This window comes from Carica papaya, chromosome 2, assembly GCF_054855325.1.
Source record: "Carica papaya isolate Zhongbai chromosome 2, ASM5485532v1, whole genome shotgun sequence".
Classification (NCBI taxonomy): Eukaryota; Viridiplantae; Streptophyta; class Magnoliopsida; order Brassicales; family Caricaceae; genus Carica; species Carica papaya.
The window spans coordinates 35,598,454-35,720,349 of record NC_142310.1 but is presented as its reverse complement, the minus strand read 5'-3'; the positions used below and the strand labels follow the sequence as shown (position 1 = coordinate 35,720,349).

Genomic DNA, 121,896 nt, shown 5'->3' with positions numbered 1-121,896 from the left:
GGATTATTTGATCCATGTCAAGTTATGTATAATATATATGCAATAATTTTTTGAATATACGTATTATAGTATTTATGCATGTGTACGTGTACTAAAGTATATATTATCTATATTTATATTACATAAGTAACCTCAAATTTGGGTGATTATGATGATATGATTAACCCAATTGACTCTCTCTCTCTCTATCTCTCTCTCTATATATATATGTATATGTATGTATATATATATATATTATAGATGTTGGGAAGTATAGATGAAATTGTGTTATATGTAAGGCAAATAGGGTTTAAAGAGGATGTTTCGAGGAAGTTATACACGTCGTGGAGTGACTAATTTGAGAAAGTGCAAGGGAAGGTGCCTTAATTTGTTTTTCCACAAAAGGTCCTTATAGGCTTTTGGGGCCATGAATATTCATTTATATATTACTCGACAACTTTATTATATATATATACATATCTACATACATACATATATATATATATATACACACACATAGGTAAAGAGTGTAGACAACTCCAAACATATATATGAAACTAGTAGGCATGTAGCTTTCGAGAATAAAAAAGGGTCGGTTTGAATTTTGGTTGGATGTATATGATTCCGAGGCATGCACTGTTTTACTACTATGTTCTTTCTCCTATATTATATATATATATATACACACACACACGGTTGTTACACTAATCAAGACACGGCTTCTAGCTTACGTTTTCATTTTGATTCTTTTAGAATACTATATGTATATACACCTATATATATAATACTACATTTTTTTTTTATAACTCAATAACAATATTACATTATATATTAAAATCTTATTGGTCAAAGTTAATTTCTGCTAAATTATTAACTTAAAGTGATACCCCATATATATATATATATATTATGTAAAGTGAGTTTTTAAGCTAGCATTAATTTGATTCAATAAATTGTAATTTTTACGACATGAAATTGTAATAGGTGCATATCATATACATATATTGCCTCTATTTGGAAAAATAATTAAATATTTAGAAAAAGAATATATAACAAATCCCTAACGAAAAATAACATGAATTATAATGTAATATATGGACCCGAAATTTGGTTTGGAATTTTAAAAATTAAGTTAATATATAAAAATATAAATATAAATTTGTAAATTTCTATTTAATGCAAAATTAAAAAAAAATAAGTAGAAAATGAAATTGAAAATAATTTTATGAAAAAGAGTAAAAATTTGGGTTCGTAGATGTTTTTGAAAGAAAAATTAGAAACTGGGATCAAAATATAATTTAAAAAAAAAGTGTCACGTAGGATTGCTCAGTTAGCAGTCCCGACGAATCGGAGTGCGCTGTGTGGTAAGGCACACTGACTCGGTGCCATGTGGGACGTCATGCTGGCAATCCGCGTGCCCGCGATCGAATGGTTTGGATTTGTTCCCGCGTGCGTGAACGGTCCGGATCCGTTCTCTCCTCAGGTGGGATCAGACAGTCCAAATTCGTTTTTTATTTAAATGCGATCGTACGATTCAGATCAAATCGCGATGAACGGTTTATATTTATTTCTTTTTTGAACGCGATCAGACGGTCGAGATCAAACGCTATAAACATCACAAATTTAAGAGAGACAGGTATAAATATCTCACCTCTAGCCGCGAGTCCCCCACTAGAGAAGAAGAACGAATCCCCGGAGAATGGAGTCAACTGCCGCCCATCGCCGCGTCAGAGCCACCTTCGACTACCAGAAAAAGGTAAAAAATTCTCTCATTCGCTTAAAATTTGATTTTGAACACTCTCATGGACAAATCGGGTATTACATAAATTATAATCTAATACCCGGGACCAAAATTTAGCCCGAGATTAATTTTAAAAATTGAATTAATATATAAAAATATAAATTTTAAACTTAAAAATTTATATTTAATACGAATTTAGGAAAAAAATAGGAGGATGATGAAATTGAAAATAATTTTAGGAAAAAATGGTAAAAATTTGGGTTCGGGAGTGTTTTTAAAAGAAAAATTAGAAATTGGGGGTCAAAATATAATTTAAAAAAATATGCCACGTAGGGCCGTCCATTCAGTAGCCCTGACGAATAGGAGGGCGTCGCGTGGTAAGGCACGTTGACAATCCGTGTGTCCATGATCGGATGATCTGCATTTGTTCTCGCGCGCGTGGATGATTCGGATCCGTTCCCTCCTCAGACGCGATCGGACAGTCGCGATTAAACGTAATGAACGGTACAGATTTGTTCTCTCTTTAAACGCAATCGTACGGTTTAGATCAAATCCCAATAAACGATTTAGATTCATTTCTTCTTTAAATACAATCGGACAGTCGATATCAAATAAGATGAACGGCGTAGATTTAAGGGAAATATGTATAAATATCTTACTTCACAATGAACTCTAACTCTAGCAACCAGCTCCCCATCGGAGAAGAAGAATTAGTCGCCAGAGAAAAGAGTCGACCGTCGTCTACCGTCGCGCCGGAGCCACCTTTGACTGTCAAAAAAGTAAAAAATTCTCTCATTCGCTCGAAATTTAATTTTGAATACCCCCATGGACAAATCAGAGCGAAAAGACTGGCAGTTGAGTCGAAAACAGCGGGTAAAACTCGACGGTACCATCGCGGAAAAAATAAAAAATCACCTCCGATGAGCCCATTCTCGATTCTCATTTCGTACAATTTTTTCACCATTATGTTTTCTACAAGTTGACCGAAGAAAAATACTCAATTGCGAAGGTGAGCCAGCGAAGCCATCGCACTGAAAAATTCCGCTACCGGTAAGTTTTTTTTTAATTTTTTTCGGCCAACTAATGCCTCTTAACGTGTTTTCTCGCATAAATGAGTATAAAATCGGACAAAATCAGCCAAAATTGGCCGAAAACGGCCAGTCCGAGGCAAACCACCATCGCGTGCGCGGTGCCGTGGCCGGAGCACGGCGGTGCCACCGTGCCGAAATTCTAAAATTGATCAAAAGAAAATTTTAACACAGATTTTGAGTTTTTGGGAGTATTTTTTAGGTATTTAAAACGCGTTTTAATCTCCAAAGAAAAATTTAGAGAACCCGATGACCGCCAGTAGGCACAGCTAAAAGTTTAGTGTTTCGGACACCGATTTGGGTAAGAATCCCTCACCTTATTCCCTGTTATAAATTTGAAGTTTAATTATAAATAATACGATATTTTGTGAAATTTAAAAATTTTCAATAATTAATTATAGATTATTAATGGAGCCGAAACCGGTTATTTATTAACGTTTGTCATGTTTTAATTGATTGTTTAATTTTACAGTTTCAAATGTATGGTAATACACTGGAATTGATAAGATAATTCGGTTATGTTTACTTGATGCATGTATTGTTTGTCTCGCGTGATTTACAGTTATATTGTGAAATTAAAAATTAAATGTAAATGAAAATTTTGCTTTATCATGTGAATGAATGAAACAGTTGTCTTATTGAATATCTTGAGAGATGATAGACGGATCGGATACATAGGGGACCATACCATAAATGTTACCTCATACCGGACAGAGTATCGAGAAATGTTATTTTTGGCGCTCATACCGGACGGGGTATTGAGAGATAATATTTTTTGCGCTTATACCGGACGGGGTATGGGGACAGCCGGTTAGTTGACAAATTTTGTTATGGGTTCACACGTAGTGGGACTGGGACATTCCTAAGGACCCCTAGTGATACCGGTAAGCAAATAAAAAGAAAAAGTTATTGTTCTAATTAATTGAATACGAGATTATGATATTGTTTGTGTTATTACTTCTATAGGTCGGTTTTGAAAATCTCACTACGGTAAGTATGCAATAAATAATTTTATTTATGATAAGTGAATTCACTTAAATTAAAAGCTCCATTAATTAGTTTAATGATTTTTACCAACCTTCATTTCTGTATCAGTGTGTAGCGTGATATTTTTACTAAAGTAATGTAGCTAATCTTTTCATTAACTATTTCAGATTAAGAGAAGTAAAATCTAAATCCCGATCAATAAGGGAGTTGTGAATAGTTCACCACCCGAACTCCCTTCAAGCCTAGTAAAAATCATCTTAAGATATATAATTGTTTACTTTTCATTTATTTTTTAATTTTTCGCTTTTACATTCAATTTATAATTTATTTCTTTTTAAGTTTCGGATCGCTACGTATAAAACATATAATTTGACTCAAATATATATTTTCGTAGAGATAAATAAAAATATTATCTCTTCAATAAAGAGATAATTCGTAATTAAATTAAAAATTCATATAAAAAATATTTTCTCAAAAAAAATCTTTAAAAGTTAAATCATTGTTGGAAGGAAATATTAATTAAGTACTTAATGTAATTACGGATGAATACATTAAATTAATGTCTTCAATTTCTCCAGACTAAATATAGATTTTGTCGAGTAGCTAGTGAAGAAGAGTAACTTTAAGATATATATATATATATATATATATATGCATATATGTACACATGCACGGGCATAGGAATAGGATATATAGATATATATATATATATATATGAAGAACTTTATAAATTTATAATAATTAATCATGGGTGTGTCACATGCAATGCCTATTTATCAGTACGTACCTACTCGAATTATTTGCATGACGTGTAAAGGAATTGCAGTTTTTGTTTTCTTCTTCTTCTTCTTTTTTCACCTTTTAAAATTATTTATTTTACATTTTCAGGTTACTTAAGAAATTAAAAATTGTATATACATATATATCATATTTGGTTTATTTTATCGTTATTTATATGTATATATATATATATATATATTTTTACTGGACTAGATTAATTTTTTTTAGACGGCATATCACAGTAATTTTATTATAATATGTTTTTACATATGATTTTTTTTTGTAAAATATTATAATTATATGTAATTATTTAATTATATTAACTGTAAATGAGTAATTATTAAAGGACCTACGCCTGTACTACTACCGTATGAATTGAACAGAATTAAATTTATAAATTTTGGAAAAATAATGTGAAATAAAAAGAAACACAGAAAATTAGGAAAACACAAAAGTACACATGACCTCATCATACATACAAAAAACATACATACATATATACATATACATATATATATGCACATATACACGTTATACCATAATGGTTTAGGGGGATTATGATGAAACGTGTTCGTACAATTTGTATTATTTAACGTGGTAGGGTTCATATGATCACGTACGTAAATTAGAGAGGAAAAAATAAAAAATTAAATTCAACCCAAGAGGAAAAGCAGGAAAAATATAAATCAAATTACAAGAATATTTTACATACATACATATATATATATACATACATACATAGAATATGGTCTTCACGTGTTACCCATGTCAGTGCATGTGATTCCAAACATACCACAGAATTACACGTGCCAACTTAGTGTATAAAAATTTTAAGATAATGGTTTTACGTATATAAATATAATAATTTAATTTTTTAAGAACACTGAGAACAAATATTATACGGAACGAAATTTTATGGCTGTCATATATTCAAAAACAAAAAAAAAAAAAAAAAAACCCTAACGAATTACCAGCTACCCAGTCAACTTTCAATTCCTAGGCAACGAATTAGTTTGATTAAAAATTTTAAAAATAAAAAATTATATATTTTGGAATTAATTAATTAATTAACTTATTAGAACTGCAACAATTCCAAGTTCTTCTATCAACCATTAGTATAGGCACGAAACAGACGATCATCAGCTAAATGTATATATATATATATATACATATACATATACACATACAGAGAGAGAGAGACGTATAAAGAACATTTAGCAAGGGTTATTTATAAACTAAATTCTTAATTAAAAAATTAAAGTGGAATGTATGAGCAACCGGTCATAATAATAATTAGTTTCGTTTGAAAATTCAGTTCATATTAATTTAATTTATATCTAGTTATTTATTATAATATATATATATTTTTATATATGTGCAGTTGAACTTTATTTACATATATAAATCAATTATATTTTAAAGTTGAAATTCTTAAATGAATTTTTAAATTTTAAATAATTTTTAGCATAAAAATTTGAACACGTATCTTTAAACTTTTACAGTGAAAAAACAAATTGGTTTAAATATTAAATAAATGTAACTTTTAATTTTTATTGAAAATAAGATTAGGTAAATTTTTTAAACTAATATAATTATTTCAACTAATAAAACTTAATTACTACATAATATATATATTTTTGTACATAAATATAATTAACTCGGTAAAAAATTATACATTTCAGTTTTCAGTGAAGTTCGAATTTATGATTTTTCAAATAAAATGAGAATTTTAACTATTATACCGTGAGATGTCCCACAATGTGCTTTGATTATTTAAAATTTCAAAAGCTTAAGATGGGTTTCTGTAGTCAGTACTTGTGGTGGAAACTGTTTTTCTAATTAAATTACAGAAGATTTATATATATATATATAAACAAGAAAATAAAGATATTTTGGTGGATAAGAAATTGCATCCGCACAATTTAAAGTAATTTGATGGAAGGAATTTGGCCGTCCATCTAAAGGGTCCCACTCTCACATTGGGCCATCGAGCTCATTCGAATCTGCATCTCGGCCCAATTAGGCTCACCATCTCAGAGTTAATTATCATATCTCTAAATGCAATATAATTCGTGCGTAACATTTTTATTATATAATTGACAGCTCAAGTTATAAATTTCATTTACCATATCTTATCTAAAAATTATAATTTACAATCTGATTCAAACTTACAAATTTTATTTTTTTATAAAATAAAAAATATATCAATCATTCGAATTAAATAGCACCGAATACCTAGGCAACACATACCCGAGATGCTTTTTAAGTTATTTGAAGCACTTCGAAGATTTCTATAAGTACCTTCCAACAAATACAAACATTCTCCAATTCTGGCATTGGAATTCTTTCTTTAAAAAACTTCAAATTTATACTTCCTAGAGTTACAACAGTTTTAATCATAATAAAACTATACATATACCCTACACAGTTCCAATAACAAACAGAAAAGGACAAGACAGTGGACAGAAAAAAGACAAAACGCAAACCTAGGATTCGTATCCTTCAATATAGATGATGATGACATGAATTATAAATCGATGGGAACTAAAGCTTTTTCTCCCGTGACCTTGTATGTATGCATATGGGTATATATATATATATATATATGTATATAAAAATGAAATTCAAAGTTATTGCTGTAATCTCCATTTCCAGGCAAAATACCAGAGGTCTGGGTATTATCAGTTTTGTTTTTATCGAAGCAGCCTAATACTGTTGGATACCTTTGAAGAAAGAACAACTGGTAAATGATTGTTCTCCAGGATGGTGTTTCTGGCATTGGACAACTGAATTGTGTATAAATGAGTTTTGCTTTTCTGTATAATGCCGCCATGTTGGGTCCATACTATGTTTCTTTGAAAGTGCATACGACCCCTCCAAGACGTTTGTCTCCGAGCAATCAGAACAATTTAATAATTCATTCTCATATCTCAAATCAACGACTAAGAACTTGTCTGTTTAATCCAAGGGTTCTAAGTTCAAAAAGCATGATAACCCTAAAGAATTGTAAAATCTTCCATCTGATAAAAAGTTTTTCCCACACCTTACCTAAGTGTGATTCTTTTTTTGAAAGTCTAACTCGGTATAACCTATGTACGAGACAGGAGCACATCTTATATGCTTACGAAACACGGTCCCTCGAAAGCACCATAAAATCTCCCAGCTGAAGAGACAATCACGTGAGTTTCTTTGCCCACTATCTGGCTTGATGAAGTCAAATCATAAGAGAAGAGCACCGTCATATATGTTCATGAGATTTCTCATATATATATATATATATACATGTGAGAAAAATACATATATATGCTCTGCATGCTTATGATGAAGTTTGGCTTTTCTATTTAACTCAGAAATGATTCAAAAATTAGACAAATTGAAGATTTCATCAAACTCCTAAAAGGGACTTACTGAATGAGCAAACTTTTAGTACAGGCTATTAGGAGTAAATTTCCCCAAAGTGTTCGGGCATCATAGTTCTAACTCATATGAAGCTCCAGATCTATTATTCAATGAACGTTATGATAGACGCAGTACAAATTATGTTTTTCCAGTAGAAGACACTGAACCAAATCACCTTTGATTTACTTGCCAACTTTTCAGTTGTACTATCATCAAGATCGTGATCGTGATCATCATCACTGATAACAAATCTTCACAAATTCATGAAATGTAAAGAACATGTTTACAGACAAACAACAGAAAATCAAGGATCAACCACTGGAGACGTGGAAATTACCGATCTCTCCTCAGGCTTAGTTTCTGGCTTTCTGCTGCTATTCCTAAAGCACTTTTGGCACTTAAAGATATCAGAAGCATTGATAATAACGTGACACCAAACAGATGTTATGTATAAAATGCAAACAACTGTAATTTATTGATAATATTTTATGTGTAAAATATTATCAAAAGTATCTCCTCAAAGAACCACGTAGAAAGGCATCCAATCAAATGTAAAAGACAAGGGGGTTGCTTTCTCTTTTCAGTCCGTTAAAGCTCTATCTAATTTAATTGGTTGCTTCCTGTCTACTATATCATAAATAATGTCAACATCTGCATGAAATTGCATAGCAAAGCTCTTTGACGTCGTGGCTCTTGTAACAACTATATATACACATCGATATTATCGGGGCTTCACTATTCCCTAAATTTCTCCATAGTCACTATCAGAACAAGGAGAAGAAGACTTACACTATGGAGGTCGGAGAACACAATCCAATTTTCCATCTACCTCCAGGTTTCAGGTTCCATCCTTCTGATGAAGAGCTCATCATCCATTACTTGCAAAAGAAAGTGACTTCAAAACCACTCCCAGCATCAGTAATCGCTGAAATAGACCTCTATAAGCATAATCCATGGGAGTTACCCAGTATGCTCATAATTACACATTTTACCTCCTCGTTTTCTTCCTAATATAATAATCAACTAACAACACCCTGATCTATACAGAGCAGGCTTTGTTTGGAGATGATGAATGGTTCTTTTTCAGTCCAAGGGACAGGAAGTACCCAAATGGAGCACGGCCTAATAGAGCTGCAGCTTCTGGTTATTGGAAGGCTACTGGCACTGACAAGCCCATTCTCACTTCTGGATCAAAGAGTATTGGAGTCAAGAAATCACTGGTCTTCTATATTGGCCGACCTCCAAAAGGAGCAAAGACAAACTGGATTATGAACGAGTATAGACTTCTTGACACGATGATTAAACCACCAAGGTTGAAAGAGTCCATGAGAGTAAGTAGGTATCACTGTGCTAAAAGTACAGTGGTTATTCTTTCCTGATACTTAAAAGTATTAGAAAAGCCTAATCTCTCACCAAAAAAAAAAAAAATATGTAAGTTTTTCCATTAGACTACACAGCCTGCTGCAGATCGAAACAAGGCAACCATGCAGCAACGTTCTTTTATTAGTTTGATTTTCTTAACAGATAGTCTCTAAACACCAACACTGTAGTTATTTCATTTTCTATTTATTCATATCTTAGTTATAAGATCATGTTTGAATCAATTCCAATTATGTCTTGAACTTCCTGGGAGAGAAATTTATAATTCACACTTTGGTTAGATAGGAGTAAGAAATCCATGTCCGGGCAATTCCTACTAGGAGTGAAATTGATTGAAACAAAAAAACTCTGATCCAATTCTTCATACTACGAATAGTTTAATAATAAAATAAGGAATAGGATAAAATTGAATAAATGTACCAAACACGATGCATGTGGTAACACAAACTTCTCATTTTAGCCATTTAGTCTAGATTTAGTAAAAGTTTTGTTTTTGCATTTTTAACAATGGCTTACAAGGCAATCCTAATCAGCCCAAAAATTAAAGGACATGTAAGGTTTCACATTCTAGTATATTTTGATATTAAAGTGCAGGATATGTCTTTAGACTTCTCAACAAAAACAGGATATAGGTCATAGAGCTAGTGAACTGCTATATTGCATTAGGGTTGCACCCTGATGGTTGGCACTGGAGTTCTTAAGAAGGTAAATTAGGCAAGTTAGTGCATATAAAATGCCTTGAATTTTTTCCAATAACTTTAGCCTTCAAATTTTTTGTGTTATGTGAGTCATGTTTAGCATCTCATGTACATCTTTACTGAATCTGTTAAGAACAATGAAACAATTTGTCTTTTGTTATCACAGTTGGATGATTGGGTCCTCTGTCGAGTCCGAAAAAAAGACATGATAAAAAACATGTGCGAAGCTCGGGACAACAATAGCACAGAATCAGTGAGAGATTCACCAAGAAACAAGGAGTCTGACCCAAAATTTACAGACAACAGAAAAGAGATGATCACAGATTTCTTAAATCAAGAATGCCAAGTATTAGCGTTCATACTTGCCAATCAAGCCTTAACTCCTGTGGAAACCATTCCTAGTGGTAGCTTCCAGGGTAGCAAAAAGGACAGTAGTTTTACTTCACCTCAGGGAGACAGCCCTGATAAAGGAAACTCTCCAATAGCAGTTTCTTCATTAGAGTATTGTGACAACTCACAAAAAAGGAAACCTAGTATGGAGAATGGATATGAAGATCTCCTACCATCAAGCAAGAAAATAAATGACAACAACAGAAATGAAGATCTTCTACATAGCAACTCATTGGCCAGGGATGATATGACTTACTATGGCCAAAACCAATCACCACACAGTATCTACAACCCTAGCCCATTGGACCCCTTTATTAATTTCCTCGAGCTTAATGAACTGACCTTCACAGATAAGTATCTACAGTAGTGTAGAAACCTTTAAGTACTTATCCAACTACCTGTAAAGATCAGTTCAATAAGCTCTAGGAAATCAATAATAGGATCCAACGGGTTATGGCTGTAGGGTTTGGGGGTGAACCTCTGCAAGAAGGCCGGATGTTCTCACTAATGTGTAAGAAAAAGGTGGGCTGGAAGTCAGAAGAATACAGCATAAGATCCCGAGAAAGCATATAAACTGAAACAACCTATAGGTTGGTTGTGAATCAAATCAACCAAATCAATCCTCTAGGTTATTATATTCTAATATGGTTTTGTGAAATATCTGCATATTTGTAAGTTTTTTTCTTAACTTACGAAAGTGATTATATGGACATTATAGTTTGCATGAAAAGTTCCTAATAAATCAGAAAAATTTTCAAACATAAAGAAAAGGCAAACCAGAATAGCAACCAATTTTACAAAGTAATCAGTTAAATTATGGGCTTAGAGAACTTTTAGCACGTTGCAGTAACAAATAATGCTATATATCCATATATTTAATTTCTGATATGAATGGAAGCAATCAGAGAACAAGACTTATCAGCAATTAAGAGAGCCAAATCTAGAACAGACTTTCTGAAGGAAGCAACGTAAATGAAATCAATCTATAGATATTATAAAGGTTACATGAGGGGGCCAAAAATAATTAAAAATATTGTACCCGACAACACTGCAACCAAGAAGCTGTTTCAGATGCCTTGAAAATCCAGTTAGCGCAGAGCACTGCAGTATCAGGGAAACAACTTCTTAGGTAACTTTTTGTTCAGAATAATTAATGGATCAAATTTACATTGATAGGTGTTAATTATTTTCCCTGAAGCAATAAGAGCAGCACATACCAAGGGACTAAGTCGAGAATTAATAGTGCTAATAACTACCCCACATAGAAGAAGAATAATACATTAGTGAAATTTCTAAAGTTCATATCTTGGTTTCCAGCAACAAGTCCATCAAATGCAATGCCATTGATCATACTGACAGAACATCAACTAATCTCATCAACAAAAAAGAAAAAGCATTTCTGCTCTACTTCAGTCAGCAAAATGGGACATGATCGCTTGAATCATAATGAACAAGATCTGATGGTGATATCATATACATGCATCCATAAAATGGTTATAATCTATAAAAGACATAAGTATAATGGGCTTACTTGTATATATAAGAAACAATTCCCAGAATTACACACAGCAGAAGTATGTCAATGCAGAAGTTTCGGCTGGACCTTAACTGAAAACACCATTTTATTTGTATATACAACTGTTCTTGTCAAAAAATATAAGACAGGAATTCAAAATCCAAAACCATTAATCCTCCAGTTGTAGATCAATTACCTTTGTGATAGTTTGCTTGAGCCTAACATTAGTATTTTTAAGATCTGATGTTGCTTTGTCCACCTACAAAAGCGCCATAAAAGAACCTAGTGATGAATTTACAATACATGAAACCTTTTGTCAACTATTTGATTGACAAAATAGGTCTGGCAGAAGTAACAGAAGTTTCACCTTAGTCTCTATTTCATCCATTAGTGGAACTTGTCTATCCAACTCCTGGAAAAGAAAATTCCTTAATATGCACTTCCATTTGTAATTAAAAATATCAATAATAAAAAAACTGTATTTCTGTTTTATGAGATCATAAAGCTGAGACTATGATAGTAACTAACCTCATTCATATCATGGGCCAAATTTTTCAGTGTATCCAGACCTTCTGATATAATGTCAAGGCCTTGATCCTGTGAAAAGTCAATTTGGAAGGAGAACATAGTGAATTAAGGCACAAGATCTGGTGAAATCATTTTCCTTATTTCGGCATGTTGAAGAAACTGAAGTAGTTTAGAATTCTAACGTGCCTGTTTCATTTTTCTCATTTCATATTCTTGCCGAAATTGACTAGATTCTTCACCTTGTTGGAAAAATCCACCTTCAAAATCTCCATCTGATGGTCTCGAAACAGGCGAGTTATTAAGGATTAATATGCGAAAATAAAAGGCTTAAAAAAAAAATGGTAACAAAAGAAAGTGAACCAGCAAGATTTAATCACCTGATGAGTCAAACTTTATATTTTTATTAGACCCTGAAACTCCCCATCCTCCAGTTTGTTTGGCTGAACTTGTGGTTGCATCAGGTATTGCTTTAATCCTCTCTGGTAGTACAAAAACCAGATCATATCGTGTGTCTTGCTCCTCTTTTGAAAGCCCTTTGACCTGTGATTTAATAGTATCGAACATATCATGCAGTTAGAACTTCTGCTAAATGATTAAAGAATACCCGGCTTAGACTGAAACAAGAAAGAAAATGAGGCCAAATGTACTCCTGGCATGTGCTAGAACAAGATTAGAGATATAACAAGTTCAGGCTATCCAAGCTCAAGAACAATGGGCATGAGACTGCAATGCCAGTGACAGCGGTGTCATTGGAAGATCTCAGGTTTTATTGTACCAACGACAGTAATAAAATAAGAAATATGCTTATGCGCATAGGTGCCAATCTGAAGAGAAGGAGAACCTTGTTGGTTTCATTGGAAGTTACACCAAGAACTGTTCTCGCACATATTGAACCCAAAGGGTTATAACGAAGGGCCTTTGAACATGCTGATTTGATTTGTAAGATTTAGTAACAAACCCATGCCTACAGAACCTTTTCATGCCCGGTATATGATCAAAAGGGCCTTGGGGTAACAAGGCCGTAATGCTGCAGATTTTCTTTTATTAACTTTAATTGACTGTAGAAGTTAAGAAATCAAATTCAAAGTCCAACAGACTACGAAATGCAGAAGTTAATGATTAAACGTTGTCGAAGTACAATCCAGCAAATCTACTGTCACTAAAAAAAACTGTTTAAATTGCACCTAATATGACACATAAGTGGAATCAGAATGTAAATTTCACCTTCTTCATCGCCAACTTCTGCAGCTTAGGAACTTCGTCCATCAATCTACCCTTCATCCGACGAACCTCCGCGTTCATTGCCACCGCGGCTGCCCTATTCTTTTCTATCGAAGCCAACTCAGATTTCTGCAGATATAATACGCTTTAGAAACACGAAAGAAACTAAAACCGCATTTTCATAAGAAGAAAAGATGAAACAAACCATAAAGGGGAAACATAAATCCTCAAATCACTCTCTCTGCAACCAAACAATCAGATAGAGAATCCAGAACTCAAAAAATAATGACAAGGAAAATAAATAAAAAGGCGGAGATCAAAATGAAAGGAAGAGAAAAGCTAACATGAAGAGCAGCATCAATGTCGGCTTCGACGGAAGCGTAGAGCCGAGCAAAGTCATCGTCTCCATAGGCACTGAGGTGTCGCTGCTTCTCGAAATCGTATTTCTCGTACTTCTTGCATACGGAGTCGACTCTGAACAGAATGTCGATAACACTCATCTCGTCGTCGTCTCTGGTTCTTCTTCTAGCAGGAAGAGGAAGAGAGCAACGGAGGAAATATTCGGAGGGAAATGACAGAAATGTGGATTTCCTTTCCTACTCCCTCTCTCTCCTCCATGTTTGGCGCTGCTTTCTCTCTCTCTCTCTCTCTCTCTCTCTCTCTCTCTCTCTCTCTCTCTCTTCCCTCTTGTTGAGGGTGGAGAGCGGATCGCGGGAGCCCGAGAGCAAACCACAGACCGGACACCGTGTCCGGTCTTTATGTTTAGCGGGTTGAGGAGGACAACAGAGCAATACAAGGAATAAATCGTACACACATTACTACGTCATTATTATTTTTTTTAAAAAAAAGAAAATTAATTTTTAAAAAATAAATTATTAAATTAGGCTTTAAAAACGAATCCTTATTATAATTTAAACTGTAATATTCTTTTTTGACACTTAATCAAATAACGTTTTTTTATTTATTTCAAATGTTTAATTTTTTTTTTCATTTCTTAACAACATAAATTAAAATAGTTACATCAAATTTAAATGCATTAAAAATATTTAAGTAAAATAATTTGAATAATTAATTAATTTAATAAATTACTAATAAATTTTATTATTAATTAATTTTTTAAAACACTCGATCTAATTATTTTAATATAAAATAAAAAAGAAAAACTGAATATTTGAAATTAAAAGCACTAAATTTTAAAACTACTTTAATCATTTATTCAAAAATTAATAACAAATATTGAATAAGTTACATGTGGATTTTTATGCGGGGATTATCTTGTAAGACTCAATTTTTTTACAATAAAATGGCCTATCTAAGTGTCACGTAAGACATATAATATATAAAATGTGATTCGAATGTTATAAGATATGCACCAAACTGAAACAGGAATGAACCAACATTTCAATTTCCAAAACAAGAATAACCTGCTTAACTTTGAGCATTGAAAAGCAACAGGCACACAGTTTAATATAAAAAAAAAAACATAAAACAACAAATTCGACTTCTTCAGAAAACATATCCAGATTCGTCAGATTTTTTTCTGAAATAAAAGTACGAATTGTATTAATGGGTACCGATAGAGTGTTAACCGGCATACAAATTATTTACATGTCTATCAAGATTCGATAAGGTCCTCCAAATCCTCTATTGAGTAAAGAAATATCAGAGTACAGATAAATGCAGGTTCAATCGTCGAAAAATCATATACCTAACAGTAGAAAGCAGATCAAAGCACCGTTACAAAGCAGGATCTCGCACAGTTATGCTGATTCCACAGGCAATCAGTAAACTAGATAAGTCTAACGCAGCTGCTTAAGCTACATTCCGATTCAAAGTAGTCACATTTTTCACTCAGATTACCATATCTCCGTGATGAATGTAATATGAGTGAAGTTAACTGAATCGAAGCTAATAAAGAAGTATGTACTTTACAAATTTCAAGGCCCAAAAGATGAAAAGCTATACATACCAGCTTTAACTGAAGAGAAACCCGATTTATTGATGCATAAAAGTTCTAACTTAAAACACTCATAAATAAAGAAATCCAACTATTCATCTATCCACTCCCCACATTTCCCTGAACAAGAAATCAAAAACCACCACTTACCACTGCTGCAATCAGAACTTATTATCATGTCTCCAGCCAAAAAACAAAGAGAAAGAAGCTCGTAATTTTCAGTTCATAGCTTCATCACTACCTGCTTTCTTCGGCATGCAAAGAAAAATGAGAAGTGAAAATATCACAGACGAAGATAGACAAGATCAAAGAGGCCACTGAATCAAACTATTGCAGAGTGCCCCTTTTTCAGCAAGCTTTTTTAGTCATTTAGACTGATGATAGTTACCTGTTATTGTGTAGTTATTTAATTACCATACACTGCTAAGGTATTAGTACACCAAGTTACAAAATTATTACGGAAATGTTACAAAATTACACACAGCAGGATCCTAAGCAGACACCATGGGTTAGCACTCTTGACAATAAGACATTCTATCTGCTTGTGAAGGTCTTGGATGTAGTTCGAAATGGAAAACTAAAGCATAAGGTTACACATTTAATAGAACCCACTTTGCTAATAAGACAGACTTTCTATCTGCTTGTGAAGGTCTTGGATATAGTACGAAATTGGAAACTAAAGCATAAGGTACACATTTAATAGAATCCATTTAAAACTAACCTCTATGAGTTTCCTCTCACACAGCACAACAGAGTCACAAGACGATAAACAGGATGAAATAATGCAAGTATAAATAAATCAACACCAAACAGTTTGTAAAGGGAGTAAAATGCCTTTAAAAGTGAGAAAATCAAAAAACCTAACTTGTGAGTGATTTTTTTCCCTTTTAACTCGTAAAAAACTTTTGGTTAGATTTTCATACTAACCTGTGAATGGGTTATTAATTGTGAACCTACCAAGTTTAAGTGTCAGAAAATTAATTATAGAAGGACCACTGTTTATCGGATCAAGAAGAGACCACCAGAAAGCTCAAGTAATATTTTAACTTCTATGCTATGTTATAAACACATTCATAAGTAACCTCAACAACTTTATTGACATTATAATTTCTTTCCAGCATCTTATAACAAGTATGCATCAAATCATTGATTCTCACGTGACAACATTCAGGGTTCCCATTTCACCTCCCAGCAAAATAATCAAGCATATACACTGCTAAAAGGGCTAAAACATTAGCAAACTTGGAAAAGAAAATCATGAACATCCCAATCCAAAATCCTCATCCTTTCCCTCGCAGTTCTCGCTATTAATACTCAAAGAATGACGAACTACTCTTCACTAACCAACCAACTAAAGAATATGCATATATCAACAAAATCCATGGGTATTAAAAGACAAACAAAGTGGAAACGCAGAGACGGAACTTGACTACCTACAGCATGAGAAGGCACAAATTCCTCACTGCCTAGCTATAGATATCCAAGAGATTCAAATGAAATAAATCATAGTGAAAGAAAAAAAAAAGAAAACCACTAACCAAACAAGAAGTATTATCCAAAGCTCTATCAAGAAAAAGAATTATTAACCAGAGCAGGGAATCAACTGAACTGAAATTTTTGTCACCAAAACCATCAGGTTTTCTTGCTTATCTAGTATAGCTAAGCATTTCCAATATGAGATTCAGTAGTCCGAATTCTCCAGAGCCGACTCAAAAGAAAAGCCAAATCACTACTAAATACCACCATGCTCATGAAATATAATATCCTGATCAGCACAAACTTAAGCTATGGTTATGATTTTCTTTCTAAATGACTGCAGCAATTCCTGAATGCAGTCACTTCCTGCAAAGTAAATCCTTCACTTAGATATTCACGAAACGGATCATAAGCCTAGCACCGTGCTCGGCTAAAAACCGCATAGCTAGCAAATCAAGCTCACAAGAGGTGAGAAGTCAACGTTAAAAATTTGCAAGAAACAAAAAAAATCAGAATCGAATATTAGGATCATGAAGAAAAGGATTAATTGAACATCACTCTTTAGCTTCAAAGCAATATCCAACCAATCTACTTTTAACAGATCAAACCCTAGGCAGTACAACCCTGCCACCATTTACAGAGCAAATACGACAAAAAGAAAAAAACGAAAAGAAAGAAATCGCAACATTAGATTACCGACTCAAGTTGAACTCGATCACCAAGGCGTTCCAACTAAGCCAACAGAGATCTGAAACTAGTTATACGGGATCGATTCACCCGATTCAGGCTCCAGCTCCGGATTTGTAGCGGTAGAGCTTGCCGAAGACGTGGAGAGCCGTAACGAAGCCGATGAAGCAGAGGCTCATGACAAGGACGACGGTGGGGGAGATCTTCAAGCCAGGGGCATCGTCGGTGTAGAATCGAAGCATGTTGCTGCTGGTGCCGGAACCGACAGAGGCAGAGCCACCTCCAGCTGACGCGGTACTCGAAACCCTGCGCCTGCGCATTCCCGCCGTGGCTGCAGCGGTGCCACGTTGGGCTAACAAGCCTGGTCGCGAGGTGGTGGAGGAGGATTGCGACTGAGAAGAGCCTCTCGCCATTGCTGAACGCGTACAGAGACAGGCAGAGAAAGAAGTGACGACATGAGAGGGGGAGGAAGAGTACAACGGAAATATCGAGGTGAGGGGGTAAAAGTGTAAATAAAAGGAAGTTTAGGGAGGTTTAGTTTACCGTGGATTGATTATTTTAGTAAATTAATTAATTTAATTATTATATATCCGATAATGATTTTGACTTTTCTGTCAGAGGCGCTTAAGTAGCGTTTAAGCTAGTTAATTACTAAAAATTATCAGTTAATTAAGTGGTAAGATTATTTAATTGCTTCATAAATTTGTCTTTTGAGTCAATAATTCGCCTTTTAAGATCCCAATTAACATAAACGAATTAAGATTTATGAATATGGTTAATGTAAATTGTAATACGAAATATTTATTTAATTAAATTTGATGAATTTCACTCAACGATATATTAGTACTGTAAATTTTTAATTTTATTAAATTAAATATTATAAATTAATTATTAATTTTAATTATTCGATGGTTGAGATACATTTTAGTCAAAATTCACCGGATATTATATATTAATTTATACAGTATAGTTTGTATATATTCTGCGTGTATTATATACATATATACAAACATTAAAATTATCTTTAAACATAAAAAATTACAGATTCTATTCCTTAAGGCCGAAACATCAGAGCAACAGCAAAAATCACTAATCACCTCACTTGAAACTAGCTCGCACAAACTGAAGACTCCATTGCTGTCTGGTTCAAAAGCTTAAACTCACTTGAACTAAACGAAAAGAGAAAGAAAAGAAAAGAAAAAAGCTCAGTGGACTCAACGAAGGCCGTGCGTGGCTCGAAGACGGCGTAAACTGCGGCGACGACGACGAAGGCCGGCGATCGGGTCATCGCCGGAAAAGAACTGACCGAGAGTTATTGACGCGAGCAGGACACCCAAACATACCACGGCGTAGCATTGGCGACCGAGTTTCCCTAACAGACCTTGCAGGATCTCCATGATCGTGAAATCTCCCCTTCTTTTTTTTTTTTTTTTGGTGTTGCAGAAAACCTTTTATTAGTTTTCCAGAACTTGGAGAAGAAACAGAGAACCAGAGGTGAAGAAGAAGAAAGTTAATGCGTGCAAGGAAAATGATCCTTTTCTCCAGTTTATATGCGTCGTATGTGCGTGTGTGTGTGTGTGTATATATGGTGCGAATGTATATACATGTGTATATATAGATCCAAAGTACATGTTTACCCCTGGGTTCTCCCTAAATTACTTCAATTCTATGGTTTTTCGTATATACATCGAAATTAAAGGTTAAAACTCAATATATATATATATATATACACATGAAATTAAAATTTTTAAACCATAAATAATGAAAAATTATAGGATCTGAATTGTAATAAGATGAAATTAAGAGGGTAAGAGTGTAAAATTGGGTACATTATTTTGATGTAAAAATTACTTTAAATAAAATACAAAATAACTTTTTTTGGGTCTTTTCAGAAAAATAAATTTTAAGAGGAAAAACATGGAGCTAAAAGGAAGTTGAACGGCATGGAGTGTCGTTTTGCAGCAGAGGAACTGAGATGGGCGTCGTGCAGAGAGAAAGTTGTGGAGTTTGTAACGGACGGCAGATAATGTAATGTAATGTTATGGATCAGTACGTATAGGTGCTGACACTTACTCATGATATTAGGAAATGGGTGTACCTCTGTTTTCTTTGTAGGCCATAATTACCTCACATATATATATATATATGTATATATTAGACTGTTGAATCAGACCGGTCTGGTTTTCCAGAACGAACCGATCGGTTCCAATACGACCGGAGTTAGGTTATAATCGATTTATACTACTTCATATATATATATTTTTTTTTATTACAGTATGGAACGAGACAAGTCTGGTTCTTCAAAGCCGGCTGGTTGGTTTCAACCGGGCCGAGTTAGGGCCGAGCTAGTTTGATCCAGTTCGGTCTAAACCGAACTCCCAAGCACTCTAATTTTTCGGTCTAGATTGAGATTTGTACGTATCTATTGGCAACTGGTACTTTTTACATACAAATTAGTATAAATTTTAGATTCAACTTTGTGTGGTTTGGTTTATTTTTCATAATCTTATGTAAAAGCATTAATTTTCTAAGCTATTATCTAACTTTTTTCAAAAAAAAAAAAATTAATTTGATTTTCTTAAACATATTCAATATTTAAAATATTAAACAGGGTAGAAATATTTCATTAAAAAAAAATGAAATTTTTATGTAAATTTAAAAATATTCTACACAAAAAAAAAAAAAAAAAATTATCACTTGGACAAGATAAGCTTATTTGATTGGCCCATCAAACCAAAAATTGATGGTATATGTTTTTATTCCTCAAATAAAGAAATAATAGTATATATTATAATAGAGCATACATACATACATATATATATACTCATCTTTGCAAATAGTCTTCAAAATTCCAATAATTGAGCTACAACTATACATTGATAAAATTCTAACAAAATGCATCATAAAAGTATAAAATAATGAATAAGCATCCTCTCTCTCTGTGTGTATATATATATATATATATATGCATACATATCTTCTTTACCCAAGCTGCCCAAGAAAGAATGAATTTATAGATTTACAATCCGAATATATCTCATTGCCTTCCTAAGAAATTATTATGTTACCATAGAATTTTTGTAACTTTTGTACATACCAATTTTTCTCATCGACTCGCTTTTCGATCAAACGAAAAGTCTTTAAGACTAATCTCAATTTCGTGTTGCTCGTGATTAAAATCTTGAACTGAATTTCTCTCGTGGTCCCTGTAATCTTGATCGGGGAAATTGTTGTGGGGATGATGAGAGGAGGACGATCCTTCGCCTTGGTGATAGCGGCCATGGGACGGAGATGGAGATTGAGACTCGGTCTCTGAGAGATCGTTATTATCGAAATTTGACATTCTCGGAGTCGTTTGGAGGCTGTCCGGATTGTGTCTCAAGAGATGGATAGGAGAGGCGTAGTGCGAGGGCGTGTTTGGTCTGCTGGAAAAAGGGGTTACAGATCCTTTATTCTGCTTGACATGTTTCTTTGCGGTATGGTGCCAATTTCTCAAGGCTGCAGCTACTCTTTCATTGAATATTGTTGGCTTCATGTTTGATCCCATCTGATCATATCATTTAAATTCAATTAAGTTTAACCAAATGAAACAAAATTTTTATTTTAATTGTTACAATATTTTCTCATAAACTAATACACACACACACACACACATATATATATATATATGTTTAGAATTACCTGTGTGACAAGAGCATAGAGAGGGAGAGTAACATAGCTGCATAGAATTTGTATGAGAACCCTGAAAAAACCCACCAATTAATTTTTTAATTAGTGATAATATGACAAAATTATGACTAATTTAATAATTAGAAGTTTAATTACAATGCTAAAAGTTTCATTTTTTTTTTTTTTACTTACCCCATAGAAATTCTGATGACAATATCTTCCACATTTTCATGGAAACAAGACTTAATTCCGAATTCATACTGAAAATTAAGGACAAAAAAACCAACAGTATTAATTAATTCCCATTAAAAAATTCATATAACATATGGTGCAAGATATATATTTCTAGCTATTGTATCGTACCCAAGTCCATGCAAAGAAAGCAAGTTGAAATGCATTCTGCAACAAAAACCAAAGAACACAAAATAATTAAATACATTACCCAAATTTTGAGTTAAGAAATGAAAATTATACACACACACACACATATATATATATATATATATACACACACACATAAGTTGAAAGAAAATTAATTAAGTTAATTACCTGAAAGAGAACGAAATTAATGAGGAAAAGAATAAGTCTTGGTCGGTTAAACCAGAAAAGGTCATCGCCGGGCTGAACTACAGGGACACCCTTCACCACTTCTCCTCTTTCTTGAATTCTAAGTCCCATCTTTGTTATTATCACTTGCAGCTTGGTTCCCACTAGCAGGATTATCTGCAATTTAATTCACTAATTATTAGTTAATCATGTTTTAATTAATTTAATTATCAATTAATCTCAAAATGGGTATCTGAGAGATTTTGCTTACGATCAAAGGGATAAAGGGCAGCCATAGATACGAATACCAGCCTGTCCAAAGCAAAGAATTATAAGAAGAATCAGTCAAATAATTTAGGTTAATAAATGTTTAGAAATATTAAAGCACGTGTTTTAATCAATTATATACACACATTGATTAATGAAAGAAATTTACTCACCATGAGTGTTAAATAGCAAGAATAGCACGGCAAAGAACCATATGGGTGGACTGAAATTTGAGAAAATATAATATCAATTTTACTTTAATTCAATTATGTAAATTAATTTGTGAAATAATAATGTATTAATTACATAATTTATATAATTAATTAACAATTTAATACGTAAGCGCTTACCTAATCCCGACCACAACCTTGAAATCCTCTTCAAGGGATCTATTGATGTATTTTTGGAAATCAAATTTTGTGTGGCTCTGTGGTGCTAAATGTGCCTAAAAAAGTAAATAAATATTAATAATTGAAAATATTTAACCGGAAAATCATTTATGAACGTATATTTTTTTAATAAAAAAATAAAAAATTACCGTAATAAATCCATGTCTGAGGGTCAAATAGTCAACTTTCGGCACAGACCTAACAAATTGCCTGAAGAAACAAACCTGCAAAGATAAAAAGTGTGACAAAAATTGAAAATAATTTATTATTTAAAAATCATTTTCATTATATTTTTAATTATTAAGAGGAACCAGAAGGAAATGACAAAATGGTCAATGCGGACGAAAAGTCAAAACCGCCTGCTACTATTTAAAAAAGAAATAACGAACGGCCAGGATTCTCTATTGAGATCAAGAAAAGTCAAACTAAAGCAAAAGACGTTGTTAGTCAGTTTATTTATTCTTTTCAACCAACAATTTAATAAATTATTACCCAACTTTTGACTAATGATGGTGCAGGTTTTATCTACGGGGTACGTAATTTAGCCTATTTCTTAAAAGAAGTTGACATTTTCACCTCCAGATACTTTATATGTCGTCATATATTTATATATATATATATAGATGTTCAATTTCACATAACATACAATATACGTACACATGCATATCATATACACGCATATACATGTATACGGGAGGAGTTATAGGAGTTGGTCTTACAATCCATATGAACACAGGTGTTTTTGTCCAGAAGCTCAAGTGTCTTCTTCCAAATGATGTCTCTCTAGCAAACCTAAACCTTTCTGGATCTGTAAAACACATATATAGATATATCAATATATAGACACGCATATATGTGTGTGTGTGCGTGCGTACGTTATGACACGTTATAACTTTTATATACCGTGTGAGAACTGATACTCGACGGTTCTAGTTTCCTTCTCCCATGATTTCCAGCTTCTCATCTGAAATAATAAATATATATATATATATATATTACGTTAATAACAAAGAGTAGATGTACTTACACAAATGTGTATCTATATGTCGAATAATCGAATCCATTATGAGTTCATGACATGTCAAAAATAAAATACGTCCCGATGATATTTGGTTCAGACCAACAGGGTCCAGATCCGACCCAATTGACAACCTTACGACTGGAGAGAAAGCGCAGAGGAAAAATCATATTATATATATGTATGTATGTATGTATGTATGTATGTATGTATGTATGTATGTATGTATGTTAGACATACCTTAGCTCTGCCCAAAGCCATGGTGATAATACAGTAAAGGACATGGGAAACGGCCAAGACAAAAATGAAGATGTGGAGTTGGTGAATGCCTTCTTCGGATACAAATGGGACTTTGCCCTGCAAGTTAGTTAAACACCCCCATGATTAATCTTAACGAGGAAATGTATATACATATATGTGTAGCTATATACTGATAGGAGAAGTAGAGAGATCACATGCATGGATTAAAATGAATAATTAATCGAAAATGAATGAAAAAGAAAAATATTGTACTGTGACACATGACCCATCAAACAAAAGAAGCATATACGCATATACAAACACACACACATATATTTTATATATTTGCATGATCTTCATGTTTTCACACACAACCCGCGTTTATAAGACACATCCAGTCCCATGTGCACACCACTACACCAGCTTCCATGTGTATGGAAACATCCATACGCTACGTACTTCTTCTACATTATATGTGTATATCTTTTGTAACATATATATGTATATATATATATATATATAATACACAGAGAGAGAAGCACATATGCATTCCCTGATACCTTATATTAACTTGTCACATTATACTTGGTAGTCAACTTAAATTAACGATATATTTTTACACGGGAAACATGACTTATAAGTTGTAACATATCGGAATATATTATACATAGATATATTCGGACACATGCACCCATGTGTATATATATAAGGGAGTAATGAATCGACGATGAACACTCGTACCTTTTCGGCACATTTATCAGTAGAGGCAGCGGCCAAAACTCGCCGGAAACCTTCACCGGAATGAGTTACCGCAGAGAGGAGTCTCCGGCGATGCTCGAGGTCGGAGTCGTCGTCGACTTTCTCCGATTCCTCCTCTTGCTTCTTGTTGCAGGGATGCCACGTGGCTCCAATTGACTTCGGTATGCATATGTTCGATATGAGACCTTGCCCGACTGTGAGCAGCAGCGACACGAACCCCATTAACATAAGCTCTGCCAAACAGTACCCAAACAGAACCCAAAATTAATTAATATCCTCAACTAAATGAATTTATGAATCTTAATTATTGTAATTAATTATCTAATTGATTACTTACCTGATTTGATCTTTTCAAGTGATTCGTACAGAGCTCTCTTGCGTTTCTTCTTCAACCACTGCAGGAATTAAGAAAAAAAAATTTAAGTAAAATCCAGAAGAGATTTTCGATTTCAAGCAATTATAATTAAAAAAAATCTAATTTCAGGAACTGAAAGCTAATGAAATTAATTAATTTATTACCTTGCCGATGAGATGGAATATGTACTCGATACAAATAGAAATGAAAACCAGAACGAAACAAACAACAGCAACAGCCCAAGTAGGTGTCTCCTCCAAGGATCTTCCTCCGCTAGCTCCTGCCATTTTTATCTTCTTCAAGAACTTCTCTCCTTGATATTGATCCCTAGCTCAATTCGCCTTAATTCTGAGATCGACCAATCGGAAAAAATTTCTGTTTGGGTGGAGAGAACAGGTAGTAAGTGAAGAAATTACTGAGAAATCAAGCGGTGTTTAATTGTTTGCAGATTGTCTCTGTCGAGGTCTCTGTGAACTTTCTCAGTAAAGAAAAGTGTATAAATGAAGAGAGAGAGAGAGAGAGAGAGGAAGAGGAAGAAGGCAATGAGAGGATATCAGTGATACGGACATATGAAGGAATCAGGATTGGATATAAGCGGAAGGCTTTCGAATTTTTAAATTTTAAAATCATTATTATTATGAGTAATTATTAATTTATTATTTTTACAGATATTGGGTGAGGGAGGAGGCAGGTGAGGTTGGGGAAGAGAATATGAACTGGGCCAAGTTTATGACTTTGACTTTTTGAACGCGTATAAGAAGACTCATTGTTTATTGTCTGTCATTCTTCTAGCTAGAGCAATAATTTACCTCATAAAAATGTACCTATAAATATATATATATATATATACACACACCTATATATTATACAATATGATTATTGTAATATAATTATAAAAAAAAAGACTAATACCCCAAATAACACATCCACGTACTCAGGGATATGCATTGTGTCAATGATTTTTCTTTCGTATTTACTACACATATATATATATATGTATATTATACATATAAAAAAAAAACCATATTTACGTAGTTTCATTAGTTCCTGACTCGGTCTGCCCATAAACATTTTTTACCCACATACATATATATATATATATATATTAAATAACACAGATTTAAAAACCGCATGAGCGAATGAGCTAATTGACCGCCTCTTCTTGTTTTTGAAGTTTTCTCAATTAATTTCTAGTGGAAAGAAAATTAAAATTAGTTTAGTGGTTTTGTTAACAGACTGAGTTTCAATGAGTTGTAGAGGCGGCCATCTGATTATTACTAGTAAATTCATGGAACTTAGTTTTTAGCTACATACATGCATGCATACATACATACACACACACACACACACATATATATATATATATATGCTTTGAAAATCAAACGAAGAGTAAGTGAATTTGCGGGTATGTCAATGATTGATCTAGACGAGTTCTATATATATATATATACATGACGTGGGCATTTGCCATTAAATTCTAATTAATTATAAAATATTATTTCTAAGATTTTGAAAATTCTAGATACTAAAAAATATATGGGATTGATGCCAACTCTCTTTTTAATTGTAAGTCTTTAAATCTAATATTTTTTAATATTTTTTTACCAAATATAATCGTTAAAAAATTATAACTAATTTTAATACGGAATCAATATGATAAAATGCTTATTTTTCTGTCAACGATTCTTAATTTTTGATATATTTTATTATCTCGTAGATATTATTAAAGTTTCGGATAATCTTTACACTTTAAAATCTAAATCTATTTATAATTTAATTTTTTTATTGAACCCAAATATATATTTTTTCTTATATAGTTATGATTTTTTTTTACGATTCTAATTTTATATTATTTAAATAATCAAATGTCATGTATGTTTATATAGACGGTAGATACTAAAATTATATTTTATTTTATTTTTTACAAAAACCTAAATTTCATTTTTTTTTTCTACAATTAATTAAAAACAAGGCAAGGCAGCCCCTAATTTTGATTATTAATTAAGAAAATAGTAACGACTGTTTCACACGTGTGAATCAGGCGTCGTGCAACAAATGTGTGACGTCTGTTCAATTTTGGCACATTAACCAAATTATTCTTTAATTAATTCAAATTCGTTGAAACATTTAGAAAAATAATATAATCTTAATCAAATTATTTTTTTAATTAATTCAAGTTCGTTGAAATACTTGGGAAAAAAAACCAAATGATTACGACATTAAATTAACTTTTTAATTAAAATAATATTGGATTACCTGAAATTAATCTCGATTTCCATATAATTAAATGGAAACACACATTAATTAGACCTTTGACTTGGACACTAATTCTCCATATTTCTTTCTTGGGTATTTTTTTTTCTTAGCTAATTAGCTGTTGATTACATCCCTAATTGTTTTATTTGGTGAAGAATTGTGTAAATTACAATTTTATTAATGTGGGTTGCTTAATTCAATTTTCAATTGATTTATAAATTATTATATTTTGTTCCCTTCTAATGTGTTATTTTAATTTTTTAATAATATATTAATACCAAATATAAATTTATCTATTACTTAAAATACACAAAAATAAGAAATAATAAATTATCAATAGAAGAAAACATATATATATATATATATGGTCCCATTTGATTGGTAATTAATTGTCTTTTTCCAATAAAATAAAATTTGAAAAATTAGAAAACTAACATGTAATTCCAAATTGAAAAATGACAAATTAAAGGCTCTTATTATAATAATAATTACCACAATTATTATAATATAAACCCATTAAAAGTTAATACAAATTAATTATTATAATCCTATTAATAAGGTAAACATAATCTTACTTTTGGATTTGTCATTGTTGGAAACTTTTTTTCCAATTTCAATGCAAGAAATGTTAAGGCATTAATATTAACCAATGAAAAAGAGACACGTAATTACATATATGTTGTGAATTGAACAAAGTAAAACTGTGTTCGTTGAAATGGGTGAATTTCTCTTAACTGGTCATCGAGCCTTCATTGTCACTCGTATAGAATTTATTATAAAATTTTACAATACAAAATATAAATTAATTCATAGTTAAGTACAAATTATATACTATATAATTCAAAATATAAAAATAATTCTAATAATATACGTAATAATTATTTATTTAAAATATAAGAACGTGGAACATAAATATAGTATAAGTTTATAAATAAATGATTTGTTGGGTTTGAAAGAAAAAACAAAAAGAAAGAAAGTAACATAATTCAATTTGTTAGCTAGATAGGTTGAAGGATAATAAAATTCTAGAAACCATCAAATTCTAAATCGTACATATATAGTCATACGTAATGTTAAAATTTCGTACTCGATATTCACATGGATACAAATAAATTATTTTTATATGTATATATGTGTAACACCTGGGTTCAAAAATTCAGTCTGAAATGATTTTTTTAATTTATAAAAAATATATATATAAATAATTAAATTTTTTAGAAAAAATAAATTACGAACGAAATTGAAAATAATTTTAAGAAAAATATGTAAAAGTATGAATAAATAGGGTGTTTTTTTAAAAAAAAAAAATTGAAAATATGGGGTAAAATTGCAAAAAAAAAAAAGACTATGTGGGACGATCCGGTCAACAGTCACGACGAGTTAGAACACGCCGCGTGGCGAACACACTGATATCAACTCCACACGGGCGATCCGACGGTCCAGATCGCGTCCTGCACGCACGAACGACCTAAATGCATTCCTTCTTTAGATGCGATCGGACGAATGAGATTGATCGCGATGAACGACCCAGATTCGCCCACATAATTGACTTAAATAGGCAACGATCGGATGACTCTTCTCGCTCCACGTCGACACGGACGAACGACCAGGATCAGAGAGAAGATGGATATTTAAACATCTCTTTAGTCGGCTCTGAAACGATAGTTGACACCCAGTTGGAGAAGAAAAAGAAGGAGGCGGCCGAATGGATGCTACCACCGCTGCATCGGAGCCACTGTCAATCGTCGAGAGAGGTAAAAAATGTTTATTCCCACTCGGAATTCAATTCCGAGTCTCTCTATGCCTATATCGGAGCCAAATGGTCAACGGGTGAGTCAAAAACTGTGGGTAAAGCTTGGTAGAGCTGCTGCGACCAAAACTCAAAATCCTCTATGATTACCTCCCTCTCGTTTTTCGTTTTATGTGATTTTTTGACTATCGTATTCTTTGTCTGACTACCGTATTCTTTGTCATTTTCTGGTACAAGTTAGTCAAAGGGGAACTTCAACCACGAAGGAGACCGCCGCACCCGTAGACCTTCCACCGGTAGGATTTCAATATTTTGTCTTTTCCGGCCAATCGAGGCCTCTTAACTAGGTTTTTTACAGGTTTGTGAGCAAAACCAGCTAAAACTGGACCAAACTGACTAGTCCAAGACAAATTGCCCCACCGGCAGCGGAGCCAACGCTACTATGCTGGAACCCTAAAATTGGCCGAAAATATTTTAAAATATCTATTTTGGCCTTTTATGATATTTTTATATGCGTGACATATATTTTAATTTTCGCAAAAAAGAATCCAATAAACCTGAGGACCGCCAGGAGCCTTAATGAAAAGTATTTTATTTCAAACACTGATCCAGGGTAATAATCTCTCATCATTTTTTCTGTTACGATAAATTAAAACTTAATAATTAATAAAGTTGTGTTTTGTGAAAATTATAAAACTTTAAAATTAATTATTGGTTACTAATAGAGACAGAACCGATTAATACATATTTGTCATAGTTTACTGCTTATTTTTTTATATACTGTCTGAACTGCTTACTATTATATTGTGTGCGTTAAATTGTTAGTTTTAATTGATTTCTCTATTATTTGGTTTACCTAACTACATAGCTTCATTTGTGGTTCGTTTTGCAATAAGTGTCTCGATTATGTTAGCTTAATTTATATACTATCTCTTTGCATATCTTATTATTGATTGTAAATATGAGATATTGATACGTAATTATGAATTGATTTATAATGTGAATCTATGTATGAGAAGTTTATGGGGTATTCTGAAAAATTGTGGACGAACCCAGTACATAAAAAAAAAAACCCTATTGTGAACATTACCTCAGTAGAATGAGCCTGAAAAGTCCTATACCATAAGGGTTTGGGAGATATGGTTCATACTCATACCGGACAAAATATTGAAGTGATGGTATGTTTGACGTCAATTACTGGACGGAGTATAGGGATGACTGGTTAATTAACAAATTTAGATATTAGGGTCATGCATAAGGAGACATCCCTATAGATCCCTAGAGGTACCGGTAAGCAGGTGAAAAAGTAAATTGTTAATCTTGTTGACTTGGAGATTAAATTATAATGTTATATGAGTTATTATTTTTATATGTCGATTTTTGGGAACTTATAACTGTAAGTACAAAATAACCAGTTTTATTTTAAATGAATTTACTTAAATCAATAGCTTCATTAGTTACTTTATAATTTTTATCAAATTTTGATTTTTTATATCAGCGATTAATGTGATATTCTTACTGATATAGTATAGTTCATTTATTTTTTTAATCATTTCATTTCAAGAAAACTGAGATCCAAATTTTAAACAGCAGTAGGGTTGCGAGTAAATGTTACCTCTCATACCTCATCAAAGTTGTCAGTGGAGGTTAACCCATATGATTTTAATTTCATTTTTGTTTATGTTATTTTAACTTTTTTAAAATGAGCATTATAGTAATCTTATCGGACACTTTAATTTACTGTGTAAGGAACGTAAAACTCTAGATAATAAAATTTTAGAAACCATCAAATAATTTCTCCATTATAAATACACATACACACGCACACACATATATTAGGTACAAACAAACACATATTAATATAAGGTTAATGAATGTATCTTTTCGAAAATTTCATACGCTAAACTTCACTATGCGCATGCTATATTTTGAAGTATTTTTTTATAATAATAAAATTTTAATTATAGTGTAACGTAAAAAAAATAATTTAATTTTAAATATCACGTAACATCTTATATCAGTAGACTTACAACTTGAAAATAAGCTGAGCACATAAGTATGTTTTAATTATATAAAATTTTACGTCAAATGTCACAAAACATTTTATATAAAATTTTGCATATTAAATATTACGGAAAAATTCAACTAACTCGAAGGTTTAATTCGTTAAATTAATTAATTCGATGTTCTAAAATAAATTTAATTTTCCAAAAAAGGAACACCTTTTCCTTATCATTTCAATTTTCAGTAACCAGCTGGCAATTTATTCCCAATAAATTTTAATTGTGTACATACACTTTTTGGCCATCACATGACTTTGTACTGTACAGGGCATGAATGAATGAAAACAAAATTAATTTGCAGCATTTAATTCGAAAATGATTTTCAGTGACGCCGGTCTTCAAATAAAGAAAAATGTGTACAAAAATTTCTTACGTACACTAATAATAATACAATATTTTAAAAATATATTATAATGTAATTTATTTGATAGTATGTAAATATGTATTAATTATTTTCAAATTTTATGGTATATTAATATTGTTACTTTGATTTTATTTATGTACTCAAAAAACTTCTTGGTACACCATTAAAACCCAAAAAATTGCCCTTGGAAGATAGGGGCATTCCGAGAATTGAACTCGGGACCTCTCGCACCCTAAGCGAGAATCATACCACTAGACCAAATGCCCTGCTGTGCTGTGACACAAACGAGCCCAAATTATGTCGGGCTCGCGGACTGATGGATAGACTAGGTCAGCAATAGCTAGAACAGTTTTGACTTTGTCCGGCCCCGACCCGAGCTCAGCCCGAGTCTAAATTCATGCCGAAGACTAAGCCCATAAAAATTTTAAAAATAAATTTATGAATAAAATAATTAATTATTTCAAAAAATAAAAAATATTAAACATGATTATAATAAGTAATTAAATTGACCCACGGGCTACCCCGACCCAGTTCTATTAGGCCCGGAAAGCCCAGTTCTAACCCAATCTTATGGGTTAATGGGCTAGGCCGGACGATTATAACTATCATAATACACATATATATATATTATTATAACATAATATAATTAATATAATAATTATTCTTATCTCAGTTTAAGGAATCCATAAATATACGTACTTTATAAAAAAAATAATTAATTTTATTTAACGAAGTAATCTATATATAATCTTTATGTTTCATTCGATACAAAAAAATTTAAAAATTCAAAATTCGCTTTGCAAATACATAATATAAAAAGAAGGATATACCTTCCCTAGATTCATAATCGGATATCCCCGCATGAATCAGCCACGAACGTTGACTTTTGAAATTTTATAATTTAAAAAATTAAAAATTAAAATTTGTTTTAAAAAATAATTTATAAATTTTTTGATAAAAACTAAAATTTAAATGTTATAAATTTTGAGTTCAAGCAATTAAAAACTACCGCATTTTATTTTTTTTTAAATTTTAAATTTATCAAAATTTTAATTATTGCTAAAAGTATTTTATATTTATCAATTTAATTAAAAAAAAAAAATACATTCGCAAAGTTGCTACGAAATTAGGTCTTACTCTTAGATCGTAGATTAAGTCAACCGTATGATCTGACATTGGAAGTCAACCATCATCGAGTCAAAACTTTCTTTCCGTATATGACACTTGCAAGAATATTACCCATTTACTATATATATATATTAGGGTTTTATTTGAGGAGTAAAATTAACTTAGTGTTGTGTAAAAAATATATATTTTTTTCAACGTTTGGTGACTCCTAATTTTTATGACGTCATCGTAAATAACACTGGATAAGAACTTAACCAATTAATTTTGCACCAGCCAAAATACAATTCATTAATTTCTACGTGACAGAAACCTAACAGTTAGTACAGAATTAATTATATACAGGCCCTTTATTTTAACTTTTCCGACATATATACATATTATCTTCAACTTATAATTAATATAGCCTACAAAAAATAATTTTATTTTTAAAAAAAATAAGTAAAAAGTCCAATTAGCATTCAATTCCCGGCTTATTATTTTCTCGAGAAACAAACAACGTTGAACATTTCTTTGTTATTCTTCTTCTTCTTCTATTTTTCTGAATTTAAATAGTAAACCCTCAATTATTTAGAAACAAATAATGACCCACGACAGATTTCTTCTCTCTCTCTTTTTTTTTTTCTGGTCTTATTTCTTTCAAACGGCTGTGATCAAATTATCTTGGAGGTCCAACGACCATGGCAGATGGAGAAGAAGGAGAAACGGTGTCGTTTAGTACTCGCAGTCTTCAAGAGACCCCTACTTGGGCTTTGGCTACAGTTTGCTTTCTCTTCATTACTATTTCTCTTTTTATAGAGCACTTGATCCATCTCCTCTCCAGTGTAAGTTATCATATTAATTCTATACTTTTAATTCTATTCCTCACTTTCTAACTTCCGGGTCAAAAGATGACATGGCTTGATTCAGCTCGAACAAGACTCTTAGAATATGAAACATGAAACTAAGAGATCAAAATCCTTACAGTGTCTAATTGTGATAATCACGATATTAATATAGGTGTTCTAATCTAATTATTTTATTAATTAAGTATTGTTTATGAGGATGGTTTTGATGCCTAATTAAGCTCTTAATGCAGTGGCTTAGGAAACGTAGGAAAGCAGCCTTGTTTGAAGCTGTGGAGAAGCTTAAATCAGGTAGGGATTTGTTTACCGTTTAAAACTTAATTAAGTAAACACTAAATGTTATTAAGAAACTAATTGTGATCTGTGGCTGGATTTGCAGTGTTAATGGTACTGGGTTTTATGTCTCTGACTCTAACACTAACTCAAAGACGCATTTCGAAAATCTGCGTACCCACCAAATTTGCAAACTCAATGCTTCCTTGTCGCGAAGGTGGTATAAACACCAAAGAAAGAACTTTGGAATCTGACGAGTCCATTCAATCCCCTGATTATTGTCAAACCAAGGTTAATTAATTATGATCATTCTTGATTACGTCTCTATATACGTATATGCATATACATATATACTTCTATATATGATTAGCAATTAAATGCTTGTAATTCTTTTCTCGTGTTACAGGGAATGGCATCTTTTATGTCACAACAAGGGCTCAATCAATTAAGCATCTTCATTTTTGTGCTAGCAGTTATGCAGGTTGTTTACAGTGTGGCTACAATGGCCTTGGGAAGAGCCAAGGTATTTATAAACAATAATCATCCATATACATACATATCTATATATATATATACATATGTACACACACACAGAATATATATAAACATAACCCACATGCCATGATGAATTATCTCACCTTTTTTTTCTAGATTTCATGTTTTGTATGCGACCTTTATGAAGTTAATATTGTGTATAAAATACATACATTTTTATTAAAAATGATTAAAAAATTATACGATAGAATTTAAATATAGGGTCTTGTAAGGTATAGATAGTGTCTTTTTATGTTCTTATATAAATATTATGCATGCTATTGTTGACTTTCTTAATGTGGAGAGATATAAAGATATAAAATGCTATACTATAAGGTCTTCTACTTACTTATATTTTATATATATATATATATATATATATATAATTATTACTTCATATATATATATATTCTGCTTTTTGTATTATTTTTGTTTTTTCTTATTCTAATTTTTTTCTCACCGTATTTTGATAGATGAAGAAATGGAAAGCCTGGGAAAAAGAAACTCAAACAGTGGAATATCAAGCTGCAAATGGTTAGAATATACTAATGTTTTCATTTTATATATATGGAAATTAAATTATATATATATATATATAATATACTCATTAATATGTTTTATATATATATATATATATATTTAATTCCAAAATTTTGATTTTTTTTTTTTCAAATTTTCAATTATACTTATAATTATTAATATTATTATTATTGTTTTTTTTTTTTGCCAACTTTAATTAGATCCCGACAGATTTAGATTCACCAGACAAACAACATTTGGCCGCCGGCACATGAATTCTTGTATGCAAACATCTCTTCTTTTATGGGTTGTAAGTTTCTCTCTTAATTCCTTTTCCTCTTAACAATTTTTCTTTACATTTTCTCAAAAAATTTCGATTGAAGACATATTATAATATACACACATATATATATACACACACACACATATACATATACATAAGATGTTCGTGTTCGTGTTTGTGCATGTGCACGTGCATGGGAACACGTATTTGTTTACAAATCTAAACACTCGCAGAAATGTTTCTTCCGTCAATTCCTGCATTCAGTGGCGAAAGTTGATTACTTCACTTTGCGCCATGGATTCATATCGGTTGGTATTTTTTTCTTATTATAAAGTAAATATTTATTTTTTATATATAATTTATGCGTGGTTTAAACAAATAAAAAAAATAATAATTAAAAATATAAAGAACGAAAACTATTAAATAATAATTTATTATTTCGAAATTAATTATATATATGTATATATTTATTAATTATGCAGGCTCATTTATCAACCAACAATACATTCAACTTCCAAAAATACATACAACGATCATTGGAAGATGATTTCAAAGCTGTAGTTGGCATAGGGTAATTTTTATTTTTATTTTTATTTTGATAATAATCAAAATAATAATTTGATTTTCTAATTATATTTAATTTATTACAAAAATCAATAATTATATATATATATATATATTGTAAGTTTAACCATTTATACTAACTTGATTAATTAATTTTCATTAAAATTATAATTTGATTAGTGTTGCATTTTTTGGGCAGCCCTGTGATGTGGTTAATCGTAGTCATCTTCTTGCTCGTCGATGTTCATGGTGAGTTGAGTAGTGCATATATTATATTTGCGGGATAGATATACATATATATATATATGTAATATTTTCAACCCAATTAATTATATTAAAATAAATAAGAAATCTGATATATGTTATGTATTATAAAGGTTGGCACGTGTATCTATGGGTGTCATTCCTCCCATTAATTGTAAGTATCAACTTAAATTCTTCTAATTAGAGCTCTGCTTTTTTAAAAAAAATAATTATTGTTTGATTAATTTAATTAATTAATTACCATAAACTAATTATTTTGTGATTAAAGATCGCCCTAGTTGTGGGAACCAAACTAGAAGTCATCGTAGCTAAGATGGCTCTGCGAATCAAAAACCAGAGCGACGTTATCAAAGGAACTCCTTTAGTTCAACCAAACGATAATCTCTTCTGGTTTAATCACCCCGATTACGTATTAATCCTCCTGCATTACACCTTGTTTATGGTAATCACTTAATTAATTAACCAGTTAATCTCTTATTACTAGTTACTTCCTCATTAATTATTATTTAATTAATCTAAATATATAAAATTTTTAATTAATTTCTTTTCAGAATTCATTTGAGCTTGCTTTCTTCATCTGGGTCACGGTGAGTAAAATATATACACATATATATATAGATGTATGTACGTATGTATTTATCATTCTGAAAAATAAAATATTCATCATTTTTTTATGATGTTGTGATTCTTCTTCAGCTACAATTTGGGATAAACTCTTGCTATCACGAACACGTAGGAATCATCATCGTCAGGGTGGTGTTAGCGTAAGCATTAATTTAATCATTAAATAAATATAAAACGTATTTAAATTAATATAATTACCAGTAATACGATATTAGTAATTATTAATTTAATAATTAAAATTTTCAATGCAAATAATCTCTCTAGGGTGACAGTGCAAGTCATTTGCAGCTACATAACTCTTCCCCTCTATGCTCTTGTGACCCAGGTAATTAAATTACCATACAATTACATATACATATATATATATATACATACATGCATATATTATTTGATTTTGTGCTTAATTAATTAATTAGTAATAAATTGGGCACGTGATTTAATTTATTTACAGATGGGATCGAGCTTTAAAAAGGCAGTTTTAGAAGAAGAAACAGCGAATGCAATAAAACAATGGCATGCTGGTGTGAGAGAGAAGATGCGGAAGAAAAAAGGAATTGTTAATTATAATAATAATAATAATAATAATAATAATAATATTAGTAATAATAATAATTTTACTGTTGGTGGAGGTAATGATCCTGTGGATTTATCTTCTCATCATCACTGTACACCTGCAGTGATCAACGATCCTCCTGACTCCTCCTCCCGGGAGCAAATACAATTGTCCGTAGGATAATAAAATTTCCACGATCATACTCGTAAATATATTATTTATGTCTGCCTTTTTATATATGTATATATATATATATATGTATAGTTAAAGGTTTTCTTATGGATGAAACTTAACATAATCAAGGTTATAGATCCTAATGGGGTCGGGTCGGGCCACTTAATGCCATCTGGGTCGAATCTGACTAAGCTGCTTGATCTTAGCTTGTGTTGAGTTGGGTTGGACGATTCTAATCGGGTTGGGTTTTTCCGGGTCACGAAAAATTTGATTAAGCAATTTTATAGGCCTAATAACGCACGTTGAATTGGGTCAGGCTTTTTTAGCTTGGGCTTAAACTACACAAACAGGCTAGGCCCATTTTGGCATGCCGCATGGGCTGGGCCTAACCCATAACCCATGTTAAATTGGGTCAGACCTAATTATTTTTATTTAAAAAAAAAAGCAATTTTTATATTTTAACATAATTTTAATATATTTTTGGAAATATTTTTAATAATTTTAATGTAATAAAGATGTGGGCCGGGCCTAGACCCATGTAATTTTAATAATTGTTAATAAATATTACTAGCAAAAAGACAATTAAAATAATTGAAAAATGAATTAAATTCAAGGTACAATAATTTACGAGAAGTTACTAACAAAAGACGATAAGACAAAATGTGAAGCTAATTTTTCTAAAAGTTACCAAATATTTAAAAAAAAAAAAAAAGAAAAAACATTATAAAATGAACTTGTACTTTGAAATAACAAATCTATTGTTGGGATTTATTCCACCAAACATCATAGGAACCTCCCACCCCACAATATATATGTGCCTCCTACCTCCCGAATATATGATTTATACATATATATATATATATGTAAGTGTGTGTGTGTGTGTGTGTGTAATGGTTAAAAATACGAATGATTTTTAAAGTTAATTTAGATGTTATAAGCAAGTTTAACTTAATTAGCTAAAGATTGACATTAAATTATATGAAGAGTAAAGCTACATACATATACATATATATATATAAGATTGTTTATAAATTAATACAATAAATTAAATTATTTTGTTATTTTATGTATAATATATGATGGTTAAATTTATTTAAATTGGGATAATCGCAATATATTTAGAACCCATTTAATTTTTTTTTATTAAAAAAATCATACATAATAAATTATACTAAATACTAATTTCATTTTTATAATTATACAAAATAAATAGTTAGATTATTTTTTATATACAATTTGGGATTCTAAAATTTTCATATGAAAAAAAAGTAATTAAGCTTATTTATGTTAAAATATATTTTTTTTAACATGCATTTTTCTTCATATTATCGTAAATTCTAAATTATTCTATTAAATGAATTACGAATAGGATGTAACTATTTATTCAATAAGAAAATTATAATTAAATTCAAATAATTTATAATACGATAAATAATATCGTGAATCATATGTAATGTGATAATTTCTTTCGTAATTTTTGTAGTAAAATTTAATTTTGAAAGACAAAAGTTGGTTTGGATACGTATAATGGGAAGTTGTATGTATAGGATGTGAAGTTGCATGGCACATCAAAGACACCAACAAGTTAGTTGAGGAATCGAAGTGAGTGAGACAAAACACAGCTTAAATTTCATAGATGTTATCAAAAACATGCCGGTCCATTTTACACATGGCCGGGTCACAACTTGAACCCACTCTTCTTTGACAAAAACAGTACAAATTTCTTTTCATTAATCTTAATTTGCTTCATTAATTATGCGGGTTATATAATTGTTATCGGTCTTCATATCTTGGTATAGTTTGAAAAATCGCATTCAATCAGATTGAATGTTATCTTGTTTATACGCGATTCAATTATTCGACACTAATATAATTTTATTCCGAATAAATTTTTTAAAAAATATTTAGAGATTAAGTTTGATATATTTTATTCCTATCTGAGTTTTTTTATGAACAAATGAATATCGTGATTTCCAATAGTATACAATATTACTATTCTTATCCGTCCTCGATTTTTTTCAAAATACCTTTTAAGCCTTTTAGGTCATGTAATGAAGTGTTCATAATCCGTTAACTAACTTAGTACCAAAGAAATATGGGATATAAATGTGGTAGCTCTAATTTTTTTTTTAAGTTGACTTTGATATTTTAACTACGAAAACTTTTTAGCATATAAAAAAAGATGATTATGAATGTTAAAATTAAAAATTAAGAGTAAAATTAACCGTTCATCAAAATCAAATTCTTTAACCCATATTTTAAAAATATCCGAATTAGTAGAGTTTTTGATCATTTACTTTATTTAACTCAACTGTACAAGTTAAAGATTAAGATTAATACTTCGTTAACTGGTTTATACCATTGAATATTATTGAATTACATAAAAAATAATTTTTAAAAATTTAAATACGACTTAAAACGAGAGATTAATATTATTAAATTATAAAGGGTCGTATTTGATTATATGTTTCAAATTAAGGACAAGTTGGTTTTTAAAAGGGCAAAGGACAAAACACAAGTTACATATAATGTAGGGTTTTTGGTAGGATGAGAAGGGAGCAAAACAAGAACAAATTATTTGGTAAAATTGAAATTAGGGTTTTTGGCTATTCTCTTCCCAACATCATCACAAACAATCTTCAAATTTTCAGTGTCCTTATTGTCCCCTTTCATTGACTCATAAATTGACCCTCTACCTCCCATCCATCATTCTTAATTAATCAATTAATTAATTAATCAATCAATCAATTAATAATATATATTAATTTTATCAAATACTAAAGTAAATACATGAATGCTAATAGCTTCAATGGGTAATTATTATACGGGAAGTGTCGTGGGTCCTAAATGACTTAAAATCATATGGGAAAGAGCCAGTGGGTATTTTAAGGAATGATCTATCTTTTCTGCCGATCTTTTATTTAACGATTAATCTTAACCTGCATAAATTTAAAATTATTATAATTTTTAATTTGTAAAATCTAATTAGATCAGAAGTAATAACTTTTAACTATTTACGTATATCAATCATAACATAATAAAAATAATTTTCAAATAATAATATATACAGAAGTAGAAGTACAATCTGACTCAAACTTATAACTTTTTATAAATAAAAAAATATATCTAACTTACATCTGTAATTAGTCTTTTTATCAACTTGGTGTAAAATTTTATCATCTTTTTAATTAAATATTAAAGAATAAATTTTGTAAAAATTTTAACTTTAGTGTGAATACAACCTTAACCTAATTAACGGGGTTTGTCTAATAATTAAATTATTATTATATAAACAAATCTTAATCTCAAACCACTACATCTTTTATCTATAATAATTATTATTATTATTATTATTTTTTTAAAAGAATATTATCCGTAGGATGACTATTTGTGACCCTTTATTACTTTTTCCAATCTTTTTAATTAATTCCTTGTTTGTCCACGAGTGGCAATTTTGTCATTATGGAATACCATTTGTCTCTTTACTTTTGGACCCACTCAGATTTATTTGGAAATTTAACAATATTATTTTATAATTTAAAAAATATATACATAATAATATAAAACTGTATAATATATATATATATATATGTATATATATGTTTTTTTTTTTTTTTTTTTTTGCCTTGGACAATAGTCAAAATTGATATAATTAATATGGTTGAGAATACGTATAAGCATTGGGTTTAAAATATGTTGGTTCTTATTTTTCTTATTAGATAGAAGAGCACTGAAATTACACCATAATAAGTAAAGGGTTAAAATAGTTTAAACGACAAAAAATTGACCACGGTAAAATATGAAGTGGAGTAAAAGCATATAAAAAGGGTGTATATATATATATATATATGTGTGTGTGTGTGTGTGTGTGGGTGTGTGCTTACATGCATGTAAAGTATTTGGGATAGGGAAACATGAGACATGGACACATGATAAAAGGTACTCCGAATGCGGGCGTTATAACATTGCCCACAACACAGCCCCCACGCTCACCACACAAACCAAACACATCAATATATACATACACACACACACACACACATATATATACATATATGTATATCGTACGCATAAAACATTACCCACGACACAGCCCCCACGACGACCAAACAAACAAAACACATCGTTATATCTATATACATATATATTATGAAGACACAAAACAAATATTGTACAAACAAAACATATCAAATCACATTTTGGTTACTCACTGTGGTTTAGTTTTATTTCACTTGTATTAATGCAGTACTTTTCTAATGGCAATTCCTTATATCAATATTCACATGTATTACTATCTCCTACTAAAGAATGTATTGTGGTAAAAAAATTTACACGTTCGAGCATATATATATATATTTACCGTGGTGAAAATTTACAGTTGATATCGACTTAACAGGGATGTAAATTTAACTCGAGAGTGGATAGCTGCGTTTCCTCATTAATAAAAGTTTATAATAAAACAAATTACATGTTCATGCGTATACATATATACGTACGTCTATACACAAACAGACAATATGTATGGAGAGAGAGAGAGAGAGATTGAAGATGTGTAGTAAATGTCAAGCAGAGAGTGCATGCAACAGAAAGTAACCGGCATGAATTTCGAGGGTTTCTTTTGATCCTTTCCCCTGTTTCGTTTTGTCACTGTTAGCTGTTTCTTTTTTATATATACATATAGACACACACACACACACACACGCAGAGAGCCATGTACATATATGTGTATATATGTATAGAAGAAGACAGTTGAGGAGGCTTTTATAAAGTCATAAACTATAGAAAGACTCGTCAGTATTAATTATATATGTGTGTATAAATATATTTGGGGACAAATATTGGTGTGACATCTCAGTTGCTGTATCGTATCGTAACGTTGCTTTTCTCGTTTTGCCCTTCTAGAAGATTTTCCATTTCACGAACTCCCCCCCCCCCCCACGTGTACTCCATCCTCCTTTCCTATTTCAAAATTTACTTTCTTCTTTTATTTATTTATTTATTTTTTTCAATTTTTTTTTTTATAAAATTATATAATTATCAGTATAAATTAGGCACGTAAAATATTTAAAAAATACGGTAGAAAATAATATAATATAAAAAATAAAAAAAGGAAACTAAACTGGGCCCAAAAAGTGTTGATAGTGGGATGTATGGGCCTGATGTGCATGAGAGGTGTGTATAAATCCCAAACACAAACACACGCAGACAGAGAGGTACGTGCTGTCCATTTCTTTGTTGTCTTCTTTTATCCATTTTGTGGACACCCCCAAACGTATATATACATATATATATATATATAATAATAATAAATAAAAAGATAAAAGAGGAAATTACATAAATGTCTACATATTTATATATAAAATAAAATAATTTATTACAATTTTAAAATAATTATAATATTTTAATAATTATATAGATATTTACATAAAATATGTTTATGCACATCTTTATTATTTTTCTTATAATTGATATTTGGATACGGCTATAAATTAAATTATTCTAATTTTAAATAATAATTTTATAAACAAAAATTGTTTATTTATTAGTTTAATATGCCAATTTTTTTTTTTTTTTTACACATTATTTCGTTTTTAATAATAAACCGAAATCCCTTTTTTTATATATATGTATATATACATATATATAACAATGTGACTACACAAGTAATGCTTGTTTGGTTTTTGATAATTAATATTTTTAATATACACGGTGCGACGTTTATGTGTATGCATGAAAAATATATCATATATTTATATACACCCATATATATATATATGCATAAATGTACATATATATTGTGTGTGTATATCTATGCATATTTGTATTTATGATAAATTAAATTGTTTTTTGGCGTTAGAAATCGCTTCATGACATCAAGAAAGACAACATGCATACATATATCAAAATCACATTACATACAGCAATATTATAAATGTATTATGAATTAAAATTAAAAATAAAAAAATTGAAAAAGAACAAAAACAAAAGAAAAATTAAATGATGGTTCCTTATCCTATCCAGAAGAAGAGCGGAGCATTTTGGAATCAAATAAATTGAACGTCGAGACAATATAAATACATACAACGAAAAGTAAAATAAATTATTTAATAGTAAAATAATTAATTAAATTGATTTTCATCATTATATACACAAAATTATGCCATATTACATATATATATATATATATTTCTGTAACCTCTTACGTGCAAAAGGTGATTTGATATAAATTGTTGTCTTGTAATTGCATGCAATGTTAATGGGCCATGCATGTTTATATTAATTAATTAATTAATTCATTATTTGTCTACGGTATAACTATTATTAATTCAGTTTGTATGCTCGAATATTCTCATGGTATCTAATTATATCTGCATATGAAATACATATGTGTACGTATGTATGTATGTATATATAACTTCGATATATTTTCATTAATTCTCAATATATTTTTGTAAGGAAACGTGGATTAATTATTTAAATGATAAAAGATTATAATACGTAGTACTTTATGTAAAATAATGAATTATTAAACTATATATTTTTATATATTCTAACATTCTCATATTTTTATAAGCACAATATGTACAAATATATGTTTAAATTAACAATATTATGTAAAATAACAAATTATTAAAAAACACACACACACACACATATATATATATATATATTAGACGTAAAAAAAAAAATCATAATTTAGTTTTTATTATAATTTATTAAGATAATTTAGTTTTGTACAAAACCACCATAATTGAATCTCATATATATATATATATAGATATAGATATATATACTTTTTTTTTTTAAATAATAAATTTCGTATTAATTTTTTTTTTTGTTTAAAAGGAATTTTTATTTCGTATTTATCCACTAAACTCGATCAGGTTCATTTATATGATTATAATAAATAACAAAAAATAAAATGAAATTAAATTAAAGGAAGTGCAATGATAAGCCGACAGAGGGTGGTGATGTAGAAGAACCCATGAAAGTCGATAGACCAGACCGGCAGCATAAAGTAGCAGAAAGAAAGGAAGAGAGAAATTGTACTGTACTTCGCGGGTCTATGATAAGATCCAGAGGAAAAGAAGAACAGCCTTGTAAATATTTGCTCGTGAGTTGCACGTGTCAGACAGATGATGGCATTTTGGTAAATAAACCAAAGGTTGAGGGTAAAATCGGTCGAGAAAACCGAGGCGCTACATTACATATATATGTGTGTGTGTGTATGGAGAGAGAGAGAGAGAGAGAGGAAGGGGGGGTGGAATTTGCGTGGTGGGCCTACGGAGCAGCGCCAAAGGCGCAGGCCACCCGATAGAATCAACTTTTATGCGTTGTATCACCCTCTCGGGCTGTTCGACCCCACTCGCTACTCCCTCGTTTGGAGTCCACTTCCCTTTTTTTTTTTTTTCCCTCTTCTCGTCTAAACAACTACAATTTATCATGTATTATAAAAAGTTTTAATTTAATTTTTAAATATTAAAATTATCACGTGCGCGTGTGCGAGGGTGGGAAAGTGGTGGAGACGCGCGGGAGAGGAGAGTGAAGAAAAGGACAAAAAAAGGAGTGATGAGACTTGAGATACAAGAGTGAAGTGCTGGGTCTCTCTGATTCACTGAGTCCTAACAACTAACAGCACGCCCAAGATAGTTGCTGCCAAACCCCCTCTTCCTCCGGGTCCCACCTCTCCTTTTTTTAATTTATTTACCAAATTTCATTTATAATGAATTTACTTTTACTCCCCTCCCTCCCTCCCTCCCTCCGTCCGCGGAGGACGATGCCAGATAAATTAAATCCAAATCAAAGTACGTTAAAGTTTTGTGTTAAGTTAAATAATTGGAGTACCAGAACGACCCTGAAAATTTTAGTGGGTCTGTTTTGGTCTTCGTAGTCATTGAGGCGACCTGTTTGTTTGGTTGAGGAGGAGGAGGAGGAGGAGGAGGGGGGGAGGGGGGAAAAAGAAAAAAAGGAGGAGAAAAATTTGTGCGTAGAAAGAGAGAGAGAGAGAGAGAGAGAGTTTTGTTTTTGTTGAATTGAATGTAAACCCCTCTTTGTCTTCGTGGTAGGTCCCAAGAAAAGAGACACCAGGCAAACAAATCCTGAATTGGAAATAGGAATTACCAACAAAAGAAAAGGAGAAAGAAAGCTCAGGAGTATCACCAAGTAATTATGGTGTTTTCTCTTGTAATTATTTAAATTCGAATCTGTGTGTGCAAATGATGCGTCTGTAATTTAAGATTAATTAATTAACTAACTAACTAGCTAGATAATGAAAATATATATATAATATTTTAAATATACGAGGGTGTGGTATGAATGGAACATAACAATTCAAAGATAACACGTTGTATTTGGAAAAATAATGGTGATTTAAAGTAAGAATAATATATTTAAATTTGCAAATACGTATTTTTATTATAATAACATGTTGTATTTTTTGAAAAGTTAAAATAAAAGAGAGGGGATAAAGGCAAGGCAAAAGAAAGGAAATGAAGAGGGAGAGGAGGGGTGGGGGATGTGGGTTCTGTACTGTCGTACCTTGTCCCCTCCACCCAACACTCTCTCTCTCTCTCTCTCTCTCCCTCTCCCCTTCTTTCTTTCTCTCTCTTCCATATTCAGCACAGTCGTGAGTCCAAAAAGCCACCACCGCCATTGGCTTTTATTGCCTTTTGTTTCTGTGCCTTCCTATCTGCAATTGTCCATGTCTGCTGCTTCTTCTGCTCCCTTTCCTCAGTACCTGCAAATGGAGGAGGAATCATACTTTGAAACTCTTGTTATTATTTGATTCTCTATCTCTAACCCTCCCTCTCTTTCTCTCTCCCTATCTCTATCTTTTAGCATTTTGGCTTGGTATCCTCATCATCATCATCATCATCTCCAACCATGACTTTTCTTCTTGTTTCTACTCATCTTATTCCACCCTTCTCCTGTTTTGCTTTCTGGGTTGTGGGTACTCGCTAAAAATTTGAACTTTGTTAGCCATGATTTGACCCCATTTCGCTATTCTTCTCAGTTTTTAGTTTTCTGGGTGTTTCTAGTTTGAATTCCTTTCCTTTTTCCCCAAAGAGAAAATTTCCTGTTTTATGGGAGTTTTTGTTTCGTGGGTTTTGGTTATCATGTTGGGTTGAATAAAAAATTTTATTGTCTGCAAGAACCCACATAGGGGGTGGGGGGGGAAGGTGTGTTCATGGAAATTGATCTGAACTATGCAGCGACAGAGGTGGTGGAGAAGAGTAATACAAATGTTCCTTGTAATGGGGACTGTCACAAGGCCAGTGGGTGTGTTAGCTGCTGTTTGACTTCTTCATCATCTTCTTCTTCCTCTTCCAATTCATCTTCAGCTCCTGGTTCTTCTTCACCTTCTTCAATTTACTTGGAGCTTTGGCATGCCTGCGCTGGTCCTCTTACTTCGCTGCCCAAGAAAGGGAATGTGGTTGTTTACGTCCCTCAAGGCCATTTAGAACAGGCTGCTGCTGCTGCCTCTGCATCTCCTTTCTCCACCATGGAAATGCCCACCTTTGATCTCAATCCCCAAATCTTTTGCAGGGTTGTTAATGTCCAACTCCTTGTAAGTACTCGTATTCCTTTCTTTTCTCCTTACATTGATCTTTCTCTTTTCTAGGCTTGTTTTTGAATTTTGGGTACAATCATAATCTCTGCGAAAACAGGCCAATAAGGAGAACGATGAGGTATACACGCAGGTTACTTTGCTTCCTCAACCAGAGGTACCATTTTCTCATTGGGTTTTCTTTTTCTCAATTTTCAACTTAAATTCAAAAGGCTCATGCTTTAGAAGTTTCTATTGATGATGATATGAAAATTGTAAATGTCGGGGGAGTGGGGTTGTATAGTTTGTAGGGCTGAATTCAGAGGGCAAAGAGGCTGCAGAATTGGGACTGGAAGAAGAAGGAAGAGGAGGGTCACTTACAAAATCAACCCCTCACATGTTCTGCAAAACACTAACAGCTTCTGATACTAGCACTCATGGTGGATTCTCTGTCCCTCGTAGAGCTGCTGAAGACTGTTTCCCTCCTCTGGTATGATTTTATTTTCTTTTTCCTTTGATTAAGGATTGAAAAAAAGCTAATTTCACTGTTTCTTTTGAGAAGAAAAGCTACCTGCAGCTTGTTGGCAACATGGTTGTTTTCCTGGATTGCAGGACTATAAGCAGCAGAGACCCTCTCAAGAGCTTGTGGCCAAGGACCTTCATGGAGTAGAGTGGAGATTTAGGCATATATATAGAGGTAAATGGTGTGGAAAGAAATTCTTCTTGTACTTCAAATTGAAGGATAATTATGTAATTGGATACTTTATAACATTGCAGGTCAACCAAGGAGGCACCTGCTCACTACTGGATGGAGTATTTTTGTAAGTCAAAAGAATCTTGCTTCCGGCGATGCTGTGCTCTTTTTGAGGTATGTATTCATAGATGTCAAATGAGAATGGTTCTATTTTGTCCTCCACTATAGCCAAAGGGTATAATTCCTGGTTAAAATTAGTAATTTTCCAAAAAGAGTATGTAAACAATCAGTACAAGGAAACTCATTATTTAGAAGTGTTCGAGTACTAAAACTGAAAACGCTTTGTTCAGAATTCAGAAAGCTATTCTGGTCCATCAAAAGAAATTGACCTATTTTTCGTGCATTCAACATTAAACTTGATTTTTTTAAAACAAAAAAAATGGAAGCTCTCTGGCTCTACTCCATGCCTATTCAAATTTCTGAATTCCCAATGCATGAAAAGAACTAACGAAGAACAATATCAGAGTGTTATCTGATTGACAAGAGGACGACCAAAATTGTTATTGCTATTTAGTTAAGTCTTAAAGTGCATTTTGCGGATGTTTATAGGGGCGAAGATGGAGAGCTAAGGTTGGGAATTAGAAGAGCTGCTCGACCAAGAAATGGACTTCCTGATGCAATTATTGCAAAGCAGAATTCTTATCCCAGTATTCTTTCTCTCGTGGCTAATGCAGTATCCACCAAGAGCATGTTTCATGTTTTCTACAGTCCTCGGTAAATGATTCCAACCTGCACGTTTAAAGGAAATATATATGTATATATACATATTTACACAAATAAATTTGGAGATATTTTTTACTCTTCAATTCCATTGCATGGCATCATATCGTTTCATTTTGTGACTATAAAAATGCTCGGTACCTGGATGGTACCAACAAGTACGTGATTCACCCTTGGCTAAATCATATTGTACTACAACTGAATATAGTAGCCCCTAAATAGTGTTAGGTTGTCTCTTGATTTCCTCAGGTTGCCAATCATAGTAAATCTTTGCTATATTTTTCTCTTTTACTGCGTATAAATAGCGCGTTCTCTGTATTCAGGCAAATATGTGAGATTGGATGTATTGAAGACTATAATTGATTCTGAGAGAGGATTTTTCTTTTGAATCCCAGTTCACTAAATAGGGCATTTGGTGCCCCATTTCTTCTAGACATAGATCACATTGTTCAGACACGCAATCGGTCAAACTATATGACTAATTTTTCTATTTTCTCTCTTCTTACTCGTTTGTTTCTATCATCTTTGCACAACAAATAGTTTACATGGGACGTAAATTAGCTTCTTTCTTTGAACATGGGACGTCATCTGGTTGATCGATTTACATTTTTGCTAGCCCTCATTTAATTATAACATAAATACAAGAACCAGCTTTTTTGGCTGCTGTCCTGTTGCATAGAGTTCCAAGTATTTCATCCTGAATTTCTATCAAGGGCAGAAAAAATCAGTGATTTTACTCAAAGCCTTGTAGATAAACCACCGGAATTTAACCTTTTCAGCTTGACTTGGTATTTACAAGTTTTCTTTCTTATTATAGCTCTATGAAGATTATAATTTCAAATTGATTGATCATCTATTCACTTTTCATCTCAGGGTTGGCACTCCCCTTTTCGGGTTTCTAGCATATCCTTAATACTATTATAGAGGAATGCTGCGTGCAATAGCAAACATAATGAATGAGTCTTTACGGAATTCTTCTATTCATCTATTCAGGAAAACATATAACCTTAACATAGATATCTCCCCCTCCCTTTTCTTTTCTCTATTGAGAATTTTACATTATTGAGGTGCTAGTTAAGTCCTGGTTAAAGGTTCCACACTGATTTTCTATTATGGTGAAAAGAAGGAATGTGATTATCATGTATGATACTCTTATTCCACTTAAGATAGAAATATGATTGATAAATTCAAGTTGATCACAAGTAACAACTTGAGGTTTTCGACCTCGCATAGTCTTTGACACATTACAAATTAATATTGAGTCACTTGAACTCTTATATGAGTTTCTCAATTATATTTTTATCTGGTGTAGTATAATGGTATCGCAAAATATATCTTGGAGCCTTGGTCATAATGGCAAATTGTAAAAGTTGCATTACATAAACATTTCAGGGGATTGAGATAAAGATGTATTTTTGATAATTTGGAAGGGATGATGTATAAGCATCAAATAAGAGTATGAACAGGCTACAACCTAGGCTTTAGAAACCATAACTTATACTATCATGAAGAGATGAAGTAATTTTCTTATTCTATTTTTTTAATAAATAGATTACAAAGAGTTGGTTTAGAAAACCATTCCGATGACCCTAGACTCCATGAAGAATAAGTTTAGTTCATTTTTTTTTTCATATATAATTTTTTTTCTTTTAAAAAAGGATTTCATAAGTATTACATTGTTGGTATATCTGAAATATATGTGTAATACCTTAATAGCACATAGGGAAGATACGTCATTATTGAACTTTATATTAAGAGTTCAAATTACACACTTTTAATAGTTTGAGCTTAAACTTTTAAGAACTATTAGTTTTTGTCGAAAAGTTGTTGGTCTAGTGGTGTTTGGACCTGAGGTATTACAAATGGTATTATAGCACATGGCAGCTTGGTCACTCCAACAGATACAATTTTGGACCTTATAGGATTTTGAATTGTGATTTGTGATTGTGTGATGTGTGATTTTAATGAAAATATTAAGAATTTGAGTGGTGGAGATTGTGATATCCTGGTCTCACATTAGAAACATACATGATTGTTGAGCTCCATATAAGAGCTCAAGTCACATGCTATCAAGAAGTTAGGTTTTTGAAAATTAATGATTTGAGTTTGAAAAGTTGTTGGACTAGTGGTGCTTGGATCCGGGACCATACAATATGTATTCATGATTTTTCATAACGACAAAACAATTGATAATCAAATTTTCAATAAATTTCAGTCTCTTTTTTTCCTTTACTCTACATGTATTCTGTGTCATTGCTTGTCATGTGGCTTCTGGCTGGCTAGATATAATCTAAGCAGGTTCAAGTGCTTGGAGAGCATATCGACTGAAACCAATAAGATTAGCTTTATATAGTGTACCTTTAGTCTTCCTCAATGTCGTTTACAGTATCTGGTTCTAAAGATCAATATATATACACACACACACATATATATATATATATATGATTTGGTCCGTGAGGCCTTCATGGGAGAAATGGAATGTCAATTCACTATGAAAACAAACTGGAGGTTATAAATGTTTAATACACATTCTCAAGTTCTAGTTCTAATATGTACAACTTATGGAAAAACTGAATTAAACTTGTTCTTGAACAGAAAGCAATGTACATCACAGAAAAGTGCCTAGGTTTGAATTTCTTAGCTTAGGAAAGACTTCTCGAGTGATAATTAGTCGTTAGGAAAACAGTACGTATAATTTGACGAAAACTGAAGAAAAAAACTTTTCTTGTATTTGATCCAATAGCTTTCCGCATATCCACCAATGTACATTTACTTTTCACTTGCAGCATTGCTGTACACAGGAATCTTTCACTGTGCTTATTGGTATTTATTTCATGTCAGAAACTAAAAACTGTTTGGCATGTTTATATGCAGGGCTAGTCATGCGGAATTTGTTATACCCTACCAAAAGTATATCAAAAGCATCACCAGTCCAATATGTATTGGGACAAGATTCAGAATGAAATTTGAGATGGAAGATTCGCCTGAAAGAAGGTCTTTGCTTCATAGATATGCTGCATGCTTGAAATCGTTATAGCTTTCTTCTGGGAAATATAATCAGTTTCCTTTTTTTCTTGCAGATGCAGTGGCGTAGTGATTGGAATTGGTGACTTGGATCCACATAGATGGCCTAACTCGAAATGGAGGTGTTTGATGGTGAGCTTTGTTAGTTACTATTTTGATATACCAACTAAAGATATAACTCTTTTAAATCGTAAATTAGTAGCGGATTATTTGTTTTTGAATTTCATTGCTCCTCGTGCCAAATACATTAACCAAATCCTTTTTCGTGTCAATGTGGGATACATCATGCAAAACAACATAAATAAATGGACGTGGGTTTACATTCTAATTCATCCATTAAGGCATCCGAGTTACACATTCACTACGCATCATGAAAATATATATTGAATTCAAATGCATTCTTGTACACGACTAACAGGTTAGATGGGATGAAGACATGGTGAGTGATCACCATGAACGAGTTTCACCATGGGAAATTGATCCTTCTGTTTCTCTTCAACCCTTGAGTATTCAATCTTCTCCAAGGCTGAAGAAACTGCGTACAGGAATGCAGGCAACTCCACCTGACAATCCTGTAACCGGTACATATCTCTTTGCTTAACTAACAGATACTGTTTCCATATCTTTCTCCACACTTAATAATTTTTCCTTGCAGCAGGAGGAGGTGGTTTTTTGGACTTTGAGGAGTCTGTGAGACCCTCTAAGGTCTTGCAAGGTCAAGAAAATGTAGGTTTCGTATCACCCTTGTACGGATGTGATACTGTGAACCGCTCGCTGGATTTTGATCTGCAATCCAATGCACATCAAAGTCTTGCGTCAACCAGAACAGAAAATTCTAAAATCAGTGAATTTATGAGGGCTCAGCCCCAAACTTACGCAAGCTTTGCAGAATCCAATAGGTTTCCTGGGGTCTTGCAAGGTCAAGAAATTTGTCCATTTAGGTCTCTGAGACAAAATGCCGACTACAATATTGGTTCATGGGGAAAGTCAAATCTCAATTTCAACTCTTTCAATATCTATCAAGCAACCAAACCCAGTCTCTATCCACTAGCTTCAGAAGGCCCTCGAAATATATACTTTCCTTATGGTGGCATATATAGAGCCGGCCAAGATCCTATGATCCGACCTTATGCAACTAACTTCCCAAGAGAGAGTGTTACATTTGCAACATCTTCAATTCAGAATCGGATAATTGGGGATGGAATTAGAAACCCAAGTCTTCTGAAAGAGCATAAGCCACCGGAAAATATCCCTACTGCATCTTCTTTCAAGACAAATATCGGATGTCAAAAGGAAGAAGGCTTTAATGGGACTGGATGTAAACTTTTCGGATTCTCCCTAACTGGAGAAACAGCAACTTCGAACCCTCAAAGCTCTGGCAAAAGGAGTTGTACAAAGGTACTCTTACTCTATCCTAGTGTCAAGGTTGGATAACATTCCTCTTTCTGATTTCTGCTGCTAATATTATGCAAGTCATATGAAGGTTAGCAAGCAAGGTAGCTTGGTTCGAAGGGCTATCGATCTCTCAAGATTAAACGGGTATGATGAACTGTTGAATGAACTTGAGCGCCTGTTTAGCATGGAAGGGCTTTTACGAGATCCTGATAAAGGATGGAGGGTTTTGTACACTGACAGTGAAAACGATGTGATGGTCGTTGGCGATGATCCATGGCAGTAAGCATCTTTTTACTAGAATTAGTATACTGTTTGTTCATCATTAATGTTATAAAATACACCTTAACATCTCTGTGCCAGTATATGTGTTAAAAAAAGAAAGGAACCTTCTTGTCCGTCCTTAATTTTAATCACTTTTCGTCGCGAGCCGACTTATCATCATGAAAATGGAAAATTATTAGTTGCTTTAGAAGACAACCGATTTGGAACACTTCATAAATGTAATTCATTTTATTTTAATTTTCTCTGAAATAACAAATTTTAAATGACCTGATAAAAATCTTATGTGGATCAATAGCATTTACAGGTTTTAAGGAGCACCTAATAGTTTCACATAGGTATATTTTGTTTTTGAACAGAAATTTTCTTGTTTCGAAACCAGTCAAAACCAGGAAGTGAAATTGCATTGTTGAAAATAATCTTTTAGAAATAGTAAGCCCAAATTGCAAAGAGGAGAGATTCTTGGGTGTAAGGCAGTAAAGCTGAGCTTCTGATAAACCCTAACTTTCTCTGCTAACAAATCCTACCAAGAAATTCAAGAATATGCTGTTTGCTATTCTAGGAAATTTAACTTCCCTCTACAAATTTTCTTTCTTTTTACCCCCCCCAAAAAAAAAAACCCATCCGTGATTTCTCGATTACGATCTTCTTAACAATCATTGGGTGCCAAGTTTTTTTCATTTCTTTTATCTTTTGGTGGCAGTGAATTCTGTGATGTGGTGTCCAAGATCCACATATACACCAAAGAAGAAGTGGAGAAGATGACTCTGGGCGTGATCAATGATGACACGCAGAGTTGTCTGGAGCAAGCACCGGTCATAATGGAAGCATCAAAATCTTCCTCAGTGGGTCAGCCAGACTCTTCCCCAACCGTAATTAGGGTTTGAAACTACTAAAAATAATGGTTTCTTTCCTGGGCAGTATGTTTGCAGATCTGCGTGTACAACCTATTACTTGTGTGAATCTAGATGCCCCGTCTTTGGTCTGTTTAGTTTGTCAGTTGACGTTAGAGCATGATGGAAGGTAGTTTGTTTAAGACTATGTTTGTTTCTTTGTTTTCTCTTTGCTCCTCCAAAAAAACTAATCTAGTGTTTGTATTAATTGTTGTGTAGAACAACAACATTTGTGTGAGACTAATCTTATTTTACCTCTGTGTAGTGCTTTTATCTTTGTGGTTTCTTTCAAAAAATAGTTTCTTTTATATTTACTGTGCTATTGAGAAATTTAATCAAAGCAAACTAGGATTTTAGTAATTAGTGTCAAGGAAGCTGACATAATTACCTGCCGCACCCTGCGGGAAGATATAAATCTCATAAATTCTTCTTTTGTCATGGAGTATATATCGTAGACTTCCCCGTCCACGGCCAGGTAAAAGGGGCGTGGCATTGATCCAACTCAACCAGACCGTAGCTGATAGATAAGATGATACGTTTCCTCTGCAATTAGTAAACTTTTAACAGTATATAAATTTATTAGGAGAATGGGGCTTATTACATTTTTTTTCAATTTTCAGAATTGTCGTAAGAATAATTATGCAGATGAAGATGCTGCTTCACCCCCAGCCAACTTTAAATTCAAATCTCTCTCACTGCTCCTTGAAGAGTTCCCTGCCAATGATCATTCGCCTGATTTCACTCGTTCCGGCCCCAATTTCGTAGAGTTTGGCATCTCGAAGAAGACGTCCTGTTGTGTATTCATTTACATAACCGTTGCCGCCTAAACATTGTATAGCCTGCAAAATTCCACCAACCAAATGATTGGAGTATATGTTAAAAAAGCTATATCACATTAAGATGCAGCTCCCCGATTCTTTTGTTGTGAGAATTAGTGCTTCTCCAATATGATTAGTGTTTTTGAAATTAATCGCTTGTATGAGAACCTTTTGTCCCCCCACTAATTCAACAAGAATAATGACATCTCAGACTATGTTATTTCCTAGAGTTTAGTACGTAGTTTAATTAGGAGTATTCAAAAGTCTAATCTAAGATGATGAAAATTGAGCTTATTATGAATTCCAAATAAAACTGCAGTGCATCCAAAATTCCATCAATACATAATCTAAGTTTTTAATCATCTTCTAATATAATTTTCACGGCTCATAGTTAACCTAAATGTTAATTTCCAAATGAATTGCATAAAAATTCTTGATTTGCTCCAAACATGGCCTTAAAAATTCTTTGATTATGGCTTTCAAGAAAAATAACGTCAATAACCTATTTTTAGTCCTTGTTGAGTTGATATAGGCCTTCTTCATATGCTTGACTCACTCTATCCTAAAAGAAGGATTGCATAGTTGTTTTACCTGCAGAGCAACTTGGGTGGCCCTTTCAGCTGCACAGAGAATAACTCCAGCACAATCCTGAAACATACGCAGAAGGTCATGAGCCTGAGTTAGTAATCAAATATGATCTGTATTTTTTTTTACTCTCTTCCATAAACAATTCAACCATTAATAATTAAGAAGGATGGTGATATGGCAATAAAGATATTTGTTTGTTCCAGAAATATACGCCCAACAAGAGTCGCAGAAAACTGCAATTTGATGGGATAAAGAGTATTTGTCGTCAAAGGCTGTCTCTCAGCTTAATCAGATTTTCCTTTTCAGATAATTAATTAAGTTAAAGCATGCGGCAAGGTAGCTTCAAAGTATAAATTCATGGGAGAAGAGAAACTTTTTTTCCTATTTCTTCTGAAGGCTGTTGCCAGAGTGCAAGCCTAGTTTCTTGTGACCGTAGTACTTGACCAAGAGAAGAACTGGCCACGCGGACAAAATGGACCTGCTCTTTTAGCGTATACTCACTTTTAATCAAGGTTGTTGAACTCATAAAGACGCAAAATAAATTAATAATGCACATTGAATTCCATGATACAGTGTTCAGCAAAATGAAATCTCCAAAGGAGTTTCTTAGATGCCATTGGTATTACATGAGGTTGTGCAAGATAACTGGAAGGGAAGGTTTTGCACAAGCATACCAGTGACAAGACAAATAAATATGGGACCCAAAGATGAATCTCTAATAGCCAGAAATAGGATATATGAAACTTTCCAACACAAATTGAGCATTAGTAAGATATTTAACTGTATAATACATTCAGAATGGTGAACTCATAACTAAGCTAAGTGGTAAGTTCAGAATATAAGAGGAAAAAGGTCTACTAGTACCTTAGGATCAACTTTTCCGCTGTCACAGTCCCTTGCAACAGAGTAGACGTATGACCTGAAACAATAATAATCTTCAAGCACTGCCATCTGGAAATTAAGTTTTGAAAGAAAAAAATGCATTATGCAATTGGCCCCTATACCTTGAAGATTGTAACGAAGTATACATATCAGCAACTTTACCCTGTAATTACAGATAATAAAGTTAACTGCATGAGGGCCACACTTGCGACATAAGCATCAGCCACAAAACATCAGGAACATAGATTATGCCACTAAAATAATAAACATAAACCTGTATAAATTGGAATTCTCCAATTGGACGACCAAATTGCTCTCGTTGCCGAATGTAAGGAAGTACAACATCAAGACAGGCTTGCATGATACCAAGTGGACCAGCTGATAAAACAAGCCTCTCCAAATCTAGCCCTGACATCATGACATAAACCCCTGAAAGAAAGGGCACTTATTAATTAACATAACAAAAGAAAGGGCACTTATTAATTAACATGTTATGTTAATATAATATTATTAGAGTCGTCTTTTCCTTGACAGTTCAATTGAAGCAAACTTAAGAAAACACTGGGAGTAACAGAGACATGACAATAGCAGAAAAAACTTTGGTTCATTGCTGGTACGTAAAATCATCAGCAGCACTTACACCTTCCCTTTGGAAGAGGCACCAACAAAGTTATTCTGTTTACATGTTTCCATGCAGTTAAATGCCAAAGTAATTCTCTCTCTCTCTCTCTTTTTTTTTTTTAATAACAAAAAGGAGTTTGGTATAGGCTGCAATTTCAAGTATTACTGACATTTTAGACGCGCAGTAAATAGGCTGTAATTTCAAGTATTACCAACATTTAAAATGTGCAGTAAGATCACTAACTTCAGATGTAAAAATATAATGTTTCAAGTGCAGAACAATCCTTAACAGCATAAGTGGTAAACTGGAAGGTTTCCAGTGCTTCAAAACGCCATATCATCTATCACCAAAATATATTTATGAAACACTGTGCAAGTTCCTATGCTTCAGATATTATTCAAATAAAGGATGGGTTTTCTGTATGGGATTTCCAATCAGGATCTCAAATTTTTGTTGCTTTGCATTTTGAAAATCTTTCAGCACCTACTTTAGGATTTTAAAAATCAGTTCCTTAGATATAACTGCAGTTTGTACAGCAGACTAGTGGAACTAACTGGCACAAAATCTGGACTATATTGACAAAAAATAAGCTTACAGCACTGCAGAACCTTTTCCTTCCTTGCCAAGAACATTTTCTTCCGGAACAAAACAATTCTCAAAGACAAGCTCGCATCTGCTCAGAGCATCATCAGTATTAGTAGCGCATAAGCAAGGAAGAGAGGGGATTGATTCTAAATAAATAATTTCAGTCTAAAGCACTGTAGACATACGTGTCACTTCCTCGCATACCAAGTTTGTCCAATTTCTGAGCAGTGCTAAATCTGCAGAGTCATGATTAGCTTTTTAATCAAGTGATACCAAGTCAGTTAAAACACATATTTGCATTTTCTTTTTGAATCTCACTTTTAGCTTTGTCCATCCTTCCTAGTTCTTAAAATTACAAGCATTTGTAAAAACTCATTTTTCCCTTGTAATGCTTTTAGTTCTAGACATGGAAGATTTTTCTTATGAAAAATCTTCCATTCATTTTTATCAGAATGAGATGTCTTCATTTCAAAGAATGATTTCTGCTTCAAACAACATCAAACAAGTCCTTGCCATGAACTGTAATCAACCTCTTTACTAAATGAGAATTGAATTCAAGTAGCCCTGCGACCAGCCTTTCCAACTCATAGCAGTTGATCTGTCTATGTGAAGGATATAATCCAACGTTTCAAGTAACTTTACAATCAATTCACAGTTTCTGTTGGATAGCAATGGCTGGTGAATGCTCATGAAAATGAACCTGCATACTAAAGTACAAGCGCAAAATGACCAACTCCTAAGTGCAGTAGCCATAACATAAATGAAGAAGTTGCCAGACTAAATTTTTTATACTCGTTCAGCAAAAAGTTACACTTGCTATTCTGAACAGTACATGAAGTAAGCTCAATTACCCAGGCATTCCCTTCTCGATGATAAATGATGTAATTCCTTTAGAGCCAGCCGTGGTGTCAGTCTTTGCATAAACAACCTGATCCAATTCCGTAAATCAGTAAAGGGATGAAGGAAATTTCTATAGAAGAAATATAATTAATAAATCAGATAAATATCACTAACATTGTAGCTATAACGATTTTCAAATAAAGTGAATCTAAATGCATCTTGGTAGCACAATTTTCCATAAAAAAACATAACGAGAATTACTTTCAAACATAGCATTGAAATTTCTTAAGCTAATTGATCTTGCATGGTGAAATACCAATGTCTGAGCAACTGGACCATTGGTGCACCACATCTTGTTCCCATTTAGAACATAACCCCCATCAACACGCTCAGCTTTGCATTTCATGCTACAAACATCAGAACCAGCTGAAGAGAATATTTAGATATAAATCAGACTACATTGAAAAAAAAAAAAGACAGAAATAGCCATTAGCTTTCTATCTCTCTCTCTCTCTATATATATATATATACATATATATATATATACATATATATATATATATAAAACATAAGATAAGAAGAATTTCTTGGAACTTACCATTGGGTTCACTCATTGCAAGGGCTCCAACATGCTCTCCACTAATAAGCTTCTCAACAAGAGATAATTGGTTAGCCAAAAAGAAATCATATTGGAAAAAAAAAACATGAAAGGGAGGAAAGGGGGAAGGGGGGGGGAGTGGAGAGGGAATCAAAGTGTCCAAATCAACCTCAAAGGTAGAGGCTTCAGAATACTTATTGAGTTTCTATTTTCAAAAGAAAAAAAAAATCTGCCTTCTTCTTCTAAGCATAAAAGAACAAGAAAGTGTTTTGAGTTGAATAAAAGAGAAAGCAGTAGTGGGTACAGGAGAAAAGCCACCAAATAAGCATATTTCAACCTTAAGAATTAATGTAGAATCTGCATTTTGGTTATAAAGCAATATAAAAAATGTTATCAAAGCCGGTGAAGAACTGCAGTTGTTACTGCATTTTCATCTTTTTAAGCATAACCGAATTCTCATAAAAGGGCGCAGCTAGGATCCAGAATGCATCTTACAGTAAAAAAAATTAGTAAATTAACTTAATGATGAAAATTAGAACCTTTGGTAAGTACTTCTCTTTTTGAGCAGGATTCGCATTTCTCACCTATAAAATTGCAAAGCTGCCATTAGCTCTTAGTTAACCTAGTAACAAACTAATAACCTCTGAGACTTAGTTGTCATATTTACCAACTGATTGATGCACAGGTTAGAATGGGCACCGTAGGATAGTCCAACGGATCCTGAAGCCCGGCTAATTTCTTCCAATGTTATACAGTGATACAAGTAACCAAGACCAAGTCCTCCATATTCCTCTATAAGAGAATCAAATTTTACCTTCTTAGAATCCATCTAAACAATTGCAAGAGCTACTTTGCTACTTAGAAAACACGAAATCTCAGTGTATAGTTACTTTACTAATAGTGTATAGTTCAGTTTCAAAAACCACTTGATCTAACACAAAGTTACTAGCAATAACTATTAAGATGAAAAATTAAAAGCCTGGAGGAGAGAAAGAGACTATTTGAGAAAAATGCTTCTCGATCTTGTGTGAACAACTAACAGAAATCAGTTCAAACTCAAGCATATATTTAGCAAGATGAGTGCAAAAATGAGTTATGGATGCACTACACAGAAAGTCAAATACAAATCCTGTGTTATCATAACAACTTTACCTGGTGCAGTTATTCCATGAAGATTAAAATCTCCCATGAGCTTCCATAAGTTAACATCCTGGAGCAAGGGTGAAGCATCACCTAACATGGCATAATACATCAATCTTTTAAAGGGAAAATAGGCACTTGGGGATGAGACGGATTGACGATCACCATCTTACACAAACCTTGGGAAAAGAATTTGTCTGGTCTATTTTTGATGCAAGAGGGGCGATGTGTTCTTGTGCAAATTGAGAAACGCTTTCTTTAAACTGCAATCACCGAGTAAACGTCAGTGCATTATGGAGTCAGTAGTTGGCCAGCAATAATAATTCCTATGTAATTGAGTAAGCTTTTTTCAGGAAACCAAAATGCGGCTACATTTTTTTCCAAAAATCTAATATCTTATTCTACCTAACTCATTATAGCTATAACTGCAAAACACAGCTTTATTTAGCCAGAGTCACATTAGGAGTTGATTTTTACCACGTAATAATCTTTTTGATATCATACTTACTATTACCTGTCAAATGGAATGTTAAATTTACAAAAGTTGCCAAGAGCATCATAGCACAGCGCTTAGAGTTAGAGTACTATCCTCCATCCCCGACTCAAAAAAAAATTACAAAAATATTCCTTCAGTTGTCAGAACATTATCAAAACTTTATCTGTACTTCTAAATCCAATAATATAAACACGAATTCAAAACCAATTTTATCTCCTCTATAATGCTTAACAAAAATCCAAACTAACTTCTCTTGTCTATTTTCATAAATTAAAATAAATAGCAGTCAACTAGACGAAGCAAATTTGTACACGGCTTTTGTAAGGACAAGAAAGCAACAAGAACGGACAAATATTTACTCAACAATCAAATCCTATTAACGAGCTGATTGAGATAAGCTCCATAACTCCAATCTAACATGCATAAAACAGCTATGCAATTCGTGTAAAACTGAAACGAAACCTGTAACTGCGTATCGTCGAAGAGAAGAGAACTGGAGAGAGAAGCAAACCGCCTTTGCCTAGTAATGACAGAACTCAATATAGACCTCACTGCAAAAAGCCTCTGCATCGTTTACTCGCTTTGATTTCTAGAGAGATAGAGACAGAGTGCGTGTTCCGGAGTTCTACAGTTTTTTGAGAGAAGAAGGTGGTGAGAAGTGAGAGGAGTTGAAGATGAAGAGGTGAACTGCGAATTAATATAAAGATAATAGTCTGTTCTGTAATTACCGTGGAGGGAGCCACAGAGTAATCATTTGATAATGACGCCTATCAAAAACACGTGTCGCGTTTCTATTTGTTTAAATTCGTTCGTTGACCACAATGCCATCCTCGATCTGCTACAACCGGTTGCACTTGATCATAACTTAAAACCAGCCGATTTTACCCATTTATTGGATACAGCGTGATTATCTGTTAATCGGGCCTAACTGGATGTAACTGATGAGTCAGCAATCGTCGTTATCGAAACGCACTTGCGTAGACAATCTAATTTCCTTTCCGTTTGTTTTTTTTTTAAAGGTCAAAATAAGGTATTGTTTAGTTTTTTTTTTTTTAAATAATTTTTTAAGATCAAATTATGATTTTCTTTTTTTAATTCATAATGATCCTAAATTTAATATTATATCTAGTTATAAAGTTATATGAGATCATAAATTAAATTAAAATAATTTACAAATAAATATATTGTAAAATAAAAAAATATATAAACATTCGTAAGTTGTAAATTTTGAAAGTCTATAATGAACAATATATTATTTAAGTTATTATACCGTAGATAGTACTTAATTTAAAATTTAAAATTTTAAGTTTATTTAATTATAAAAATAATAATTTAATTTTATTACATATTTACTGAATACATATTATTTTTTAGTAAAAAAATTATTATATTAAATTTTTAATTAATTATAATTATTTTAATAAATAAAATTTAATATTTATCGTAATCTATATTGGTCAACTTAGTTCTTAACATTATAAGTGAATAAATATTTTTTTTTAACTATATCATTATTAACTTGTTAATAGATAAAGAAATAAATATTTAAATATTATCATACTGTTCTAAATATTTCCTTATAATATTGCAGTAGTCGTAAAAATTAATATATTTTCAGCCCAGCCGATTGAGAATAAATGGGGCTAGATTTTAAATTTAAATATAATTTTTTTATAATAAAATAGTCTACCAACTTTCTTATTCTATAATAATAAATTTTTAATTAGATGCACACATATTATCAAATTTTAAACCTTATGATTGACGATAGAAATTCTCAACAACAAGAGAGGAATAAACATATTATGATGGTGGGTTGTATACTGAAACTCACATGTCGAATGCCTCTCATCCTATAATTTATGTGGCATATAATAAAATATCTACAATCATGTCCTTCTCTAATACTACCTAATTTGACTTATATAACTACATTCTCGTAGAGAATACCATTTGATGTTTTTAATTGACATTCTATTGAAAATTAATTCACATTTTTTTATAGATCAATAAATGTGACGTATGATAACTTTTTTATAAGAAAATGCTACTTTATTTCTTTCACTTTAGTAGATATGTTATTGTAGGTCGATAAATAAAAACTATACGTGAAAGTAAAAAATTCAAATGCATATGTAATATATTACTGAAGTAACTTTATCATTTAATAGCAAAAACTTATTGTAAACTCTAAACACACACGATTCTTCAAAAAATCACAAGAGATCAACGTGTAACGCTTATTTGTAATTTAACGCTCGTACACGAACGTTTCTTTGTGGTAGTAACATTTGATTAATAAGTTAGATATAAGTACGCGCGAACTGTAAAACTGTCTGTCAACATTTGTTACTTATTGAAATAGAAACAGTACACTTAACAACAACCATAACCAAAATGCCCGTGCTCCTATCTGCTTAGATCTGCAACGACTCCCTCTCGGGTATTGCCGCACCTAGAGATTGCAAAGTGATCTCTTGTGACGCCTATTGCGAAAGAGATTAAAGCATTCACAACTAGACGTAATATTAGTTGAACCTAAATCCCTCGAGAACAAAATGGCATAGCCCATGTCTTAGACCCATGGGCAGGACAGCATAATTTTGTGGGTCATGTAGTATTATTACCTATAAAAACATTTTGTGCGATTTTCTCTTTATCAACGAAGGGTTTCAAACTTCAACCCCAATCCCCTCCAAAACTGCCCGTTTTAGGCAGCAAATTGTTTCTAAAGGACTTGAGCTCGAAACCAGTGTCATCAACTCCGAGAACAAAAGAGGAAGAAGAAGAGGAATCGCATCAATTCTAGAACCCAAACCCTAGCTACTATTGTCAATCCATTACCATGGAATCAGGGGCGAGAGACAACAAGAGCTCGCCTCCATTGCAGCCCTCGAAGTTCACAGTGTACCAGAATCCAGCCCTGTCTGCTGCCCTCACAGCCAACAGTCTCCAGCCCTCAAATCCTACTATCGTCTTCATCTTTTCTCTTTCCTCCGCTTCCGCCTTCGCTCTCCTTTCCTTCATTTCCAGGTGCCACTTTCAATTATGAGCAGTATGCACTCACGCGCACACGCATGAACCATGACAGGCCCTATGTTGCTCTGTGTTCATTTCTTGTGTGCTTATGTTTTCAAGAGAATGCTATGCGTACTGAGGTGGTACTTAATAGGTTAGGGTTTTGCCAGGGTTTTACCCCGGGGTTGTGCTTCTTGTGTTTCGGAGTAGAATTTGTTGAAGTGGTGTTAAAATTATGAAGGGAGCGTGAGATTAGAAAGAGGGATCAGTGTTTTTGTAGTTTCCTATGCGTTTTGTGTTTGTTGTTAAGTGGAGCTTGACTTTGAGGAACTAGCATTAGAGCTTTGTTGGGTTTTAGTTTCTTGTTATCAGATGCTTTCAATTGTTGTGGAGTGTGTCCTATCTGGGCTGTTTGATTTTTAGTATATATTTGGAATGAATTGACAGTTAGTTTTCAGGGAGCTTCTTTCCAAACGTAGACTTAGTTCACAATTGGGATCATAAAATTTGACTAAAGCGTTGAAGTTTTACTCTCTCATGCTTGAAGCAAATGAATTTTAGAGAAATAATTTATTTCTTCTAACCATACCCTTAACTACGGGAAGTCTCAAATATTTCAAGTCTCAAATATTTTGTTCATAGACTATGAGAGAAAGGGAAGGAGCTCTTAAATAAGTAAATCCGGAGGTTGTGCTATTTTGTTGACAAGAAAGCCAATAAAACAAAAGGGGAGCGACATTTTATCTTTTATGCTTTCCTTGACATCCTAATCAAGTTGATTCTTTGGTGGAAGATAAAAAACATAGGAGGCTTTTGTTGTCCAAAAAATTGTCTGTTTATTATTGTTTCCAAACAGAAAATTTAAGTTGGACATATAATGATGTTTATATGTACTAATTATGGCCTTATGACGTATTTAATTTATTTGTCATATATTTGAGTGACACGATATTTTGTTTCAAATTGTTGAAGGGAAAATGGGGTGATTGACATATTGAGGGTCAGAAGTTTATCTGAGCAGGCAGCTTGTAAGTTCTCTGCTGACTAATGGATCCCTTTGTTGTCTGTCTTCACTTTTCTCGTTGATGTGGCTTTATCTAAATGTTTTTTGTTGCACCTCAGATTTGTTTGTCAAGGTTATGCAGATTGCAGTGAGCTTGATCTTTCTTGGCACTGTAATTGCATTGTTCAAAGCCATTTCTCTTCGTAGAGCAAAAAATGCTGTTGGCGTGCCGGTTAAGTCTTCCTCTGAAGGAATAAAGGACAGGCAACAACTAACAAATCGTCAGCTAGAGCTTTTGGGAATGAAGTCAAAGGTGGATCAAGTTGTAGCTGATTCTTCCAAGAAACCGCCAAAGTCCAAGCCCGTGTCACCTTCTGATGTACTTGTTCCATTACATCATCCAATTACAAGTTTGACTCACATGCCTCGAGTTGGCTCTGACAAATCAAGCACTAGTAGTGGGAATACGATGAACTCTTTTGGCACTCCATCCAAACAACACGTTTCCCCCTCATCTTTTTACCTTGTACCTGCTAGCAGTTCACCTCTACCTTCTGTTCAAACTTCACCTGGGTGTGATGCAGTGGTCACCCCCTGGTCAAATAAACGAGCCCCCTCCACCAAAGAGATAATAACAGAACAACAGCTTGAACAATTCTTGGCTGAAGTAGATGAGAAAATTACTGAATCAGCAGGAAAACTAGCAACACCACCACCAACTATTGGCAGTTTTAGCGTGGCTAGTCCCAATACTGTTGCAAGTTCAGCTAATAAATCAGGAACTACAAGGAGTACACCACTGAGGCCAGTGAGGATGTCTCCTGGTTCTCAGAAGTTTACGACTTCCCCGAAGAAAGGAGAGGGTGATATTCCACCACCAATGACCATGGAAGAGTCTGTGGAAGGTTTTGAGCATTTGGGCATCTATCCTCAAATTGAGCAGTGGCGAGATGGCCTCAGGCAATGGTTCTCTTCAGCATTGCTTAAACCTCTTCTCAACAAGATAGAAACAAGTCATATTCAGGTGTGTACTCATTACTTCTTCATGTACTTATCAAAAATTGGTACACACAGTGTTTATGTGGTCAGTAAAGAATAATTTGGAAGTTAGATTTTAGTTGAGAAGAATGTAGGTTATTTTGAGAGAAGTATAATGTATATCCGAGAAAGCAGATCTATTACTAGATTTCTGACATTTTCACCCCTTCATGTTGGTGAGTCCTCAAAATCTAGAAGTGAGGTTGGTTAAGAACTTGAAGAAAATAAATGAGAGAAGGCTGAGAAAACTTTGTTGGAGCATTGGTGTCTGCTGCATTGCTCTTTTTAGCATGAGAGATCTGGCTGTGTACATTGCAAATCTGCAATCTGTCAGTCAACTGTGCATATTTATGTGCAGGCACCTTATGCTTCATCAAACAACATCGCATTATCATTTGCTTTTGATGCTTACAGGTGATGCAAGCAGCTGCTAAGCTTGGTGTTTCAATCACAATTAGTCAAGTGGGAAGTAGCTTACCAATCAGTGGAGCTCCTACCACTGCCTCTCCAATTGATGGGTCAAAGGAATGGCAACCGGCATATAGTCTTGATGAAGATGGACTTCTTCATCAATTACGTGCAACTCTTGTGCAAGCCATTGATGTTTCCGTGCGTAAGTTGCTCCGTCACTATTTCTAAAAATATTATCATTATATCTTATTCTACTTTTTCTAGAATGGGGTTGGTTCTTAGCTAAAAATTTCATATGGTCCATCTCATCACATCACATCACATCACATGCAGCAAAGTTATCTTTGGCAAATCCACAGCAGGCCCAACAGCAAAATCCTTTGGTCCCAATCATGCAGGAGTGTGTAGATGCCATCACTGAACATCAAAGGCTTCAGGCTTTGATGAAAGGGGAATGGGTGAAAGGTTTGCTACCACAAAGCAGTGTTCCTGCAGATTATACAGTGCAAAGGATCAAAGGTATTTAGAAACTTAATGATTTATATTGTTCTTATAACTGGACATGCTCCTCTCAAATTAATCTGAAGGGTAATATATGATTAATCATTAGGAGTAATAAACCTTGAGATACTTGCCTTGGAAATTTTACAGAGCTTGCTGAAGGAACTTGTGTGAAGAATTACGAGTATCTTGGAAGGGGAGAGGTTTATAACAAGGATAAGAAGTGGACATTTGAGCTTCCAACTGATTCTCACTTGCTCTTGTACTTATTTTGTGCATTTCTGGAGCATCCAAAATGGATGCTACACGTGGATCCTATGTCCCATGCTGGAGTTCAGTCTAGCAAGAACCCCTTGTTCTTGGGTGTTTTGCCACCAAAAGAGAGATTTCCTGAGAAGTACATTGCTGTCATATCTGGGGTTCCTTCAACTCTTCATCCAGGAGCTGGTATATTGGTTATCGGAAGGCAAAACCCTCCAATTTTTGCTTTGTACTGGGAGAAGAAGCTGCAGTTCTCTCTTCAGGTAATGTTTTTAACAAATTTGAGAACATAAGAGGCAACCTAGGGAAGACAAACATAATCTTAGATTTAGACATGGTATAGAATATCTGGTAGAGGTGAAATATTAGGTATACAAGGCTTTTTTTTTTAAAAAAAAAACCTTCTTTGTCGATACATGGTTCATGAGAACAGAGTATTCAGTAGTGCGAAGGAGCACTTCACAACATGCCCTTGTAGACGTTCAGTGTTGCTGTCAGGACATCAAGGGTAAAAAAGACAAATAATAAAAAGAGTAAATTAATCTTTTACAAGTATCAATTAAGGTTAGACTCAAAGTTAATATTTTGAATTTTCTTCACAACAGCCACCGCTGCATTGATTACTGTCATGATAGTGGTTGCTTTAATTGCTTATAGCTTATAAAAGGCTCAATTTTTATGTTATATTCAATCAAGGAAAAATGTAAAATTATTTTTCAAATTTTCCTCTCTGTTTCTCTTCTATTTCTCTCTTCTCTCTCTTTTTCTTTTTTAAAATCAGACAGTCATGTCAAAGGCTTTTAACAGTTGCACAGACACAGACATGGAAATTTGTGAGGGATCATCATGCAGAATAAGAGTTGATCAGACCAATGTGATAATCTATTAGACTGAGTAGTATAAGTTAATTACTCCATTTTATCAGTGTTTTAAAGTCGAGGAAATAAATGTCTTCATAAGTCACTCATTTACCTATAAGTAAAATAGCTTTATAACCATGTATTTCCATCTAGTCTTTCCTTCACAAGAGTGTCCTGGCAACTTAGTGTTAATCAAACTGAAAATACAAATAGCAAAACTTTCCTTTAAACTAGGTGCCATCAGACGAGTCAAAGCCCCACTCTAGTTTAATGCATGATACCACTTCAATATCAAACTTACATTGACGACGGATGGTTTCATGAATTCATCCATGATTTGCTGCATCCTTCTGTATTTGGTTTGCATAATGAACATTTGTGATTTTGGAGTCTAGTATGCAATCCATGAGCCAAAGCCACTTTCAATTGGCTAAAATTGGTATCAAGGCTCTTTTTTGATATCTAGATGTTTCAGTTACAATAACATAGGTTGGCTATGATGGGAAATTACTGTAAAAAGAAGTATGCAATTCGTGGAAATGATAACTTACACTACTTTTTTTTTTTCTTGAGAATAAAATGAGTACTCATTCTTGACATATAGATGTCTCAGTTACAGGTTGAAATAACTATGGCTTATTCTTTTGTTACCAGGGAAGAACAGCATTATGGGATTCCATATTGCTTTTATGCCACAGGATTAAGGTTGGATATGGAGGTATCGTTCGGGGCATGCATCTTGGTTCTTCGGCCTTGAACATCCTTCAAGTTCTGGATTCTGAAACTGAAGACTAAATCCTGTTCAGGCATACCAAAATTCTGCTTGGTAATGCCTGCTTAGTGCAGACATAATAGCTAAGGAAATCCAACACGGAGATCAACTGGGTTCATATGTGAGCATTGGTTTGTAGTTTGATTTGAAAGGTTGTTCGCATTGATTTCCCAGAGAGCTCTTTTGGCGTTTGACACAGATTGATATTCAAAAAGTACGATGGTCCAACTAATGACAAGAGTTGTAGTTGCTTAGGTGAGATTATAGAGGGGGTTCTTGCGTTCTCTCTCAAAGAAAAGATCAGGCAATGGTTTCTGCCCACGCTTTTAGTTATGAAATTCTTAGACGAAGAGGGAGTGAACAATCGAATCAAGTACGAATATTTTGGTGAAACCTTGAATTTTTCCAAGTAGACAACCTTGGGTTTGCTAATCCAGCTGATGAGTTCTTATCTGAGCATATTTAGATTTTCCTGTGAAGAATATTTTTGTAGGTCAACTCTCTCTCTCTCTCTCTCTCTCTCTTTTTCGATCTCGATCTCTCTCTCTATCTCTCTGGCTTCTCCATGCCAGCTTTTCTTCCATGGAGATTCTGTTCATTGGGAGAAAATCTCTGGACATATATCTGGTTGAACTTGTTTGGAATCATTTACAGCACCAGAATCTCTGTAAATGGACTAGACTGCAAAGCTACCATATTTTCATTTCTTCCATGCACTTCTCTTTCATTTTTTTTTAAACAAAAAAACAGGAAGTGCAGAAGAAATTTTAATTATTTTAATTTCATAATGTATATTTTGAAAATTTTTGTAGATTTAAAACAAAATTGATCTCAAATTAATATTTGAATATAAAAGTTACATTTTCTCAAGTTACAGAGAATTTTTTTTGTATATCATAAGTAAAAGTTATATTTATTCAAAACTAAATTACTAATGTGATAATTATTTTTTTTGAAGTTATTACAGAAACTTTTTCTTTCACTTCCTTGCAAAAATTATTTGTCTTCTATGATTTACCCAAACATAAGACTAAAAAACTCTTACCATGCAAAGCTATTATTATTCTTTACATTCTTTTTTCACAACACTATTAGCAGGTGTGTATGTATACGGAACACATATACTCCATTGCTTAATTAGAATAATATTTTGTTATTAATTTATTAAATCAATTATTAGAAAAACCCATTAATTTTATAATTATATAACATAAACTATATTATATACTGTAAATTTTCTCAAATAATTATTAAATTGTCATGTTATTAAGGTAGGATTAACTGTTCAATAAAGAATATTTTTATGGAAGAATAAATAATGGAAGGGTATTTTTGTAATTTTAAACTTCAGTTCAATTACAACTCCGCCGCAGCCGTCACAAATTTCATTCCCAGCCCCGGCTATCATTCGGAGGCCTTCCGTTCGGTTCACTCACTTCATAGAAACAGGTATCGTACACATTCTTCTGTAACTTCTGTTTGATTGATGATAGACTGGGAGAAATATACGAGCTTAAACCTAGGAATCTTTTTCTGATTTGTATGTGGAAGGTTAGCCATTGCATTATGAGGCTTAATTGATCGATCTTTTTCGCTCTCTGCCGGCTCTAGTTTTATTAATCTCTGCGGAATTTTAAGAATTAATAACTTCTTCTCTAATTTTCTGTTGCTTGCTTTTCTTCGATTCATAACCAAACAGAACGTTGATCCTTTTGTTTCTCTCGTGTCTGCTGATATATTCTCAATTTGAGATGATTTATGGGTTTATAATGATAGTATTAACTCCAAAAAAAAAAAAATTAGTCCTTGTTGTGCTGCTTTAGGGTTTTTATGGGAAAGATAATACAGATGTTCCTTGGCTCCCTGGAAAATACCCATTTTGTTAATGCTATTAGTAGCTTGAGTAAATAATATACTAATAGTATATGTATCTGGACGGTGGAAGTCATCCATTTGAGTCTGATTATCTTTAAATCTAATGAATGTGAGTTTTTCTATTTTGATTTGCTCCCCTGCCATTATAATTATTATTTTTTTTAAAAAAATAGTATTTATATCTGGACTTAATTTCTCCATGTATTTACTCGGGCAAGAGCTTTTCTTGTGAATATTATCAGTTTATGTTCAAACTAACTCCCTTACAGTCCTCGCAAGAATTAGTTGCATAAATTTGCAGCTTCTGGAAATTCTTTGTAAGAAAAAATGATATTTAAGTTTTGCATTGGAGGAAACCTTCCTAGAATTGGTTTCACGTTCTTCTCTGTAGGTTATCCATTAAGGAATTTCATGTTCTTGCTGCAGGGAGAGATGAACACTGGTGAGAGAAAAAGGTTGAATGGAGAAGCAGAAGAAGATGATGATGATGATTTGGATGGGGAAGGCTTTAATGCATGGGAGAGAACTTACGCAGATGAGCGATCATGGGAATCCTTGCAAGAGGATGAGTCTGGGCTGCTTCGTCCTATTGACAACAAAGCAATCTATCACGCACAGTATCGGCGGCGGCTTCGTTCCCTTTCCTCATCTGCCACGACTGCTCGAATTCAAAAGGGTCTCATTCGCTACCTCTACATTGTCATTGATCTCTCGCGGGTATTTATTTAGCATTCAAAGCAGGTTTTTAATCCTAACTTGATTTTGTAAAGCTTTAACATGTTTGTGGTTGGATGCAATGGTTAAATGCAAACAACTTATTTTATGTAGTGCAGCTGGAGCTTTGACATGAATATAGACTGGAAAGAGTTGATGAGTTCGATTACTGTAAAAGATATGATTGAATATTATTTGGGTGTATAAACTTCTATTGCTTTAGTGTGATAGTGGTTTATATCAATATTTAGATCATTTCTTAAGAGTCTCATGTTAGGTTTGTGTTTTGTGGAGTTCAAGACTTCTGGTAGTGCATATTTTCTAGGTTTGGACCGGTGGATTCCTTGCAGATGTCCACAGTAACATTTAAACAAGAGTAGAAAGTTATTGTTTACTTGGATAAGGTGTCCTGAAGTATGATCTCTTCCACTAAATGTAGTTCTGTTTAGGCAAGCATTTATGCACAGAACCAACGTGAGATCTGAGTCAGTAATTCGTCATTTATCCCACTTGATGCTGCTTTAACTTTTTTTATTTGAACTTTCATGCTCTATTATTTTGCTTAAAATGTAAGTGATTAAGAGTTCAGTTCACTATTTCCAACCTAGAACTACGTAAGCATCCAATTAAGCTCCTTTATCCAAAAAGTGAAAACTAAAAGATTTCTGAAGCTTGAAACATTTGACACACAGAAACTTCAAAAACCAAAATTTGTAAGCCACTCTGAAATTGTCCTCAGTCCAACTTAATCTTAATTTTTTTATGTTAATATATCTAGGCAGCTGCAGAGATGGATATTCGACCTAGCCGGATGTTTGTGGTTGCAAGACATGTCGAGGCTTTTATTCGGGAGTTTTTTGACCAGAATCCTCTTAGTCAAATTGCTCTTGTAACCATAAAAGACGGCGTTGCTAATATGCTAACAGATCTTGGTGGCAGTCCTGAGTCCCATATAAAAGCCTTGATGGGCAAGCTCGAGTGCTCAGGTGAATCATCTTTACAGAATGCCTTGGAACTTGTGCATGGATATTTAAACCAAATACCATCATATGGTCATCGTGAAGTTCTGATCCTATATTCGGCTCTCAGTACTTGTGATCCTGGGGATATAATGGAGACAATTCAGAAATGCAAGAAATCAAAAATAAGGTGTTCTGTTATCGGCCTTTCTGCTGAGATGTTCATATGCAAGCATCTCTGCCAAGAAACTGGTGGCCTATACTCTGTTGCAATAGATGAGGTGAGTGGTGACTGGCTAATGGCTAGACAGGTTCATACCAACTTAAATATGATATATGTGTTAATCCGTTTAGATTTTACATCCCTAAAATCTCTTAAATGAGTTGTCAAAAATGCACACCTGTCACCTGCTGCCATATGTAGTTTGTCTATAAGCTTCTTTTCTTTCGTTTTTTCAAGAGTCTGAACTTGTATTATTTCATGTAGGCCCACCTCAAAGAGCTAATATTAGAGCATGCGCCACCTCCTCCAGCAATAGCAGAATATGCGATTGCAAACTTGATCAAAATGGGTTTCCCACAAAGAGCAGCGGAGGCATCTATTTCAATCTGTTCATGTCATAAAGAAGCTAAGGTTGGTGCTGGGTATACCTGTCCAAGATGTAAGGCTCGTGTTTGTGAGTTGCCTACAGACTGTTGTATATGTGGTTTGACTCTTGTTTCTTCACCCCATCTGGCAAGATCATACCACCATCTCTTTCCCATTGCTCCATTTGATGAGGTTTCTGTGTCAGATCTAACTAATATGCATAACAAAATCCCGAAGAGTTGTTTTGGTTGCCAACAAAGCCTCCTTGCTACAGGTAATTAATCAAGTGGAACATTTTTGTTTTTGATAAACATAATTCTGTTGAACATACCTATGAAGAAATCTAAATATCCACTATCACTTGTCAGTTTGTTAAATCTTGTTTAGAAACTTAAAAATGCTCTAGTTTAATTTCCTTGCCAGGTAAATAATTGAATTATTTTACACCATGGCCAAGAATTTTATAGTTATTCTCGATCATTAGGGAGTCATGTTTTACAGCAAGTCTAAAAATGGAGCTTCTTTATTACTCCTAGAAAGAAATCCTTTTAGTACCTAGTGGGATTTGACCTGCAAACCATCTCTCTTTCACACGAGAAATCATGAAATATTGCTGCATATAGTTTTTCGGATATACTATTGCATGGTCTCTGGCTGCAACAGTGGCATATTATATATTCTGTTATTCATGAAACTATCTATGGATTGAGAGGGTCACGTGTTGCTTGTATTGCTGCAGGGAACAAACCCGGTCCTTGTGTTTCTTGCCGAACATGCAGACAATACTTCTGCCTCGACTGTGATATTTATATTCATGAAAGTTTGCACAATTGTCCAGGTTGCGATAGCATTAGACGTTCCAAGTCGGTCACCAATAATGAAGAATGACAAACTATTAATCCCCAGTGGGTACCAATTCAAATATCCATCAATTTTCCTCGTAAGATCATCTGTGGAAGGCCTTGATTAAACTTACGGAGAGAAGATAGCTTTGTCAATTTTTGAGAGTTAATTTTCATTTTTTTCTCATGGCAAAGAGGCCTTTTTAATTGAGAACTAGTACAAGGTAATGAGGCAGTTTTGACAGTCGAATACTTGAATTTCTTTTGGGCAACGTAGCAGCCATTGTATTACATTCGTCCAAGGGGAAAAGAAGAAAAGATGTTGCAGAGTTTAAATGACTTAAAAAACTTTTAGCCTTGCAACAAACTTCTTGTGTATCTTGTGGTAAAAATATATATATATATATATTTACAAATGAACTTAATAAAAATTCTGAATATGTTGCCTTAAATTTCTCCTTTCAACTTGTACAGAGATTTGGAAAATTATCAGGATATTCCATCGATTAGATCAACCCTGTTGTGTTGTAGAACAGGGCTGCTGGCCATAGTCACCGTTGCGTAAAATGACAGCTCACCCATAGTTATCAATTATGTATGACATGATGTCCTCCAGCCACAGATTTAATTAAAACCTGATATTGTTAAGAAATTAACCACCACGTCAGCCCCATGTATCAACTACATCATGAACACTCCCGAACTGTCTCGAGCCAAATTGTTGAAGAGCAAAACACGCTCATGGAACCCTTCGACGCTACTCAAATCACGTTTGTCTTCCCAGACCCCTTTTTCAAGCTTTTAATGGCCTGAGATTCGGGGTGAATCAACAACAATTTCAACGGGCACCCAGAATAGGCTACTACAAGTTAAACTGAGACCCTAGCCAAATTAGGGATAACTAATCATATATTTTTTTAAAAAAATCTATTATTTTCTATATTCATAACCAGATCTGATTGAACATTTACAGGCTATATCTCTCATTCAACCGACGTAAAAATCTTGTGTTTACTGGAATATTCTCTCATCATATCCAAAGGACTAAACCAACGGGCTAGTTCTAATTATATATATTTTTTTTTATAAGAGCTAGTTCTAAATAATAACTATGTACTGTACAATTTACCAGCAAGAGAGCGGCAGAACTTTTGTTAATGACAGGAAGAGGCCCATGAATGGATCCTGTTAGAAAAAACAGTGTCAGAAACAGAGCTCGACAGACAATTGGGGATAAAAATGACTTGATTTCCATTTTTAAGGAAGTGTACAACGCACCATCTGGAGAAAAAATCTGTACGAGCCTGCACAGTTGTTCAAACGAACAGATTTCAGGCAACATTTTATCCTGCGTGTATCCTTTTCACAATTGGTTAATTTGTGTCAGTCAAAATGGACTAAATTACCAAATCTTCATTGGATGGTGTTTAATGCTTCTACTACGAACCAATTGAAACTTTCACCAATAATTCCAGAATAAAAAAGTCAAGATGCTATTCGGAGTCTGTATCAATAGAAAGATACAACCGTGGTCTCACAGAACGCTTCTGACGAGGAAATGAGAAAGGGCTGTCTGATCTTTGTCTACTTGCTTTCTCAGATTTACCTTCGTGCATACCAAGAAGCAAAGAAGCTGCAACAGGTGTTAACCATTAGTTCCAACAATCTCTGAAATCCATATCAACCTCCAATATTGAGTTAAGATAATACTAATACAAAACTTTGTTATATTAGGATGAACCCAGATTTCCTTTTCCAGTTAAAAATACAAACATAATCCATAACACTAAAAACTAATTATATGAAAGCGAGTTCAGAATGATAATCATGAGAAAATTTGACAAAGCACAAATCTCAAGAGAAGTCTAACATTCATATCAGGAAAAGAGATGGAAATCATAAAACAATTGGGGCCTTCCAAATAGTGTTATAAATTTAAACAAGACCAAAAGTTCTTTGGTGATTAAGAGAACAAACCAGTGTCAGCTAACGTATCCATGGCATCTTCTCTGGGAGGCGTTTGCTGACTTGTCCTGATTCCATTAGCAATTGCTGAGTCACCACTATGGCCACCACTTGCACCGCCACCAAGTCTAAGAGATATCCAATCATCACTCCGAGACATATCCGCTTGATCTCTTAAATCAGTTCGTGCCGATGGATCTGAAGGCCTTGTAGGAAGGAATAACTGAAGAGAGGGATCATTCCCACCAAAGGCCAATGGATTATCAACTAAGCCATCATTCATATCAGCATCAGATCGACAAACAGAACCTGGGACTAAAGTCGTAGATCCTATGGCAGTCTCTGGAGCAATTGTGTAGCCATTCATTGATGTGGGACAGTTAACTGGAGCATGCAAATCATAGGCATCTGAGACATCTGTACCTGTAGTAAATAATTGGAACTCAGGGCCTCCTTGGGTTCCAGGAGGTAAGTTCCAGAGGTTCCCAAATTCATCATCAGTGCCATTAAAAAGACCCAAGCATGAACTCCCACCCGGCACAATAGTAGGATCCTCAGGGTAGGAATCAGCAATACCAGCTGGAGGCACCGCAAAGTTGACGCCACCATCCGTTCGAGGTCCAGAAGATATGAGTATGTCATTCTCCTCTTCTGAATCGCTGAGAACAATAACTTCTGCATTTCCAGCTGGTGCAGGTGGATTTCGGTCAGCAAATCCAAATGCTGAATCAACATTCAAAGACATAGAATCAAGCTCTATCCCATTGTTTGCAAAATCAAAGGTCGCACCGGCATCCTGATTTACACTTGGATCCTCGCCATCCCTACCACTTCCAGTGGCACTGCTGCTCATTGGTATAACTTTTTGCTCATAATTTTCAGGATTTCCTTGTAATCTACTACCAGAAGAAAAGGTGTTCATATCTTCAGGTTTGCTAACTTCCCAAACCCCATTTCGATTCTTCCGAATTCCAAGCTTCAAACCAGTATGAGCCTCTGAAATTCCTTCTTGTTTTACTGGTATTAATGTCTCCACTCTTGGTTTAACATCCACAGGAGCACATAATGTTCCATCAGGTAAGTGCCACTGTGAAAGATCCCCAAGTTCCCTCCGCTCACTTTCATTTTTAGACTTCACACGCCAAGAACCATCAGGTTTCACCTCAAGTTCTGTCATATCTTCTCCACATTGCCTCATCTACACCAGAAAATGAACTAAATAATCTATATATCAATGGTAAGAGAAAAAATCTCAGTAGTTCTACAGCAGGAAGCACCTTTGATGTGATGCGATTGAAATAAGGATCAATTATTACATGCTCCAATGAATAATTTGTGATACAAATGGGGCACTGCCACTGCAAAGTAAACAATTTCAGTTACATAAGATTATGACAGGAAGATGAAACCCTCATATGGAAAAAATTATAGTCGCTTGCCTTCCTAGAACGTTGGTTCATCTCTACAAAAACTTCAAGATCAAAGCAACCCATGTGAGCACACGGTTTAAATCTCCCAGCAACCTTCATCCTTGAGCCACTCATCTATTTACACAAGCACAATGACATGAATTATTCTTGAGCCAGCAATGTAAAAAATTTTGTAAGTCGAAATTGTGAATGATAAAAAAATTACAATCCAAATGCCATCAAGATAGCCAATGTTCAGTACCAAAAGCAAATGTTGCCATATCCAAATGATAAAATAATACCAAAGGAAATATGAAGTAAAAAAGTTTTGTACATGAGTTGGTACCCCTTTTTGGTACCTTGTTAATACATACTTTTACACTTTTTATCTAAAAAAAAAAAAGGAAATATGAAGTAAACATAAAGCCCAACAAAGACAAATTTCCAATACACATTTCATCGGCAATCTTTGTCATTTTGCTGAAAAAATATAAGCAAGTCCAAACTTAATTAGATCCACAACCTACTTCTGTCTGTGAGGATCCCAACAAAGCACCTTCTACTTTGAATAAGCCATGAACTAGATCAGAATCATTCTTCGTGAATCCATAAAAAGTGGTCCCGTTTCTCTTATCAGGTCCGGGTAAAGATCAAAGATCTTGAGCAATCAATCCATTAGAACAACTCAAAAGGTAAAGAAGTATCATTAATTTCTTCATGCCCGTTCCAAGTTTGAAGTACCATTTGCACAAATAAGAATCCCTTCATTACATGATTTATTCTTCATACAGATAGATATAGGATCTATTGGGTAATTATTTAGAAGTACATTCTGTGCAACATCATTTCATATATGATAGAAAAGGATCCCACAATCCTGAACTGATCTTACACCGGACCGCAAATCTAAAGTTTGTTTAGGAAGAGCAGATTCAGTCACCTCACCCTCTACACCAGTAAGTTTTCACATCCTACTGGTCACCATTGTGGCTTTTCTTTATTAGCAAAGAATTCATGAAGACAAATACTTGTGCTATTATTTTTTAAAAAATAAAATGTGTGATAGATTTCATTAATTCACAAGCATTAAAGAGGTGCCAACCTATGTACAAAAAAGTATTTACAAATACTTGTGCTATTATTTTTTAAAAAATAAAATATGTGGTAGATTTCATTAATTCACAAGCATTAAAGAGGTGCCAACCTAGGTACAAAAAAGTATTTACAAATACTTGTGCTATTATATTTAACTCAGAAGCAAACTCCATGAATACAAATACAAGAGAAAGAGATAATTATTGGAATTTGAAGATCTAATTCCAGTTTCGATTCAAGCTAGCAGATTTCTAATCCCTACTTCATTCCTACCCAAGTAGGCATAGAAATCCATAACCACAGAATTCAATTGAGTGGAATTAGTTAAATTGTGCAAAAAATATGAAAATGAGGATCCATTCCCATATATCAAGTAAATGATAGTCAACAAATAGAATAGGAATTAAACCATGTGACCTGTTGACGTAAAATATAATACCAACTATTTAGCATAATTTTAAATGAGATTGTGGCAATATTAGACATCAATCTACCTTAAAATTATTTTCTTTCTAGAAAATGGAGATACCTCCCTTATCATTCTGAATAATTGCCAAAGTCATCATCTATTAGCTTACAAAGTGATTCTGAATCAATCTATTAAAAAATGATTCAACCAAAAGATATATAATTATTTAGACTAACTCCTATAGCCATATCATTTCCTAGTCATCAATATGATTTTTGAAACATAGTATTGACCATTGACCGCAGTTCAGATATACTATTAAGTTAACACCAATAGGAAACATAAATAAAAAAATAGACAAAAACTTTTGTCTTATGAACTCCAGTATCAAGAGACACACTACTCCAATATTAGTGACAGAAAATTAACTTCAGATCAACATCCACTCATCAGGTTTTCACTTTTCATGACTACAACATAGATTACAGAAGATAGAATATGAAAAAAAAAAAAAAAAAAAAAAGAAAGAAAAGAAGTAGCTTCAGATCAACAGCCACTTGTTGATTCTCATAAGTACAAGATAGATAACAGAAGACAGAACGTCCAGCAAGCACCATAATACAAGCTACATAGAGGCAACAAAATGTGGGATAAACATATCCATCAATAAAAGGTATATAGCATTTTGTATGCAGGTTGAACCCCCTTGGTCAAAAGAATTAGGCATGTAGTAATGCATCATATTAACTGCATGATATTCACTGTGCATTGTCCTAGAGCAGTACAAAACTGAAAAAATCATCATATAAAAACCTTCTTTACCAAACTAAGTGACTTACAGGACAGCGTAGAGTGACATTGAAAAAATCTGCAACAACTTCAATATCACTGTCACTATCTGCATTATCTGCTCCAGTTCCACCACCAATGCAGCGACGTACACGAGCAAGTGCATCTTCAAACTGTTCAGCCTCTCCCTCCTTGGGAATCATGTTGAGAATCTGGACAAAGCAGAAGACAGCATAACCATAAAACAGCGGGCAAAGAACAGATAATTTAAAACTGACAAAATATTTGCACCATAAAGAATTTAGTGCGAAAGAGAAAAGATTGGTCCAATCCAAAGTCCGCACCAATAAACTAAATTACTAAGACAAATTATTACATTGCAATTATAAGCCAAAAGGATACAAGAGAACAAAAAGTTTCAGCATAGGACAAACACAGAATATGAAAATCACAAGTGTGTATGCTATATGCACATTTATCAAGTAATCTCAGCATAAAACCTTAAAAACATTTATTCTCAAAAAAATCCATGCATAAAATAAGTTACGCCACAAGGGGATCATTTGCTTTGCTTAGTGGAATGAGGCTGTAACAGGATAGCTACTCAATGTGAATATAATAAGAAAGCAATGCAATTGATTACATTGTGTTATTTGATTTACAATTAGGAATAACCTATTACAGCCTCATTACTATGTCCTAAGTCTAGGAACTATAATAAAATATAAATGACTACAATAACCTTCTTTACTGCATTTGATTGAAAATGTATTTTAATGCACTTTTTACAATTAATAATACACTAAGTACTAACTTAAGCTTATCCAATATAACATTAAAAACTAATCAATCACCTAAAAATTTGTACATATTAATTTTTTTTGAAATAAAAAAATATTGTATGTACTACTAATTACAAGTACCAAAGGGTTGCCAACCCAAAGACAAAAGTATTTACAAGTCAATCAGGACGTTAATAAAGTCTCCAAAATCCTCTATAGAAATACAGTTGATGACCCATAACCAAAATACCCAAGGTCTCTAAAACTGTCTATCTCTAACCCTATTGAAATCATCTTCCACCCCCTCAAAAGGTCTCATATTTCTTTTTTTTCTTTGCACCACCTAAAATATAGCAAGAGGAATAAAACCCACATGTTTCTTCCCACCACTAACACCCTTACAGACCCAAATTTTATCCGTTACAATACCCATTATTACCCAACTAATTCCCAGGAATCCATACACCAAAGTCCATAACTTAAAAGTAAGTGGATACCAAAACAAGATATAATTACAAGACTCCTCTGTCCTCCTACATAGAAAATAGTCGTTCACCATGATCTTCCTCCTTCTCATTAACTTGTCAATAGTGAAAATACGTCTCGCCCTACCTACCAAGCAAAGAAAACAACCCTAGAAGGAGTATTCACCTTCCAAATTTGTCGAAAAGGAAAGTTGTTCTCTACGAAATCATTCTTGACCAAATAGTCACTAGAAAACTTAATTGTGAATGCCCCTGCAGAGTTGAGGCTCCAGACCGATTCAGAGAGGTTAATGATAGTGAACTGAGAAGGGATTCATACTCATTGATTTCATAAATCATTGAGGATTCTCATCACCTCCACGTGCTACTACTCTCCCCTCGTCCCCAATGTCTTTGAATGACTCATAAACTGAGAGGTCCTTGTGCTGTGCAATAGCAAAGATTTGGGAAAACTAATCTCTGAATGCTCCCCATGTAAGCCAAGAGACCATCCAGAAACTGATTCTTTCCCCATTGCCAATCCTCCACCTGATGTATTCCTAAAATTTATTCGCTTCCCATGCATATTTTTCTCCACATCCTACTCCCATGCAAGCTTAACAATATTCTGGAGTACCATCCTCTATCTACAGTACCAAACTTCACCTCTATTACCCTCCACCATAGGATGTTGTTTTCTTTCATGAATAGCCAAAGCCATTTGCCCTGCAATGCCAGGCTCATCTCTGCAAACGATCTCAACCCCAACCCACCAGGATGCATTCGTTTTTTTATCTTATCTCACGCCACCAAAGGAATCTATATTAAATTGACTTCGATCTCTTGCCAACATTCACTGGAATTGTCAAAAGGGACAGGTAATAAATGGAAAGATTGCTCTTCCACCCGCCAGCCTCCTCCCGAAGGTTGCCACGACAGGGTCCCATGTCCTCATATCTTCTTTTTTTTTTTAAATAATGTCCTCACATCTTTATAATTAGCCCCCAAAGGGCATATCCAGGTACTTAATCAGCACCAACTTTTGCATCCCAAGACTTTAGCCAATCTAATAGCATCGCTCTCGTTACCCAATCTCACCAATTCAGACTTAGTTAAGTTGATATTCAGACAATAAACCGCTTGGAAGCACAGATAGAATACATTTAAGATTGAATAGAGCCCATTCATCCGGTTCATAAAACACTAAGGTCTAATCAGCAAAAAACAAGAGCATTACCTCCTGCATATGCTCAGCCACACCCACTTTTAGTCCCCCTTAAACAACTCTAGTTCCCTGGCCCTTAACAACAATTTATTCAAAACTTGCATGGCAATAATAAAAAGTAGTGGAGATAATGGATCCTCTCGTCTACTAGATATTAAATTATATTATAACAAAAAATCAAAAATGAAAAGCAAGCTTGAAAATTAGTAAAATGTTCCTTTAAAAAGCTAAAAATTTCCAATACAACGAAATTAAAATGTTATTTCTATATGAAAGATAAAATGATAAAATATTATGGCAGAAAAGGTGACGATGTTATTTTATGAGTTTCTTTTTTTTGGGCAAGTATTTGTCGAGTAAATGGTATGTTAAATATTTTATTAGAAAATGAGTATAATTTACCCAAAAAATTATATCCTTAGACATGTAGTACTAGTGATTACTGACCCTCTAGTCATGAATCCTGGTTACAAAATGTCTTGTAATCATAATACCATGCAGCCAGCCAAGGCAGTAATAAATAGTATGATTGTAATAATCATTTTATTCCATCCCTGTTACACCTCTATCCAGCAAATTAAACAACTGATAAGTGCAGATGACCCTCACCGTATTCACTTGGGTGGCCAAAAAGAAATAGAACGTAAAGCAAGAGATGCTTGTGCAACAATTAATAAAGCATGCACAATGTCAACAACAGAAAATCCATTTAGAGATTGAAGTACCTGTTGAATAGTTCTTCGTTTTACAATTCTAACCCCCAGACAGAAAATACGGGCATCGCACCCACTCAAAGAAATCTTGTTAATCCCATCCTTTATGCATGGTGTTATCTGTCAAAACAGTGAGACAAACTTATAGTTGTCAGACCCGAAATCAACAGAAAACATGCTCAACATTCTATTTGGTAATAAACAGGCCAGTAATGAAATGAAATCATTACAATACACAGAATGAAGAAAATTATCTTTCAAAAAGGACAAAATCCTCACAATTGGGCCATCATCACGACCATTTAACCCTAGCAGCTGTGAGCCAGGTCTATTAATAGCACGAACAGGTACACCTGTCAGTCATAGAAATTGTGGGAACTTGATATCAAAAAAAGAGCAACAACCACTATCTAAATCTGCTAAACACCAAGAGTGTGAATTACATCCTCGGTGACAGTGCAAAGAATTCAACAAGATATTAATAGGAAATTCAGATATATCAACTATAAGCAAAGGTCAGTCACACATACCATTGACCTGCAGATCTGTGTATTGTGGCCACTGCATCCTGAACGGTACCTTGTCATTCAAGAGCATGCACCACGCCTAATAGAAAAATATAAAGTACCATAAGTAAGTCCTCTTAACCATTTAGAGCACTATCAATTAATGATTCATCAATTTAGACATTAAATTAACCTGAACATCATATTCTTGTTTTGCCAGTAAGTCCCTGTCTGCCCTTGTGATCTGAAATGTTCTCTCCACATTTTGCATAGGATTCGTACTGAAAGGATTTCAGATAGCAGGAGCAAAATTAAATATGCAGGTAACATAAATAAGAAAAACATCACAAATAAATGACATGGATTTCCAGTTAATGACAGACCAAGAAATCATAGCTAAAACTAATAATATTCATAAATAATATGCAGGCAACAAAATTACAAATTAACATGACAATTGATACTTTCATTTAATCAAAAAGCAAACAGATGGTAAACCTTGAATTCGAAGTTTTATATAAAAAAGATACTAATGCATTTTGGTGCAACCAAAAGAAAGGGCGTACCTACAATAAGCTATGCATAAACCTCTAATGCAATTTGCATGTCAGATGTCAATAACTAAGTTAATAACATCATGGTTCTGGACTGAGCAAAGCGATAACCTAGATGAAATACTGAAAAGAAGTCGACCTATCTATTTCATCAATAACTATTCTTCAACAGCAAAAACTGGACCGTTAAATCAAAATTGTCAACAGGAGAGTTATAAATTTTTTAATTGATTGTTTACTTGAACCCGAATTTGCTCTGCGCCAGAACCAGTAGTATGTTGTCATTTTCATAAAGAGCAAGATCATTCACTCAAATTTCCTTTCTGCAAATTAGAGTAAGTGTATCATTACATTTTATTATTTTAAGGAAAAGAAAATGCATTCACAAGGCACCAAGGGACTGCCACCAAAAATAAAATCCAATCAGAATTCCCTAGTAATATTAGTGATAATTATTGGCAAACCATGCTAGAACAAAAGCTATGGCTTTGATTCACAAAACATTCTCCTAAAACCTCAAAGAGGTAATATTAATGACAACTGAAGTTCTTGTTCTTCTCAAAAGACCAAGAAGCATACTAGATTCAAATAGTACCAAAAAAAAGGTATGTCAAAAATCAAAATTCAGCAAGTAGTGTAACAAAAGTAATACGAACTCACCCATCAGCAGGCATGTTTGTAGCAGCCAACTTTACTGGATATAAAGGATGTGCCACCGAAACCAGAAAACTGTATACAAAAAAACAGTTAAGATGTTATTTTTAGCTACTTTTGAATTTGAAATTACAATATGAAACAAAGAACTCCCAAAATGAGGCACAACCACCTCTGCTGCACTGCATTAGGGGTGGATTAAATTATATTCAAATCAACAATTCATGCTCATTCACATAATAAAAAAGAAAAAATGGAAGATTACATACGGGTCAGCTCGGTTGAGTCGACATATTTCACAGAAAAATAATTCAGGAACTGGTGGACTTCCTTCCATAGGCCTCTCTGGGATTACAACGCAGGTAATATGCTGCCAGACATGGCATCTCCGGTCCTCGCACTACAAATTGTTGAAGGAGAGGTGCAAAGTTGCATCAATAAATGCATTAATAGGAAAAAAGTATATGATATGTTGCAGAAAAGAAACTATGAACTTTAAGAATATAATAGTGACAAACACTTCTTCATATTCTTGAAACAAGCCGAAATTAAAGAATAGCACAGCTAATACCTAAAAGGCCTTCCTAGAGGTATGGCCTTCATCCCTAAAATAGCACAGGCAATACAATGCAAAATTTAGGACTTTAGGCACAACCCAAATTCATCAAGGTACTAAACCAGAGAAATGTGGTATAACCTTGATCATTGACTCTGTTTCCAATGAACTTCCACAGGGACAGCGAACTTTCACATCAGACTGGAAGGGATCATCAATTTCCCCTTTAACTTTCATGTTACTGCTGTCTAAAACACCATGTCCCTTTGATGCTAGATCATTTGCCCCAGAAACTTGCATTTTTCTGCAGAAAACAATTAAATGTGTGCATGCGTAAACAACATTAAGAAAAGTCGATACATAAAAAACAATAATAGAGGACAGACACATTAATGTGTAATGCCATTTCAAGCTCATAATAAAAACATCCTAGAGGTAAGTGACAAATTTTAGAACTTTCCTAGAAAACCGAAGCAAGGATATTAAATTTCAGTATTCTACCAGAATTGTATTCAATCAAATAGAAAACTTACATGATATATTTGACAAAGATTATGCTAGAAATAATAGTTTTAAGTTTCAAATGGGTGTAAACACTTAAAAAAGAATTGGTTAAAAAAATAACAGCAAAATTCAGGAGATGTATGTATCACTTTGAGAATTCAGACTAAAAGAACATGAGTTTACATAATTTAGACCGTATGAATATACACCATCATTTCCCCTGAACAAGAACTAAGGCATCTGCTCAGGAACAGATTAAAGATAAGTTATTGACATGACAAACAGAAAAGGTTACATATATAAAGCACAAGATAAAGCCCTCCTATGACCATGCCTTTCCTTTTGCTACTATATCTTTGGTGCTAGACCTTAATTACTTTGTTTAATAGTCACTATCTCAACATTCAAAGAATCTAGGGAACCTTGTAGATACTTTGCCTTCTTTTGGTAATACTTAAAGCTTCTTTTTGTATACAAGTGGCACCCCATAGTGATTTATTTATAATATCATTCCTATCTTTTTCCTCAAAGAAAAAAAAATTAAAGCCTAATTGTGCAAAAGTTGTATGACCTAAGAAGAATAAAGACACACCTGTACGTGTCATCAATTAGTTTTGCAACCTCTTCCTTTCCAACAGAACTCTTCTTTGCCCACATCTTGGAAACTGTTATGAGAGAACAGTGAGGAATAAAAGATTTAACAACACAGGAAAAGCACACTCAAAAATTAGATCAAATGTGAAAGAAATAGAAACTAAATATGGGATGAAAAAGTCTGAGAAGTACTATATACTATGCAGTAAAAAATATGAAAATGGAACTAGAGATAACAAGCATGTGTATCCAAATCTGTCTCTCACCCACACCACCGGCAGGGGAGGGGGGGGAAGAGACCAACTAATAGGACTGGAACAAGAGAATTAAATCTGGGTGGCAAGTTCTTCAGAAGGCTCAAAGAAATCTAGTGAAGAAATAGTCAATAAAGCCATGAGATCTCTTCTATTGTGAGAAAACTGTTCAATCTTTTTTAATCTAAGCCAGGAAAAATGCCCTTTCCTTGCAGTTAACGTATGCTCAAGTGCATGAGGACTGGCAACTAAAATGGATGTACGATTATCCTCAGACTACAAGCTAAATCACGGAAGGACATTAAGTTAAAATACTTACAAATTTCACCTGTATCACAAAAACAATCACCAAAATTTTTTCCTAATATCAATCCACCAAATTGCTCATACAGTGAAGACAATTACCTTGCTCATCAGATAGAATGGAAAGTATCCGGTCAACAAGGTCCTGCATGAGAAAATTGCCATAAAATCAATCACAAAATTACCAATGGTGTAGTCTCGTGATTTAATAATAGAGATGCCATTGCTCGAATATCCCATGGAGAGGGAGACACTGGAAGCAAGACTGTAACCTGTTTCTTTCCCTGTTTTGAAAGGCCCAATTGAGTAAGCACATCCTTGAGCTCTTTTATACGAAAATATCCCAGTTTATCCTGCAAGAATTCGAACCCTTGTTAAGCTATGTGCAAGTCCTTCAATCAGATGATAACCTCAGCTTTAAACTCTCATTACTTACACTCTCAACATAACCAAGCTCAACCATAAGGGTAGTGAACTGTCCTAGTAACCTTAAATAAATAATAGCATTTTACTTACACCATCTACACATTTCTCTTCCAATGTACGAGTTTGCGCAGAAAACAAATACTTGACTTAAAAAAATAAAAAATGCGTAAAAAGTAACACCACGAGTGTCAACTTGGAGTTTATGCCTTACAATAGTCCACGAACTATAACGTGTAACATAACTACAAAGTCCGTATTATTAACTGATCTTTCAATTTGAAACAGCGGTCCTCCAATAACTGAGCAGCCAAACCAACAGTAACTAAGTCTCAATTGATAAGCAGTAGATACTCCAAATAAGGTCCAGAAAAGAAGTAAAAGATATAATTAGGAAACGGTGGCATGATTAAGCTTGTTAAACAAATTCATAAAACTACATTAGGCCTCAAGGTCCTACCTCAATGACATCCAAGAATTCTAGTTACTCCATCCATCACATACCCGTACGCTTAACTTCTCAAAAGAACCGGGTAATAGTAGCAGCAAGACCAAATCAAAAGGCACCAAAACATTATGCAAACACAATAACTACAACACGTCAATATGGGAAGCACGAGACAGTGAGTAAGTACCTTGCAACTAGCTACCAAATCCATCTCTTAAACCCGCAAAAACGAAGGCAGACTTAGTTTACAATCTGCAGCCGATAAGACCAAAAACTCAACCGCAAAATTGATATAACTTATCCCATACGACCTCCAAACAGCAATCGATCTACCAAAGCAACCAAACAAAAAACCGAAGAATTAATCAACATTCAATCACCGAGCAAATTACAGCCAAATCGCAAAGCAAAAATAAACATCAGCTGAAACGATTACGAAGGCGGAATAAGTAAGCACTACAGTCAATCAAGCCACTAACCAAGCACTAAACCAGTTACCTGCTTATTGATTAACAAATTGGGCAAGAGGATGCAATTGGAGAGAAATCGGTGAAATAGGGTTTCCAGAGTATAACCACGACGCCGCCTTCTCTCTCTTCTCTTTTTGGTTCTTCTAAGAGAGGCGTTTCTTTTTTGACCAATGAGACCCAACCAGAAACAAACGATCCTCCAAGCAAATGACACAAAAAGTCCCGGACCTATCGCCGATTATCAAATCCGGCTTTTTTTACGGTGGTGACGTCCGGGTTTTTTTTCAGTGTGGTCGCAATCCGTACAAATTGGTATTGCACCCCAATTTCCTTTGCAATTCTTTTAATCGGGATATTTTACAGTGTCACGCACTGGCACAGCTGCTTCAATCAATTTCACCGCCTTGATCTTGCCACGTAAGAGATTTAGTGTATCGAACTGGCGATTGGCGTTGATGATACGTTTATAGTGAAGAATGAATATTCGGTGATCGACGTCTGGTGAATAGGAAACGGGCCCCACGCTATGAATGATGACTGTAAAGTGTGAAGGCAGAAAGAGGAAAGAAACTAGCCGTCGGAAAAAATGGGCACGGGTTATTGGGTTAACCCGTTAAGCCGACCTGTAACGCTAAGGGTCCGGCCCATTATAAATGTTCTGGTCTGGACTGGGCCTGAACTTCATGCTGACCAAAATCAAATCAACCAGCCGTACAAGCCACTATGTATTTTTATTGAAAAAAAATAAATTATTCCAATTTTGGATTATATTGACGTAAAAAAAATTATTTATTCCGTATTAATTATAGTTTAAAAAAATATAATTATTTACATAGAAATACCATTTTTCTTAAGGATTATAAGATAAAATAATGTTTTATAACTTTGATTACTTTATATTGTAATTATTATAAGTTGTGAATAAAATACCTTTTAGTTTTAGTTCATTTTTCCTTTAGTTTCAACTTTTTAACCGAAAATTTATAAGACAATAAATTAAATTAAAGTTATTATTTTAATATTAATTATTTGTTCATAATAATGCATCAATACAATATAATTAAAATTATGGTATCATACAATGTATCCATCTTATTGTAGTCAAATTGCACGTGTAAGTTATTGTAATAATTCTATAATATATGCTTTTTTTTTTGTTGATAAATTCATAGTGTAAGTTAGTCGTACAATAATCACATATAAAATAATTATAACCAACTTGTATTAAATTAAATGGATCTATTAAAAAAAAATTATCTTATATTATAAGATACATCGAATATAATTGATTTTCTGTGAATGAAGTAGAAAAAAGACAAAAGCGAAAACCACAAATTTACTAATCAAAATTAGCCAGTTAATTAATCGAATTAGTGGAGAGTAAAAGAATAATTAGTTAATTAAATCCAAAAAATATATAAAAACATAAATTTTGGTCTCTCATCTTTTCACTTATTTCTCATTTTCACTTGTAAAGAAGGAAGATTAGTAGTTGGCTTCTGAATCAGCTCTCACAGCATAATTTCTTTGGAAACCAAGATATAAGATATGTGTGCGTTGTATGTACATATATATATATATATGTATATATACACACACGTGCGAGACACAAATACATACATACATACATATATAAACACATGCGAGATGTCCTATGCAAGAGACATGATGCCGGCAGCCAAGCTAGTCGCTCACCCAATGGAGATAGGCACGGCTGACGGCGCCATCTCTCCTGCGTAGGAAATCTCTATATGCCTCCATTTTCATCTGTCACAAGCTCTATCACCTTTGCTTCCGTATACGTTATATATATATATATACACGTATACATATATATATATATATACACATACACGTTTCTATATACATAAGGCGGAATGAACGAAGATATATAGAAAACGGGTGTGTAAGGCGGGTGGTGTGTATATATAATAATTGACGAACACTGGGAAGGCGGCCGCATTGTTTGACCCGGTGGTGGATTTTATTATTTTTTAATTAATTAAATTTGTTTATTTGTATGCAAATTTATGTGGTTCCTATTTTTCATGGCCTCTAAAACCCTATCCAAATTATGAGGTCATCGCTTATACGTCATGTTGCTGTTTATACACGCGCGCGCGCGCGCGCATGTACGGAATGAGGTTGATGTAAGTAATGGTGTGTGTTTGTAACTCATTCAATTTGTTACAGTCATCTTAAATGTGTCTTCTGTATAATAAATAAATTATATAATACCATTTATATAGAGTGAGATAGATATAAACTTGTAATATATTAGATCCGTAGATTTGTAATGCCCCAATATTTTTTTTTTGTGGTATTACGATTATTCTATCAGCATATATGGGTTAATATACATATAGATAAAGGTTCAACGCAAATTATTCAAGTTACTGAATCTACTGTACATCTATTTACATGGTAGCTTATAATTTTAAAATTTCTCATTTTAAATGAGCTATTTGCTACTAATTATCTAATTATTTCGTTTCCTTATCTATATTTCTTGCTTCGTCGTCTCTACCCGCTTAGTTCGGAAGCATGTAGCTCTGGTTCAGTTTCCGGTACTACATCATCTATAAATAATAGATAATGAGCATACAGAAACTCAGTAAAATAAACTTAAATCATATACAAGGTCTGGCATACCAGTTAAATTTATTTCCTCCCCCTTAGGTCTCCATTTCCATTGATCATGTCATATTTCCTACCCATACCCTTCTCCCCTTGTTCACCTATCCCTACGGTAACCACATCATCTCCTCAAAAAGAAAGAATCATCAACCTTCCCACTTATTACCCGGTGCGGTCACCCCATTAAACCATCCCAACATTTGTCATGTACCTGTCCACTCGACCCTGATTCCGTCATTCACCCACACAATCACTCTCAGGTAAACGCCCACCCCCCCCCCCTACTTGTCACCACTCGACCTCCAACTAGCCACTCACTCATAACTTTATCCATTTATTCCATCATCAATATCAGCGAACCAACTCATCCCCACTCTCATCAATCCGTGACTATAAAATGGCCACACACTCACACCGTTACCTTCCTAGCAACCCCTAAATCTGTCACCAATATCGACGACCTCACTCACCCTCACCCCCGTCAGCACTAACAAACCAGCAATAACCAATATCAATTTATCCAATCACCAATAATACCACCAGTATAGTTATATAATATCTACAACAATAGTTCAACAACATACATGCATGCACAACTAGCAAACACAAATAACAATTTATACATATATACAAGTTCTAAAAATAACATAAACTAACTCATACCAACACACACACACACACATAATCATTCTACAGTATTCACATATACATTCATTATACCCAACCATTCACTTAACTACATACTCATCTCATCTCACTGTATCTCTCCCTCTTATCCATCTCAAAACGTCCCTCTCGGCTACTCCCTCACCTTGATATAACTCCCTTTCACTCTCACCATCATCTCTCTCTTTCCACTTCTTCCAATATTCCCTCATGAACTACTCTTTAATACTGGTGTATTTCCCTCTCACTCACATTGTCATCTCTCTCTTGCTACTCCTTCCAGTATTCCCTCATGAACTTCTCTCTAATACTAGTGTATTTCCCTCTCACTCACATTGTCATCACTTTCTTTCCACTCCTTACAGTATTCATCTCGTACCATTCCTTCTCACGGAAAGCTCCCTCTCACGATTTCCCCTAATGATTCCTCTCAAACCGCCATTCCCTAGCCCAAACTCTACTTACACGACTCCCTCTCCTAGTAGTAACAATAAATGTAGATATTATCATAGAGTCAAACAGTCTTCATTCGCACTTCCGTTCCTAATTCCTTCACGATTTCATCACTCTCTCGCCTACTAGATTTCTCCTTCCCTATTCTTTTTCCTCTCGACTCCCTACGAGTCATTCTTTATGCTACCGCGCTCTAGCCTCTCTGTAAATCCACTCCCGCTCGGCTGGAGTCCAATTCATCGATATGTAATTCGAAATAAACATTCAATCGTACTTTGTGATTTTTAATATTTAAAATTTGAGTTTACGATACCTCCTGTCTCCATCGTTCTCCACAGCCACGGCTTGCTCACTCACTTTGATCGACTCCTCATTCTCCGGTTCTCTCTCAATCCTCGACCGTTTGCCTATTTCCCTCTCTTCTTGTTTCTTCCTTCTCTGACTCCCTCTCTAATTTCTATCTACCGTCTCCCCTTTTCTTTCCCTTTTCTCTTATTTTCCTTTTTCTTTTCTTTTCTCCCTCCTATTTATACTTATCCTGTTAAACATCACAATCGTCAATTCCATCATTTATTTATTTTATTTATTTACTTATTTTTATATATATTTAACTCAATTATTACAAATTTTTTTATTTTTTTAAGAATTTAAATGTTTTAATTATCTAAAGTGTGTCGTCCATATAATAAATAAACTATATATTAATATTAATATTAATATTAAGTTTTTAATAGAAATATAATTATCAAATCGATATTCATCTTATTTAATTATTATGATTATACAAATATTATATGAAAATATATGTTTTTTAATTTGATTAATCACCATGTATTAATATATAAAATTAGCATTCTTTATCAAAAATTAATATCATTGAGATGTTGTCCCTTATTTTTTAATTAAAATTAAATAAAATTTAATTTAAAAAAGCAACATAACTATTTAGATATTTTTTTAAAAAATTATGTAAATTAATTTAATGGGTATATTACCACAATCTTCTCAAAAGTTTTGCATATATATATACATACATATATATATATATATATATATATATATTCCTAAGTGCTTATTACGACAAAAAGTTATAAATTTTATACTCATAATAATGATCCATAGAGTAAGCTTACCTAGCTTAGGTCTCCATGTTTTGGAGTAAATGACAATTCAAAAGACACCAAACAATGTTCATAAAAAAAAAAATAAAAAAGCTCACCTTTATTTTCAATGCTTTCTTTTTTCTCTCCCAATACAAATTATTTAAATACAATATGTATATATATATATATATGTGTGTATATGTGTGTGTGTGTGTGATTATTTTAACTTTAGGTATATAAGAGTTAAACTATTCATTAATAAGTTATCAAAAATATATAATTCAAATAACAATATTTTTTTATTATAAGTTTATTATTCAAATTCAAATTATAATTTAATTTTATATTTAAAATTTAATAAAATTAATTTAATTTTTTTTTTCAAGTTAATTGTTTTAATATTAAGAAAAAAAAATAAAACAGTAAATAAGTTCAAAACATTAGAAAGTGTTAGAAAATACAAACATAACCAAGTTCCATAAATGTCACATATAATAATATATAGTATACGCCGAGAGAAAACTATTAATGTAATACATTTATAAAATAATAGTACTATGGTTTTGTTGTAAATATAATTGTACTTTATTTAAAAGTTATGATTCAAAACTTTATTAATAAGATAATTTTTTTATTTGTAAAAAATAAAAATTAAATTTATTAATATATTTATAAAATTAAATTTTTATTCTTTTATTATCAAAATATTTATAATTTTTTTAAAAAAAAATTATAAATAAGATGTATTTAAATTTATTAATATATTTATAAAATTAAATTTTTATTCTTTTATTATGTACATATATATATATATATATATATATATATAGTTATCGATATCACTACATAATTCCGTACCGTATGAGTGGAAGGGAGTAGCTCAAAACTTTATAGCCAAAAACTTATGGGTTGATGGAATGGCTCATTATGATGATAGATAGGCATTTAGCTAACTTCATAATGATTCCACTGTTATTGCATTAATTTACAAAATAATCCTCGTAACTTTACTGAAATTACAGAAATATCCCTTAATTTTAGTTAATTATGTAAGTACTTATAAACTAAAATTACAATAATTTAATCTCAACATTAGTGAATAAATGGCGATTTATATGTAAATTCCAGATTTTGAGATGAAATTGCAATAATTTTACTCACAAATTGTAGAGGCCCGAGCTAAAGGTAATTAAAATATTGTATTATATTAACTATAAGAATAAACAATTCATAATTTAGGTTCTACATTTATTACACGGTAAATCATGATATCTAATGGAGTTAAGAGATACGGAACGAATAGTTAAAACAAAACAAAATAAAAATTATATAAGGTTAACATTTGCTGAGCAACTCTGATGGGGTCCAGGAAGTAATATTTATTCGCAATCATTTTACTGTTTATGATATGAATATTGGTCTTCTTAATCTGAAATGGTTAAATGAGGGAATGAACTATACTAACTAATTAAAAATATCATATTTAACATCGATATGAAAAATCAAATGTTGGTAAAAAAAAATCATAAAATAACAAATGGAGTCATTTGTCTTTATTAAATAAATTTGTTTTATATGAAAATGTAAGCTTCGTATTCACCTTTATGAGTTTCCAAAACTGACATATGAAAACAATAACTCGAATTATATTTTGATTCCACATTTAAATGAACAACAACCATAAACTTACCATCTTATCTGCTTGTTAGTGCTTATTGGGGTCCATAGGGATATCTCCTTACACATGAACTTAATATTTAATTTATTAATCAACCGATTGTTCTCATACCTTGTCTGGTAATGAGTGTCAAACATACACAATCGTCTAAATATTCCGTCCAATATGAGAGTGAGCTATACCTTCAAACCCTTTTTGATACGAGACTTCTCAGCCCCGTTCGATTAAGAGAATGATTACGGTAGGGTTTTCTTATGTATCAAGTTCGTCCACCATTTCACATGATACCCAATGAGTCTTTCATACTTAAATTAACATCATCAACCAATCACATACTAACAAATCATTTCATATTTACAAATAAATAGAATGACATTTAAATAGACAATATAATTTATACTTTAACCATTAAGAAATGTAATTATGGTATTTATTTTAAATCAGTTAACATATCAAAATAACGGTTGAACAATCAATAAACGAAAAAGCAATTAAAATTTACAATTTAAAGCACACGGTATAACAATAAACAATTTAGGCAGTATAAGAAAATAAATAGGTAGCACGAATAAGGTATGGTAATTATACACTAATCGGTTATGACTCCACTAGTGATATGTAATTAATTTTATATTTTTTTTATAATTTTCGTAAAATACATTGTTATTAATTATTAGTTTCAATTTATTATAACATAGAAAATTGTGAGAGATTCTTACTTAGGGTTGATGTCCGAAATACTATACTTTTCATAGTGCTTCCTAGTGATCCATGGATTTCCTGAATTTTTTTTATAAAAATTAAAAATATCCGTCACATATCCAAAAATACCCCCAAAAGGTCAAAATAAGTGTTTTTAAAATTTTTCGGCCAGTTTAGGGTTCCAACATGGCGGCACCGACTCCGTCACCAACAATTGTAGTTTTTATCGATCTGGTCATTTTAGGCTGGTTTTGCATAGGAACCTACGAAAAACCAAGTTAGGGGGCATCTATTGGCCGGAAAAGGCAAAAACTGAAACCCTATCGGTGGAAGGGTTTTCGGGTGCGGCGGCTCACCCGTTCCTCATTTTTAGTCAAGGTTCTAATTCGACTAACTTGTACTAGAAAAGGACGAGAAATACAATGGTCAAAAAACTGAAGAAAACAGGAAACGAAAAAGGGCTCATTAGAGGAGGTTTTAATTTTTGATCGCGACGGCTCGACCAAGCTTTGCTCGTATTTTTCGGCTCACCCATCGGTCTCTCAGCTCCAACGGTCGATTTCTTTATAACAATCGTTCTTTTTATTCTCCAGCGAGGAGTGGTCCGGATAGGGTTAGAGTTTTTTGGAACGCGAAGTTTAAATACTCTCCCCGAGTCGATATGGGCTGTCCATGCAGGGACACATGACCTTTTCCTGTCAGTTGGATCTCTTTCATTCAAGGAATGAATTTAGATCGTACGATCGAATTGAATCTGATTGTTCGATCATGCCTAAAGATAAAATGCATCTAGGCCGTTTGTGCGTGCGGAATGCGATTTGGGACCTTGGATTTGCTAACACGTGGATCGCCGGCGTGACCTCCCATATGGAATCGATATTAGCGTGTTCGCCACGCGACGCGCTCTGACTCTACGTTATTGCTGACATGGTTGTATTTTTTCTTTTTACAATTTTACCATATGTTTTAATTTTTTATTTCAAAAACACTCATTCTATTCACAGTTTCATTGTTTTTTTTCAAAATTATTTTTAATTCCATTCATAAATTTATTTTTCTAAAAAAAATTAATAAAATAAAAATTAAATTATTTAAATATATTATTTTATTAATATAAAATTATCCCGGATCAAATTTTCGGGTCATGAGTGTTACACAAATTTTATAATCTTATCATATTCAATTAAGTAATAAAAATATTTCATCCATACATCTAAAGGTCTTTTGGGCCTTTTCTTTAAAACAAGAAAGATCATGGGCTTTATTTAAATTAAAGACCCAAAATTAAATTTTGAATAATTATTGTATTATTTAAGTAATATATATATATATATTTATTTAATTTATATTTGTATTTTTAGTTTATTAAAAGAGAGTAATTTGTGATGAATAAATTTACTTGACAATACATGTGTCACTGACTCCATTATTTAATGCTTTATTATTATATGGGGAGAAAGAGAGATGAGACTATCTTGACCACAAATTAATAATAATAAAAAAAAAACATTCTTTATTCTTCAAGTAGGAAAATTCTATTTATTATATTAAAAAATATTTTATAATTTTATTAATAAAATTAAAATAAGTTCATATATATATATATGTAAGGGAAAATAATTGTGAGGATAAAGATAAAGTTTACAAACAGAATTATTTCGAAATATTTTTCAGAAATATGTTTTTATTTACACTTCATTATTTCATACACTAATTATACCTACCACCACACTTATTCTCATGAACGAATAAGTGTATAAATTGGATATTAAAAATTACAAAGACCAATCTAGGTGTGTGTATATATATATATAGATATATATACAATATTGTTGTATATATTTTGTAAAATTTTCCCAATATATATATAATTCACGATAAACTCCAGTAGACCAACCCAACTCTTAAATTTAGTTTTCCCCATCTTCTCTCTCTCTCTCTCTCTCTCTCTCTCTCTCTGTGTGTGAATTAATCGAAAGATGCTGCAGTCCACCACCAACCTCCATGGCATCTATGGCCTTCCTCTCTGTGTTTCTGGCTTCACCCACCATCTCACTTTCTCCAAACAGTACTCTCATAATCTCTCTCTGTCTCTGTGTGTGTAATTTTCTTGTGTTTATAGAGTGTGTAAACTGATCATTCATGTGTTTTTTATGGTGACGATGACGAAGGATGGCAGATCATGATGAGAGAAGAAAAGCCATGAAGGAGAAGAGGTCAGCCAAGGAAATGGGTAATGATTTGCAGAGAAGAAGCCATGGAAGAGTTCTTCGAGATCAGATCAATGAAGCTGATCATGATTATGAGGTTGTTGATCGTATAGATCTAGCTACTATTCTACAAGATCTGTACTGTGTTACTGCTGCTGCTGGTCATTTTGCTTGTGCAGCAAAATCTGCATAGCTAGAATTAGAAATAAAAAGGAAAGCAAAAAGTTTTAGGGTAAAAATATTTAGAGTATTATCTAATTTAATTAATTATAAAGTATGTATGACTTAATTTTCTAATATTTAACTATATTATATACTTTAACCATATATGCAGTGGTCTAGTTGTGAATTTTTGTTTGTGGGTAAAAGTTAAATCTCTCTCTCTCTCTCTCTCTCTCTATATATATATATATATATATGAAAAAAAATACTTATTTGAGTAAAGTTATTATTATTAATTTGAATCTTGCATCTTTCTCCTGTTTTTTTTTTAAATTTTTTTTCCTCATATATATTTCGTTAAATAAAATATAAAAATATGTAATTTAAGAAGGTTGGTGTGAAAGTAAATTTATATTCTGCCGGTATTATATTTTTATTCTTATTTTATAAGATTAAATTTTGAATTAAGCTAAATAGGAATATGATAATAATTTTTATTGAAGATAAAAAGCATTATTTACTTTTGTAGCGCGAACCGGGAATTTATTCTGCCGAGGTATAAATGCAATTGGAGAATAGTACCATTATGAGAATACGACTTTTCCTTGGTTACTTTTTTTTTTTTATAATCTTTTTAGAGGTCCCTCGAATTTGAATTTAATTATCAAAATTAAAATTAATGTTTTATGACTCTTCAAGTTAAATATATTATTAATAAGTAATACACATTTAATGATTATTTAAAAAGCTTAATGATTTTATTTTTGTTATGTGAGAAATAAATATTGTTTTTTAAAATAATAAATTTAATTATTAAATTCTTTTTTGAACATTTATTTGATTTGTAGAAGAAAAAATATCTATCTCCTGCTACAATGGATAATAATTAATGCTGACATGTACTGCAATTTCCTTTTTTTTTTTTTTTTTTTTTTTTTTTTTTTTTCCCCTTCCAGTCTTTTTGGAATTGTCAGCCAAACATCTTAAAAACTTAAAAATCCATTGTCCAAGAGTGAGTGTTCTCTGTAATATACTTGAAAGGTAATTAATTTACATGTTATTAAATAAATATAATTTATTATTTTATTAATATATTGTGAATTAATTTATAATACTTAATTTAATAACAATAAATCTAAAATTATTATTTTCCTTATATATATAAATACAAATTTAATTAAATTTTGTATTTAAAGAACTACATAAACTAATTATACAAAAACAAAAATCATGATACTACAACAAAATTTAAAATTTTAGAATATTATTTTTAATAATTTTTAGAAAAATCATTTCTATTTCTACTTTATTATTTTATATACTTATCATGAACAAATATTTACAATAAAAATGTATAGTAATAAGAGTCTAGATTATCAAATTTTTGATATCTTAAAGGGGTATTATTAGAGAATTGAACATCATGTTAACCACATAAATAAAAAGGAAAACCAAACACATCATTAATTTGAGGAACCCTATTTCTGTTCCATGATAATTTATAAAGTCATGATCGATTATAGAGACGTAAAGAAAAGCTAATAATTATAAAATGCAAGGCATACAAAATTTTAAAAATTTGCATCTAAAAGTTCCCAAATAGTACGTATCTGTTAAAAATTACCTTACAATGATTTGTGGAAGTCTAACATTGCAAGATTTCTACCATCCAACTTAACAAAAAGAAAAGATATAACCCCGAAAACCATTCTGCGAACCCTAATTTGCCATACCGGATCACTCACAGCATATCTTGAAGATAAGAAGGAACTTAGAAAACCCGGTTAGATGGGCCCATGGTACTCTTCAAATACAAGCACCTAACCTGCATTCCATGTTGAATCGATATGAGGGTTTAATAGAAAATTTTCCATAGGAAAATAAAAGCGCCAAACATTTAACAAAGGATTTAACAAGGGAAATGGGTGTATCCGAAACTCACATTTTGCCAATTTTTCTTCAGTAAGGAAACAAGGAAATTGACGCTCATCTGCACATTCTGGAAAATCTGTTTCTCTTCCATAGCACAGTTCCCGACTGCAACTCCCATGCAAAGAACTTTCTTCAGCTGGAACTTCACTGTGGCTTTGATCTCATTGACTTTAGACTCGAGAGATTCTTGGTGAGTAACAAGGGTAGGGAATTTTCCTGTTTCATTCAAATAAGTGAGAATGATGACGATGTTTACTCACAATATGCCATTTGTATCGCACACTGTGAAACTTCATTTTGCTTCCAGTGGTGCTTTTCATGTATTTGCAAACAACAAAAAAGATCGAGAAGAAAATCATGTAACCTAGAAACTTCATAATTATGTTAAATCTGAGTGATAAAATCGATAGCTACAGCATACAGAGCATATACTCGTATCTGACTTGCCGAAAACAAACACTTGCCTGCCTTGTTGAGACCAGGGCCTAGAAGACGGGGAATCTGCTTGATAACTGATTCTGATGCTAAGAATGCGTGATACTTCTTGGCAAGTTTCTTAACCAGTTTCTTGTTCTTGTTTAGTTTCTTCAAGCCTTCCACATCCATATAGTCCAAACCAATCTTCTCGGCCTGCAGCATTTACATCAACTTAAATCTTCAATGTTTGTCAGATAAATGAACAAGAAACCAAGTTAACACAAATTCTTTTAAAATGTAAAAACCAAACAGGTAGAAGGTTCAGAACTATGACAAATTCAAACCACCAAGATTGCAGTCTTGTGAGTGAATAAACACCAAAAGAGAAATTCTAGAAAATATAGAACAGAATACACCAAAACAAAACATTACAAAACCGAACAGAAAAAGAATCATCAAAAGGGTTCAAAGGGGAAACAAGAGCTCATCACAGTCAAAGAGAGGATAATGCCGGATACTTTGATCACAAATGAACAGTTTCATTGCATCCAAAGAGATCAGAATATTACCTCTTCCACATGTTGGGCATCTCCAAGCATGCAGACCTTCATCTTTGGGCGGGGAATATGTGGCAACTTAACAGAACCACTGAAACGTTTGTCCTTTTGGGGATCATAGTTCTTCAACCCAATCTGGAGTTCAATGGTCTCAGTAAAGTTCCGCTTTTTCTCTTTGGAAGCATTCACAACAGTGGAAATAGCTTCCCTCAGTGCGTCACTCTGAAGCTTACTATAGCACATGAGCAAAACATAGATTTAGAACATGAAAATCATATTAAAACAAGGTCAGAAGTCTGGAAGAAGCCAAAAGAGTCAAAACCAATAATGCTACTGGGAACAAACATACAGGGCAACAATTATCCCAATATATAAAAATGCATCACTTTAAGGACTTCAAGGATTCCAACTTTTGCAATCATAAAATCCACCTCAAGATGTTATAAACCAGTGGGCAAGGAGGTTAGAGTTTAATAACTCACTGTCCTTTACTTGATAACTTATACACAGCAGAACTACATTCCAAATGGAAATGTTACAGCCCAAATGACGAGTTTACGGATACTGAAAATTTGTCTACAAATATTGAACATATCGCTGCTACCAATCAGCAAAAGGCAAAAACAGTGACATTCTTGAGTCGTCCATTTATTATTTGGATCTAGTAAACACAGCGATAATGTAATGTATGCATATCTAAAACCCCGAATCCATCAAACTGAATAAGATTCAAGTAGCAAAGAGCACCTTATCAGTAAATCGATACGCTAAAATCAAACTCTATTTAGCTAAAAATACCAAATAGTAGTAAAAGTGAAGAAGAAACTGCCGACTTGTTTTGTACATGTATACACATATATATATACACACATAAAAAAAATGATAAACTCGCGCAAACTATATGAAGTATATGGAGATAATAGTTTTGTTTACACACCTCATACTGAGAATCTAGATTTGCCTCCTGTAAACAAAAATTAAAGTAAATCAAACCAGTAAGAAATCAAAAATAAAAAAAAAAAAATTCATGGAATCAAAGATAGGAGATACGATCTGTCACTCGCGTTGCTTTCAACTGAATCAGACTTACAAAAAACATCAAATCAAAGATTAACGAAATTTAAGAAGTGAAGACGTTACCTGCCAGAAGAACCAGATTCCGCGGCTGGCAGAGGAACTAGGGAGAAAGGCGAGAAGAGACAATGTCGCTTAAATTGAAGTGGTATATTAGGGTTTATGACGAAATGGTTTGGGCTATTTGTCTATATTGGGCTTTGAATAAAAATTAATTTTAATTTGGACTTGAAAATTAATAAATATATGAATTTATGGCTCTCATCTTTATTAGTTAATATGCTAATAAACGAAATAGAAAATAGAAAAAAAAAAAGAAAAGAAAGTGAAGAGCATGGAAACCTAGTAGTAATTATATAGGAAAATAAAATAAATAAAAATATATATATTTCTATTTTATTGATAATATAAAAAAAATATGTACTTAAAAAATTTATATTTTAAATAAAATATAAAATTAAGTTTAGGTGGTAAATTTACTAAAAGAAATTGAGGAAATGTGTAAAAGAAAATTTTCAAGTGAGACCCAAGGTTTAATTTTAATGGGTATTATCTTTTTTTATTTTTTATTTTTATTTAATTTACAAAAAACAGTCAATTGAATAATAAACTAAACACAAAATAAAAATTTTAAAACATTTATATAAATAAAAATAATTATAGTAGTAATAAAAAAATAAAAAAATACTAATAAATAGACCCGCTAATCACTATAAGAATGATATAATTGCAAGTCTTATGTATATTACCCAATCCAAATCAGCCCCATACTCATTAGGAATACACAATGGTGATTCACAGACCTCTCTTTCATTGGAGAAGAAAGATTCTCTGTAAATCAAAACGAAAAGGAGAAGAAAGATTCTCTGTAAATCAAAACGAAATGGAGAAGAAGACTTTGAGAAACAAATACCCCACAATGCTTCTTTCTTGTCTATGCTTTTACTACTCTGGGGGAGGTTTACCAACATAATCCAAAGCGCTTCTTGAGAGCAATTCTATGCCTAAGTATTTGTCATCCGGAGAAAATCGAGCTTGCAGCAAGCAAGAATTGTTATTAATAGTTTTGGAGCTGCTACATATATCGATCAAATGTCATTTGCACTTTAGGAACTGTTACACATGTCAACTGTCATTTGTGAAATCAGTAGTTTTCCTGATCAAACTAATGGTTACTTTAGTATGGTATGGAGGAGCACACACGGTTTCAAATTATAGACCATCAAATGGGAGAGATTACTTATTCCGACACTTCTTTTGGGAGAACTTCTCCGGTAAAAATTACCCCTTTGAGGGAAGATCAAATTGCAACTTCGTGTAAGCTCAAGCTATCAAAAGCATTTGGCAAACACCTTCGACACAAGCCCTTTATCAAATAGAGAAGCAAGGAAGAATCACAAAAAATATGGTTTTCTGGAAAACATGATAGGTCTTACAACAAAACAAACCAAAGAAAGACAAAAATGATCCTTGGAAAATCCTAATGCGTATATTAGGCAACCAAGAAAATATTAACCAACAAATGTATACAAAGGCAACCCTTAGAAAAAGCAATTGACAGCCAAGTGTACGCACAACCAATTTCAAGAACGATCAAAATCGGCTCAAATATTTACATTAGGAACTAAATATAAAGATGAAGCAACTTTGGAAGCTAGTGGCAGCAAGGTTTGAGAACAGGTTGGTCAAATGGAAGAAAAACCTTTTATCTAAAGGGGGAAAACTTACACTTATCAAAAGCCTGACTGCTAACCTCTCCATTTATTACATCTTGCTACTGACAGTCCCCAAGAGACTGGAAATAGTTTAATATGGATTTCTATGGGGAGATACAAGAAACAGAAGAAAGTATCATCTTGTGGCGTGAGATGATGTTAAAAAGCCTATGCATCAAGACGGTTTGAATATTAGATCTTTGGTGGAGATTACTATGGCTCTTTTGATGAAATTACGTTAGAGATTTATGAATGAAAATGGTAGTCTCCGATAGAGGGTGATCAAGGTGAAATTTTGGACCGCTGATAAAGAATGGTAATTAATGATTATGACGGCAAATTTATGATGATCGATTATTACTAATATAATGCCCCAATTTGTTTATGGAACACAAAGTATAGTTTCATTGTTAAATATTCTGTTCACAAATGATTAGCAATAAAATTAAGATGGTTTTTATTACAATTTTCAAGGTTCTTCATCACATCTGATGTGAAATATTAGAAAAACATTTCCACATCATCCTCTGATATTATGCGAATTTGTAGAAATTTTTTTGAAATTACGAGCACTAGTTTAGAAAAATGTTATAAACGATCAAATGGAGAAATAACAATAGTACCAACTACTTAGGGGATGATCTTCAAGAACAATTTTATTTGTTGGAATCATGAAAGAGCATCAAATAGACCCGCCTCAATATCATTAAACCCTTCTCAAACAGACAAATGCTGAGGCTAATGTCTACATGCATGTTGATTAATCAGTGAAGGCATATACACAGCAACCTGAAACACATAATCTGCCTTCTCAACAAGTATCCTAGATTTAGCTCTTTTAATATTCATTTTGCATTAAATGGACTAATAGAACAGAAGAAGAATTGTCTCGAACAGTCCAAATGAAACAATAGAAGCAGTTGAGGCGAAAAAGCTGCGAGCATAGCGAAAGAGAGAAAGAAAAGAAATGCAGAGTGGTGAATCACACGTTAACAGTGTTCACGGAGGCAAGAAAAAGGAAATGAATTAGATATGGCATCAGACTGATGCATCTCAATTGTACTCGGCCTAAAAATACACAAAACAAACCATCATGCTTGCTTGAAAAGCAGATAACGACAGAATGAATATGTGGCCGGCGTCAAACAAAAACGGGGCTGCTATATATATGGGAATTTCTCAGAAAAATAAGAGACCAGGCAGCACTAAAAGACATGAAAAAAGAAAGATAACTACGGAACAAATTAGGAAATGCACCTGTCTAAGTTAATCGTAAAAATAGGTGCCTGTTCTCGGGATTAATTTGTAAAATCCATCTAAAAAAGTATCAAACAAGCAGGAAAGCAAGAAAACATTGACATTTTGGGTGTTACCTTCTTCAGCTCTTTCCAACCTCTTCTGTTTTTGGTGATCACCAGGTGATGCTCCGATTAGCGAAATGAGGAAGAAGGAGAGGTTTCTTGAGTAAGCAGGAAGGGGTTTTTGAAGAAGTGAGAGCCTCGACGACCAAAGAGGGGAGAATGAGAGGAGGTTTTTAGAGTTTTTTGGAGGAAGAAGAAGAACTTTCAAAAAAAAAAAGAGAAAGGGTTTTACGTGTTGCAGTTCCTGGCGAATAACGAAGAAAGGGGGGTTTATAAGAGGACAATTTTACGGACGGGATTAATTTCCACCACAATTAGAAACAAATCAATGGTTTATATTTTGCCACGTCATCATTTTAAAGTTGCTTAAAGCTCAAAACTGAGCCGTATGGAAAACTGCCGTTAGATAACAGGGAACTCTCTGTTCTCTCTCTTTTCCAGATCTCTTCTCTCGAAGCCAAACTGTGGCGGTTTTGGTATTTTCCACTGGTTCAAATCATCGAATTAGATCCTGTCTAATATCCATCAGCTCTCAAATTCTTAGAATTCAAATCACCAGCGATGAGAAACAGCAGCCGTTTTATTGCTCTTGTCTCGTTTCTTCTTGTTCTTCTTCTGGCAAACTTAGCAATACACTGCGAAGCTGAAGTACTAACCCTAACTCCTGATACTTTCTCGGACAAGGTAAATCTTTTACCAGAAAGTCCTAATTTACCTTCCAATTGTCTCAAGTATCTTCAATCTGATTTCTGTTGTACATATCGAGTATATTTAGCTGGAATTAGCTTATGTAGATCTGCTGATGAATTGTATTTAAAGTTGCTTGAGATTTAGAGTGTGCTTAGATCCTCAAATGTCCTATTAGTTACCTTTCCATTTGATGCAGTTTGACTCTGGAGGGATTAGATAAAATTATATTCAATAAAATTATGTCGAGAGGGTTTTACTTAACAGCATCTCTAGCTTCCAATTAATTTTTTTGGCTGCCAGCATGCTTGTTTCTAATTGGTAGTTTAAGTTATCTATCTTTTTGTTAACCTCTTGATTGAAATGATTTGAGTTGGGTGATATGCTACTTTGGTGAAATATCTAATATAGCTATAGGTTTTGCAGCAATATCACTCTTCAATGATGTACATGCGAGCAAAATTGGAGTGGAACAGAAAACTATGCTAAATAAAAATTTGATTAATCATACCAGATGGCATGGGATATTCTAACAAGTTCTTGGACTATATGTTAAATAGTATAGTTAGGAATTGGAGAACCTCATTCATTGTTTTTATGTAATTTTGTTGCTTAGGTTAAGGAGAAGGACACCGTGTGGTTTGTGAAATTTTGTGTTCCTTGGTGTAAGCACTGGTAATTTCTGACAACTTTTTCCGACAAAAGATCTCGACTCAGGATTTTTTTTCGTTGTAAGCACTGATGATCATGAAATCAAAATGGATTTTCAGTAAGAACTTGGGTTCATTATGGGAAGACTTGGGGAAGGTGATGGAGGGGGAGGATGAGATTGAGATCGGGGAAGTAGACTGCGGTGCCAGCAAACCTGTTTGCTCCAAAGTCGACATTCATTCGTATCCTACTTTTAAAGTGTTTTATGATGGAGAAGAAGTTGCAAAATATCAAGGTAAGATGTAATTTCCTTTATAACATGTAATTTCATTTTCATGTTAGATGGTTTCATGAGTTCCCAATTATAATCTGACCCATATTCTTTGTTTATGTTGTTCTTTACAATTGTTGAAAATCACATTGAATCGTTGAACAAGTACAAGATAAATCCTTTGTGTATTATACTTATAACAGTCTGTAATTTATTTTTCACCTATACTGAATGATCAAAGTGCTGTTGGTAGAAAAGAACATAATGTGGATGCACTACCTTGGAAGTGATTAAGATAATGTGAACACTTCCAGTCGGTATGTAGGAGCTCCCAGAGTGGATAGTATGTCACAAATTGTATGCCTCAATGGTATGGTCAATTTGAGCTTGTTCTGATTTTTCTGCTTTATCATATTAATCAGATTCCACTCAAAATATTGAAAGAAGCCTTTGATTTGCTCACCCATGGGAGCTTGCTTTTCAATTTCATGCAAAAATATTGTCTATTAGGCTTTTTTGGTTATGTGCATCCCAAAATTAGAGTTATTATTGTTATGACAATTTTTGTCTTTCTGTTTTTTTTTTTTTTTTTTTGTGTTTTTTGCTGAAAAGAAGAAGCTTTCTACCTCTCAAAAATAGAATGCTTCATGTGTAGGACTTGATGGAATTATTATTATTGTTTATGTTCCTTGTCTTTTAAATTTAATGTCAGTTTTCCAATATTTAGTTTGTTATATGTTGCAAACTATCAGGTCCGAGGAATGTTGAATCACTTCGGACTTTTGTTCTGGAAGAAGCAGAGAAGGCAGCAGCAAAGGCAGAGCTTGACAGTGACAAGGACTTGTGATTGTTCTTTCAAGGTAGGCACTGACATCCATATGAACTTTTAAGTTTAGATAAACCATGATATAATCGAGGCAGGAAGGGTTCTGAGGTGTAGGAAGATAGAATTGAGTTTAAAAATTGGCTGGAAAGAGTGAATATTCCATCCACCAACCCTCTCCCCCTCCCCCCAAAAAAATAAATCAAATGCGCAAAATCTCTTCAAAATAAGATGCCTGATAACTTCTTACGATTTCCACAGACAAAGCTTCCATCTTTTGCAGTTCTTGGATGTTTTAGTTGAACCAGGGAGGCCGGCTGACATTCCCTATAGAGTGCAAATGATTTTCTGGAAGGCCAATCATCAGTCATCTTGTGGATCTGCAATTTTGCTCGTATTTCATCTTAGTCTATAGCAACTTAGATGCTGAACTGATCTGAATATAGAAAAAACTGGTTTGTTTAGAAGAACATCTTTTGTGACATTTGAAAAATTAGTCATTGTGATTCAGAGAAAATCTGAACGTACAAGAAATGGTTTGTTTAGAAGAACATTTTTTATGACATTTGAAAATTAGTTACTGTGATCCACACAAAAAAAAAAAAAAAAAAATCTATGGGCATCAGATTGCCTTCTACTTCATGTCCCCCATTTATAATGCAACAGATCCTCTACCTGAAGTGGTATCCTATCCTTCACTTCTCACAGTATGTCAATGCAGCCAGAATCAATATTATAAGTTGTGAATTTCAAATGTGCGGTACGTTCTATTAGTCTTCTTAATAATCCCCCCGTCATTATTTTACTTGTCTCCGAAATGTATTAGCTATAATATATTCTCTGAGTTAACTTTTGTAATTGATACTAAATCATATTTCAGACAGTTTCAGAGGGCACTGTATTGGTTTGGTTCATTCAGGATTTTACTGTTAGAGAGTATTATATACAATTACCAAACATATTTCATTACCAACTTAGACACACTTGTAGGTGGATAGATTTAATCATTCAGTTTAATTAAAAAAAATTGATAATTTACTACAAGTACCATCGAAGAAATGTTTTTATTAGAAATTTAAGCAAAAGCAATTCCACTAGGATTCCCTTGAAATAGCAAGTGAAAGGAAGAGTCTCATAGAGAAAAGGATAAACACAGCTTTGATTTTTAAGGTACAGAAAATGCTCTCTTAGCCAAGCTTCGCCAGCACATCATTCAAGTTAGATACAGTCTCAGCATAGTACTTCTCAGCCTCTGGAGCGCTCTTGACCTTTGCAGCATGATCCAGCTGGTAATTAACAAGAAGCAAGAAACTTTATTGCATTACAACATAAATATTTTAATATAAATTATATTTGACTTTATTACTGTTCAATTTTTAAAAATATTTTTATTGAGCATTATCTGTATAATTGTTGATTAGATAATTAATTATATCGTGTCCAAACATTCTTTGTGATTAATCATTTTAATTTTAATATAAATGGGGTTTGATCAATTATGTGATTAATTAATCATTTTAAAAAGCAAAAGTTTAGTTTAGTTTTTTTTTTTTTCAAAAGATTATATTTTAAATGTTAGTTATAATAATTTATAAAAAAATGTTGGCAAAAAAAAAAGAAACTTACATTGCTGATAGAATTGAAGAGCTTTCCTGAGAGTTCCTTGAGTGCCTGCTTCTCGTCCTTGGGCTTGGCATCAATCACAGTCTTGAGATCATAACGAAGGTATTCAGCTCTTAAACGCAGGTCGTTTTGAACATAAGGCCAAGCCTTCTTGTCTATCAAACTCTTCACACCAACAATTTCTTTAGCCGATTCTTTCGCCCTGGCCGCGGCTTGTGCCGGAGTCAGAGGTTGAAGATAGAACCTGTCCTTCAATGGCAGCCCAAGGTCTCTTGGCTGGTCGGAGTTAAGAGTCCCAGCTGCAAAAATATATATACGCATATATTACAATTTTTACTCTGTAAATTCTTAAAGTCTCTACACGCGTAAATGAAATTAGGAGCAAGTTGAATCCTTACGCAATCCACCAGAGGGAGGTGGTGGCGGGCCTACTTTGATGGGATTGGCATCGGCCAGTACAGCCTGAACAAAGGAGCCTGTGGCTAAACCAGCAGCCACCAGCCCTAGCACCGCCCGGCGACTAGTTTCCGCCTCATTCGACACCTGATGTGCCCTAACGGCCAGTCCCGTCCGAGCCGGAAAACCCACCCTGGCGCTGGCACTGCTTGAGCCGGACACGTTCAAGCGGGTTGAGCCACTGAGTTGGAGACTCCCTTCCAAAACAGCCTGTGAATTGCCACGTAAACCCGCCATTGAAGCCATTGCTTGAGCCATTTTCCTTCCTTCCTGCTTGCGTTGGTATTTCAGTGCGTGTGTCGATCTGGGAAGGAGAAATGTGGAATTATATTATTTTTTACATGTTCTCTGTGTTGTAGGTTGATTTTGGCCATTGATATCTTATCTGTCAATTTCGGTTTATTGTACAGATAAGGTGTTGGCCAATCCCTGGTCTGCTAGTTTTTTTACTCAGATAAGTTGGATATGGTGTCAACCAATCACGGGTAGGCACCTGTCCACGTGTATTGACATGTAGGATATTTTTATTTGTAATGATCTGAAATTTGATTTTGATTTGCCATTTGTCATGTTTCTCGTCCTTGAAATTCCTCTTCATCAACACAGTGTTTACTTACGCAGAAAGAAACCGCAGCTTTATTTCAATATATCAAAAAAGAATATTGAAATAAAGTACTTAAAGTTTTGACTATATCTTATTTTATTTTATTAATATATTTAATTATATGATATGTAAAAATTAATTTTAGTTCATATATTTTGTGTTTGATGTAATTAATTACATTCATAGTTTTAATTCTAAAAAAATATCTAACATGAATTTGATATAGAATTAACTTGAAATGCAACATAATTTTTTTTCTAAATTCTATTGGATTATATTTTTTATATTAATTAAATTTTAAAATAATTTTTATTCCAAAGCTGACTATAGAATTAAAAAGATAATCTAATTTTTTTTATAAATTAAGTGTAAACTATTAAATAAATTATGGGAAAATTTTTACTTTATTCCAAATATGTCTTCTTAAAAAAAATGAGTAAGAAAAGAACAAAGAGAAATAGAGCCGTCGATTTAATTCGCAACTCGGAAACAACTCACCGATTCATTCAGACCAAAAACTCGGAAATATGAAAAGAAAAAAAAAAAAAATTATTTATTGAATAACTCTCCCGAATCAAAACTTGGCAAAACCTGCATTCATCAGCTTCGCCAACTTCTCCATCATCTTCTTCTTCTCCATCTCCTCACTCCTAGTTTCCGCTGGCGCCGGCAAGATCACCGACTCGTGCTGCGCATCTAGCACGCGTTGCACTCTCTCCTCGCTCACGCCAAGTGACGCCGCGAGCTCCGGTCCGTTTAGAGTATGCAGAAGCGAGTTTGCTCCGACCAGGAACTGTGGCCGGTTACGGTGAGCCGAGGTGGTGAAGCCAAAGAACTCAAACGGACCTGAGTTCGATGCGATTTGGCAGAAGGCGAAGTATCTTGGAATCCAGAATACGTCTCCTTGCCTGACCTTGGCGTTCATGGCGGAGGTACCGTTTGGATGCACGATCTGGATCCTGCCTGTCCCTCTCAAAACGATGCCGTATTCGGTCGCTACGGGATTAACGTGAGGTGCCATCATTGCTCCCTGGATAAGTCCGAGAAGAATCAATTATTGGAATGCAGATAAGCAGAGTGATTTTATGCAGAGAAGAGATCGGGAATTACCGCGGTGAGATTGACGAGGTAGACGCCGATGCCGGCGTGTCTGAGCGGGCTGTAATCGGATCTTTCTAGGGCAATGCTGGATCCGTAATTGTTGCTGAAATCAGGGTTCTTGCTGTAGAGATTATAGGCTTGCGGGCATTTGTTGTTGTCAGTCTTTAGATTGATCTTCTGTCCGAGCATTGAACCCAGCAATCTCCTCCATGAAAATTTTGGTTGCTCTTGGACCTGGCTAATCTCATCTTCTCGGTGAGTTTCCACAATTCTCTTGAGGTGTTGCAGCCTGTCTTGCTGTTTTTGCTTCAAGAATTTGGTCCAAGTGCTTGGACTTTTCTCATTTACATGCACAAATGGACCCCTTCTGGTCTTGCTCATGATTTTCCTTATTTCATCCATTGAGACCTGCGATAAAAAATCTATTATTCTTTTGTAATCTAAAAATGTGTGTATGTGTATATATATATATATATATATATATATAAACACACGTGTGTGCATATGCGTACACAAACACGTATATAACCAAAAGTTTGTTTTGCTGGAGCAAAGAGTCTTATTTGTAGCTGGGATCCAGGTTTTGATTCCTTTAGGTGAGACTTAAGATTTTTATGATTAATCAGAGTGAATATGTAGGTTAGATTCAGGCTTCGATTTCTTTAGACGGGAATATGGGAATTTTTCTTGCTAATCTCTTAGTCACGGAGGGGGGGTGCCTGGTAGCTAAATTAAAAGATTTAAATGTATGGACATGTATACTAATGAAATGTTTTTGCTTACATTGAATGAAGTTGTGAGAGTTTGAGGCTCAAAGCCAGAAAGAACAGATGTTGGGTAAGTTCCTCCACCAATGAAGAAAGACTGCAAATCAATCAATCAATCAATCAGTATGGACATGATCAAAAGTCTGTTGCGTATATATTGATAGTAATGTTAGTATTTGTTAACTAATTGATAGTTATTCTTTGTTCAAGACAAATCAACGTACTTGAAAGAGTCCCATTCCAAAGCTATCAGATGCATCAATGCTGCTGATGATTTCCAGCCTGCTTCCTTCTCCTGTGTTCTCCAAGTAAAACGCCGATCCAGCCGGAATTCGGTAAACATCTCCATCACCCAATTGCCTCTCTGTCAGTTCATCATTGCATATGTATCCGAGTCTAGCTTGCCCTGCAAACAAAATCTCGAATTAGCTATAGATTTTCATATTTTAATCTTTGTAAGTAGAAGACTTTGGTTCTCTTTTCTTCTTGACGGTATATATAAATTAGTTTTTCTACATTACTTTTAGCTATTCAAACTATGTTTTCTTATCATGTTAACTATAAAAAAACTGTTACCATGCTGAGTGACATTCTGGTGAAGTTGATGGTAACAATGGTAATTAAGATAGTTGTAAGTATCTGTATCAAATTTAATTTTAGGAAGTCTTGATTCTAGCATATACCATGCGAATAGAGGAGATTGTATATGTGTTTGTGTGTGTGTTTATTTGCATATGTATATACCTCTATGCAGGAAGAGAATCAAGCTGGAATCAAGATACTGAGGGATAAAAAGGGTGTTGGGCTCCATGGTAACGAAACCAATATGCATTGGCCTATTCTTGCTGTCGCCCCTGGTCCTCACCACCCTCACCGCTCCTGCATCAGTCTCGACAATACTCTTGTAATCCCTTAATAAGAACCAGTTTTCACCAGTTCTACCACTACCACTTTTTGACTCTTTTTTCCTTTTGTTAATCATCTCTTCCCTCTGTGATCTCCACCGTGCCTGATCTTTTTCTTCTCTGAGCCCCATTGCCATAGTCACCCCATAACAAAATGCTACCAGAAGTAGCAGAAAGGTTCCTCTGTTTCTGACCACCATTGTTGCTAACTTCAATCTTGATTGAGTTTTGATATGTTTTGTTTTTGGTTATGTTAGGATTATGTTGTGGGGATAGTGGGTTTAAATAGGGGGAAAAGAGAGAGAAATCTGGGGGGGTATGTGTCCTCCATGGAGTTGTTTGTGGGTTTTGGTGGGAAAGATTTGTTCATTTTGTGAGACAAGGTCTTTGGCTTTGAATTTCTCTAACCCTTAAATTTCTCAAAAACATGCATTACCCCTGTTTACCTGTTTTATAGGATAGGTTAATATCTTGAATTCATTAAACTAGTACTGAGAAGTGCAATTTCAAATAATATAGTATCAAATAAAGTTTGAACGATTGGAAAATATCGAAGTTTAAATGAATTTTATCCGAACATATTTTGTAAACTAAATTTTATTATATACTATTTTAAATATCAAGTAATATCTATGATGAATTTTATATTTTAACAAAATTTAAATTCGTAATTTTAAATTAACAAAATTTAATATTAGTAAAAAAAATTATATTTTATCTTAGGTTTTAAATCTTTTTTTTTTTCCTAAAAGAATTTTGTCTTTGATTATTATTGATAGAAGAAACAAGGCAAATAACAAAGAAAATAAAAGAGTAAAAAGTAGTTTAATATAAAAGCCGGCCAAAGATTAAAAAAAAAAATTCAGAGACTTCAAAACCACACCAACGGGTCTCGAAGACCTTCAAATTCCGCGTTCCCGAAAAAACAATTCACAACGTGGCTCGGCCATTACTGCGGCGTTTTCAACGGTCATTTTTCTACAGAGGACCCGCATCGTCCGAACATGGCCGACTCATCCCCCGGGTCAAGCTCCGAGTTGCAATCCAAGTCACTGCATAACTTGCAAACTACCCAGAACACCAATAAAAACACTTCTGATCTCGAGATCCCAATCGAGATCGTGAGTGAAGAAGAAATGGCTCTTCTGGAAGCGGCTTTAGTAGCAACCCGTTCTTTGCTATCTTCTTCCTCTGTAATCCCTTCAATTGCTTCGTCTTCTCGACCTTCCTTCTTATCTTCTTCTCAGTTGCGGGAAAACGTGAGGTCTATTGAGTCAATTACCCTTTTGTCCAAACGGAGCTTTTCGGTATGTGCGGGTCTGGACATCGAGGATTCGGGTAATTTAAGGAGTCCGCAGAAGAAGAAGAATCGGGTGAGTGAGTCGTTCTTGCGTCGTTTCAGGAAGAAGAGAGGGTTGATGGTTACTGATATCACTGGCACGGTATGGAGTCTCTGTTGGGTGTTTGAATTTGAACTTGAACTTAGGTCTGATTGCTTCTTGGATTCTGAATCGTGTGTTTTGGGATGTATTTGGTTGGCTGAATGACGTTCCTAGTTATGAATGAAATCTTGTTCTATCAATTTCAAGTTGATTTTTTGCGTCGTCGTAAATGTGTTGGTTCATGTTCTTTTTCTCGTGTGTATTGATATCAGGAATGGTGTGAAAAACAAATGGAGTTTTACCTTGATCGTGGGAGAAAAAAAGTGAACAAAGCCATGAAAGCAGGCAGTGCTCGCCATTTAGAGCTTGAAAAAGAGGTACATTACTTTTAATTCCACCCGTAATTTCTTATTGCCTTAGTTGTTGCTTGATAATTGATGCAGTCTCTTCATGAGCTTTTTAAACTATAAGCAAAATTCTCTTAAAATGTAGAAGTAAGCTTGTTAAGATACAGTAAATTGAGTAATTTCACTAGCTTATTCTCTTAATAGATATGGTTACAATCTATCATTTAATATGTTATGGAAGCTTTCAGATTCTGGATTTTTTTCACGGGCAATTTTGCTTACATATAAGATAAATGAGCTCTTTCTTCCCTGTGTAAGCTCTTTTTTTTTTCTTAAAAAAAAAGCTAGTTACAACTTATTATTTAATAAATCTAGCAAAAAATGGCATTAAATAATTTCTTACCACTTATTGAGCTGATCCTCTATTTATACATTCTGGTATAGTGGTACTTTGAGATTGAATGTCAAAGTTATTACTAAGTCAAATGAAGTCAAAATCTTTCAGAAGTTGTAAAAGCTCAAAGCAAGTATTGTTCCACATAGAATTTCTTTATAATGTTTCTATTATGCTTCACTATAGTTCAGAAGTATCGCTGTCTTTGTCATCTGTATATGTTTCTAGCAGGGAATTGAACATTTTGATGTCACCTTCCATAGTACTTATGCATGACACAAATTTCGGATGCATCTTGTATTTTTTGGCAGGTTGTTGAAAAAGTTAAAGTTGAAATCAAGACAATGGAAGATAACTGGGCTTTGAAACTTATTAATTGCATAGTGGGTGCAAATCAATTATTGTTTGATGGTCTAACACGTGAGCTACCCCTGTGAGTTGTGTCATTTCTGGTTATATGCAACTTCTTTTTGACTTGTGCTTTAAGTAGCTTTCAAGAGGTGATCTTTTGGCCATCATTGGTGGTAATGAAAGCTACAAATGTTGGTAGTCAAAGTTATGTAATTTTATTGGCATGAAAGGGCTTTATGCTTTGTGTGGGAGAAACCGTCTCTGATAGAGTGTCTAATAAGGCCTAGAAGCTGCAAAATATGCTTATGCACACTAGTGTGCATCAAACATTTTTTTGACTTAAAATCTCATATTCAAACAATTGGTTTAGTTGAGCAAACCACTTCCTCAATTACTTTGCAATGAGGCATGCTTAGTCAATTGTATTCTTTGTCTAACACAGTTTGGGGTACTTTTTCATTGAAAAATCCTTAGTATCATGGTAATTAGCTTGGAAAATGGATAATGAAAGACCAGCTTCTCTAACCCACCGTATTGCTTTATGCAGTGCAATAGCTGAAGGAAATATTCTTTCGATGCTTTGAATAGATCTCTTTTGATGGTCGATAATGTAAATAGAAATATTGTGTGTGTGTACACAACTTTATATATTCATCACTAGAAAGTCCAGCATTTTTCTCTCTTTCCTTATTTGCAAGTGTTAATTTCCTCACTGATGGATAATATTTGCTTGCTTAATAACATCAGTGTAGGCTTTGCAGAAGATGTATGGATAGTGGGAGTTATTGACGAGATTAGGATGCCAGTAAGTGTGAGTGATAGAAGCCCGGTACTGGTAGACATAAAGACCCGTAGGCAAGACACACTTCCTGCTCAACCACAAGTAAGAAATGGAAGGTATCTCTGATTTATTTGCAGCTGAGACTGATTATTTATAAATCCTTCAAGAACTGGCTTGGCAGTCTTACATATGTTGTTTGAATTAGCAATGTGCAAAATTAATATAATAATCTGTGATTTTTCCCGTTCTTTTCTCAGGTTTCAATTGATGTTGTACAAATCTTTGTGGGACAGCCTAGTTGCTGGTAACTTCCCTACTGGAAGGTTCTATGATTATTTCTCCTTGAATCCTCATAGTACGTTATCCGAAGAAATAAGAGAAACCACCGCTGATGCAGGTTTTCCTGTACAGGTTAATACACTCATCTTCTACAAATTATTAGCTTGTTGAGTCCAACTTTTGATACTCATCATGTATTAACAACCTAACTTGATGGGATGAAGAATTAAACATCAAATTTAAACATTCTGAGATGTGATGACTCGGGTTCTTGATCTGCTAAAATGCTTGTTATTCTATATTTCCTGCAGACTCTTGGTGAGGTAGTTACATATTATAGAAATACATGGAGCTCACTGCCAATGTCTGCCAACCAGCTGCTCTTGAGGTCAGAAGACACTTCGGGGACTTTTTTTTTTCAATTTTCTTTTTGTTACTGGTAGCTTAGGTGGTGGAATACGTCGGGACATGCGTGTAAATGTCTTGGCACGAATACATACTTTGCATAGGTTGGACCAAACTCAAAACATGAGGAGTTGCAAAAGAAAATCGATTTGATTCAAAGAATCATGACTATATTTAGCCATCTGAGATGTTTGCTTTAAGTTAAATATCTGCATACATGTAGATGATCCTATCTGGATCTGTCAACTATTTCAGAGGAACTGAAAAGGTTTGCTCCGAACCAAAAACTGTCTGAATGGACATTGCCTTGAAATGTTTTTGAAAGTAACATCCTCTCAAACTTTTAGATTCACCTGACCCATTCTGACTGCTTTGCTGTTGGCAGTTATTAGTCGAAGTAGATTCTTGCATCGGAAGATAAAAGTATTGTGTTTTGTTATATAGGTGATTAGCCTGGATCATGTCAAAATTATACTTTTTCTGTTTGAGCATCTCGTGAAAGATCCTTGCTGACTGGTATTAAATAGTTTTTTCTCACATCAGTTCTGTTTTTTTGTTTTGGAAAAGGTATGAACTTCAGAAAGACCATTCCATTCTGGCTGAGGTTCCATTCGAGCACGACTCTAACTGGGTCGAGAGTCAACTTCATGGTTGTCTCGAGTTCTGGACAGGAGAACGAGAAGCTAATTTCACACCAGAGGAGGAGCGCTGGAAATGCCGGTATTGCCAGTTTGCTTCTGAATGCCCTGGAAACCCTGACTCTGACATTGCACGAAGCTCTTCTACAAGCGCGAATTCCATTTGTTCGGTAAACTAAAGAAGAAACAAAAAGTATCGGGTCCATGATCCTGCTGACCCAAATATGCTAGAATTTCTGCAGGGAATCAAACATTTTTTCAATACATGCTTCTTTGTGTCATATTTGCTAAAGTGAAGAAGATGTGCAGCAGTTATACTTGATTGGTTTATGCATCGATATAATATGTTGTATTGTATAATGATTCCTTCATTCTTGTATAGTTGCACTTGCATTGTATCATTCATTTTATAATTTTCTAAGTAATAAAATTAATTTTTTGTTATACTGATATTTTTTTAATTATTTACTAATTAAATTATCATATGCTTAGCAACAAAAAATTATTCTGTAAGATGTATGGTTGATATTATATATTATTAGTAAATTTATAAATATTTTTCTGAATTATATTAATCATTTTAGTTTTTTCTTTCATTTTATAAAATGAAAAATTGCATAATACTCGTTAGCACAATAATTTTATTGCTCTCTTTTTATATCAACAAAGGAAATCTCAAAATGGATAAGGGTATAATTGGAATTTCACTAACAATTTAAGTCCCGCATATCGTAATATTCTCATGGGTTAATACCCATCAAAAACTCCTCTCGCTTCTCTCTCTCTCTCTCTTTCTGTCTCTCTCTCTCAGCCTACCCCAAGAATGGCTTCCATTCCTCCATTGTTGTCGCTTATCTAAAACAAGCCAAAACCATCGGAATCCATTTATTCTTTACTGGTTAGTTTTTACTTTTTCTTTTTAATTCTTCGGTCTGTGGGGTTATTGTCTTATTTTTCTTCTTGCGCTCAACCTGTTTGATAAAATGACTCATCCAGAACCCAGTTGTATACACGGTTAGAAGCTAACTGGTTATTAAGGTTATTTCTGAATAAGTCTTTTTACAAATTAAAACTGTGGGTTATTTTCATTTTTTACTTTTTAGGATCTCAAGCGGATATGTAGTGGTGGCTGGGAGGCATTGTTAAACTTGCTGTTGAAAATTTTCAGTCGTATGTTTGTGTTATATGACGTCTGGTGGGGTTTTGTTGTCGTGGTTATTTCATATTTTTGTAAATGAGTTTCAGAGCAGACTTAGTTACTGATCAACTGCAGAGGTGGGTGATGAAGAAGAGATTATCTAGTTAGCTGAAAAAGTCTTGGCTTTATAGTGTAGAACTGGTTTCAGAGACAAGGTTTTGTGGTATGTGATTTGATGTTAGATGATGGGGAAATGCTACATCAAAGACAATAAAAAGGATTCACTGAGAAGTAAATAATTATTTCTGTGACTTCGAGATATGGCAGTAGCACTTTAGGTGAAGGGTCGTGTGAACTGAAATTTTTTAAAAAAGCATGGTTAGAACATTATCAAAATCTACATAACTGAATTACCACCATGAAAAACTTCCGTAACTTCGTGTAGTAAGCAATTTGGTAACTTCGTGTTGTAAGCACTTTAACATTGTGTAGGACTTAACTATTATTGTTAGTATATAAGATTACTGCGTTATTACATCATATTGTGTGATTATTACACAAAATTATTGGATGATTATAAAATATATTACCAAAGGCATGGTGCCTTTTGAGGCACCATAGGAAATTCCCACAACATTAACGTTGTAATGTGGTAGTAGAAAGATTATAGCTTGCTGGATGGACTAGTTTACATCTGCTAATTCCTTTTCTTTGTATATTTATTCATTGTAATATCTCTTAATCTACTCTTTTGTTCTAGAAAGATTATGCTTGCTAGAGAGAATAGTTTACATCTACCACTTGCTTTTCTCTGTATAATCATTCATGGCAATATCTCTTGCTCTACTTTTTTGGTTGTAGGAGGATTATCCTTAGCTAGATGGACTAGTTTACATCTACTAATTGCTTTTCTTTGTATAATAAGTCATAGTAATATCTCTTATTCTACTCTTTTGGTTGTAGGTGCAAAAGAAAAATGGTGGAAGAAATGGGTTAAGGTACTGTCAATGATCTAGGACAAATATTGTTGATTTATCTATTCAGGGATTTGGGAATTAAAAACTTAGATACCATACTTAAACATCACTTTTAAGAGTTTGGTTGCATCATACAACCGGAAAACTGAAAAACTTTCAAAATATTATCGAATACTTGAATACTTTAATAAGTGAAATTATAAAGGTATTTATAATAATCTTTAAGTAACATTTCCTAGTTAAAATAAGAAATGATAAGTTAGTAGAATTAGGAATATTAAACTAATAAGAACAAAAGACTATACTAATAATATTAGGAGTATTAATCCTAATACAGATAGGGAAATACTAATAAAAATAAAAATCCTAAGTTACTAATAGTATAGTAATACTCATCAATCATATGGATTCCTAAATAGTATAGTAGTTTTACATTTAAAAGAATTATAGATTCTTATCTATTTTGGCATAATCCATTATGCATCAGTCAACTACTTTTTCTGTTTTGCCAGTTCTTTCTGTTTATTGAGAAATTTCTGTTTTTCTGAGAAAAAGTAACAAGGTAACTCTTTAGGAATCTCTACAACAATGCTTGTCAAGAGAGTTCTCTGTAGTAGTACTTTGAGGGGCTTTTCATCATTGTCATCGCACACACTTAAAGTTGGCGACACTTTAAAGGACACAAGAACATTCTCGAGTGAGGATGTTCTTGAATATTCTAAGGTGAGTCATGATTGCAATCCACTTCATTTTGATTCTTATTCTGCTCGAAGTGCTGGATTCGAGGATCGACTCGTTCATGGGATGCTTGTTGCTTCATTATTTCCTCAGATCATTTCCTCTCACTTTGTAAGTTACCCATACAGGCTTTTTTCTTTTTATTTATATGAGGAAAAGTATGTTTTTAAGACAAGTGAAAAGGTCAAGGTTAGAATTCGTGTTACCAGCAGACTTGATGTCAAGGTCAAAGTATATGTATTGAATTGCACTAAAGCTAAACCATAAAAGCTGAAATTTTAATTTGCCTATTCATCTATAATTGTTCTTCTTACAGTTCTCATTTGTTTGTAAACTCTGTCCATTCTGATTCAAGTAGGATCTTCTTTCTTTTTATTTTTTTTTAAAAAAAGAAAGTATGAACTAATTTTAGTTGACCCTTTGATGCAAGACATTAAAGAAGATTAATTTAACTTCAATGACATGTACTTTTCAGCCTGGAGCTATCTATGTGTCCCAGAGTTTGCATTTTAGGTTACCTGTTTATATTGGAGACAAAATTGTTGCTGAGATACAAGCAGTCACTTTAAGAGGAAACAACAACAAGTACATGTAAGACAAAATGCATCCGTTGAATCATGCTGTTAATGAAATTTTTTTTTTCAAAGTAGTAATATGAGAAATATCGAAATCTATTTTTTATGCAATGGCACCTGCAGAGTTTTCTGGCTTTCTAGTTACCTGGCTGTTGATTATATGGAAATGCAGAGCAAAATTGTTGACAAAGTGCTTCAAGAATGGTGAGGTCCTTGTTCTTGATGGTGAGGCGACAGCAATCCTTCCAAGTCTAGAAGTAGAAAAAGCCTATTCTGTTCAATAAATTGGCTAACCTAGGAGGTGCAAATTCAATAATTGGGAAACTCTCCTTGATCTCTTGGTTTCTAATTGGTGAGTGGACTACCAAGCAGAGCAAGTGATATACCTGTAAAGATTTGTTCTCCTCTCCGCATTTGCGCATTGTGCTCATACCTGTAAAGATTTCGCCTCCCTTCCGTATTTGCATGTTATGCTCAAAGCTTTGGACGAGCAATTGCTTAGTGTCTCTTATGGCTTTATCACAATTTTTTGTACCGTTCCCCTTTTGAAACTCACCCCTGTTTTGTACGGAAATTTTCCTCGTTTCCAAAAAGTTTGAGGATAGAAGAGACAATCATACTTTGCTGAGCTTAAACCATTTTGACGTTCTCCCGATAGTAAGTTCCTATGGATTTCAATGACGCAAGCCATGGTCTCGAGGCCAGTTGTTCTGCTAGTAATTTGAAATTTGTATAATACTCGCATGTTTTTTTAAAAGATGAAACGAAAGATATAATTCAAACTTGAATGATTAGAATGTTATACAGTCGGACCTAAATAGCTCTGCAATCTCCTTAACTGCCAAAATTCTGACATGTAGTTGGCATGGAACTGTTAATGAGAGTTTATATGGAGGTTTTGATGTATGTTTTTCTTATTGTTTGGAATGGAAAAATATTTATAAGAGAAGAATTATACTGCCATGATTCAAATCTTTTGACTTCAATTTTCAAAATTATGTAATCAAAATGATATGACTTTTTAAAAGAATTTGAATTCATCATATGATTTTGGGAAGCAAAGTATTTTTATGTATAAGAATATATAAAACAAAAACTACTAACTAATGAAGCCTTACGAGTCTTACAGATTTTGGTCATTCATGGAGTCAGAATCTGATACAATCACTGTACTTTATAGCAAAAAATATATAGATACGACAATACATACTCCCCCACTCGTATAAGTCCATTCTTTTGCAACCAGAAAAATTCAACAAAATCTGTTCAGTTCCAAATCCTATACACGATTTGTCATCAACCAGATGCTATCCTACCAAACTTTTCCCTTCACTCAGCAATTTACCAGAGCCCAAAATCTCATGACATGGGTATTAACTTCGCAATTACCTGAGACCCATTTCATAAAAGACATGAAACTATATTTTGAAGGGATTCAACTGAATGACCATTTCTTACTTATTGCTTTTTTGACCGTTAGATCTCGTTATAAAAGAGAATCTAATGGTAAAAAGAAATCTATACCAAGTTACCAACAACTCTTCCACCTTACGGGTTTATAAGCGCCAGGTATGTGTGCATAACACACACACACATGTAGGGAGAGAGAGAGCTAATAAAATTCCAATTTCCCAGTTATGGTGACCGGTGGCTTGATTTCAACGAGGGTTGCCTTTCCCTCTGAAAGCAATTGTGGCAATAAGTTAGCCTCCTTGGGTGGAACTCCATCTGCAGTCCATAAAGTAACGTGAGGCCACTGGTTTTTTGAAATAATTTTTTCCCCATCAACACAACCAAGTTGGGCTTCTAAGGCTGCCATTTTATCGGTAAAGAGAAGAGCATTAAATTCCACAGGGACATTTTGATTGAGGTAGACGCCATAACTAGCCACTGCTGTAACGCCATGACTTTTCTTGTGAGCAAGAGTAACATGA

The 121,896-nt window shown here is 33.4% G+C and overlaps 17 protein-coding genes, 1 long non-coding RNA gene and 1 other non-coding gene across 50 annotated transcripts in view; 8 read left to right on the top strand and 11 right to left on the bottom strand.

Moving 5' to 3' along the window:
• Positions 1-8,146: 8,146 nt before the first annotated feature.
• On the top strand, positions 8,147-11,193 carry LOC110823341 (uncharacterized). Its single transcript, XM_088214448.1, has 3 exons — positions 8,147-8,941; positions 9,022-9,305; positions 10,219-11,193. Exons 1-3 carry the CDS (start codon positions 8,767-8,769, stop codon positions 10,807-10,809), a joined length of 1,050 nt encoding a protein of 349 aa, XP_088070574.1. The 5' UTR covers positions 8,147-8,766; the 3' UTR covers positions 10,810-11,193.
• Positions 11,194-11,289: 96 nt separating this feature from the next.
• On the bottom strand, positions 11,290-14,473 carry SYP72 (syntaxin of plants 72). 3 transcript variants are annotated; one of them, XM_022053694.2, is made up of 9 exons: positions 14,052-14,470; positions 13,711-13,836; positions 12,864-13,026; positions 12,673-12,758; positions 12,487-12,555; positions 12,326-12,370; positions 12,155-12,217; positions 11,974-12,050; positions 11,290-11,543 (listed from the first exon to the last, which is right to left on the bottom strand). In XM_022053694.2, exons 1-9 carry the CDS (start codon positions 14,205-14,207, stop codon positions 11,531-11,533), a joined length of 798 nt encoding a protein of 265 aa, XP_021909386.1. In that variant the 5' UTR covers positions 14,208-14,470; the 3' UTR covers positions 11,290-11,530. The 3 variants fall into 3 exon arrangements, with proteins under 3 accessions (XP_021909386.1, XP_021909380.1, XP_088070575.1); XM_022053688.2 differs by lacking the exon at positions 11,974-12,050 and having other exon boundaries at positions 14,052-14,473; XM_088214449.1 differs by lacking the exon at positions 11,290-11,543 and having other exon boundaries at positions 11,970-12,050; positions 14,052-14,471.
• A 3,189-nt stretch (positions 14,474-17,662) lies between these two features.
• Positions 17,663-18,300, bottom strand: LOC110823356 (Preprotein translocase Sec, Sec61-beta subunit protein). The gene has a single exon (XM_022053730.2). It carries the CDS (start codon positions 18,238-18,240, stop codon positions 17,923-17,925), a length of 318 nt encoding a protein of 105 aa, XP_021909422.1. The 5' UTR covers positions 18,241-18,300; the 3' UTR covers positions 17,663-17,922.
• A 2,443-nt stretch (positions 18,301-20,743) lies between these two features.
• On the bottom strand, positions 20,744-25,571 carry LOC110823349 (MLO-like protein 6). Of its 2 annotated transcripts, XM_022053717.2 has the most exons (15): positions 25,235-25,571; positions 25,053-25,110; positions 24,698-24,948; positions 23,957-24,073; positions 23,602-23,662; positions 23,418-23,506; positions 22,848-22,922; positions 22,660-22,754; positions 22,483-22,532; positions 22,314-22,354; positions 22,046-22,219; positions 21,860-21,895; positions 21,689-21,756; positions 21,509-21,569; positions 20,744-21,374 (listed from the first exon to the last, which is right to left on the bottom strand). In XM_022053717.2, exons 1-15 carry the CDS (start codon positions 25,355-25,357, stop codon positions 20,934-20,936), a joined length of 1,740 nt encoding a protein of 579 aa, XP_021909409.1. In that variant the 5' UTR covers positions 25,358-25,571; the 3' UTR covers positions 20,744-20,933. The 2 variants fall into 2 exon arrangements, with proteins under 2 accessions (XP_021909409.1, XP_088070573.1); XM_088214447.1 differs by lacking the exons at positions 20,744-21,374; positions 21,509-21,569 and having other exon boundaries at positions 21,685-21,756.
• A 6,126-nt stretch (positions 25,572-31,697) lies between these two features.
• On the bottom strand, positions 31,698-31,769 carry TRNAP-AGG (transfer RNA proline (anticodon AGG)). The gene has a single exon. It is a non-coding gene; the product is annotated as a tRNA-Pro (tRNA).
• A 1,327-nt stretch (positions 31,770-33,096) lies between these two features.
• MLO3 (Seven transmembrane MLO family protein) lies at positions 33,097-37,324 on the top strand. Its single transcript, XM_022053679.2, has 15 exons — positions 33,097-33,452; positions 33,707-33,764; positions 33,853-34,037; positions 34,153-34,269; positions 34,754-34,814; positions 35,021-35,109; positions 35,316-35,390; positions 35,565-35,653; positions 35,846-35,895; positions 36,024-36,064; positions 36,179-36,352; positions 36,462-36,497; positions 36,607-36,674; positions 36,799-36,859; positions 36,986-37,324. Exons 1-15 carry the CDS (start codon positions 33,309-33,311, stop codon positions 37,268-37,270), a joined length of 1,533 nt encoding a protein of 510 aa, XP_021909371.2. The 5' UTR covers positions 33,097-33,308; the 3' UTR covers positions 37,271-37,324.
• An 8,306-nt stretch (positions 37,325-45,630) lies between these two features.
• IVD (isovaleryl-CoA-dehydrogenase) lies at positions 45,631-61,173 on the bottom strand. Of its 8 annotated transcripts, none has more exons than XR_015817387.1 (17): positions 60,905-61,173; positions 60,126-60,209; positions 59,959-60,016; positions 59,474-59,598; positions 59,346-59,390; positions 58,807-58,855; positions 58,525-58,634; positions 58,220-58,296; positions 57,554-57,604; positions 57,392-57,456; positions 56,436-56,590; positions 56,284-56,324; positions 56,144-56,198; positions 55,283-55,339; positions 54,475-54,712; positions 54,262-54,390; positions 45,631-45,998 (listed from the first exon to the last, which is right to left on the bottom strand). XR_015817387.1 is itself a non-coding variant. In XM_022034074.2 (15 exons), exons 1-15 carry the CDS (start codon positions 61,010-61,012, stop codon positions 54,566-54,568), a joined length of 1,227 nt encoding a protein of 408 aa, XP_021889766.1. In that variant the 5' UTR covers positions 61,013-61,173; the 3' UTR covers positions 54,392-54,565. The 8 variants fall into 8 exon arrangements, 1 of the variants encoding a protein (XP_021889766.1); XR_015817386.1 differs by lacking the exon at positions 45,631-45,998 and adding an exon at positions 46,289-46,917; XR_015817392.1 differs by lacking the exon at positions 45,631-45,998 and adding an exon at positions 46,289-46,917 and having other exon boundaries at positions 59,959-60,039; positions 60,912-61,128.
• ARF4 (auxin response factor 4) lies at positions 46,449-54,146 on the top strand. Of its 2 annotated transcripts, none has more exons than XM_022034073.2 (12): positions 46,449-46,829; positions 46,930-46,986; positions 47,113-47,298; positions 47,421-47,505; positions 47,586-47,676; positions 48,112-48,276; positions 51,157-51,276; positions 51,363-51,438; positions 51,725-51,887; positions 51,965-52,704; positions 52,790-52,980; positions 53,684-54,146. In XM_022034073.2, exons 1-12 carry the CDS (start codon positions 46,449-46,451, stop codon positions 53,865-53,867), a joined length of 2,439 nt encoding a protein of 812 aa, XP_021889765.1. In that variant the 3' UTR covers positions 53,868-54,146. The 2 variants fall into 2 exon arrangements, with proteins under 2 accessions (XP_021889765.1, XP_021889763.1); XM_022034071.2 differs by having other exon boundaries at positions 51,962-52,704.
• Positions 61,174-63,081: 1,908 nt separating the features above from the next.
• On the top strand, positions 63,082-69,016 carry LOC110808573 (cytochrome B561, amino-terminal protein). Its single transcript, XM_022034102.2, has 7 exons — positions 63,082-63,475; positions 64,433-64,488; positions 64,583-65,487; positions 65,916-66,114; positions 66,246-66,431; positions 66,564-66,937; positions 68,189-69,016. Exons 1-7 carry the CDS (start codon positions 63,288-63,290, stop codon positions 68,327-68,329), a joined length of 2,049 nt encoding a protein of 682 aa, XP_021889794.2. The 5' UTR covers positions 63,082-63,287; the 3' UTR covers positions 68,330-69,016.
• Positions 69,017-69,602: 586 nt separating this feature from the next.
• Positions 69,603-73,576, top strand: GTF2H2 (general transcription factor II H2). Its single transcript, XM_088214432.1, has 5 exons — positions 69,603-69,755; positions 70,608-70,898; positions 71,674-72,135; positions 72,342-72,717; positions 73,183-73,576. Exons 2-5 carry the CDS (start codon positions 70,614-70,616, stop codon positions 73,329-73,331), a joined length of 1,272 nt encoding a protein of 423 aa, XP_088070558.1. The 5' UTR covers positions 69,603-69,755; positions 70,608-70,613; the 3' UTR covers positions 73,332-73,576.
• Positions 73,514-87,699, bottom strand: SIZ1 (DNA-binding protein with MIZ/SP-RING zinc finger, PHD-finger and SAP domain-containing protein). Of its 7 annotated transcripts, none has more exons than XM_088214429.1 (20): positions 87,431-87,699; positions 87,120-87,261; positions 86,334-86,414; positions 86,164-86,206; positions 85,503-85,575; positions 84,548-84,710; positions 84,120-84,250; positions 83,857-83,925; positions 82,836-82,923; positions 82,667-82,742; positions 82,416-82,489; positions 82,149-82,256; positions 79,003-79,164; positions 76,690-76,794; positions 76,528-76,608; positions 75,263-76,448; positions 74,692-74,918; positions 74,564-74,589; positions 74,415-74,470; positions 73,514-74,167 (listed from the first exon to the last, which is right to left on the bottom strand). In XM_088214429.1, the coding sequence occupies exons 2-17, from the start codon at positions 87,141-87,143 to the stop codon at positions 74,779-74,781; spliced, it is 2,604 nt and encodes an 867-aa protein (XP_088070555.1). In that variant the 5' UTR covers positions 87,144-87,261; positions 87,431-87,699; the 3' UTR covers positions 73,514-74,167; positions 74,415-74,470; positions 74,564-74,589; positions 74,692-74,778. The 7 variants fall into 7 exon arrangements, with proteins under 7 accessions (XP_088070555.1, XP_088070554.1, XP_088070552.1 ...); XM_088214428.1 differs by having other exon boundaries at positions 73,514-74,094; XM_088214426.1 differs by having other exon boundaries at positions 74,564-74,918.
• Positions 87,700-91,233: 3,534 nt separating this feature from the next.
• On the bottom strand, positions 91,234-91,666 carry LOC148269014 (uncharacterized). Its single transcript, XR_015817385.1, has 2 exons — positions 91,472-91,666; positions 91,234-91,382 (listed from the first exon to the last, which is right to left on the bottom strand). It is a non-coding gene; the product is annotated as an uncharacterized LOC148269014 (long non-coding RNA).
• A 6,909-nt stretch (positions 91,667-98,575) lies between these two features.
• LOC110808591 (large ribosomal subunit protein uL1z) lies at positions 98,576-104,294 on the bottom strand. 2 transcript variants are annotated; one of them, XM_022034126.2, is made up of 6 exons: positions 104,082-104,294; positions 100,857-100,883; positions 99,932-100,151; positions 99,410-99,575; positions 98,956-99,161; positions 98,576-98,838 (listed from the first exon to the last, which is right to left on the bottom strand). In XM_022034126.2, the coding sequence occupies exons 2-6, from the start codon at positions 100,859-100,861 to the stop codon at positions 98,785-98,787; spliced, it is 651 nt and encodes a 216-aa protein (XP_021889818.1). In that variant the 5' UTR covers positions 100,862-100,883; positions 104,082-104,294; the 3' UTR covers positions 98,576-98,784. The 2 variants fall into 2 exon arrangements, with proteins under 2 accessions (XP_021889818.1, XP_021889817.1); XM_022034125.2 differs by lacking the exon at positions 104,082-104,294 and adding an exon at positions 101,060-101,201.
• A 158-nt stretch (positions 104,295-104,452) lies between these two features.
• Positions 104,453-109,144, top strand: PDIL5-1 (PDI-like 5-1). 3 transcript variants are annotated; one of them, XM_088214445.1, is made up of 5 exons: positions 104,453-104,753; positions 105,373-105,431; positions 105,527-105,702; positions 106,431-106,538; positions 107,168-109,144. In XM_088214445.1, the coding sequence occupies exons 1-4, from the start codon at positions 104,631-104,633 to the stop codon at positions 106,523-106,525; spliced, it is 453 nt and encodes a 150-aa protein (XP_088070571.1). In that variant the 5' UTR covers positions 104,453-104,630; the 3' UTR covers positions 106,526-106,538; positions 107,168-109,144. The 3 variants fall into 3 exon arrangements, with proteins under 3 accessions (XP_088070571.1, XP_088070572.1, XP_088070570.1); XM_088214446.1 differs by lacking the exon at positions 107,168-109,144 and adding an exon at positions 106,785-107,081; XM_088214444.1 differs by lacking the exon at positions 107,168-109,144 and adding an exon at positions 106,763-107,081 and having other exon boundaries at positions 104,454-104,753.
• On the bottom strand, positions 107,547-108,838 carry PSBQ-2 (photosystem II subunit Q-2). The gene is made up of 3 exons (XM_022034124.2): positions 108,523-108,838; positions 108,128-108,423; positions 107,547-107,787 (listed from the first exon to the last, which is right to left on the bottom strand). The coding sequence occupies exons 1-3, from the start codon at positions 108,836-108,838 to the stop codon at positions 107,689-107,691; spliced, it is 711 nt and encodes a 236-aa protein (XP_021889816.1). The 3' UTR covers positions 107,547-107,688.
• A 510-nt stretch (positions 109,145-109,654) lies between the features above and the next one.
• On the bottom strand, positions 109,655-112,198 carry LOC110808546 (vicilin-like seed storage protein At2g28490). The gene is made up of 5 exons (XM_022034068.2): positions 111,797-112,198; positions 111,277-111,458; positions 111,069-111,149; positions 110,295-110,693; positions 109,655-110,214 (listed from the first exon to the last, which is right to left on the bottom strand). Exons 1-5 carry the CDS (start codon positions 112,155-112,157, stop codon positions 109,759-109,761), a joined length of 1,479 nt encoding a protein of 492 aa, XP_021889760.2. The 5' UTR covers positions 112,158-112,198; the 3' UTR covers positions 109,655-109,758.
• Positions 112,199-112,793: 595 nt separating this feature from the next.
• Positions 112,794-116,978, top strand: LOC110808545 (exonuclease V-like protein). 2 transcript variants are annotated; one of them, XR_002538637.2, is made up of 8 exons: positions 112,794-113,399; positions 113,612-113,716; positions 114,392-114,513; positions 115,179-115,328; positions 115,470-115,623; positions 115,803-115,879; positions 116,282-116,340; positions 116,464-116,600. XR_002538637.2 is itself a non-coding variant. In XM_022034067.2 (7 exons), the coding sequence occupies exons 1-7, from the start codon at positions 112,962-112,964 to the stop codon at positions 116,711-116,713; spliced, it is 1,296 nt and encodes a 431-aa protein (XP_021889759.2). In that variant the 5' UTR covers positions 112,812-112,961; the 3' UTR covers positions 116,714-116,978. The 2 variants fall into 2 exon arrangements, 1 of the variants encoding a protein (XP_021889759.2); XM_022034067.2 differs by lacking the exon at positions 116,282-116,340 and having other exon boundaries at positions 112,812-113,399; positions 116,464-116,978.
• Positions 116,979-117,254: 276 nt separating this feature from the next.
• On the top strand, positions 117,255-120,780 carry LOC110808578 (hydroxyacyl-thioester dehydratase type-like protein). 10 transcript variants are annotated; one of them, XM_088214439.1, is made up of 6 exons: positions 117,270-117,432; positions 117,638-117,895; positions 118,636-118,670; positions 119,205-119,498; positions 119,863-119,978; positions 120,135-120,682. In XM_088214439.1, exons 4-6 carry the CDS (start codon positions 119,238-119,240, stop codon positions 120,244-120,246), a joined length of 489 nt encoding a protein of 162 aa, XP_088070565.1. In that variant the 5' UTR covers positions 117,270-117,432; positions 117,638-117,895; positions 118,636-118,670; positions 119,205-119,237; the 3' UTR covers positions 120,247-120,682. The 10 variants fall into 10 exon arrangements, with proteins under 10 accessions (XP_088070568.1, XP_088070567.1, XP_088070566.1 ...); XM_088214437.1 differs by having other exon boundaries at positions 117,271-117,432; positions 117,638-117,809; positions 119,224-119,498; XM_088214436.1 differs by having other exon boundaries at positions 117,271-117,432; positions 119,224-119,498.
• A 301-nt stretch (positions 120,781-121,081) lies between these two features.
• RNL (RNAligase) overlaps positions 121,082-121,896 on the bottom strand; it is a 28,215-nt gene continuing 27,400 nt past the window's right edge. For both annotated transcript variants that reach the window (XM_088214423.1, XM_088214424.1), the window contains one exon: positions 121,082-121,896. This exon is cut by the window's right edge and continues 71 nt beyond it. In XM_088214423.1, coding sequence (XP_088070549.1) covers positions 121,575-121,896 — 322 coding nt within the window. In that variant the 3' untranslated portion in view covers positions 121,082-121,574.

What these genes read in the sequence shown, in the direction of transcription:
- LOC110823341 (XM_088214448.1), top strand. Translation starts at nt 8,767, where the DNA reads ATGGAGGTCGGAGAACACAATCCAATTTTCCATCTACCTCCAGGTTTC. An exon ending in TAATCCATGGGAGTTACCCA is followed by an intron (nt 8,942 to 9,021) that starts GTATGCTCATAA and finishes TGATCTATACAG; the next exon opens with AGCAGGCTTTGTTTGGAGAT. An exon ending in GGTTGAAAGAGTCCATGAGA is followed by an intron (nt 9,306 to 10,218) that starts GTAAGTAGGTAT and finishes TTGTTATCACAG; the next exon opens with TTGGATGATTGGGTCCTCTG.
- SYP72 (XM_022053688.2), bottom strand. Translation starts at nt 14,207, where the DNA reads ATGAGTGTTATCGACATTCTGTTCAGAGTCGACTCCGTATGCAAGAAG. An exon ending in ACATTGATGCTGCTCTTCAT is followed by an intron (nt 13,837 to 14,051) that starts GTTAGCTTTTCT and finishes TTATATCTGCAG; the next exon opens with AAATCTGAGTTGGCTTCGAT. An exon ending in TGGATGAAATAGAGACTAAG is followed by an intron (nt 12,218 to 12,325) that starts GTGAAACTTCTG and finishes GCGCTTTTGTAG; the next exon opens with GTGGACAAAGCAACATCAGA.
- LOC110823356 (XM_022053730.2), bottom strand. Translation starts at nt 18,240, where the DNA reads ATGGCGAGAGGCTCTTCTCAGTCGCAATCCTCCTCCACCACCTCGCGA.
- LOC110823349 (XM_022053717.2), bottom strand. Translation starts at nt 25,357, where the DNA reads ATGGCAGGAGCTAGCGGAGGAAGATCCTTGGAGGAGACACCTACTTGG. An exon ending in TATTCCATCTCATCGGCAAG is followed by an intron (nt 25,111 to 25,234) that starts GTAATAAATTAA and finishes TAATTCCTGCAG; the next exon opens with TGGTTGAAGAAGAAACGCAA. An exon ending in TTAATTTCGTTCTCTTTCAG is followed by an intron (nt 21,896 to 22,045) that starts GTAATTAACTTA and finishes TTTTTGTTGCAG; the next exon opens with AATGCATTTCAACTTGCTTT.
- MLO3 (XM_022053679.2), top strand. Translation starts at nt 33,309, where the DNA reads ATGGCAGATGGAGAAGAAGGAGAAACGGTGTCGTTTAGTACTCGCAGT. An exon ending in TGTGGAGAAGCTTAAATCAG is followed by an intron (nt 33,765 to 33,852) that starts GTAGGGATTTGT and finishes CTGGATTTGCAG; the next exon opens with TGTTAATGGTACTGGGTTTT. An exon ending in GGAATATCAAGCTGCAAATG is followed by an intron (nt 34,815 to 35,020) that starts GTTAGAATATAC and finishes AACTTTAATTAG; the next exon opens with ATCCCGACAGATTTAGATTC.
- ARF4 (XM_022034071.2), top strand. Translation starts at nt 46,449, where the DNA reads ATGGAAATTGATCTGAACTATGCAGCGACAGAGGTGGTGGAGAAGAGT. An exon ending in AAGACTGTTTCCCTCCTCTG is followed by an intron (nt 47,299 to 47,420) that starts GTATGATTTTAT and finishes CCTGGATTGCAG; the next exon opens with GACTATAAGCAGCAGAGACC. An exon ending in ACCTGACAATCCTGTAACCG is followed by an intron (nt 51,888 to 51,961) that starts GTACATATCTCT and finishes TTTTCCTTGCAG; the next exon opens with CAGGAGGAGGTGGTTTTTTG.
- IVD (XM_022034074.2), bottom strand. Translation starts at nt 61,012, where the DNA reads ATGCAGAGGCTTTTTGCAGTGAGGTCTATATTGAGTTCTGTCATTACT. An exon ending in ACCTGTGCATCAATCAGTTG is followed by an intron (nt 59,391 to 59,473) that starts GTAAATATGACA and finishes GCAATTTTATAG; the next exon opens with GTGAGAAATGCGAATCCTGC. An exon ending in TGCAATGAGTGAACCCAATG is followed by an intron (nt 58,635 to 58,806) that starts GTAAGTTCCAAG and finishes TATTCTCTTCAG; the next exon opens with CTGGTTCTGATGTTTGTAGC.
- LOC110808573 (XM_022034102.2), top strand. Translation starts at nt 63,288, where the DNA reads ATGGAATCAGGGGCGAGAGACAACAAGAGCTCGCCTCCATTGCAGCCC. An exon ending in TAGAAACAAGTCATATTCAG is followed by an intron (nt 65,488 to 65,915) that starts GTGTGTACTCAT and finishes TGATGCTTACAG; the next exon opens with GTGATGCAAGCAGCTGCTAA. An exon ending in AGCTGCAGTTCTCTCTTCAG is followed by an intron (nt 66,938 to 68,188) that starts GTAATGTTTTTA and finishes TTTTGTTACCAG; the next exon opens with GGAAGAACAGCATTATGGGA.
- GTF2H2 (XM_088214432.1), top strand. Translation starts at nt 70,614, where the DNA reads ATGAACACTGGTGAGAGAAAAAGGTTGAATGGAGAAGCAGAAGAAGAT. An exon ending in ACTCTGTTGCAATAGATGAG is followed by an intron (nt 72,136 to 72,341) that starts GTGAGTGGTGAC and finishes TATTTCATGTAG; the next exon opens with GCCCACCTCAAAGAGCTAAT. An exon ending in ACAAAGCCTCCTTGCTACAG is followed by an intron (nt 72,718 to 73,182) that starts GTAATTAATCAA and finishes GTATTGCTGCAG; the next exon opens with GGAACAAACCCGGTCCTTGT.
- SIZ1 (XM_088214426.1), bottom strand. Translation starts at nt 87,143, where the DNA reads ATGGATTTGGTAGCTAGTTGCAAG. An exon ending in GTCGTGATGATGGCCCAATT is followed by an intron (nt 82,257 to 82,415) that starts GTGAGGATTTTG and finishes CTGTTTTGACAG; the next exon opens with ATAACACCATGCATAAAGGA. An exon ending in TCAATCGCATCACATCAAAG is followed by an intron (nt 76,449 to 76,527) that starts GTGCTTCCTGCT and finishes TTTCTGGTGTAG; the next exon opens with ATGAGGCAATGTGGAGAAGA.
- LOC110808591 (XM_022034126.2), bottom strand. An exon ending in ATGCCCAACATGTGGAAGAG is followed by an intron (nt 99,576 to 99,931) that starts GTAATATTCTGA and finishes TAAATGCTGCAG; the next exon opens with GCCGAGAAGATTGGTTTGGA. An exon ending in CCCTGGTCTCAACAAGGCAG is followed by an intron (nt 99,162 to 99,409) that starts GCAAGTGTTTGT and finishes TGAATGAAACAG; the next exon opens with GAAAATTCCCTACCCTTGTT.
- PDIL5-1 (XM_088214445.1), top strand. Translation starts at nt 104,631, where the DNA reads ATGAGAAACAGCAGCCGTTTTATTGCTCTTGTCTCGTTTCTTCTTGTT. An exon ending in GTTCCTTGGTGTAAGCACTG is followed by an intron (nt 105,432 to 105,526) that starts GTAATTTCTGAC and finishes ATGGATTTTCAG; the next exon opens with TAAGAACTTGGGTTCATTAT. An exon ending in AGAAGTTGCAAAATATCAAG is followed by an intron (nt 105,703 to 106,430) that starts GTAAGATGTAAT and finishes GCAAACTATCAG; the next exon opens with GTCCGAGGAATGTTGAATCA.
- PSBQ-2 (XM_022034124.2), bottom strand. Translation starts at nt 108,838, where the DNA reads ATGGCTCAAGCAATGGCTTCAATGGCGGGTTTACGTGGCAATTCACAG. An exon ending in ACCTCCCTCTGGTGGATTGC is followed by an intron (nt 108,424 to 108,522) that starts GTAAGGATTCAA and finishes ATATTTTTGCAG; the next exon opens with CTGGGACTCTTAACTCCGAC. An exon ending in TCTTCAATTCTATCAGCAAT is followed by an intron (nt 107,788 to 108,127) that starts GTAAGTTTCTTT and finishes GTTAATTACCAG; the next exon opens with CTGGATCATGCTGCAAAGGT.
- LOC110808546 (XM_022034068.2), bottom strand. Translation starts at nt 112,157, where the DNA reads ATGGTGGTCAGAAACAGAGGAACCTTTCTGCTACTTCTGGTAGCATTT. An exon ending in GATTCTCTTCCTGCATAGAG is followed by an intron (nt 111,459 to 111,796) that starts GTATATACATAT and finishes TTTTGTTTGCAG; the next exon opens with GGCAAGCTAGACTCGGATAC. An exon ending in ACCTCGTCAATCTCACCGCG is followed by an intron (nt 110,215 to 110,294) that starts GTAATTCCCGAT and finishes GGACTTATCCAG; the next exon opens with GGAGCAATGATGGCACCTCA.
- LOC110808545 (XM_022034067.2), top strand. Translation starts at nt 112,962, where the DNA reads ATGGCCGACTCATCCCCCGGGTCAAGCTCCGAGTTGCAATCCAAGTCA. An exon ending in TTACTGATATCACTGGCACG is followed by an intron (nt 113,400 to 113,611) that starts GTATGGAGTCTC and finishes TATTGATATCAG; the next exon opens with GAATGGTGTGAAAAACAAAT. An exon ending in CTAACACGTGAGCTACCCCT is followed by an intron (nt 114,514 to 115,178) that starts GTGAGTTGTGTC and finishes TAATAACATCAG; the next exon opens with TGTAGGCTTTGCAGAAGATG.
- LOC110808578 (XM_088214435.1), top strand. Translation starts at nt 119,238, where the DNA reads ATGCTTGTCAAGAGAGTTCTCTGTAGTAGTACTTTGAGGGGCTTTTCA. An exon ending in AGATCATTTCCTCTCACTTT is followed by an intron (nt 119,499 to 119,862) that starts GTAAGTTACCCA and finishes TGTACTTTTCAG; the next exon opens with CCTGGAGCTATCTATGTGTC. An exon ending in GGAAACAACAACAAGTACAT is followed by an intron (nt 119,979 to 120,134) that starts GTAAGACAAAAT and finishes ATGGAAATGCAG; the next exon opens with AGCAAAATTGTTGACAAAGT.